This window comes from Nerophis lumbriciformis, linkage group LG09, assembly GCF_033978685.3.
Source record: "Nerophis lumbriciformis linkage group LG09, RoL_Nlum_v2.1, whole genome shotgun sequence".
NCBI classification, from domain to species: Eukaryota; Metazoa; Chordata; class Actinopteri; order Syngnathiformes; family Syngnathidae; genus Nerophis; species Nerophis lumbriciformis.
Genome location: NC_084556.2, coordinates 17134620 through 17278798, shown reverse-complemented (window position 1 = coordinate 17278798; position 144179 = coordinate 17134620). Strand labels below are relative to the sequence as shown.

General features: G+C 40.9%; 5 protein-coding genes across 10 annotated transcripts in view; 2 read left to right on the top strand and 3 right to left on the bottom strand.

Annotated features, from left to right (window-relative positions):
• Positions 1-22220, top strand: part of LOC133607627 (neurexin-2-like) — a 416009-nt gene extending 393789 nt beyond the window's left edge. For both annotated transcript variants that reach the window (XM_061962447.1, XM_061962448.1), the window contains 5 exons: positions 6755-6926; positions 8712-8801; positions 13818-14146; positions 18891-18975; positions 20589-22220. In XM_061962447.1, the coding sequence (XP_061818431.1) occupies positions 6755-6926; positions 8712-8801; positions 13818-14146; positions 18891-18975; positions 20589-21394 (1482 nt within the window). In that variant the 3' untranslated portion in view covers positions 21395-22220. The remainder of the gene's footprint in view (positions 1-6754; positions 6927-8711; positions 8802-13817; positions 14147-18890; positions 18976-20588) is intronic.
• Positions 22221-37818: 15598 nt separating this feature from the next.
• On the top strand, positions 37819-78654 carry LOC133607633 (pecanex-like protein 3). 4 transcript variants are annotated; one of them, XM_061962456.2, is made up of 37 exons: positions 37819-38178; positions 38270-38372; positions 43191-43679; positions 50516-50724; positions 50808-50913; positions 51015-51054; positions 51136-51231; positions 51379-53079; positions 55142-55271; positions 55367-55536; positions 55741-55798; positions 55875-55986; positions 56091-56248; positions 60697-60850; positions 60941-60973; positions 61047-61218; positions 61308-61418; positions 61507-61598; positions 61683-61792; positions 63611-63716; positions 63794-63886; positions 63975-64125; positions 66803-66947; positions 67108-67285; positions 67371-67479; positions 67565-67694; positions 67778-67836; positions 68685-68900; positions 69308-69561; positions 70821-71051; positions 71125-71228; positions 72857-73004; positions 73082-73312; positions 73379-73653; positions 73718-73887; positions 75189-75625; positions 75698-78654. In XM_061962456.2, the coding sequence occupies exons 3-37, from the start codon at positions 43527-43529 to the stop codon at positions 75848-75850; spliced, it is 6795 nt and encodes a 2264-aa protein (XP_061818440.1). In that variant the 5' UTR covers positions 37819-38178; positions 38270-38372; positions 43191-43526; the 3' UTR covers positions 75851-78654. The 4 variants fall into 4 exon arrangements, with proteins under 4 accessions (XP_061818440.1, XP_061818439.1, XP_061818437.1 ...); XM_061962455.2 differs by having other exon boundaries at positions 55875-56016; positions 67111-67285; XM_061962453.2 differs by having other exon boundaries at positions 55875-56016.
• A 4152-nt stretch (positions 78655-82806) lies between these two features.
• On the bottom strand, positions 82807-91434 carry LOC133607134 (immunoglobulin superfamily member 11). Of its 2 annotated transcripts, none has more exons than XM_061961599.2 (8): positions 91417-91434; positions 90830-90940; positions 85530-85684; positions 85339-85405; positions 85136-85267; positions 83504-83659; positions 83317-83439; positions 82807-83238 (listed from the first exon to the last, which is right to left on the bottom strand). In XM_061961599.2, exons 2-8 carry the CDS (start codon positions 90894-90896, stop codon positions 83033-83035), a joined length of 906 nt encoding a protein of 301 aa, XP_061817583.1. In that variant the 5' UTR covers positions 90897-90940; positions 91417-91434; the 3' UTR covers positions 82807-83032. The 2 variants fall into 2 exon arrangements, with proteins under 2 accessions (XP_061817583.1, XP_061817582.1); XM_061961598.1 differs by having other exon boundaries at positions 82808-83238; positions 90830-91009.
• A 1519-nt stretch (positions 91435-92953) lies between these two features.
• Positions 92954-113372, bottom strand: dlat (dihydrolipoamide S-acetyltransferase (E2 component of pyruvate dehydrogenase complex)). Its single transcript, XM_061962461.2, has 14 exons — positions 112959-113372; positions 110115-110216; positions 109915-110039; positions 109651-109816; positions 107806-107932; positions 107554-107735; positions 107336-107489; positions 107198-107265; positions 96940-97044; positions 96633-96740; positions 96446-96564; positions 93975-94137; positions 93771-93907; positions 92954-93710 (listed from the first exon to the last, which is right to left on the bottom strand). Exons 1-14 carry the CDS (start codon positions 113205-113207, stop codon positions 93581-93583), a joined length of 1935 nt encoding a protein of 644 aa, XP_061818445.2. The 5' UTR covers positions 113208-113372; the 3' UTR covers positions 92954-93580.
• A 3985-nt stretch (positions 113373-117357) lies between these two features.
• Positions 117358-143757, bottom strand: dixdc1b (DIX domain containing 1b). Its single transcript, XM_061962462.2, has 21 exons — positions 143524-143757; positions 142780-142909; positions 138672-138797; positions 138340-138571; positions 136926-137030; positions 129943-130037; positions 129748-129857; positions 124442-124525; positions 124155-124208; positions 124031-124081; positions 123852-123956; positions 123728-123781; positions 121899-121970; positions 121753-121824; positions 121613-121678; positions 121029-121175; positions 120881-120938; positions 120708-120804; positions 118601-118709; positions 118418-118497; positions 117358-117727 (listed from the first exon to the last, which is right to left on the bottom strand). Exons 1-21 carry the CDS (start codon positions 143584-143586, stop codon positions 117718-117720), a joined length of 1920 nt encoding a protein of 639 aa, XP_061818446.1. The 5' UTR covers positions 143587-143757; the 3' UTR covers positions 117358-117717.
• Positions 143758-144179: the final 422 nt, after the last annotated feature.

The window sequence follows — 144179 nt, the reverse complement described above, 5'->3', positions numbered from 1 at the left end:
CTCATCACTGCTACTTGAAGATGCATAAAGGAGAGGAAACGGGACAATTTTTGGTGTATTATTACTCAATTTACTGTATTGGCCCGAATCTAAAACGACCCTGAATGTAGGGCGACCTTTCATTTTCAAGACCCTTTCAGTGACGTGCGGTGAGGTTCATGACTGGTGAGGCACTGACTTCATCACAGTCAGATTTACAAACATATGAACCCTAAAGAGTATCTTATTCACCATTTGATTGGCAGCAGTTAACGGGTTATGTTTAAAAGCTCATACCAGCATTCTTCCCTGCTTGGCACTCAGCATCAAGGGTTAGAATTGGGAGTTAAATCACCAACAATTATTCCCGGGCGCGGCGCCGCTGCTGCCCACTGCTCCCCTCACATTCCAGGGGGTGAACAAGGGGATGGGTCAAATGCAGAGGACAAATTTCACCACACCGAGTGTGTGTGACAATCATTGGTACTTTAACTTAACTTTAACTTTACACATACAAACTGTAGCACACAAAAAAACACATTTAATTAAAAAAACGTTATTATGGTCTTACCTTTACTTATAAGTGCGGGAACAGTGGTGTTTGTGTTAGAGGAGTTGTGAATGAATGAAATATGAAATCCGTGCTGCAGTCTGCAGGTGTACCTAATGTTGTGTCCCTGCAGTTGTTCACGGCTCCTCCGGCGCGAGCAATGTTGTTTTTGCACTTTTTGGCTTCTTGTTAAGTGACTTTTTTTGGGTGGATTCGGTCTTGCACGTGGAGGGTTTGGGTGTGGGCTTTGGTTGGTGTGGCGCTCCCGTCGGGGGGTGCAGTCTGCGGCGCAGGTGCGTTAACCGGCACCAGGAGGCGGGATTACGCGAGCCTCACACAGTGCGTCTTCGCAGCAGTTTTATGATTGCTCAGCACAAGAAATACGTTACACACATACAGTTGTTGACAAAATACACTGTACATTATATACCTCAGCTAACTAAACTATGGAAATGTATAATATAATTCATATAGCAATACGGTCTCACTGCACAGCAGGCCAGCAGTTAGCCGAGTCCATAATCCATGGTGAGGCACAACTGAGTGACGTGCCTCAACTGGCTGCTGATCACCGCACCGTCTCTTCTCAGTATTTGAACGGCAAATGTGAAAATTCAGCGATTTTGAATAAAAATAATCTAAAACTGGTGAAGTTAAATGGAAAATAACTTTATAGTATAATCACTGGATACATATAACAATTAAATTTTTTTTTTTTCTTTTCACATTTTTTTTCTTTCTATGATGGCTGCCTCTAGTGACCGCACGTCACTGGACCCTTTGTAAGTCAGATATTTAAGATAAAGTTATAGCTCAAATTGAAAAATCATTTCAGTTTGTTTGATTACTCTGCTTCATTGATTGCCAGTATTTTTAAAGAATAGCATTTAAACCTTTTTGTTGTTTGCTAACTTGCCCAACTTTCGGGAGATCTTTTCCCCAGCGTCTTTCTCAGCCTCATTTACACTGCACACCAAATCTGATTTTTTTTGCCCTCAAGTGACACGGATCTGATTTTTTTGCCAGTCTGAACGCTCCAAAGTGATTCAAATCTGATCTTTTGGCATACGATTCAGGCCACATCAGGAGGTAGTCCTGAATCCGATTGGAATCTAATCTTTTCAAATGTGACTTCAGTCTAAACGCAATGCGACCTAAATGTGACTTTTCAGTCAGCTTTGTGCGAAGTACGTCATTCGTGTTCGCCGGCAAAGACGCAGTCGCCAGCGGAAATTAATATTTCATCACAACATCTGGTTTTGGTGAGCAAAGTCTATTCAAAGCGACCAAATTTTCGGTGCATCACTTGTCAATAGTGTGCAAATCACGCCTCGTCTGCATCTTTTATGATTAGACAAGACAACACATATTTGCAAGGCCATTTTCAAGAAGGATATTTAAAGAGAAACTACATCTTGTGAGACCATGTCGGCCAACCCCGGAAGCTAGCTCAGCTGTCGTTGAAATGTGAGTTCAGGTATTTTATTTCTTTATTTTTTTCACGTTTAAAATGTTTTTTGCAATTGTAATTTTGACAGTACCACATAAGATATGTTTTAATTGCTGATGCGGGTTTATTGATTTTTAAATGCGCCAGAAAATAACCCGTTTTGTACAATGTCCAGTAGGGTGTAAATGTGTTTCTGTATAGTATTTCTCCAGCAATGGTCATGTGGTGACATAAATGATGGTATTTTGAGAGGTAATCATTGAAGTTGGACATCACTGAAGGCCTAGGTGGGAAACGCACGGCCCGCCACTGGCGCAAATAATAGGCTATAGGTAATATATAAATATATATTTTGATTTCGACGAAGAAATAGCGATTGTTGAAGGACCGAAACTGACACTATGGCGTATTTGCTTACATGTGAGTTGAAAAATAAAGCTCACGTAGATCCATGCTCTTGTCCGTGCCCCCTTACTTAACAGCCAATAAAAGATTAGAACCCTCACAAATACATCAAACTATTTTACGTACATTGATATGTTATATTACCTTTAATTTATTTTCACATTAAAAAACACTAATTTTTAAGGTGTGGCAGGTTTTATTTTATTTTGTAGTAGTAGCAACTTCCTCCTGGTCAGTTTTGTTTTTACTTCATCGAACTAAGCAGGCAAGTGACGTCGAGGACTCATTGGGTCCTGTGCGCGTTTACACTGGAGTCTGATTAAAATCACATTTTCCTTGCAGTGTAAACAGTCAGCAGGAAAACATCAGTGTAAACCTAGTCTATGTGTTGCGATCGCATCTCCCAAGGTCACTAGTGTGTTTAAGTGACAGGAAGAAAACCTCTGACTTGCTTGGGGTTCTGTCATTAATAGGCACCATCTACTGGTTAGCATGTATAAATCTCTCAACCCTGAAAAGGGGAAGAAAATACTGTCTTATATCAAGGTCAATGCACTTATTGTAAAGTTTGCAAAAGGTATATATGCTGTATGTTCGCAAAAATGTAATTTCTTTATGCATGGAGTTGACATTTCATGTTTGCATTGTATTTTACTAAGTCCTGTTTCTATGTGGCAGTGATAAGTCATACCTGACTGTGAACCTTCGAGTTCTACCCTGAAAAGGTGTTTATTTTTAAGTTCTTTCCAAGTGCCCCTCAGTTGTAATAGTTCCCTGTATTTTACCGGTATTTTAACTTTAGTGGGGGGGGAAAATTACTATCTCTGGTCCTGCCAGAGCAGCACAGTTTCCAGTCTCCTTGGCAACACCCAGGTACCATCAGCGTAACAACATCAAAATAAAGTAACAGTTTCACCACAGTATGCATTCAGTCAGGTTTTTCCAACAAACAATAAAAGCTTCTGCCTCCCAAAATCCTTTATTTTGTATTTTTCATTTTCAAATATCCCTTATACTCACATGCAAATGTTGACAGGTAAACAGGAGGTTCCAATTTTCTGTATTCCTGTTCCTGTTTCATGTTTGCATTGTATTTTACTAAGTCCCGTTTCCATGTTTAATTAATTTAACTAAAAAAATATTTACAAAATCCGCATTGACTGTCCAGAACTTATAATATGCAAAAGAACAAATTAATTAGTGTTTATTTAAACTATTTTACTAAATTCCGCATTGAGGCTATCTGATTACTCGATTAATCAAACAAACTAATCCATAAACTACTCGATTGCTAAAATAAGTGTAACTAAAAAAATATTAATAAAATCCGCACTGACTATCCAGAACTTTAAGTACCGGTATGATAAAGAAAAAAATAATTCAGTGTTTATTTCAACTATTTTCCCTTGAGTATGTTTTATCAGATTACTCGATTAATCAAAGAAACTAATCGATAAATTATTAAATTACTAAAATAATCGTTAGCTGCAGCCCTAACTGACTCCACATGTCAGTTTGACTTTGACAGTATTGGAATGTAAAATGATGGTAGTAAACTTCCCTACTTATAACAAACATATTTTTAAATTGATGCCTCTCCTTCAATCAAAAGTGAACATTACTATCTTTATGACAGACACGTTCATACAGCTCTTGCATTGGATCATATTAGATGTGCATGGAGCAGTCTTGACTAATTAGGATGCAGTTTCCCTCTTTCCTTGTCTGCAGATTAGTCTGCAGCTTCTTGTACTGACATCAATAGTTTGACCTTGTGTGGCAGTTAGAGGATGCACAGGACACAAGCGATAAAGACCCCCCCTGCGCGTGCTACCAGTGCCCCCCAAAGGCTGTCTTGGGAAGCAGCTCTAACCTTTGCGGAGGGTTGTCAGCTGCTGACATAGGGAGGGTGGGTGTGAGAGAAGTTGGTCAAGCAAAGGAGGGAACAGCAGGATTGTGTCAGGAGTGATCCATATCAGACAACCTGAGCTGGCGGCTGAGAGGAAATGATGCTGAACCCTAAAGAAAGAGCTTAACATACTGGCCTTTCTTTCACTGGGCAAACAAGGTGTTGGTCTCGACACTCCGGAGCTTTTCCCTCTTACACATTATCTTGTCTGCTCTTTTTGAGCGAAAAAATAATGGAAAATATCAAACAAGGTTGTCGCCACATTTAAGGACTATACACAAAAACACTGGACTCATTTGAATTACAGTGAGTGGAAAGATGCATTTGAGCTTAAAGCCACAGTCAGGAGCAATTGTGGGTTTTGCTCCAGGTCTCCACCAGTAGATCCATCCATCCATCCATTTTCTACCGCTTGTCCCTTTCGGGGTCGCAGGGGGTGCTGGAGTCTATCCCAGCTGCATTCGGGCGGTAGGCGGGGTACACCATGGATGAGTCACCACCTCATCGCAGGGCCAACACAGATAGACAGACAACATTCACACTCACATTCACACACTAGGGCTAATTTAGTGTTGCCAATCAACCTATCCCCAGGTGCATGTCTTTGGAGGTGGGAAGAAGCCGGAGTACCCGGAGGTAACCCACGCAGTCACGGGGAAAACATGCAAACTCCACACAGAAAGACCCCGAGCCAAGGATCAAACCCAGGATCCCCCAGTAGATACGAATTGTAATTAACTTTAAGAAACTGCTTTGAATAATATGTCCTAATTTGATGAGCACACAAAGACATGGGTAGAAGCTAAAGGAGCTAAGCCATTTTGCATGTGCTAATCCTAACATAGGTGTCCCAGCCGGTTCTACTACATTACCATCCCAAAAATTCAGACGTTGTAGAGTGGAAAACATATTGTAAATTTAAGGATGATTTATGTGATTATTTTGCCTTTGTAACCTTGTTGAGAAGTTTTGTTTTGATTGTCGTTAGCCACAAAAGCGATATCACATGGACTGAGGGAGACCCCATTTCATTTTGGTACAGAGACAAAGTTGTTACGATCCTTGCTTGGAGCTAAGTGGCGCTAGCCTGACTCTCACCAGATCTTTGTAGTTTGCTGAGCTCCACACAAGGATCTGGGCTCGAAGGCAATGCAAACTCCTTCAAGATAGCAAAAAATAATGAACCAATCAGGATCGCCGGGCGGTATTTCATAGATGTGACGTAGAGCCGAAGCGACTGTTTGATTCAAACAACAATGACGGCACGCAGCGAGGAGTCGTGTGCTGACATTGATTCTGCTATTGCAACTGTTTTGAGACATCGATCGTCTACTGACATTGCTGCGTTGTTTCAGTAAAAGTTCTCTAACTTTTCGCTCTGTCGTTATCCAATATGTCGGCTGTTCTGTTTTGGATTTCCCAGCGTCGCTCTCATCAGCGTCACGGGTTGATTTGGATGTGAGTGGTTGAAGGAGCATGTCATTCAAGATAACGGACAAGTGGTTTATCCAATCACATACAATGATTTTTTTTACAAGGCCCCGCCTTCTGAAATACATCTCCTATTAAGAACTCCCAGATCCTTATGTGGAGCTCAGCGAACTACAAGGATCTGGTGAGATTCAGGTTAAAGTGGTGCAGTGACCCAGAGGACTTAGTGCATAGACTGTGGCGATGAAGGTTTAGTTTTTTGTAGCCACTTTGTAATGCATTACCACCACCTGCAGCACTGGAGTGGAACAGCATCACTGTTCCATCGTCATAATTTAAAAAAAAAGGAAATATACTGATGTGAAGCAAAACACCTGTTGGGTTCATTTATTTAGCTTCTATGTGTAAAACTGGGAACAAACAAAAGTTTACAAACTATAGAGCTGTTTTCTTACTTCTATCATTTCAACAGATTAGACAAATTCATCAATAAAAACGGAATGCTTGCAAACAACCAATACGGATACAGAGCTAACATCTCAACATTGGTGGCATTAATCCAAATAGCAGAGGAAATTACCAATGCAATAGATTACTATTCATTGTGCAACTGCAGTGTTTATGTACCTAACAAAAGTATTTGACACAATTAATCATTAAAATCAACAAATTAGTACAGCAACAGGAAGCAATACGTGAAGCGAGGCAAACACACGTCTTAATATATCTTGTGGCGTACCCCAGGGATCAATACTAAGACCAAAATTGTTCAATCTGCTAACTATATGAACGACATATGTAAAGTTAGAAAGAACTTAAAGTTGGTTCTGTTTGCAGACGACGCCACCACTTTTTGTTTAGGAGAGAACACACAGAAGCTAATACAGATAATAACCGAAGAAATTAATACATTCAACGGATGGTTTGACAAAAAGAGACTATCCTTCAGTCTAATAATGCTACTTGGTAATACAGAAAATGAATAAATGATGAGTGGTGGTTTTCCTTTCTCATTCTTTGTCACCCGCAGGATGAAGGCAAAATCGGAGTCATCTTCAACGTGGGCACAGATGACATTACCATTGACGAGCCAGCTGTCATGGTGAATGACGGCAAGTACCATGTTGTACGCTTCACACGCAGCGGGGGCAATGCCACTCTCCAGGTGGACAACCATCCGGTCATTGAGCGCTACCCTCCAGGTAAGACGGACGCCAGCGAACGTGTGCTACCGGAAGGCATGTTTACTTTCATGTCAATCCCTGAATGATCGGATGTTGTAATCCATCTCTCTCACTTGTGCTTCACTTCCACAAGCTTTCTGTTAAGTTGCCACCCACATGCCCATGATGGACTTTCCATGTTCCATAAACAATCTAATAATGTGACATTGATAGACTTGCCTAAGGCTGTCAAGCTAAGTATATCTCGCAGTGAAAGGACTTTCATCAGTCGCTGTCATTCCTGCAAACGTGCAGTGCATTCTAAAAATTGAGTTTCTACTGACATATGTAGTTCAAACCCATTAACATGATGTAGCACAAACTTACTAACACCAGCTACTACAGTTTGTTACTCAAATTCAACTCAAAGACTTAAGGGAATCCAGAGGAAATGATGTGATGAGTGGCACATTGTTATTGAATCGCTCTGCAGCTACAGTACAGTACACACACAGGCAACACACCTGGGGATGAGTCCGTATATTCGTTGAAACCTTTCGAGCCCAAAAGGGATTAAGGCTCGCCCGCCTGTGTACTTGTTCTTCTCATTTGCATGCAGATTGAAAAGGAGAACTCATACTAGCGTTGTGTAATCACGGCGGGCTGCTCTTTAACTTGCTCTGAACCCCAGCCGACCCCCTTCTGAGCAGGTGCAGCATGGCGGCAGGAAGTTTTCACTCCTGTCTACAGCTGCTAGTGAGGCTGCAAACAAAACCACATTTGTTGGCTCACACGTGCATTTGTACACTCTTTGCGCCATCTTTTGCAATCAATGCTGTTATCACGTCACTGAATTGAGCCTGGAATATGAAGGGAATGTTCGCCACTAAAGCTTAAACACGGTCTAAGTGACTTAAACTGTCATGTATACTGCCTCCTCTTCCATGTTACAACATAATCCTAATCCTATTTATATATGCGTTACTCACCCACCACTAACAACACTGGCTCACTTTGGGCTGTTTACATTTTTATCTGTTGAATATGTCGTTTTTCATTCATGTTTGGGTAACATGCAGATGCCCCGATTTCATATCAAAGTACATTCTGAAAAATACAATTATACTGCTTACGTATATGTACTCTGAGATGTATGCATTGAGTACTTACATCTTTAACAACGCAGTCGCATTTTCACTTCACTAAATTTGAATGATAAAGGATTTTCATCGAACAGACATGATCATGTGTATCATTTTTGGGACTTTTGAATGGTCACATTTAACCAACATTTCATTCTTTATTCATATGTCACGATTCTGTCATGCAATGTGGATTTTGTGGGATTGTGTACAAAAACAATGTGCTTTTTTGTTGTGGGTTTAAAGTATCCAGGTGCTCTGATATTGTTATCTATATTGTGTGTATTTTTATATAGAATGTGTATTTGCTATAAAATATTACTTTTTATATGATTTCCTGCTAAATTGAGCAATATGAAGTGTCACCAATGCTGTTTCTGTTTATGACATGTCTGACAGTCCTGGTTGCTCTGTGTTTTTCATGCTGCTAACTGAATTAACCTCTTTTTTGTTGTTTAAAGTACAGTATAATACTAGCTATAATAACACTAACTAGTGTAGCTATAACTAGCCTAAACCTGAATTCTCGAATGATAAAATACTCAATAACCCTAGGTAAGGATTTAACTGACAGATGATAACTTGTTAAAGGTGTTAGCTATTATAATAACTCTGTTTCTAACTCTGTGATCTTTCAGCTTGCAGACTTTAACCTTAACCTGTCTCTCCAAATTCTCTGAAGGACACTTTGATAATGAACGACTGGCTATTGCTAGGCAAAGAATCCCGTACCGACTCGGTCGGGTAGTTGACGAGTGGCTACTCGATAAAGGTAAAAACCAAAATAATTGATTGGTTAATTAATCCTTGAACTAACTAGTGAATAACCTTTCCCCACCACGAGAGGTGCAGCAGCACAAGACTAGTGTGACAAGGGTTGTGTAGTACAAATGTGCACCACCAGTATTTTATTTGGACATCATTGTGCCTTTCGCGTATGATGGGCACAAATTCTCACTCAGTACTAAAGAAACAAACTAATTCCAAATTTCAGAAGTCTTTTTTCCTTGTCACCCTTGCACCTTGTGGATAAGCTGCACCCTTAACAAGATTTTAAACCAATGAACTAAAAAAAACATAACCCCTGCCTAACCCACCATCGCCCCCTTTAACCACTGCTTTTAACTTACGAGGGAGTATTAGTGCCACAATGAAGAGAATCAAAATTAATTATAATACCTTGAGAAACAAGTCATAAAATTGGCGAGAATAACGTCTAAATTTTCTAAGAAAAAATGCAATTTACCTGAAAATATATACAGTAATAATAATAATAGTAATAATGTGTGTTTACTCACAATACATGCGTTACATTGCACAGAAAAGTCATATTATACAAAAATAAAGTCATGATAATAAGAGAAAAATGGGTTCATTTATTACAAAGTATTTAATGAGAGGAAAGTTGTAATATAACGATAAAATAAAATAAAAATTAAATTGTAACCGGATAGGAAGCATCTGGATTGTACAAAAATAAAGCCACAGTAAGTAAAAGTCATGGTTTTACTATATCAATCAATCAATCAATGTTTATTTATATAGCCCTAAATCACAAGTGTCTCAAAGGGCTGCACAAGCCACAACGACATCCTCGGTACAGAGCCCACATAAGGGCAAGGAAAAACTCACCCCAGTGGGACTATGAGAAACTTTGGAGAGGACCGCATATGTGGGTAACCTCCCCCTTATAGTGTAATATAGAGGTGAAACTCAAAAAGATTTAATCTTGTGCAAAGTTTGTTTATTCCAGCAATTAGATATTCGAGGTGAAACGTATATATGACATAGGCTCATAACATGCAACTTAAGATCCTTGTTTTGATATAATGTTGATGAATATGCCTTTATAAAAACCTCAAATTGAAAATCTCTGAAAATGTTGGGTTTTTCAAAACTGTCAGCCGTGATCATTAAAATTATTATTGACGTATCTTACTTTGCATGAAACAAGTTTACATCGCATTTGAAATTGAATTGCTGAAATTAATATACTTTTGCACAATACTTTTTCGATATAGTTTTAATGTTATAAAAAGATTTATTATATGATAAAAAAGTGATTTAGCGAAAATAAAGTTGTAAAATGATGTAAAAAGAGATGTTGTTTTATAGGAATGAAGTCTATTATGAGAAAACATATTTGGTTTTATGACAATAACGTTCTAATGTTACAAACGAAGAAAGCGTAATTTTACATGACTAAAATCGCTGTTATGAGGAAATAACTCCTTTTTTTTTTGAATAGTAAAGTATTCTCGTCAATTTGTGTGAATAAATAAATAAATAATAATAATTAATAATCCTCAACAACATAAGCTAGCTCTTGGGATGTGGAACGTCACCTCGCTGAGGGGGAGGAGCCTGAGCTGTTGCGCGAGTTGGAGAAGTTCTGGCTAGATATAGTCCGACTCACTTCGACGCACACCAAGGGCTCTGGAACCAGTCCTCTTGACAGGGGCTGGACTCTCTTCCACTCTGGCATTGCACGCAGTGAGAGGTGACTGGCTGGGGTGGGCAATTGTTGCCCCCCTGCTCAAAGCCTGCACGTTGGAGTTTAACCCAGTAGACGAGAGGGGAGCTTTCCTCCGCCTTCGGGTGGGGGGACGGGTCCTGACTGTTGTTTGTGCTTATGCACCAAACAGCAGCACAGAGTACCCACCCTTTTTGGATTCCCTCGAGAGAGTACTGGAGAGTGCTCCCTCAGGTGATGCCCTTGATCTGATGAGTGACTTCAACGCTCATATTGGCAATGACAGTGAAACTTGGAAAGGCGTGATTGGGAAGAATGGCCGCCCGGATCTGAACCTGAGTGGTGTTTTATTATTGGACTTTTGTGCTCGTCACAGATTCTCCATAACAAACACAATGTTCAAACATAAGGGTGTCCATATGTGCACTTGGCACCTGGACACCCTCGGCCACAGTTCCATGATCGACTTTGTAGTTATGCCATCGGATTTGCGCTCTCATGTTTTGGACACTCGGGTAAAGAGAGTGGGGGAGCTTTCTACCGATCAACACCTGGTGGTGAGTTGGCTCCGATGGTGGGGGAGGATGCCGGTCAGACCTGGCAGACCCAAACGCATTGTGAGGGTATGCTGGGAACGTTGAGCAGAGTCTCCTGTCAGAGAGAGTTTCAATTCCCACCTCCGGAAGAACTTTGAACATGTCACGAGGGAGGCGCTGGATATTGAGTCCGAGTGGACCGTGTTCCGTGCATCTATTGTCGAGGCGGCCGATTGGAGCTGTGGCTGCAAGGTGGTTGGTGCCTGTGGTGGCAGTAATCCTAGAACTAGGGATACCATCAAGCTGAAGAAAGAGTCCTATCGGGTCCTTTTGGCTCATAGGACTCCGGAGGCAGCGGACAGGTACCGACAGGCCAAGCAGTGTGTGGCTTCGGCAGTCGCGGAGGCAAAACCTCGGACATGGGAGGAGTTTGGGGAAGCCATGGAAAACGACTTCCGGACGGCTTCAAAGCGATTCTGGACCACCATTCGCCGCCTCAGTAAGGGGAAGCAGTGCACTGTCAACACTGTATATGGTGAAGATGGTGTGCTGCTGACCTCGACTGCGGATGTTGTGGATCGGTGGAGGGAATACTTCGAAGACCTCCTCAATCCCACCAACACGTCTTCCTATGAGGAAGCAGTGCCTGGGGATTCTGTGGTGGGCTGTCCTATTTCTGGGGCTGAGGTTGCTGAGGTAGTTAAAAAGCTCCTCGGTGGCAAGGCCCCAGGTGTGGATGAGATCCACTCTGAGTTCCTTAAGGCTCTGGATGCTGTGGGGCTGTCTTGGTTGACAAGACTCTGCAACATTGCGTGGACATCGGGGGCGATACCTTGCCGGCAGTAGGTCGGACCCGTTTTCAGTGAGGGTTGGACACCGCCAGGGCTGCCCGATTGTGTTCATAACTTTTATGGACAGAATTTCTAGGTGCAGTCAGGGCATTGAGGGGATCCGGTTTGATGGATGCAGGATTTGGTCTCTGCTTTTTGCAGATGATGTGGTCCTGATGGTTTCATCTGGCCAGGATCTTCAGCTCTCACTAGATCGATTCGCAGCCGAGTGTGAAGCGACTGGGATGAAAATCAGCACCTCCAAGTCCGAGTTCATTTTTCTCACCCGAAAAAGGGTGGCGTGCCATCTCCGGGTTGGGGAGGAGATCTTTCCCCAAGTGGAGGAGTTCAAGTGCCTCAGAGTCTTGTTCACGAGTGAGGGAAAAGTGGATCGTGAGATCGACAGGCGAATCGGTGTGGCGTCTTCAGTAATGCGGACACTGTTTCGATCCGTTGTGGTAAAGAAGGAGCTGAGCCGGAAGGCAAAGCTCTAAATTTACCTTTCGACCTACGTTCCAATCCTCACCTGTTGGGTTACGACAGAAAGGACAAAGTCACAGGTACAAGCGGCCGAAATGAGTTTCCTACGTCGGGTGGCAGGGACCCTTAGAGATAGGGTGAGAAGCTCTGTCATCCGGGAGGAGCTCAAAGTAAAGGCGCTGCTCCTCCACATTGAGAAGAGCCAGATGAGATGGTTCAGCCATCTGGTCAGGATGCCACCCGGATGCCTCCCGGGGGGGAGGCCACGGGGAAGACCCAGGACACGTTGGGAAGACTATGTCTCCCGGCTGGCCTGGGGACGCCTTGTGATCCCCCAAGAGGAGCTGCATAAGGTGGCTGGTGAGAGGGAAGCTTCTCTGCTTAGGCTGCTACCCCTGCGACCCGACCTCGGATAAGCGGAAGAAAATGGATGGATGGAAAAACATTTTGTCCACAATAATTTTAATGATTAGAAGTTGTTTTAAGAATATTAAATGTTTAATATTCTAAGAATAAAGTAAAAATATTTTAAGAAAAAAGTTTATTTTCCCAAAATAATATCATAAATATTACAATAATAAATGGCACATTTCCTATCAAAATTACATTATTCTCATGATAGTAAGACGCTTTCTTTTCTTTTCTTTTCTTTCAATGTGGCTATAATACTTCCCCGTATTAACTAGATGTGTAACTGTGTGTAATAAATTGTTTTATAAAAATGCTGTGCTACACTTTCACTCGTGACAGTAAAATGTGAAATAAACTCCCGATGAAATCTAAACTCTTGGATGTGATCGCCCTAAGTGAATCGTTCCCCTCCCCATGTACCCGGAGGCCTCGAGTTGTTGGCTTCCTGTGTGCGCTATCAGTGACCATGTCGCAGTCCCCCAGCTCCTCTTTAGCCTGTGACAAAAGAGCCCTGACAGGCTGCTGAAATGGATCACTGTTTGTAGCCACCGACTTTGCTAATAAGTATTCTCTTAAAACGTGACCCATTACTGCAGTCCTCTCTCTGATGCAGCTTATCAGTGTAGCTGCTCTCAGTGGTGCTGTTACAAAACATTGTCCCTCTCTGGAGGTAAAACAATCGGACGGGAGGGGAACTCACATCGCTGCGTGTTTTTAATAGCTGCTGAAGTCACTAGTCGCTGGAGTTTAGCCTCCATTGTTTGGCTTTATCACTGCGCTAAAGTCTATGAAGTGACTTCAGTTTTAATGGTAAAGGTTATAACTATAAACCCCCTGAGAATCATTAATATACGTAATCAAAACACATAAATAGGGTTTTTAATATAACAGTTCATTGTAACCTGCATGATTAAGGTCCAAGTTATAAACCCCAAATCACTAAATATCTTTTAGACTAACCTGGTTGTGCACCTGTGCAACTCTCACATGCCTTTTTTTCACATCTACTTCACCTTTGTCTATCCCTTTCTATCAACCTTTTTTTGCCTGGCTCGTAGGGAGACAGCTGACCATCTTTAACAGCCAAGCCGCCATTAAAATCGGCGGCCAGGACAAGGGTCGGCCCTTCCAGGGTCAGATCTCTGGCCTGTACTACAACGGGCTGCAGGTGCTCAAACTGGCGGCGGAGAACGACCCCAGCGTGCAGGTTGATGGCAACCTGCGTCTGGTGGGCGACGCTTTGTCCGTGCTGACCACCGACACCACCTCCGCCACCCCCTTGGCAGTGTCCGACATGTCCACCACCATCATGGAGACCACCACTACGATGGCAACCACCACCACCCGTAGACAGCGGTCACCCAGCTTGAGGGAAAGCATCTCTAAGGTCAGACTTAGAGTAAAAACGGCAGACTTTAGCTCTGGACCCTGCAGTCTAATATGCCACAGTCTCCTCTTTGCTGCACTGCTCCTTTGTATTGCCACCTTCACTCTCCTCTTCAAGAAAATGGGTCTCCTTACTAAAGGTGGGGGAAATAATTGATTTTTAGATGCATCGCAATTTGGACATGGACGATTATAAAATCGATTAGTAAGCGTCAATAATCGATAATGAATGTATTTCTTGTAAAAGTACGGTAATGCAGACAGTTCTAAAATGTGGCTGACTGCAGAGAGCCACCACATCGAGAGATCTGACTAGCTCCTTTATTATAAGGCACTTATGTTCCGGTTTTGCACATATTTACATGAATGTGATGGGAATTTCTTATTTAAAAATGCACTGGTTTTTTTTTAATTGCAAGTGATAAACGCTTATTTCGTGAAAATAAAATAAATTCAAAACTACATCTACTGTACATACATAAATAGAATATGCATCAATAATCGATTTTTAATTGAATTGTAGCTCCTGAATCGTAATCGTAATCGAATCGTGAGGTGGCCAAAGATTCCCACCTCGACTCCTTACTTACCATGGCAAAATACCACAAGCCGAGGGTCCAGTCACACACGTGTCACATTCCAATAGACCAGTATTTGCTGTCTCCATAGCAAAGTTAATCCGTACAATTACTTTGCATTGCCACCTGTTGCTAGACAGAATTCATGGCGTGGAATCGTTCGCCGAACCCAGTTAAACAAAAACAATGGCAGACCAGCCTAGCCCACAATGTTGTTTCCTTGGCAACAGAGGGGCAGAAAGCTCCACTGCCCAAATCAGCAGAGAACAGGCTGGGAGATGTCGCAAAAACACAGGGAGCCACATTTCGATTGATTTTATCAAGGATGTCCAAACTTTTTGCACCAAGGGCAGCAGCAATTTTTGTTATTTTTTTTATTTTAGTAAAGATAAATTGCTAAAAACAGATATTATACTGTGTATATCTCAAGACAAAATATAGTGTCAGATTTGTATTGTAGGTGACAAAGAATATTGGGGGTGCTCAAAAAAGGTAATGCGATTCTTATTTTTACAATTCGCAATCAATTCATAATTTCGATTTATTCTAATGTTTTTATTTCCAAGCCAAGAGAAGGTTTTTTAACTTTTCATCTGTTTTGAAAAGGTTTTATTATAATTTTTTTCACAAAATAATACATTTTTTGGTTTGAATCAAGAATTGTGTTGAGTCGAGAATCGATTCTGAATTGAATCATCACCCCAAGAATCATAATCGAATCGATTTGTGAGTTGTTGTAAGATTTACATCCCAATTATATATATTTTTTAAATGTATTTATTTTTTTCATTTTGCTTTTTTTTCCTCCAGAGACACACTTTGGACACACCTGAATTAGATACACTAATGCAATAGGTTCAGAGACACATTTTTTTTGCACAAGTTATTTTTTTACACACATTATTTTCCATTGGAATTTATTGTCTGTGTTGTTTTTTGTAATGTGTATATTATCAATCAATCAATCAATGTTTATTACCAGGTGTGAATGAATAATGGATTCCCACTTCTCCGTGAGCGCTTTGAGTATCTAATAATAGAAAAGCGCAATATAAAATCGAATCCATTATTATTATTATTATTATTTATATAGCCCTAAATCACAAGTGTCTCAAAGGGCTGCACAAGCCACAACGACATCCTCGGTTCAGATCCCACATCAGGGCAAGGAAAAACTCAACCCAGTGGGATGACAATGAGAAACCTTGGGTTGCACGACAATGGAAATTTGAACCAATACCAATAACAGATCATTTACAAACTTTTACAACCGATAACCATAACTGATATTTAAGATTTTGTGAGAATAAAGTAATTTAACAGTTCAGACTTTTGCCTCAAATGTATGCACGCTAAAAAAATTATCCCAAAATAAAGTAAACTGATATTTATTTTTTGATAAACTATAATTTCGGTACAAATTCACTTCTTATTATAATTTTAGCGCAAACAAAGTTAGAATGTATTGGTATATTTCAACTTTATTTATTTCATTGATTGCAAGCAACTCAAGCATTCTGAATATGATTTCATAAAATAAAATAAAAATCTGTCCAACACAACATATACATGATGCCAATAGAACTAATCCAATAAGATTCTGCATTGCTGTTAGCAAAAACACTGAAACAAGTAGAGTCACGTCTCTTGTTGATTGACAAAATTAAAATAGATTTATGTTTTTCCATGATGGTAATAAAATAGTGCAATATGTGCCTGCTCCTTAGAAAGGCAACATTTAATTATAGAACATAAATAAACCATGGTTCAAACAGTAAAGTGCATTTCTTTAGTTACCTGTGCCTATAAATGAACCATGAAGTTAAACATAAACAAACAACTCATTTTACGTCAAGTTTTTTTGTCCTCAGTTGATTTCTTTCAAACTGCTGCCTCTTATCAAACGCTTTCTCACCAGTCATGTGGCTTTACATTTGCTGCGGCCGCCACTATTAACGCCAATTCTTGGCTTAGCAACACAGGCAGCTTCGTACTGCTACACGTTGATGAATTTTAAGGTGACTTGTCAGATTTTATTGTGTTGAAGCTCATCTTCAACCCTAACCCATTTCATCTCTGCAGAATACCGTTTGCAAACTACAAGGGAAATTTCTTCTTCTGACATGCTATAGAAAGACCACACGACTGTGGCGTACACACAGTATCATGACATCATAAATATGTGGGGGGAGGGGTTGAAGAGCCAGGCGGGAGAGACAAACGACAAACACTGACATGATAAGCCTTTATTATTATCGACTCATTTTATCAGTAGATTTTTCATTATCGGAATCATCAATGTGACGTCATAGTTTCCATTATCGATAATATCGTGCATCCATACTATGTACAGTATATATTTGCATTCTAATAAACTGGTGTACAATAATATAATATCTTAAATAATAAGTTGGAAACACAACAGAGCTGCCATAATTTCAGAATCAATGGCACATTGTTTCCACATAATACAGAGAAATATTCAGAGGGAAAAGTCAATTCAAGAAATGTGTTCCCTCATTGTGAGACTCAAGTAGTATGACTCATTGAAATTTCAGGGTTTCAGACCCACAGGAGGATTAACTCTGATGTCGATTGTGTTTGGGTTCCACTGCGTGCACATGAACGCTTGCTCTTTCCAAAGGTGCTATGAAAGCTTGAAATTGACCTCAAACTTACAAAGAATAATTTGGGCCCAAATAACCTTTGTTATGTACAGTAAATACACACATTCCTATTACTGTTACTTACCAAGTGTACTGTAAAACCTCAATTTATGGACTAAATTGGTTCTTGAACAGGGTTTGTAAATAAAAAAGTTTGTATATGGAAGCTAATGTCTCCAAAAAAAAAGCAAACCTGAATAACGGGTTGCAGTCCCAACAAAAGTCCATTATATAGCAATAGTTAGTACACTTTGAACACAATATAAAGCGCCATAAAGTACTCTGTATCTTATAAACATAACGAGGGGCTTATGGATCAACTTTCTGTTTAAGAACAAAGTCAAAACAACAACAAGCTTAACTGTCCTCCTCGCATGAAGCACACATTATCACGACCTCTTTGGCGCACTTACAGTTTCAAATCACAAAACTCCTTAACTTTATCGCTACAATGATTAGGAATAAAAAAATCAAATCCACTGCACCTTGTTGGTTAATCTTCTTGCGTGCAGGGAAAGGGAGGCGGGGAAGAAACCTATGGCGACAACACTGTGGATACTTACTGAATGTTTCAAACCACACTTCACTTGCTTTTTTTGGATTCATGTTGGGCTAACAAAACCAGAAACAATTCCAAGAAGGATAAAAACACTTAAAAAGCACACAAAGTAGCACAGTAGTTATCAACAGTAATGCTGTGATGACTGAATGAGTACCGGAGATCAATACACCCGCCCACAGTGCAAAATGGATGAATGACTCGGTACACTAAGACAAGATTCGTACACCAAAAAATATGTTCATTCGGTCTGTGGTTTGTAAATCGAAAAGTTTTTACATTTAGGGGTTCATAAATTGAGGTTCCACTGTACCTTTTTGAATGGACTTTAACAGTACCAAAATATGTATTCCAAGCATATTTTGAATTGCCAACAACACGAATGATTTGAATCTCAGTGCTTCAAAGCTGCTTTTACTGGATTTCTGCAGGTTTCATTTGCATTTTTCTTGTCTGCTGTCCCTTTTACCTTTAAATTGCATTTCATGTATTTTCAATCCATCCAAGAGAACAGACTATTCACTGCTCAGCTCAGATTTACACTTCGGTCTCTGTGCGCCCTAAGCCTCCTTCTGCACAAAAAACATCAATTTAGCGCGAGGCAATTTGTTATTGTTGTTTTGGAATAAGAGATGTACAGATGCAGGTTTTATGAGAGCAAATCATAGCTGGGTACTCATTTCCTTTATTGGATGCTCTTCCTTTGTTTATGTACACAAAACGTGTGCCATAGGGCCCCAGAATGAAAAGCAGCTGAATATGCGCACAATCTCTATTTGTTCTCTCACTAGCGTTGCTGAGAGCTAAAAACACAGAAGTGGCACAATGTAAGACAGTGCAGCATATCTTCTCCATGAGCCAGACAGCTAACGCCCTCAGAGAGCAGCGAGCAGCTCGGGACTGAATGTTTGTTAAATCAGCTTCTTTTTTTTTCTTTCACAGCCACAGAACTCAGATGATATCCTGGTAGCATCAGCCGAGTGCCCGAGTGACGATGAAGACCTGGAAGAATGTGAACCAGGAACAGGTGGGTCTTCTGTGCTAATAATATACAGTATGTTGTTAAATGGGGGACTTATGCTGTCACACACCTCATATAGAAGCTTGCAAGTCTGTAAAACAGTGTTCCTTCTCCAATTAACGCCAGTATTCAGTTCATGGCAGCAAGCAAATAACATCTGTAATTACAAACGTTGGCATTAGCATATGTGGCTTTAGGCAACCTCTTGATGTAGTTTTTATTAAGTCAATAAGACTACAGTAGATGCATTTGAGGTATCATGAATGCTCAGCATCCAGCACATTTAGAATGTTGCTACTAACCTGTCGGTATGAAACTCATGTGTTACACTTACTATTGTTTGTAATCAACTCGTCAGTGCTTTTATTGCAAGCTCAGCTGTTTTTCTCCTTACTGCTGTTGAAACATTGGTTCTGTTGCTGCTGCATTGTGCAATATCCTTGTAGATAAATGACCATGTGGTCAAAAATAGCTATGTTTTCCTTTCTACTTTTCATGCACTCCTAAATTAAAGACCATGGCATTAATTATTCACGTAAAATCTAACAGTACCAAATTTTTTGCACGTGACGTCACGTCCAGTTGCAGACTCAGACTCAGAGCATCGCCACTGGTTGCGTACCGGTAGCGATTCCCTGGTATCCTATCATTTCAAATGTGATAGGTACCCATTACTAAAGGTAGGCGTCTTAAACAGGGAAATACCACTAAAAGCTTCTTATCCGAGCAAACTGGTTGAAGTTACGGTGGCATGTCGTGCTACGAGTCCGACGGGGGCCTCCGGTCCCCAACACGGAACATCCTCCCAACACACCCGCTGTTAGAAGAGGGCCTCGGGTACTCAACTCACCTCACTATTAATCAATTCAATGTCCAACGATTCGACTGTGAGGTTGAGAGTCGAATTAAACTCCTCCAAATCCAATAGTCGGCCATTCTAAGACCCGTCTAGTGATTTCTATTATTTACTACTAAATACTACTAAATTCTCAGGAGAACAGCTTGTAGTGTTTTGGGGTGATTGCGGCCCCAACAAGTGCTGGAAATGAAGGCGTCTTCTCACATTATTAATTAGACCTTCGCCATTTTTTCTTGTTTATTACTGTGAAAGCACCTTGCAGCCATAAATACCTTCTAGACTGACATATCACTGCATATGTGGTGTTTATTGTGCTAATTAATGCTCTGCATGACCTTTGCGTATAAATAAAACTTGTATTTGTACACAGCACACAAATATGTCACATTGTTTATTTGTTAGATGCCATGGTAGGTTACACGTGCAAACAATCGCATGGCAATTTTGTTGTGTTTCTTGTACATTTTTGTGTTTGCTTTCAGGGGCCGTCTTAAATATTTGTGTCCTCACTGCACACCCACACGTTGACTATGCAAAAGACCCGCAGACTGTCTTTCATTTGGTGCAGTTAATGTTGAATAGCCTCATAACGTCAACTGATCATTATAAAGAAAATATCACTTAATGGTAATTTATTCTTGGCTGATATTCTACTTAATGAGCAGATTGTGCCTCAAACATAATGAGCACAACTGTTCCGGCCGAATGTGAACGCTGTTCTAATTTAGGATCCCCCCTACCTTTTCTGTTTCCCTTTTAGGAGGTGAATTAGTGTTGCCTATTATAACAGTGGATTCCCTTGAGCCCCCATCCATCGCCACCCGTTACCCCGTCATCCCTCCTCCCCCTACCCTCTTATCCCCCTTCGAAACCACCAAAGAGTCCGTGATACTCCCCCCGCACCCTTCCTGCCCCCCGGACCAGGAGGACTGTGGCGAGCCCGTGGAGGTCTCGGCCTTTGGCTCTGGGGAGATGACGGAATCAGATGATGAGGACTTTTACAATAATAACAACTCCCCTTTGGTCACTGACAGGACAGTCCTTCCGCCACCCCCCGCCGCAGGCGAGGGCGGTGTGCAGAAACCCCGCCCCTTACCCCCTTATGTTCCCACCACAAACCCTGACCAGCTCCACATCCCCGCAGGCAAAATGAACACCCGTGACCAGGTGCTTCTGCCCCCTGCTCCCCCGTCCTCCCGAAACACACCGGGACTAACCTACCCCCCCAATTTTCCCCATGTGCCCACAGCCGACCCCACAGCCTCCGACGAAAAGAGCCAACCGGGCGCCGTGGAGGTGATCAGGGAGTCGAGTAGCACCACGGGGATGGTGGTTGGTATCGTGGCTGCTGCTGCTCTCTGCATTCTAATCCTCCTCTATGCCATGTACAAGTACCGCAACCGGGACGAGGGCTCCTACCCGACAGACCAGGGCCACAATTTTGCCAACAATTTTGCGGTGGAAGGCAACGGCGCGGTGGTCAAAGACAAAAGCACAGCGACGGCCTCCGTGGCCAAGGCAATCACAAAGGGCAAAAAGAACAAAGACAAGGAATATTACGTATGAATAGGCGGGCGAGGATCAGAGGGTACTCCACTTTCAACTCACCTGTACTTTCTTTTTTTTTTTTTATTACACCGGTAGACCATCAGAGACATTTCACAGGTTACCGACGGCAACCGTGCAATGCAGGCTGCAGTTAGCGCTAACATCTCCCTCCCAGCTCCAATAATGCGCTCACCCGGCATCTCGTTCTTGTTAGTGCATCATTGTTCCGTGTTAACAAGTGAGAGAGATGCTTACTGTACATACAGTAACACGGCTATGACGCGGTGGAAGGAAGCAAGGTAAATGTTTCCCTCCGTCTTTTGTTATCTGTTTTACGTCTCAATGTCCCACATTATGACACAGTGGATCTAGAAAGTGAACACTGTTAAGAGTCCAGCTGGTTGCATAATATTACAATGGTAAACCTTGGTTTGTAAAGTTAGAAGGCGAGGGCAATTCTTGTGCACTACCACTTCAAACAGGGGTGTCCAAATTTTTTGACTTGGTGGGCCGCATTGGGCTAAGCAAATTTGGCCGGGGGCCGAAAGCAGACTGCATATCATACCATACATATACAGTCTATAGATGTATATGTGTGCCTATAAATACATATTCTGTTAAAATATTATATACATACATATATAATATTATTGATTTATATGGCTAAATTGGCCTTAGTGTGTGAATGTGAGTGTGAATGTTGTCTGTCTATCTGTGTTGGCCCTGTGATGAGGTGGCGACTTGTCCAGGGTGTACCCCGCCTTCCGCCCGAATGCAGCTGAGATAGGCTCCAGCACCCCCCCTCCGCGACCCCAAAAGGGACAAGCGGTAGAATATGGATGGATAATACATACATACATACTATATATATATACATATATATATAGTATGTATGTGTGTATATATATATATATATATATATATATATATATATATATATATATATATATATATATATTTCATCTAAATCTCCTGATGATTGAGGGAACCCCCTCATGAAACAGGCCTGTAGAGATGAAATAGTCTTGTGATTTTTTTCCCACACATACATGTATATATATATATATATATATATATATATATATATATATATATATATATGTGTATATATGTATATATACACAATAGAATACACAAAATGTATATACAATATATGTTCATACAGTTCGGCTATAAGTGTAGTGACATACAGGTATTTATGTAATGTAATTAGATAACACATCTAAATACATTTGGTATTAAATATTTATGTAATGTAATTAGATAACGCATCTAAATAAATTTGGTATCGAAACCATTACACTAATTTCAGTTGTAGTGACAATTTTAAGGCAATACCTGTGTCTCATTCAGATCAAGGGCCTGTGCGCTCATGCTGATCACGTTTACACAGCTGTAATCGGGGATTGCAATGATTTCAAATATGCATATTAATTTTATACCAAAATTGAAGAGGGAAGTTTGCCAGTTTGTAGAAATACAGTGCAACCTGCGATAAAGCCCTATTTTCGACGGTAATCGCCAAAACGCTGTCATATGGATATGCACACGCACACAAATACATTATAACACTTTTTTGATTGTGATGTAAAAATAATCATTTGTACATTAAAGAATGTAGGATTTACAGTATTATCAGGAAATGATGTTTACATAATCAAGCAAGCTACGGCTAACAGACTGAATGACGACACTGCAATATGAAATAATAAACAATAAAAGATGAAATATCAAGTGAACGTAATTTCAACTACTACCTTGTTTACTTCCCTGACAACCTCCTTAAAATTTTGTAATCAATCAGAAATATCAAGCAGCTAAAATGCGTAAAACATGGGGAAGTGTGGCGAGTGTTTTACAAATTACCCATCAGGCTTGGTAGTGGATTTGTACTGGTGTCACTTTTATTTTATTTTTTTAAAGTCCACAAAGTTCAGTGAGCAGGTTGTGTGTTAAGGGAGATCATGTGTGTTATTTAAAGTATATTTGTACTATGAGCAAAAAAGGGTGTTTGTATTGTGTGATGTAAATTGATGCTATAGTCCGCACTCTTCAGAGTAAAACTTAGTCATTGGCCATATTTACTCCTGTCGTCCACAATTGGACGGCACGTTTCTGGTGAATAATCTGCAAGATGATTGAAAGTAGCCCTAAGACATATTGCTTGGCAACCATCTTATTAAACTTGTGACGTCTCGCGGGCCAGACTAAGGACCGCACTTGGCCCGCGGGCCGTAGTTTGGACACCCCTGACTTAAACCGTTCAATTGGATTTAGGTCTTGCTCTTTGGTTAATTTGAATGTATGATTGGGTTCCTTGTCATGCCGGGACATGAAATTCAGCTTCGGCTTTCTACTACACTTTTGAGCATATCAATAAGCCAATTGAGGTTTTTTACTTGTTCAAGCATCAAGGACAGTATTTTTATCCCACCCTCCTCACACTCGGCGGACAAAGAGCCGCATTCAGTTCATTCCTTTTTTTACTGGTCAAAAATCTATTTACAACAAACCACATTGAGTGAGATGTTACATTAAAGCCTTTGATTGGCGGCTTTCCAGATATGCAATCATTTTGGTAATGTACCCTTACATGGTGTGACATAATCATCGCAAAAGCTATATTATTGTTCAAATGTGTCCCCAATCTCCATCTTTAAACCCACAAATCAGCACAAAATGCTTGATACTTTCACCATATAGATATGGTCCTTGGGTTACAAATGACTTGTGTAAGTACAATTTTAGTGTTAAGTCAGAATGTATACCTAAATTAACACTTAAGTCACTGTAAACAAAGCACATGGAGGATATAAAAACAATAAATACTAAAATTAATTAAAGCACTAATGGAAAAAAAAGAGAACGACAACTCACCCTCGTCCCTTTTATAATCGTAAAGTCGCTTTCTTTTTTATCATCCCCACCAGCAGCTTCACTGTAAAGGTTATGCAAATTAGCACAAGCCTTAGACTGCATAAACAACCCTTACTGGCCATGAATACGTCACTTGCAATGAATTTATGGCACTGCCTTACGCTTAGTAGACAGAATCAAGTGCAAAAAGTGAACTACTAATTTATGTTTTTCTTCCTCGAGTGTGCTGTAAGCCGTAGCAGCGCACACACTATACTGTATTCTTGCACTGTAACTATTTATGGTGCCAAACTGGTGTCTACAGACCAAAATTATGTTTTGAATTCATTCAATAATTCATCAGAAGTGCGTTCGTGACTACGAAACGTCAAAAACGTAAACGTAAAATATTACATATAGACTAGACTAGACGAGACTAGACTTCCTTTTTATTGTCATTCAAATTTGAACTTTACAGCACAGATAAGAACGAAATTTCGTTACATAAGCTCATGGTAGTGCAGGATAAAAAAGCAATAAGGTGCATATATAAATAAATAAATATACATAAATAATATATATATATATATATATATATATATATATATAAAATAAATATATATAAATAAATAAATAAATAGATTACTGTACGGATAAATATATTGCACTTTTTCACATGCATCCACGTTTATGGATGTATGTTATATTGTCTTTTTTATTCCAGCGAGTTAATCCATTTTGGGGGGATATGTTATGTCATAAATATGTTATATTTTATATTGCTGCTATGGTACATTTTTAGTCTACTTTATACCTGCATTATCCTTTCCATCCTTACCATTTCTATCCTTTGTAACTGAGGTACTGTGGGGAACAATTTTCTTTGTGGATCAATAAAGTTTGTCTAAGTCTAAGTAAACCAAAGACGACCCACCTGTCAGTACTTTGGCCTCCGAAAAGCCAAACATGTGAAACCCAAGTAACTTACATTTTGCATGATTTTCATTCGATGCTCTCCAATTTGGTGGACATAAAGTTTATACATAACCGCTCAGCTGATTAGTTTTTGGTTGCAATTGACCTTATAGGACCCATAACATCCAGATGACCGAAATTTCTCTTTATGTGTTTTTTGCTCTTTAAAATGAATCTGGCATCATTTCCCATAATTTAAATATTTTTTTGAGTAATCAATCCAATCAATCCAACTGTACTTGGAACGCCAGACTCGATATACCGCACCCTCTTGGTGATGTCATCTACAGAACTGGAGCCCATCTCCCCGCTAGACAGTATGGATAATGGCATGTAAAACTATTATTTTGATCACTAGATTGCATGTTCTAGTCACCCTTTTTCAGGATTACTTCAAAACTGATATGGTTCAACATTATGAGCAAAAAAAGAAATGTAAAATTATAATCATTAGCCTGTGTTTAGTTATGCTCATTCAGCATTCCCTCGGGCATCTTGAGGAAAACGTCAGTAGAAGAGGACGCAAAATAGACTAGTATCGGCTTACCTTCTTTTTATTTCACTTTTCCGTCTCTTCTTACTCCATTGTTCCGCAGGTTCTGACTCAGCCTTTCTCCCCTATACGGTGCTCCTAATTTTCGGGATGGCATTTAGCTTGAGTCTTAATTTATTTTCATCCAAACTTTAACCAAAACCTTTGTTCTTTCAAGTCGGAATCATTCAAATGATCGCTGTCAATTACACTCCTCTCGCTCGGTCTGTCTCATTTTGTGCGAGTCAATTTGACCTTTCTCCTATTCCCATCATTTGAAAATGTACGCCAGCTGACCCCTTCTTAAGTCGTATTGCTACAACCTGCAACAATCTCATTGATAATTCCTTTCAAAAGTCTGTGCAAAAATAACGCGATTGGGGAAGATGCTACCAAAACACATAATACGTGATATAAAATGTGCAGGCCCGCTCAGATTTTGGAGCTAAAAGTGGCCTTTCCAAAATGTGCTCAGTAGAAAACAAGCCTAAAATCGCCACTGTGTCTATTTTGGGGGGAATTTTACCTGTAGACGTTATTTTTAGGTCCAAAACTGTGAAATAAGTGCCAATGTTGTCAGAATTAGAGGGGCTCTTCAACCTTAAAAAGTTGCTTAATGTTAACGTTTACCAGTAACCTTGTGGTTAGAGTGTCCGCGCTGAGATCGGTAGGTTGTGAGCAATGTTCCCTCTAAGGTGCACGCCTGCGCAATTGCGCAGGCGTGCACAGCACAGCAAATTAATGCCGCGCAGGAAATCAAAAATCCCATCTGAACTTTAAACAAAATAAACACATTACAATTTATTCTGTATGATTTTGCAATGCAACTCTGTGTGTGACAGGTGACAACAAGAGTGGCCCCAATGAATAAAACAATCTTTGTTCAATTATCGTCTGTCGAGACACTTCACGGACAGGAATTCCATCAATCACTTTATTGAGCATAACTGTTTGTAACCACACCAAAAACATGAGTAAAAAAAACTTTTATCTATAAAAACAGGTAATTTTCTGCCATACAAAAAAAGGCTTAAACTAACGTTATCATCCGTCGTTTCAACAGAAGCCGCTCGCTCTGTCTCACCTGCACCAACACACGCACTCATGGCACTTAGCCAGTGCTGCGTTTATGGCCACACAAAAAGTCGGACAACCCTAACGCCACACAATGTGTTAATGCCAGGTTGTAACACTCTGACTCCTCAATCAGATGTGTGCTTATTTTACTGCCATTTATTAAGAATGTTAATCTAAGGATATTATTCATGACATATTGTCACTAGATTTCATAAATGCTAATAAAAAGATGTATTTTACAGACAGAAAGTAACAGGAACTAAATGTAATCTCTGAAAGGGGTAACATTTCTTTTAAAGGCAGGACCTGCAGCCAGACATACAATACTAGCACATAGGTCATGAAAAACATGTTTTTTGTTATAGTCATTGTAAGAGGGCAAAATCACTTATATCAGAAAATTGTTTTAATAAAACAATTAAATTGTTATGATGTCAGGTTTGGGACAGGTGTGACGCCGGTGTGGCCACAGTGTGCATGTCTGATGTTGCTCACATGTGCTCCACTGAATGCTCAGGGAGTTTGTGCGTTTGCTCACACACATGAAAAATTAGAGGGAACATTGGTTGTGAGTTCAAACCCCGGCCGAGTCATACCAAAGACTTTAAAAATGGGACCCGTTACCTCCCTGCTTGGCACTCAGCATCAAGGGTTGGAATTGGGGGTTAAATCACCAAAACAATTCCCGGGCGTGGCCACCGCTGCTGCTCACTGCTCCCCTCACCTCCCAGGGGGTGAACAAGGGGATGGGTCAAATGCAGAGGACAAATGTCACCACACCTAGTGTGTGTGTGACAATCATTGGTACTTTAACTTAACTCAACCCACAATGACTAACACCTCAAACTAAACCGCTTGATGAGGGCTTTTCAAATCGGTTATATTGATGTCAATATCAGCTCATACGGTGACACAATGGCTACTTTTCCAACACAATAAGAACCTGGTGTTGTTCACTTTCTATATCCACTGTACTTGAAGCAGAACCATCACAGTTGTTGACTCCTTGTGACAGAAGAGCAAAGAGTGCACTGCAGCATTTGTGACCAGACACCACAAAAAAGGGAAAGTCTTTTTCTTCTGGAAAGACTCCATCTCCTCAGCCTCCATGTTACATAATGAGGGTTTAAAGCCCTCCCCAGCCCGCCCTGCCTCTGTCCGTGCGACATGATACAATACTTGGATGGAAAACACAGTGAACTCTACTACACTGAGACGGATGGAAACCATTTTTTTTTTATGTGTGGCGTTTCATTCCAATTAGGGGTCCATGTGGCAGGTGTATCTGTGTAAACATTGCGTGTATGTATGTATGTATATATATAGAGGCTCGTGCACTCAAGAGGCGTCACGGATGCGAAGGTACGGAGAAGAATCGGCGACCGAGTTGCTTTCCCGCCCCCGTTCCCTCCTCACAGCTTTCACAAAACGCCACAAATTCGGGGGCTGCACGGGAGAACATTTTCCCATCCTGGCTTGTCGGGGGAAGTGACAGCTTTCACTCCTTCAAAAACTGTCAAGCAATGATCCAAAAGCACACATGAAATGTAAACATATCGTGGAGACATAGATATTCCTTGTAAAGCAGCCAAACATGTATTGTTTTCTTTTCTATCAGTGACTTAAAGACTATTCCATGAGATGAACAATTGATGATGTGTGAACTGTATTGATATTTCTCTGATATTTCGATGTACCGTGTCACTGCTCCTTCCCAACACCTTTCATCTTAGGTTGCCTTTGATTCAGACAAAAAGCACACTCTCCTCTGATAGCTGCAAACATCTCGTGTCCCCTGCATTGTTAATGGCTCCGATTAAGCTGAGAAAACACAAAGAGAGGACAAACCGATGTTTTTTTTGGGGGGGGGGGGTTGTTTTATTGCATTGTGCATTTTATATGTGCTGAATCTGTTACTAAATGGATCTAATAATATAAAACCACCTCCTCTGTTGAGGTCTGTCTACACTGACTTATTATTCATGCTCTGTGGTTCCCTGTTACTTTTTTATGAAAAGTGCCATTCGACGTGAGCGGCTATGTGCTCGGAAAATATTCCATTCCTCACTCATGGCTATTGTATAATGTTCATGTGAAATGGATCTCAATATGTGTACAGAACGTGCATAAAGATACAAACAAACAAAAAATACACTTGATGATATACTTTGTACACACTTGTGTGATGTGTGCTGCTTCTTGGACAAAATAATGGGAATGGTTGTATTTATATTTCAGTGACGTGCGGTGAGGTTGATGGCTGGTGAGGCACTGACTTCATCACAGTCAGATTTACAAACATATGAACCCTAAAGAGTATCTTATTCACCATTTGATTGGCTGCAGTTAACGGGTTATGTTTAAAAGCTCATACCAGCATTCTTCCCTGCATGGCACTCAGCATCAAAGGTTGGAATTGGGGGTTAAATCACAAAAAATTATTCCCGGGCGCGGCGCCGCTGCTGCCCACTGCTCCCCTCACCTCCCAGGGGGTGAGCAAGGGGATGGGTCAAATGCAGAGGACAAATTTCATTACACCTAGTGTGTGTGTGACAATCATTGGTACTTAAACTTAACTTTAACTTTACACATACAAACTGTAGCACACAAAAAATCACATTTAATTAAAAAAAACGTTATGGTCTTACCTTTACTTATAAGTGCGGGAACAGTGGTGTTGGTGTTGGATGAGTTGTGAATGAATGAAATATGAAATCCGTGCTGCAGTCTGCAGGTGTACCTAATGTTGTGTCCCTGCAGTCGTTCACGCTCCTCCGGCGCGAGCAATGTTGTTTTTGCACTTTTTGGCTTCTTGTTAAGTGACTTTTTTGGGGTTTATTCGGTCTTGCACGTGGAGGGTTTGGGTGTGGGCTTTGGTTGGTGTGGCGCTCCCGTCGGGGGGTGCAGTCTGCGGCGGGGGGTGCATTAACCGGCACCAGGAGGCGGGATTACTGCGAGCCTCACACAGTGCGTCTTCGCAGCAGTTTTATGATCGCTCAGCACAAGAAATACTTTACACACATACAGTTGTTGACAAAATACACTGTACATTATATACTTCAGCTAACTAAACTATGGAAATGTATAATATAATTCATATAGCAATACGGTCTCACTGCACAGCAGGCCAGCAGTTAGCCGAGTCATTGCGCGATCCATGGTGAGGCTCAACTCAGTGACGTGCCTCAACTGGCTGCTGATCACCGCACCGTCTCTTCTCAGTATTTGAACGGCAAATGTGAAAATTCAGCGATTTTGAATAAAAAATAATCTAAAACTGGTGAAGTTAAATGGAAAATAACTTTATAGTATAATCACTGAATACATATAACAATTTAATAGATTTTTTTCCTTTTTACATTTTTTTTCTTTCTATGATGGCAGGTGAGGCCCCGCACGTCACTGTTATATTTAGTATTTTATTAAACTTGCACAACTCGACATGTTTCAAAACAACATAAAGCAGGCCTTGGCAATTATTTTGACTCGGGGGGCCAAATTTAGAGAAAAACATGTGTCTGGGGGCCGGTATATCTGATTTTTAGGAGCCCTAATACAAAACCTCACAATAATGTCTGATTGAAAGCTAAAAACGTTTTGACAGACCGCCTTAAAATACGGAATGGAATTTATTTTTTTTTTTACTGAATGTAAAAAATATACATATAAAATTTCATGTACATCAGAATGTACATGAAAATAAAAAATGTGGACTTTACAATATTAACTATGAACGATAAAACACTGAATATTGACAACGTATGAAGGTCACACCCCTTCTAGATCAACATGTTTTACAATCAAGCAAAACGCAACAAACAGCGAAATATGATCGCGAAGGGTAAAAAAATAAACCCACCTACGATCTGATACATCACTAAGCTTTAGAACTTTGCTGTAAAAATCTCCTTCCGCGTCTGTCCCTGACACCTGCATTTCAGGCTGGCCGATCTGTGGAAACGCTCCCCACCCACACTGCTTGGTGCCTCGTTTGAGCTGCTGCGACTTAGATTACCATAGTAACTAACTAGATTACGGTACAATAGTAACTAGTATATCATGCAAAATCGCAGATTCCAACCATTGAAATACTTTGTACAGTTCAAAACTTACAGTCATTTGAAATCATCACTGCACATCATAATGGCAGCTACAGTTTTGATCTTAAAGATCAAAAAAAAAAAAATTGGGAATGTCCTGCGGGCCAGATTGAAAAGCTTAACGGGCCGCATGTGGCCCCCAGGCCTTTATTTGCCCAGTTCTCACATAAAGAAAGGGTTTAAGAGGGGCTGCTCAAATTTTAATTATTCAAACCAAAAAATATAACAAGAACACCACTGACAAGCTTATGTTTTCGTAAGTGGTTTGACAAAACCAATTTTTTTATATATTTCACAAATACTTGTGACGGGTCAAGCGATACTGAAAGCATCGATGCATTATGAAACACAAGGAGTGATACTGTGTCCCTCCATACTTGGATATAACTGTCACTTTAAGGAAAAAAATGTCACCGACTGTGAAGTCGGAAGAAAATCAGTTTGTTGTCTCCGTCCTTGATCAAAATGGAACAAAGAAAATGGAAAAGTTCCGAAGTGTGAAATCATTTTGATCATATCACGCCAAAAAAGGTAAATGTTTTCTTTTCTTTTTTCTGTTTACTGTTTGTCTTATCTTCACAGCTATTTGTTAAACAAATGTTTTATTTGCCAGCTATTCATTTTATTTGCTGGTCATATGTAATGAGTTTTTTATTATGAAACACCAACACAGTATCAGTGCAGGGTCACTACAGGTAGTAAGTGTGCCATACACTCACTGAGGCGTTATTTACCCCTCATTAACAATTTTTGGTGCTGAATTTTTTTGCAATTTAAATCAAAATTGTGGTTCCTCTTTATTCCGATTAAAAAACAATTCATAATTTTCAAAACTAGATTAAAAAAAATAGAAAAAGGCTCCAGCCACCACTACGACTCCGAGAGGGACAGGCGATAGAAAATGGATGGATGGATGGAATTTGTTTATTTCATTTTTTTAAATATATTTTTTTAGGCCATCTCCGGCTTATTCCCTGCAACGCATACAAGATATGTCAATAGTTAAGAGGAGCTACTCCAACCTGTTTAGAAAATGTTTTATTGTAATTTTTACACCAAATAATATATTGCAAAAATGGCTTTGAATCGAGAGATTCGTGTTGAATTGAGAACCGACTCTGAAAATAATCCCCAACCCAAGAATCATAATCAAATCAAGAGTTGGTGTAAGACTCACATCTATACTAACAATTATTAATCATATTAAATAAAAATTATATAATATACTGTACATTAATGATAGCTTACGTTAGTGGCTAAACTTTGCTAAATTGCTATCATTAGCTGAACACACACAAAGCTAGTGTGTTACATAAGGCATAGTTTAATCATTAAGTGCTGAGGCAAACAGCCCTTTACTTAAACTAGACTAGAATAACATGTTATTAGTGTTGTCAAATTATTGTTATTTTAACCAAATTAATCACACTTTATCAGCAATGTGAATTACTTGCTTGCATAATTTAAATATACTTAAAAAAAAAACACACAAATGCAATTTAATGTCAGAATGTCATACAGGAAAATATTTTTTCAACGGTTTACGAAAATGTATCTGTCAACATTTCTTAACGGTATTATCTTAAGTCGCATTGGGGTGTATTTTGAAGAAATACATAGAAAATAAATTGGTTGATTAATCTGTGTTGGTACATGATTAATGCAATATTTTTTTCGATTTCATTAGCTCGTTCAGTTTGACAGCCATAAATAAAATACATTAAAAATAGTAATAATCAGACCGACACATTACGCTGAATATGCAGTAGACTAGCAGTAACTAATTAAATAATGATAATTTAATGAAATGTGGATATGTTTAAGTATGCATTGGTCTTGAAAGAACTAAAATAGGTGATTTATGGTGGAAATAAGTAAAGCAATTGCAGATTTAATTAAAACATAAATCATGCTCATACAACACAGTACATCATGAGGTTATACCCTCTTTCTTCACAGGCGGAACAAAAATACATTGAATAAACTCACACTGTATTGGTCTTGCTCGCTGTTTGCCTGCACCGAGACGTTAAACACAGAAGAACATCTTCACACACACACAAGTTGCAGGTCATGTTACCGTTCACACATGTCTCTTGCACTTGGGTTTCATCATCATCATCACCATCATCATCCTCTCTTCCTCTCTTTTCCTCCTGCTCTCCTCTCCTGCAGGCCACGCCTCAGTCTGGCTTGCTTATGCAGTAATGTCCAATATTGACACTAAATTGAAATGCTTTGGCGAAGGCTTAGTTGTTATTTTCTTTAGCACAAACACAAAACACATTTAGATTAAAGAGTGAAAAGGTAAAGCTGCATGCATTACAGGAACAAAGCCTTTTGAAATCCATTTTTAATTGGAATATATTGTATGAAATATGGTGGCTACACTCTGCATTTTCACAGTGAGTCATTTACAAAGGGCATATGATACAATATTGCCCGTTAATATATTATAAGTGGAGTTTATGAATCATGGATATGATGATTTACATTACACAGAGCATGAGGGAAAACATCTAAACACTCAAAAGTGGAGGGATAGTTAATTAGTGCTGTCTTCTTACCTCTTGATGGAAGTCTGCATGCTTGTGAGGGGTTGAAAAAAATTCATCTTTGTGCTCAGCAGCAGTGATCGATTTTGTGTTGTTGGACTACCCCCTGCTGAGAAGACAAAGAAGTGGAGAATCAAAGACATCTTATTACATTCACAAAGAAACGACCTGTTTTTTTTATTTATTTAAAGAGCGGTTTCTTATTTTAGTTGGCTTGTTTGTCTTACCTAAAACATATTTAGCTTTTTTTCAAATAATATATATTTCATTGATGCGTACCAAATTTGGTGGAGATAGGGCAAAACATCCTAAAGTTTTTTTTTGTAGTGTTTCGTAGAGGGCATTGAGTCGCAAGATATATTTTTTTAATGGAGACATTTAATAAAATAAAATAAAACTATATATATATATCTTAGGTTACATATCAGGAGTGCATGTTTTGACAAAAAAGTAAGAGTGAAAGAGTTTGCTCACGTAAACCAAATGATTCACTGTATTACATTATGATTTTTTTAATCTTCTTTGTAATTAACTACAAACCCAATACATGAATATCAAGTTAGACATGAAATAATATGGATTTTAAAAAAAGTAAATAATATACAAATTGTAATACTTATTGAGCGTGGTCAAAGGTCAAGGGGTCTTGGGCCAATATTTAATATTTTCCAGTCAACCCACATTTTGAATTAATGCTCATTTTGTTGTTGATATTTGCATTTTTTTTTTGGATTGCAGTGTTAAGTGTGAGGGGGGTTCCTAATATTTTGGGGTTTTTAGCAACATGGGAAAGCAACATATCAAATCCCAGCCAATAAACATGTTGTTAAATCAAATTAAATATTGAATAATAAATAAATAATAATAATAACATTTAATTTGGGTTATTTTTGCAGTATCAGAGGAGCAAAGAACTGCAGCCACATTAATGAATAATTAAATATTATTTATTGTATTTAAAAAAAATTCTCAGCAACATGAGAAGAGCAAAAATAATAAACTGCAGCCACATCAATAAAAATTATTAAATTAAATACAAAAGCAATAATTAAATAATGTTCAATTAAATATTTTTAGAATAGAATAGAAAGTACTTTATTGATCCCTGGGGGAAATTCAGCACCACAGTTCGCTCACAATAAACAATAAACACTTAGGTATTTTTTTTTTACATGTGAATAATATAAATGCAGTCTATTATACAACATTATTCACATGTGAATAATATAAATACAGTCTACCGGTATTATACATTCAAGTACAGTCAAAAAGGAGCATATGCATTACACAGTCTGATGGCTGTCGGTATTTTTTAAAAGGTTTTCCTCGCAACGTGGGAGGGGCCATATTAGTAATCCTATTTTCATCCATCCATCCATTTTCTACCGCTTATCTCTTTTGGGGTCGTGGAGGGTGCTGGAGCCTATCTCAGCTGCATTCGGGCGGAAGGCGGGGTACACGCTGGACAAGTCGCCACCTCATCCCAGGGCCAACACAGATAGACAGACAACATTCACACTCACATTCACACACTAGGGCCAATATAGTGTTGCCAATCAACCTATCCCTATTTTCATATTAAATTAAATATCCAAAACATGAATAAGTAAATACAATGCAATTGTTGTTATTTTAGCAACATACAGTAGGAAGCACAACATATTCATATATAGCCAAACGAATAGTTATATTGTTAAAATATGATTGATTGAAACTTTTATTAGTAGATTGCACAGTACAGTACATATTCCGTACAATTGACCACTAAATGGTAACACCTGAATAAGTTTTTCAACTTGTTTAAGTCGGGGTCCACGTTAATCAATTCATGGTAAATATATATATAATATATATATATATACAAATACATTGTTTTGTTCAATCGAACTTAATAAAAAATATTTTAAAAATCAAGTTTATGTTATTTTTGCATCATTACTAAAAACATGGTCTCACCATGTATCAACTGAAGTGACGGTCCCATAAATCAGTGCATTGGCGTTGTTAGGCCTATTTTGGGTGGCTCAAGCCCCCCTAAAATATTCTTAAACCCCTCTAAATAATTTGGTGTTATATATTTTTTTATTTTATTTTTTACAAATACATATTCATTATAAAGTGGCCCGAATATGAGTTTAAATAAATAATCATATAACCTGTTATTATTCACTCAGTTTCCCCTCACCGGGCGGTATAGCTCAGTTGGTAGAGCGGCCGTGCCAGCAACTTGAGGGTTGCAGGTTCGATCCCCCGCTTCCGCCATCCTAGTCACTGCCGTTGTGTCCTTGGGCAAGGACACAACCACCTGCTCTCAGTGACACCCACATAGGTTTAAATGTAACTTAGATATTGGGTTTCACTATGTAAAGCGCTTTGAGTCACTTGAGAAAAAGCGCTATATAAATGTAATTCACTTCACTTCACTTCACTTCGTAGCGTAAGGTAGAGAGCCCCTTTAGTGCGTCGGTATCCAATCCATTCCACTTGTTCATATAGAAAATGTCCATATCACTCAAATTCCAGTCCGCATTTTCTCTGCGACCTTGCTTGCGGTCCTGCAGGTGTACGAAGCACATTATCTTCCTTTACAATGAGTGAAGCTGCACGAAACCTTGTGTGTGCAATTGTAAATAATTTAGTTTTTAAGTTTTGTGTTTCTTGTAGAATCTATGTAAAGTAATATACATTAGCCTATTGTTAAAATAATGAAAAAACATCATTAAATATATTTGTTTTATTGTATTGTTACATTAATAGCTGTTGTATTATTATAGGATGGCTTGTTAAACATTTCATAGGATTTTCAGAGGGAGGAAAAACCAAGACATTTAATATAAAATGTAAAATGAATAAATACATGAAAAGAAAAAGAAAACAAATGGTTAAAAGCCATCGTCCCGGGGAGCATTTCATTTCGTCCCGTGCATTTAAAAAAAATAATAATAATAACAATGAATAATTTCTAAGTCTTTGTTTGCCGTTTGTGAAGTGTTGTGCTTGTGCGTAACGTTCGCTCGCATCCTGTGCATCTCCTAGGGGCTAAGCGCCCCCTGTCCTTAAAAGCTAGTGACGCCCCTGAATCAGTGGTTCTCAAATGGGGGTACGCGTACCTCTGGGGGTGCTTGAAGGTATGCGAAGGGGTACGTGAGATTTTTTTTAAATGTCTGTCAAAAAGAACTGTGAAAAGAAATGCAACAATGCAATATTCAGTGTTGACAGCTAGATTTTCTGTGGACATGTTCCATAAATATTGATGTTAAAGATTTCTTTTTTTGTGAAGAAATGTTTAGAATTAAGTGCATGAATCCAGATGGATCTCTATTACAATCCCCACAGAGGGCACTTTAAGTTGATGATTACTTCTATGTGTAGAAATCCATCCATCCATCCATCCATCCATTTTCTACCGCTTATTCCCTTCGGGGTCGCGGGGGGCGCTGGAGCCTATCTCAGCGACAATCGGGCGGAAGGCGGGGTACACCCTGGACAAGTCGCCACCTCATCGCAGGGCCAACACAGATAGACAGACAACATTCACACTCACATTCACACACTAGGGCCAATTTAGTGTTGCCAATCAACCTATCCCCAGGTGCATGTCTTTGTAGGAATCTTTATTTATAATTGAATCACTTGTTTATTTTTTCAACAAGTTTTTAGTTATTTGTATATCTTTTTTTCCAAATAGTTCAAGAAAGACCACAACAAATGAGCAATATTTTGCACTGTTATACAATTTACCTACTCTACCTACTCAGTGGCCTAGTGGTTAGAGTGTCAGCCCTGAGATCGGTAGGTTGTGAGTTCAAACCCCGGCCGAGTCATACCAAAGACTATAAAAATGGGACCCATTACCTCCCTGCTTGGCACTCAGCATCAAGGGTTGGAATTGGGGGTTAAATCACCAAAATGATTCCCGGGCGCGGCCACCGCTGCTGCCCACTGCTCCCCTCACCTCCCAGGGGGTGATCAAGGGTGATGGGTCAAATGCAGAGAATAATCTCGCCACACCTAGTGTGTGTGTGACAATCATTGGTACTTTAACTTTAACTTTAACTTTACTAAATCAGAAACTGATGACATAGTGCTGTATTTTACTTCTTTATCTCTTTTTTTCAACCAAAAAATGCTATGCTCTGATTCGGGGGTACTTGAATTAAAAAAAATGTTCACACTGAAAAAAGGTTGAGAACCACTGCCATAAATCAACCTGTCATGCTGGTCCGTTTTTAAATGTGAGGGGTGGAGCCCCGCCCTGTGACGTCACCCGGCGCGTCCAATCAGCGCCATGGGAATATCTCGCGGAACACTCACTTGAGCACGCGCGCGTGCGTGCGTGCGCGTGAGAGCCAACTAGTTGTTGGCTACCAGTAGCATTAGCTTCCATAGTTAGCGCCGCTTTCTGGAAACATTTGTCCGGCACAGTCGCACCAAAGACGGCCACCATGAGTGGGGACTCCCGTTAACGAAGCACGCCTGTCCGCCTGGAATGTCAAAGAAGACCCTTTGAGGAAATGAGAAGTTAGCCGTCCGTCAGTGAGAGGTGGGGGGAAAGTCCGGCTACATCTTCTTCCTTCTGGCCATCGCCTAGCCTGCTAGCATCCTGGCAAGGAAAGCTCTGAGATTTTGCAAGGACTGATGCGGAAGAAGGATATGAGGCAAAGCTGCACGGCTAAAGCTAACTGATCGCCCTTCTGGGATCTCAACGTGAGTACAATTACTCAACACAACCCCACGCTAACGCTGAACAAATGCAACGACTAAGTGTTTGTCATGTTTTTACTTCTTGTTTACCCAGCTAACGATCTTGACAGTGAGTGGCTACAGCAGGCCTAGCATTAGCCTGCCATCTACCTTCCTGCCCTTTTAAGCCATCTAATGATAACTCTGCATGTCAGCCGGTGCGTTTTCTGCAACTATCGATCACGTCTACACACACACACACACACACTCTCATACACACCGACATTACTGCAAGTGTTGTTGCTTCGATCGACTGCAGCTTTTCCTCGATCATAACATGCATTAGTCACAAGCTAGGCCAACTTGTCTGTTAGCCTGCTAATGCTTGTTGGACAAATGTCATCTACCCATAACAGGCCTTCAAACATAAACCACATTGCATCATTTGAGATGAGAAATGAAAGTGTGCATACTCTTACATACTTTAGTAGTTGGCAGTGGTGTGGTACTGCCCTGAGATATATATAGATTAAAAAAAAAAAAGTTAAAGTACCACTGATAGTCATACACACACACTAGTCGTGGTGAAATTACCCCGTGCATTTGACCCATCTCCTTGTTCCACCCCCTGAGAGGTGAGGGGAGCAGTGAGCAGCAGCGATGGCCAGGATCGGTAATAATTTTTGGTGATTTAACCCCCAATTCCGGCCCTGCGATGAGGTGGCGACTTGTCCAGGGTGTATGGCAGGGGTGGGCAATTAATTTTTACCGGGGGCCGCATGAGCAACCGGAGCACTGCTGGAGGGCCACATCGACAATATTTCAAGTAAATTTTGCTCAATATTATTTGTGATATACCGTAAGATAAATAATAATAATAATCCATCCATCCATCCATCCATCCATCCATTTTCTACCGCTTATTCCCTTCGGGGTCGCGGGGGGCGCTGGAGCCTATCTCAGCTACAATCGGGCGGAAGGCGGGGTACACCCTAGACAAGTCGCCACCTCATCGCAGGGCCAACACAGATAGACAGACAACATTCACACTTACTTTCACACACTTAGGCCAATTTAGTGTTGCCAATCAACCTATCCCCAGGTGCATGTTTTTGGAGGTGGGAGGAAGTCGGAGTACCCGGAGGGAACCCACGCAGTCACGGGGAGAACATGCAAACTCCACACAGAAAGATCCCGAGCCCGGGATTGAACCCCAGACTACTCAGGACCTTCGTATTGTGAGGCAGATGCACTAACCCCTCTGCCACCGTATAATAATAATATTAATAATAATAATAATAATACTTTCATTTAACCTAACTTAACTTTATACAAAAGCAGATTGCTTTTGATGGTTTTATTTTGAACGATTCTTACACTACACTTCCTGATGTATAATACAATGCAAAAATGTCAATTTCTGCACAGTGTTAATTTAAAGTTTATCCTGCATCCTCTTTAAAAGTCCAACATTTTTCCCCGTCAGATTTGGACAACCATCTGTTGTCATACCTGCCAGCTTGTCCCATTTCTAGTCCTAACATGTCCAAACACACATTTACCTATGTGAACAAGTCATTACCTGTGGTTGTCCCTTTTTAATTGACTGCATGGCTGCCAGCTACTCCGAGACTTGAAAGTCAGCAGTTATCCCACATAAGAAGATGAGCAACTGGGCGGTGTCACGTACATCGCAGCTCTCATCCAAAGCCAGCGAAAAACAGTCAGAGTCGGCCGTTCTGTTCTTCAGCTGAAGCTCCAAGTTTCCGGGCCTATCAGTGCAACAGAGTCCAATAAGCACTCCTTAATAAACTCTCCGTCAGAAAACGCCTTACTTTTTCTGGCGATTTTGTGAGAAATGACGAAACTTGTCCTGACGGCTGCATTCTGGGGGTGTGAAATATGGCAAAAAGTCCTTGTTGGGTTTGCAGTTTTACCATCAACGTATCAGCCTCCCTTGCGCGCGCTTCATCGGACATATTCTGGTATTTTTCCTCGTGCTTCGTCGTGTAGTGGTGATTCAAATTATATTCTTTAAACACAGCAAGCTTCGTACCACACATTAAGCACACGGCTTTACCTTTAATTTCTGTAAAGAAATACTTGGCAGTCCAGGTCTTGTTGAAAACACGGCATTCGTCATCAACTTTTCTCTTTTAAGCGTCTCGGGGGTAAACCGTGCATCACTTGTCACTGTGCACCTTCACTCACAGGTTACACACGGACATACGTCCATAAATAACACTTTTCAAAATAAAAGCAGCACAGCTGTATTGCGCGCACGACATAGATGTTTTTTAAGCTTTATTTTGGAATTTGTGATTGCCGCTGTTCACATTCACTCACGCTTATACGTCCACTCGGAAGTAATACAAATAACGCTTTTCAAAACAAAAGCAGCACCGTTGTATTGCACGCTCGACATAGATACTTTTTAAAATTTATTTTGTAATTTATGATTGGCCTCACGCGGGCCGGACAGGGACGCGTGAGGGCCGGATGTGGCCCGCGGGCCGCAGAATGCCCAGGTCTGGTGTATGGCGTAGTGGGTTGAGCAGCCGTGCCAGAAACCTGAGGGTTGCAGGTTCGCTCCCAGCCTCTTGACATCCAAATCGCTGCCGTTGTGTCCTTGGGCAGGACACTTCACCCTTGCCCCCGGTGCCGCTCACACTGGAGAATGAATGATAGGTGGTGGTCGGAGGGGCCATAGGCGCAAACTGGCAGCGTCGCTTCCGTCAGTCTACCCCAGGGCAGCTGTGGCTACAAATGTAGCTTACCACCACCAGGTGTGAATGAATTATGGGTTCCCACTTCTCTGTGAGCGCTTTGAGTATCTACTAATAGAAAAGCGCGATATAAAATCGAATCCATTATTATTATTTATTATTACCCCGCCTTCCGCCCGAATGCAGCTGAGGTAGGCTCAGCACCCCCTGCGACCCCGAAAGGGACAAGCGGTAGAAAATGGATGGATGGATGGATGGAACCCCCAATTCCAACCCTTGATGCTGAGTGCCAAGCAGGGATGTAATGGGTCCCATTTTTATAGTCTTTGGTATGACTCGGGCCGGGGTTTGAACTCACGACCTACCGATCTCAGGGCGGACACTGCGCAGGTTATGCTCAGTTATATGCTCCTGATGTTGTGGTCCTTTAATTTGTTATATCTTCCCTTTTTTATTTTAGTAAAGAAAAGGCTAGCCGCTACGCATTAAAACATAATGCATAAAATTCCGTTTATATTCCTAACGTCAATGCAAGTGTAATAAGAAGTTTGTCGTAAAACTAAAAAAAACAAGAGGGAAGTTGAGAGAGAAGACTGCTGAATGCAAGCAACCTGGAATTGAAACTTAAATAAATGTTGGACTATCCATTCATCCATTTTCTAATGTTTACTCCTCTCGAGATCGTGGGGGGGCTGGAGCCTATCCCAGCTGAACTAAGGCAGAAGTCGCAACACACCGCAGGGCCAACACAGATAGACAGACAAGCATTCGCACACTAGGACCAATTTAGTGTTGCCATTCAGCCTATCCCAAGGTGCATGTCTTTGATTTTAGTTAAATATGTATACCGAACAACTGCTTCCCACAATGCACTATTTCTGATACTTGTATTGGATTTCATTAGAATAGTAAGTAACATGTATTTATATCGCACTTTTCACAGAGAAAGCTCACTAAGTGCTTTACAGGATAAAAAAGGCACACATGATTGCATATGTATGGCGCCAGACACTAATTTGTATTCACCATATGCTGTTAGAGCTTCATTCAGGGTTTGTCCCAGTGCAGCACAGTGAACCTTCCCTTCGAGAATGTAATACAGTACTCCCTAAAAAACACTTTTTCTGCTGCATATTTGGAGGCATTTTCTTAGGGTCCCCACCCGTCCTGAAAAACATGCAACACCTAAACAATTATTGACTAATCAGGGAAAACGTGTAGAAACTGTAAAAAGTATTCTCCCACTGTCTTGGGAGGGAATGCAAACAGGCTAAAATTCACCTTCTGTGCAACATTAAGGCATAGCACTTTTCTGCTTGTACTCTGTGCAACACCCCTTTTTGTGCCACTTTTGTGTTTCCAATTGACTTTGTTGGTAGATTTGGCTCCGTTAGACTAAAGACGAAACGAGCGACTTTAAGTTGGAAAGTGTTGCTTGTATTGATTCGCGAGTGTAACATATGGTAACTATGGAAATTATTTTTCAGTGATTTAATGTAAATCTAAAAATAATTTGAAAGGAAGTGCAGGATGGAAAGTAAGAGAGAAGCTAAAGTTGAGTTGGGAATTGTCCAATTGAACGCTGCGACTCCAGTTTGTCACAGAAAATAATTTTAATTGAAAGTAGGAAACCTTGTTTCTGCTCAGACCAGACTACTATTACTTTTTTTGCTGTAGGAACTAAAAATCAATTTATTTTGTCTTAGACGTTCACCTAGTGGCTTTGAGAAGATCTTTATGTCTCTCCGCTCCTGATTTTTGTGATTTTTGGTGTAGATGTTAAGCATGGAGGGCAGCACGGTGACACAGGGGTTAGTGCATGTGCGTCACAATACGAAGGTCCTGAGTAGTCCTGAGTTCAATCCTGGACTCGGGATCTTTCTGTGTGGAGTTTGCATGTTCTCCCCGTGACTGCGTGGGTTCCCTCCGGGTACTCCGGCTTCCTCCCACCTCCAAAAACATGCACCTGTGGATAGGTTGATTGGCAACACTAAATTGGCCCTAGTGTGTGAATGTTGTCTGTCTATCTGTGTTGGCCCTGCGATGAGGTGGCGACTTGTCCAGGGTGTACTCCGCCTTCCGCCCGAATGCAGCTGAGATAGGCTCCAGCACCCCCCGCGACCCCAAAAGGGACAAGCGGTAGAAAATGGATGGATGCATGTTAAGCATGGACAAGTGTGTACTTTTAAGGTATCCTAGTGCTTTGTTCAAACCTATTCAAGGTCGTCCCTCAAATCAAAAGTTTACTATGAACCCAATGTTGCCCTGCCCAAAATATATAATACTCGTGTTCTGCTCTGTCTTTTACAGATGAGTGTTTTCTCACACACTCCAAGGGTTGCCAATGTACCACAAAGTCTCTCACCTGATTACCCGTCAAGGATTAAGCCGGAGCGTGGCATCGTCTGTGCAGGGAGGGAGCACACGCAAGTGCCAGGATGTGCAAAGACTCCTGACCTTTACTGAAGTGCACACACACTCGGGACACAGAACTCTCGACCCCCATGAAACAGTCCCGCTTGATCTGCCATCACCAATGGAACTGCCATCATAGACTCAAGACACTGTGGATCCAACTCCACAGTTTTGTCGGCGACAGTGTTGGAGCGACTATTTCAGCTGTGGGTTCCCCCTGAAGGAGGAGAGATGGGCTCCCAAGCACTTCAGATATTACGACAGGGCGTGTGGGCCTCGCTTACCGGGGGGTGGTATGTGGACCCTCATCAGAGCACCTTCTCTAACTGCTTCCATCTCTACCTGTGGATATTTCTGCTGGCCTTCCCCTTTCTGCTGTACATGGTGAGATTCCTATTATGCAAAAGCGATTTTTCTTACCTGTTGATACCTGTTATTGTGTATTTGAGATCCCTGTAAATCAGGAAAACTTAAAATCAAACCATTGAGGCATGGCGGAGATATTTATAAAACAATCTTGCCTTCTTTCAAACTTGCTCCAAATGAGCCGTCTGAAATTTGAGACTTCAGTGACGTATTTTGCCTTAGTTACATCAGGATATCTATGGAAATATTATTGTAGCAAAAATTACTTGCGAACGTGTATTACCTGTGCTCGTGTAATCCAATTCTGTATATCAATCCGAGTGGGTGTATTCAGATCCGAATACATGTGTTTTAAGTTGTCTGTCTGTCCCTAATCAAAAAGAACCCTCGATAGGCTGTTTACTTACACGTGACTTTTGCGACACTTCTGCCGTGTAAGATTTTAGCCAGCGCATCCAGATTTGTGACTTGTGATACAACTTGTGCACGCGCATTCAGAAGTGCATGCGTGTAATACAGGCCTGGGCAATTATTTTGACTAGGTGGCCAAATATAGAGAAAAAAATGTGTCTGGGGCCGGTATATTTATTTTTAGGAACCCTAATACAAAACCTCACAATAATGTCTGATTGAAAGCTAAAAACGTTATGACAGACGGCCTTAAAAAACGGAATGGAATTTTACATTTTTTTACTGAATGAGACATCCAGAATGTATATGGATATAAAGAATGCGGGATATACAATATTAAATATGAAAACACTGAATATTGACAACATATGAAGGTCACACACCCTCTCGATCGACATGTTTTACAATCAAGCGAAACGCAACAAAAATGCAACAAACACAGTGAAAAATTAACGCGAAGGGAAAAAAATAAACCCACCTACGATCTGATCATTAAGCTTTAGAACTTTGTTGTAAAAATGTCCTTCCGCGTCTGTCCCTGACACCTGCATTTCAAGATGTCACTCTGTGGAAACGCTCCCCACCCACACTGCCTCGTCTGAGCTGCTGCAACTTAGATTACCATAATAACTAGTATATCATGCAAAATCGCAGATTCCAACCATTGAAATACTTTGTATAGTTCAAGACTTATGGTCATTTGAAAACATCACTACACATCATTATGGCAGCTACAGTTTCCATCTTAAAGATCTAAAAAAATGATTTGGGAATGTCCGGCGGGCCAAATTGAAAAGCTTAACGAGCTGCATGTGGGCCCCGGGCCTTAATTTGCCCCAGTCTGGTGTAATACAATCTGCGCATGCATATCTATGATCTGCAAGAAGCAGGATCCCTCTATTGGCTGTCTTATTTACACATGATTTTTATGACAAGTCTGCCGTGTACAATAAGATATAATAATACTTCCATAATATCTCCATATTTGGTAAGGTTTACCCAAAGAGCTTTGCGCAAGTCTGCCATTTTTTATCCAGTTGTAAATTCCAAAGTTGTAGTCACTAAAGTCCTTATTTTTCTCTATACACTTGGTTTGGGGCAGACTGGTTCATACATGCACATGAATGCTAAAATCTTTTGCTGTTGCCATTTCTAGTAAAAAAAATACTATATATAATAATAGAAATGGCACTTCCTCAATTTACGCTGACACGGTGTGTTCGCAGACCATGGGGAAAATGAACATCATAACACACTAACATACACATTAACACCAGCAGATAGTTACAGTATGAATGGATAACTATAGTTTATTATTTGCGCATTATTGACTAGTGATGAACCAAAAATTTGGCCGCCGAAAAAATATATACTTTGATCACCGGAACAGCGCTGCCAAAACCTGATGTTGCGATGGCGTATTGTAAGCCATACGCGTGGGGTCGTCTGGATCGGAGTTAACATGTCCGCAATGTGGACGCACTTTAATATATCGGAAATATACCCGCAGACAGCGGTCTTCAAAACATTTTTAGGAGACAAAATCACCCAGCAGCACAAAGCAAGTGTGACGTCAGGCTCTCTGCAGCTCGCTTTTCGTTGTGACAAGTACAGTTTACAAAACCACTAGAAATAGATGCTAGATTTGTTGCTAGTTGTTTTAATAAAGAAAGTGTGACTAAAAAGGATTGGAGAAATCTATAGAAAAGAAAAAAACAAAATACATTTGTACAATAAGTAGCAACAATTGAAAAATAGAGCCAAACCATATTATATTTTAAAAAATATATGTTAATAGTATAATTAATAATAACATATTTGTTTAAATGTATGTATACATTTGTTTGCCTTTTTAAAGACAATAAAAGTATCATAATAATGTGATGACGCCATATTGATTGCACCGCTACCCGAGCCCACAACCCAACAGGTATCTTGGCAATCTGGGGACACCCCAGTGACGTGCGGTGAGGTTGATGGCTGGTGAGGCACTGACTTCATCACAGTCAGATTTACAAACATATGAACCCTAAAGAGTATCTTATTCACCATTTGATTGGCAGCAGTTAACGGGTTATGTTTAAAAGCTTGAGTGCTTGGCACTCAGCATCAAGGGTTGGAATTGGGGGTTAAATCACCAAAAATGATTCCCAGGCGCGGCGCCGCTGCTGCCCACTGCTCCCCTCACCTACCAGGGGGTGATCAAGGGGATGGGTCAAATGCAGAGGACAAATTTCATTACACCTAGTGTGTGTGTGACAATCATTGGTACTTTAACTTAACTTTAACTTGACACATACAAACTGTAGCACACAAAAAAGCACATTTAATTAAAAAAATGTTATTATGGTCTTACCTTTACTTAGAAATGAAGTCCACAACTAAAACCCTCATTTAAACTTTCCATGTGCAAGATTGAATCTATTTAAAAAAAAGTGTAACCGAGGGTTTATACTGTATGAAAACTACAAAATAACAAACACGGAGGCTCCAGTTTACACGAGGACCACTTTATTTACCTTCTTTCAAAAACCTCCGCAACGTGACATCACTTCCGCTCTTAGCGCCTTCAAAATAAGAGCTCAAGGCATATACTGTATAACAGCGCATAACAGGAACTTAACATCACAAAGAGGAAAGCCCATGAAAATAGGTTACAAAAGTTATTTAATAAGAAGCCAAAAAGTGCAAAAACAATAATGTTCGTGTTGGAGGAGTTGTGAATTAGGTACACCTGCAGTCTGCAGGTGTATCTAATGTTGTGTCCCTGCAGTCATTCACAACTCCTCCAACACCAACATTATTGTTTTTGCACTTTTTGGCTTCTTATGAAATAATTTTTTTAAATAGATTCAATCTTGCACGTGGAAAGTTTAAGTGTGGGCTTTAGTTGATATAACAATTCTACGGCGGGGGTGCAGGAGGCGAGCCTCACACAGTGCGTCTTTTGCAGCCGTTTTATGATCGCTCAGTACAAGAAATACTTTACACACATACAGTTGTTGACAAAATACACTGTACATTATATACCTCAGCTAACTAAACTATGGAAATGTATAATATAGTTCATATAGCAATACAGTCTCACTGCACAGCAGGCCAGCAGTTAGCCGAGTCATTGCGCAATCCATGTTGCGGCACTGAGTGACGTGCCTCAACTGGCTGCTGTTCACCGCACCGTCTCTTCTCAGTATTTGAACGGCAAATGTGAAAATTCAGCGATTTTGAATAAAAATAATCTAAAACTGGTGAAGTTAAATGGAAATCAACTTTATAGTATAATCACTGGATACATACAACAATTTAATTTTTTTTTTTTTTCACCTGCCTCTAGTGACTGCACGTCACTGGGACACCCTGATTGTAATGTATATACTAATCCCAGCTGTGCTTACCGGCCTCGAAGCAATTTTTTTTGGTACATGGTTTCATGATAAATGTGACCAGTAGATGGCAGACACGCATAAGAGATACGTGTGGACTGCAGGATGACTGAAGCCTGTTCAATAAATGACGGTAGCAAGTGGAGGTGGGGGAAATAATCAATTTGTAGATTTATTTCAATTTGGACATGGACGAATATAAAATCGATTAGTAAACGTCAATAATCGATAATCGATGTATTTATTGTAAATAATGTAATGCAGGCCGTTTCTAAAATTTGGCTGACTGAAGCGAGCCACCTCATTGAGAGATCCGACCAGCTCCTTTATTATAGGGCACTTATGCCATTTTTTCACACATTTAATGTAACATAGACTCCAGCACCCCTCGGGACCCCAAGAGTGACAAGCGGTAGAAAATGGATGGATGGATAATAAATGTAATGGGAATTAATTTAACTGTTTCTTATTAGAAATGCACTTTTTATAAAATGTTGCACGTGTTGAAACGCTTATTCAGTGAAATGAAAATAAATGTAAAACCGCATCAATATATATAAATTAATGATGCATCAATAATCGATTTTTAATCAAATTGTAGCTCCTGAATCGTAATCATAATTGAATCGTGAGATGCCCAAAGATTCCCACCTCTAGTAGCAAGTACCCGTAAGCAAGCAACATCAAAACATTTAAGTTTCCTTGAGAATATATAACATTACACACGGTACTCAAAAATCTGTCAAAATGTTTTAGTGCGACTTTGGCAAGCTATGAAGCCGCACTGCTTGATAGAACGCGAAGCATTATGGCTACCCATAGTCAGACGTACTATTATGGTGTATGTACAGTATATGGACCCCAAAATGGCACCTTTTAGGAGACATATTATCTGGAGTTCTTTCTTACCTATTGGTACCTGCTGTTGTCAATCAATCAATCAAAGTTTACTTGTACAGCCCTTAATCACAAATGTCTCAAAGGGCTGCACAGGCCATAATGACATCCTTGTGTATTTGGGATCTCCATAAGTCCCGAGAATGTTTGCGCTTCCGCCATCGCAGTCTGCCCCGTAGTCAATGAGCTCCTTTTTTCCCTCTATCCTCTTGTTATGGGACATACATCCTACGCTGTTGCCATTTCTAATATAAAGTAGCGTACAGTTCTTACTTATATCCGTCAGTACTTAGACTTGCTTTGAAAGTGCTAAAAACTACCGGTACAACAAAGATGACAGGGAGAAGATGCAGTCGAAGTAGAGCCATGTATATAAGAGCACTCACAAAATGCCGTGTTCTGAAGATACGGTCAGAAAGCGGCCTGAAGACGGTCTGGTCTGTAAAACATAATTTATGCAATATTTTGAACCACCATTGCATGTTATGTAGACCACAAGGAAGTGTTTTAAATGTAGGGAAAAAAATATAATATGACCCCTTTTAATGCGCCTTAAGGTCCGAAAAATACGGTATTTATATTGATTCTGACAAAAATTGTTTGGAATATATGTTAGTATAATAATTGTTGCATTATCAGATAATAAAGTTAAAAAGATATGCAATTGTCTGCAGTACAGTCCAATTTTGCGGCCTCACCACATCACGGGTAAAAAAAAGCATATTTTACAAATATTAATGCTACAGTAGTGTTGGCCACTCGATGAGATCAAACCAATTAGAGCACACTGTTCATTATTTTTGTCACTGATTGGCTCAGCCTCAGGCAGCGTTATTATATTGGATTAAAAGAGTGTAACATTGACTAAAGAGTAATTTGATGTCTAGAGGGCTCTCATAATGTTGAAAAATGTATTTAGAAGGTCGTAAAATAGTGAGGGGTTTTTAAATTTGAAACATACTCCCTTACCTGCTGTAGTAAGTGTAGCATTTAGAGTGCATGCATACACACTTTAACTATCAACGTCTGTTTTTGCTGACTGTTGGCATCTTGTACCGAGCAGCCAGGACAAATACATCTGTTGTAATAAACTGCATTTTCAGTTCTCTATCCCCATTGTCATATTTATCCTTTTTGCCATTACTGATACCATTAAAAATGAATATAACATAAAAAATACAAAAAGCCAAAAGGAAGAAAACCAACGATAAACTTAATAATTGACAAGTCATTGACAATTAGTTGACTTATCTGATTACAAAGTATACATCTATTTAGTGTCTCTAATTTAGCCATCGATTTTTAAATTCAGCTTGAGATATTTTAGACATGTGCACACTAACAATAAAGATTAACTTCTTTCAGAAATATCTGTTTATAGTGTAAATGTGCTACTCATTAGGCTTTTACAAAATAATACTATTACACTGTTGTCCATATAAAGCAATGACAGTCAAAGTGCTAACAAAAACAAAGTATACATTTGTATGTAAACAAAGAACATTAAAAAAACAGCAATACATACAACACCAAAACTATCAATGAATCAAAGTTTATTTATACAACCCTTAATCACAAGTGTCTCAAAGGGCTGCACAAGCCACAACGACATCCTCGGCTCAGATCCCACATCAAGGCAAGAATAAACTCAACCCAATGGTTACAATGAAAAACCTTGGAGGTCTATCTAACTTTTGTTAAAATGATAGTTAAATCTATTTTTTACACAACTTCGTCTCTCTGTTGTTGGCTAATAAGCTAACTACCTGACTGAGGACAGTCGGACACTTCATCCTCCAAATATCTGACAAGTTTCCGCTTTAAATGCACAGTCGTACTGCCATGACAAGTAAGTTCCCTTTTGCAAATTGAGCAAATGTTTTTGGTAATTTTACGGTGAAATGTTTCCATACTTTCCATGTTTTCACCCACTGTGTTGTTACCAGTGGCCTCTCTCTTCTTGTTGCTGCCGGTCACCGGTCGCACTGACTCCCGCATGATCGATGACATCACTGACTATTATCAAGGACAAATTTTTTATCGAAATTTGTTGACGAATCGTCGCACCCGTAAAACATATACTAGTGGGGTTGTCACATAAGACGTGTACATGCGTCAGACATTTTTGTTTTGTTGATGTAATGTTCTTTTACTCCCCCACAGGCTCTTCCCGCCAGCTTGGTGGTAGCAGGCTTGTACTCTGCCGCAGTAGCCGTCTTTTTTACCGCCGTCAAAGTGGTCAACTACCGTCTTCACGCCATGTTTGACCTCGGGGAGATTATCGAGAAGAAGCAGGCCTCGCTCTCTGCCGACGCTCCAAGGACAGAAGAAGGGGACGAAGGTTCTGGCGCGAATGATGGGAGTCAACCCAGGTGAGGACCGTGTGCTTTTAGACAAAAGTGTAATTAGCATTACCAATGATGGCCTTGTTTTCATTTGTGTGTCTTCCTCACAGGGATATCCATGCTGGTGTGGAGATGACGGTGTTTCGGAAGGTCAACTCCACGCCTCCGGTGCGGTGCAGCTCTCAGCACTCGTTGTTTGGACTCAACCAGGTGTCGGTGAGCAATGTTGTCCAACGCTGTTTGCCACGGACTTCACCTCTTAAACTGATCATTTACGCAAAATGTCGCTTTTTGTGCGTTTTTTTTTTATTGTGCAGGAGTTCTTACCCCAGCTTGAGGATTCAGGGGGGACAAAGGGTCAGTGTTCTTCCTTTCACGGATACCTCAAGTAATATTATATGTTTTGTACTGTAGTTAAACAATGTTTGTTTTCTTTAGATATGAAAGAGTTATTGCGAGAACAGGGAAGCAATAACGTGATCGTTACCTCCGCTCATCGCGAAATGCTGCGGCAAAGTTCTCAGGACACCATCAGTAAGTCTCCTTTTTTTAGTCACAGTCCGTCTTCATTTGATTAGTGCTTAATGTTGTTTATATTACATAGACGTAAAGCTGCTCTAAAACCAAATTAATGCACAAAGCTTGCTTTTTTTATCTGATTTTGGTCTATTTCTCTGTCAGGAGCTCCGAGCATGGTCCAGTCCTGCATTGCTGCTGCCCTGGGAGGTAACTTCCCAGGTCTAATGGGACTCTCCGGAATGGCCTCCGGATTTGGAGAACCAGGAGAATATCTGTCTGTACCCCCTTCACCTTCCAGTCAAGAAGATGGAGGCGATAAAGAAGCATTGCAGGAGGTGGAGGCGCCTCAAAAGATTTCCGAGGACAATGGGTTAGCTTATTCGCCCCTCAGCCCCTCTGCCGAGTCTGAGAGTCTAGGGGAAACCCCCCTGAGTCCTCTTATAAAGAGTAGCTTAAGTGAGGAGCTGAGTGAAAATCTTTTGGGTTTGGGTCTTGATCCTGTGGTTTTTGTGCCTGGGACCGAGCACCCAGGTTGCCGCAGTGGGGTAGCTCTAGCTGCTGGATCTACAGACAGCTGCTTCAGTGGAGGTGGAGCCACTACTGACCGTGAGACGCTGAGCACCGTAAGCAGCTACCGCAGTGAAAAGACGGATTCCACTCAGCTTGAAAGCCCATCTTTCAGCCAACCCAAGCCCCCGGATGGACAGACGTCGACGCTGGCAGCGAGGGATAATGTCCCCAAGGCTGCAGAGATCCCAGCAGGACAGGATGGCAGTGACACAGATAACCTGTCTGACAGTGTGCTGCTACGCTCACCTTCCAAAGATGTCTCCCCCAGCCAGGCCCTTGACAGGACACTTGTTGAAGGAGACGATTTACCGCCTGCACCCTCAGACATCCCACAAGCTCCCATTTTTCACAACTCTTCCCCTTCGAGTAGTGGCCACTCAGACGTTTGTGACTTAGACAGAACCGTCTCTGTTCCCCCCCTACCTCCACCTAGGCAAGCTACTTCTGTGCCCTCAGGGCTGGCTCTGGGTTCAGTGTGTTCCGAGCCCGCTCTACCCATTTCCTCCACCCCCTTCCTGGTGTCAGATCAGTCTGCCCAGCAGGTTGTGCGGCCCAAAGACTTGAAGCTACTGCGGGCCAGTGGCAGTAATGTTGGCCACAGGCCAGGCCGGCGGAAAGCTCCTCGAAGACGAGCCGGCGCAGGAAGTAGTAGTTTTGACTGTGGTTCTTACAGGCGTCACCACAATCATAGACAGCACAGAGATTACATCCCTGTGCGCAACCGGCTCGGCGCCAAGGCTTACAGTGAAAGTCTCTTCGAGGATTCCAGTGACGAGGACGATGGCAGCGACATGAGCGCAGCATCCAGTCTGGGGTCTCAGCGCCGCTACAGCTCAGATGAAGACGACTCCAGCTCCTCCACCTCCTGCTACTCCCCAGACCTTGTTAATGCCGGCCCCGCATTACCTCTGCCCGCGGCCGCTCAGCTGCCCACTCCGCTGGAAGAGGATTTAGCCGAACCCGGTGGTCCTTCATATTCTCGTGCTGCTCAGCGCTCGTCGAGCACAGCCAGCGCTAAGACTCACGCCAGGGTGCTCAGTATGGACGGAGCAGGTTCAAGTCAAAACAACGCAACAGCTCCGCCTTCTACTCTACACACCATGCCATCTACTTCCACACCTGCACCACGCACTCTCACCATGTCCAAGTCTGACTTGGAGGCTCGCACCATCCACATGGAGAGCTTCCCTGGACCTCATCATCATCGGTTGGATTCTCTTGGAGGCTCTTGGACTGGCAACCAGATGGGTTGGCGTGGAGGGGAGTTGACTGAGGAGGGGGCGGTGGGAGGAGGTGAGCGGATGTAACCTATATATTGCCTTAGGATGTTTTGGTGTCAGTATTGCCAAATGTAGATTTTAAAACTGATAAGTCATGTTTCAACAAACATTACACTTCCGATCGCCATAGAAGAGTTTGGAACAGTAAGGGCCCTGTTCTCCTATTTGCGCTTAACTGTTTTTTTTAGCGCTTGAAGTTACGCACGTTTCTCTTATTGGTATTCACACATCCAACCTACATACACGCCCAAGTCTAGCAAAAGTGCTTAAGTTTGGAATGAAGGCGAGTTCATTACTAAGCGGGCTTTGCCATCAACACTCGTTGATGTCATTGGAATGCATGAAAAAGATAACACTTTGTTTAAACCGCCCGTATCAATCCAAGCAGTGCTTGCCAGCTGAACGTATGTTGTCATGGTGATATAGTGTGTATATGCACACTACATTGGTTTCTTCTTCCTGGCTTGATGGGAATAATAATCCGTAGTTTAAATTTTGTTTGACTTGAGTTCTGTTTAGTACAAATGTTTGTAAAACCGTGACGCTTCAGAGGGCCTTGCATTGACAGCTGTGTGTGTGCTTGTGCGGTAAAGTGTGACACTTTGATATTAACTCTCAAAAAAATCAATACATAGATGCTACATAATATATGTATTTTGTATTTAATAGTCACATAGTAGTCTTGGGTTCAATCCCGGGCTCGGGATCTTTCTGTGTGGAGTTTGCATGTTCTACCCGTGACTGCGTGGGTTCCCTCCGGGTACTCCGGCTTCCTCCCACCTCCAAAGACATGCACCTGGGGATAAGTTGATTGACAACACTAAAATTGGCCCTAGTGTGTGGATGTGAGTGTGAATGTTGTCTGTCTATCTGTGTTGGCCCTGCGATGAGGTGGCGACTTGTCCAGGGTGTACTCCGCCTTCCGCCCGATTGTAGCTGAGATAGGCTCCAGCGCCCCCCGCAACCCCAAAAGGGAATAAGCGGTTGAAAATGGATGGATGGATAGTTCAATTATCACTGTCCAGATGCATTGAACATCAGTTAGTACCAGGATGCCCAAAACAGGCAGATATACACACGGTACCATTTCGCTGTGGGCACACTCACAAGACAACAATGTGCATTTTGATTTTTGATAGTGGTCCTCAATGGATGTTTCCAGGTTTCTCAATTGAAGCGATCAGAATAGGTTTGATAGTTTTCTGGAAGTTTCTTTTATCATTTTATTATGTGTGGTGTACACTGCATGCAATTCAAGTGCACCTTATTGGGGCGCTGTACTTATTCCTGCGTCAGAAGAGCATGAGAACAAAAGTACTTAAGTCGACGGGAGAATACGCAGAATGCTAGATTTGACAGGGAACGGGCACCTTTAGGGCTCGCTCCACCCAAAGCGCACATGTTGAATGAAGGCGCGCACTTACAGACTTAGTCGAGTGGAAGAACGCTACGCTGCCAGAATCCGTACAGTTGTTCACCATGTTTCACTTAAGCACATATACCGTATTTTTCGGACTATAAGTCGCTTCGGAGTATAAGTCGCACTGGCCGAAAGTGCATAATAAAGAAGGAAAAAAACATATATAAGTCGCACTGGAGTATAAGTCGCATTTTTTGGGGAAATTTATTTGATAAAACCCAACACCAAGAATAGACATTTGAAAGGCAATTTAAAATAAATAAAGAATAGTGAACAACAGGCTCAATAAGTGTACGTTATATGACGCATAAATAACCAACTAAAAACGTGCCTGGTATGTTAACGTAACATTTTATGGTAAGAGTCATTCAAATAACTATAACATATAGAACGTGCTGTACGTTTACCAAACAATCTGTCACTCCAAATCGCTAAATCCGATTAAATCTTATACGTCTAGTCTCTTACGTGAATGATCTAAATAATATTATTTGATATTTTACAGAAATGTGTTAATAATTTCACACATAAGTTGCTCCTGAGTATAAGTCGCACCTATGAAAAAAAACTGCGACTTATAGTCCGAAAAATACGGTAGGCCCTAAGCCACTGGTGTTCTGCCTGGCACTGAACATAACAATTGGGTTCTCTGCAGCTCTGGCGCTGGAGGAAGGAGGCAAACACGACTCTGTCAGCAGTGTAAAGAGGACCCAGGCTATCCGCAGGCGACACAATGCTGGGACCAACCCTACACCTCCTCCTTCCACCATGGGATCCCCTCCCAGGTCAGCCCCACTTTTTAAAGAAAGTTGCTGATGTGTGTTTTTAAGTGTAACCGTAAAAAAGTCTAAAGACTGCAATTTTTTTCTGCTTCCATTAGCCTCCAGGACCTACAAAGGGCTCGGACCTCCTCCCACTCGCGGACCCGCACCCTCCCGTCCGCCTTACAGTTTGCCTCATCACTGCTGCTCCCCCGCAGCGGCATCCACGAGGCCTCCACCTTTGACGACACATCAGAGGGCGCCGTGCACTACTTTTTTGATGAGAGCGGTGCGTCTTTTGCTTTCAGGGAATAAAGTTCAACGTTTCCTGAATAAAAGCAGCTTTTCTATTTTTGTGAAATGAAGAGATCAATGCAGCTCTCATGTCTGTCGTTTAAGAAGGAAGAGAGAGGATAGTTAACTTTTTAGTAATTCGAGCAGGGGGAAAAAAAGCTGGAAATTGCATTAAATGATTCTCTCTGTTGTGTATCAGGAGTGAAAAGGTCTTACACTTTTGGACCTGCTGGAGGAGGTTATGAAGACCCAGTTCAGTAAGTTACAGTGCTTTTAATTAATCTTTCAGCTTTGAAAAGTAGCACTGCTGAAAGCTGAAGCTCTTGCTTGTAGGGAAAGGGAGAGGCAGTCCCAGTCCTCAAGCTTCACCTCAACAGAGGTCCAGGAGGGAGCCCCGGTCCTGTCCATGCTGCAACCCAGACCAGTGGTCCTACAGGGCATGCAGGTGCGAAGGGTGCCTCTGGAAATACCTGAGGTTAGCGTTCATTGTCCTTGTATTTTATCCTCAATGTTAGCACTTTTTTAAAACCCATCCCAACCTGTCTGCAGTTTGACCTGGATCATGAGTCCTTGCAGGAGTCCCAAGAAAACACACTGATGATTGAGGAGAAAGCTAAACCCAAACAGTACTATCGCTTTTGGGTGCTGCCTGGGAAGTGGTTGAGGGTCCGCTACGATCGATTAGCTCTTATGGCCTTGTTGGACAGGTGAGCCAGACCAGCGCCGCTACCTTTGGGCACTTTGTTCAGCAATATGATTAGTGTCAATATATAAAAACTAGGGCTGTCAAGTGATATTTTTTTCAATCAGATTAATCACACTCTTGAACTGTGACTAATCATGATTAATGACAGGTTATTTGCTTGCATATATAAAATTTGCTTAAGAAAATACCCCAATGTTTGGCTACAAATGCAATTTTGTAGTCTGAATGTTATACAGGAACATGTTTTTAAATGTTTAGTGAACTAACTGCAAAACATTGATATGCTTAAAACTGGGTGACAGTAGAATTGCGTACGCTTGTATTAAAATAATTGTATTTATTTAACAGGGAATAATGGAAATGGAACAAACATGTATTTGACGCATTAATCCTAACATTAAGAATGTAATGGGAACTGCTATAATATAGTGTTACATTATTTACATACACAAGTTGTATATGTGAACTATTGGAAATTTGGAGTGCATAACTTGAAGAAAATAAATACAGCAACCAGTGTAGTAATAAAACTAACAGTCCCATGTAAATACAGCAACCAGTGTTATAAAACTAAAGGATACCGGTATATGTCTCACATTGCTGTCTTTCTTTGTGTGTTAGCTTGACAAATGATACATCTGGTCTTTTGGGTTGTGAAGTTGTGCAATTAATATCTGAACAGAACATTGGCTGAACATTGATTAAAGTGAACTGTACAGGTATAGTTATAGTCATTGTCTACTACAAAAGTAGTTAGTTTTTTAGTATTTATTTTCCAACATGTGGTAAAGTATGCAGTTTTGCTTTTGCTCTACGGTCTTTAAAGGGGAACATTATCACCAGACCTATGTAAGCGTCAATATATACCTTGATGTTGCAGAAAAAAGACCATATATTTTTTTTAACCGATTTCCAAACTCTAAACGGGTGAATTTTGGCGAATTAAACGCCTTTCTATTATTCGCTCTCGGAGCGATGACGTCACAACGTGACGTCACATCGGGAAGCAATCCGCCATTTTCTCAAACACATTACAAACACCGAGTCAAATCAGCTCTGTTATTTTCCGTTTTTTTCGACTGCTTTCCGTACCTTGGAGACATCATGCCTCGTCGGTGTGTTGTCGGAGGGTGTAACAACACGAACAGGGACGGATTCAAGTTGCACCAGTGGCCCAAAGATGCGAAAGTGGCAAGAAATTGGACGTTTGTTCCGCACACTTTACCGACGAATGCTATGCCACGACAGAGATGGTAAGAATGTGTGGATATCCTGCGACACTCAAAGCAGATGCATTTCCAACTGGACTGGACAGATCAGCTTTCAGGAAAAGAGAGCGGATGAGGGTATGTCTACAGAATATATTAAATTGATGAAAACTGGGCTGTCTGCACTCTCAAAGTGCATGTTGTTGCCAAATGTATTTCATATGCTGTAAACCTAGTTCATAGTTGTTAGTTTCCTTTAATGCCAAACAAACACATACCAATCGTTGGTTAGAAGGCGATCGCCGAATTCGTCCTCGCTTTCTCCCGTGTCGCTGGCTGTCGTGTCGTTTTCGTCGTTTTCGCTTGCATACGGTTCAAACATATGGCTCAATAGCTTCAGTTTCTTCTTCAATTTCATTTTCGCTACCTGCCTCCACACTACAACCATCCGTTTCAATACATGCGTAATTTGTTGAATCGCTTAAGCCGCTGAAATCCGAGTCTGAATCCGAGCTAATGTCGCTATACCTTGCTGTTCTATGCGCCATGTTTGTTAGTATTGGCATCACTGTGTGACGTCACAGGAACATGGACGGGTGTATACAACGATGGTTAAAATCAGGCACTTTGAAGCTTTTTTTAGGGATGTTGCGTGATGGGTAAAATTTTGAAAAAACTTCGAAAAATAAAATAAGCCACTGGGAACTGATTTTTAATGGTTTAACCCTTCTGAAATTGTGATAATGTTCCCCTTTAATGGTAACAGTAATTTAGTACAGTATGAGTAATTTACAAGTATTAGCTTCAGCCTCCTTACTGTAGTGTAGATGTTCTGATGGTAAGTCTGCAGATGGCGCTTCAATTTGGTTGTATTTTTGCCAAAGAAAATCGAGCCACAGGGTTTACATGTTGTTTTGTTGTCTACCGCGGAAAAGGTGAAGTGAGTCCATATGTCCCCTCTTCTCTTTCTTCCTGGCGTAGAAGACATATTGTATTAATCAATCAATCAATCAAAGTTTACTTATACAGCCCTTAATCACAAGTGTCTCAAAGGGCTGCACAAGCCACAATGACATCCTCTGCTCAGATCCCACATCGGGGCAAGAAAAAACTAAACCCAATGGAAACAACAAGAAACCTTGGAAGGTACTGCAGATATGGGAGCCCCCTACCCCCGGGTAACCGGTGCAATGGATGCCGAGTGGATACGTTTAATAATGTGAGAGTCCAGTCCAAAGTGGGGCCAGCAGGGGATCCTCTTGCATGGAGCCACGTCGGGGTGAAGAGACGTCACCGACTGATGCATAAGAAGTGGTCCACCTGGGTCGCGATTTCATGTGAAAGTCCAGTCCATTGGGAGGCCAGCAGGGGATTATCTTGAATGGAGACAAGTCAGCAGCGCAGAGACATCACCAACTGATGCAAAGAGGAATGGTCCATCCTGGGTCCCGACTTGGAACAGCTAGCGCGTCCTCCATGGAGGCTGATCCGTGGTCACCTGATAAAGGAGAGGCGGGCAGAGCAAAAAAGAGAAACAGCAGATCAACTGGTCTAAAAAGGGGTTTATTTAAAGGCTAGAGTATACAAATGAGTTTTAAGATGGGACTTAAAAGCTTCTACTGAGGTAGCATCTCTAATTGTTACCGGTAGGGCATTTCAGAGTATTGAAGCCCAAATAGAAAATGCTCTGAACCCCGCAGACTTTTTTTGGGCTCTGGCAATCACTAATAAGCCGGAGTTCTTTGAACGCTGATTTCTGGCCGGGACATATGGTACAATACAATCAGCAAGATAAGATGGAGCTAGACCGTTTAGTGTTTTATACATGAGTAGTAAAACCTTAAAGTTGCATCTTGAGTGCACAGGAAGCCAGTGCAGGTGAGCCAGTATAGGCATAATATGATCAAACTTTCTTGTTCTTGCCAAAAGTCTAGCAGCCGAGTCGCTTTGTGTAATTGTTTTGTTGTCAAATGTTAAGGTGGTATTATTAAATAGGTGCCGATGTCTAGCAGGACAGATAATCAGCATTTCCGTTTTCTTAGCGTTGAGTTGCAAAAAGTTAGCGGGCCTCCATTGTTTAATTTCATTCAGACACGCCTCCAGGTGAGTACAATCTGGCTTGTTGGTCAGCTTTCGGGGCATGTAGAGTTGGGTGTCATCAGCATAACAGTGAAAGCTAACACTGTATTTACATATGTCACCTAGTGGCAGCATGTAGATGCTGAAGAGTGCTGGGCCAAGAACCGAACCCTGTGGAACTCCGCACGTTACCTTAACATACTCCAACCAAGAAAAGGCTAAATCTAACATACCAATAGTGTTCATTTAGCTGCTGTGCAACAATTTTTTTGGAGGATTTTCAAAATAATGGGAAGGTGGGACACCGGCCGGTAGTTCACCATAAGGTCAGGATCGAGGTTAAGTCTTTTGAGCAGAGGATGAATAATCGCTTTTTTGAATGCTAGGGGAACAGTGCAAGAGGAAAGTGATACGTTAATAATATTTAGCACTGATGGTCCTAATATTACAAACAGCTCCTTGATAAGTTTCCCAGGAAGTGGGTCAAGTAAACATGTTGTTTGTTTTGTCCCATTTACAAGTCGCAGAATTTTCTCTAATGTTATTTCTTCAAAAAGAGAGATTATTTTTGGAGGGCAATATCCATCGTACATACCGGTACATTCGTATCTGCGTTAATAGAACCCAGTTGGAGCTGGGCTGCGTTATCTTTAAACTCCTTTCTAGTTAGTGAAATTTTCTTAGTAAAGAATTTCATAAAGTCATCAGCCGATGTTTTGTATTGATTCTTGCTTTCCCAAGTGAAAAATCAAAACTATGTGCCTTACAAACCAGTAGTTCTGATTGGATACCCTTTATGCTTTTCCACCCGCCCCTCATCCACATTCAACTGTGATTGAATATTTTGTCCCACCCGGACAAGATTAAATATGATTGGATTTTGTCTCTGTCAACATGTTCGTCTGGTTTTAGTTAGTTGACTAAATTGTCAATTGATTTTGTCATTGTTTTAGTTAATATGCTTTTGCTTTCATTCCTTATCGTCCTAATTTTGTCAAGGGAAAATAGGTCGTTGACAATAACGAAGAAGAAAATTAGGCAGTCAAAACAAACACTGTGATTAATCTTCATTCATTTATGCTAACGCGATAAAACATGTTTTATCAATCACATGCATTACCGTAGACAGTCCTAATAAAGACCTATTTTATTATGTTGTCAGGAACCGGCGTGTTGGAGAAAACGTGTTTGCTGTTGTGCTGGCCAGTTTGGTGGCCTTTTTGGGGTTTCAACTGCTGCTCCAGGGCTTTTTCAGGGACATCTGGGTCTTCCAGTTCTGCCTGGTCATTGCAAGCTGCCAATACTCCTTACTTAAGGTACAAATGTCACACACATAGACATTTACTACTAAATCCATATGACATACTGTATACATAAAGCTTCTAAGCATCCTTTTTGTGTTTCAGAGTGTACAACCAGATGCAGCCTCTCCCATGCATGTGAGTACTGTACTCGCCCTCATTTGTTTTGATTCCTTGTGACTTTAATTAACACCCTTTCTGTTGTGAACAGGGTCATAACTGGATCATCGTGTACAGTCGGCCTGTTTACTTCTGCTTGTGCTGCGTGTTGATTTGGGTCTTTGACTTGTCCGGCCGCTCTAGCAGTGTGCAACCCGTCTCCCTGTACGGCGTCACCTTCTTCTCCGCACACTTCCTGCTTTGTGTCAGAGATATGCTCCTGGGTAAGTCTGCACATTTGCCTTGGTTAACATGTTAATGGTTGTGCAATACATGCATCACATACGGTAATGTCTTTTTATCACCCTGGCAGTGTTGGCCTTGTGTTTCCCAGTCATCTTCCTGTTTGGCTGGCTACCTCAGGTCAATACCTTTGTCATGTGTCTGTTGGAGCAGATCGACATGCATGTTTTTGGTGGAACAGGTAAGAGCGGGACTCTTCAGCCTTTTCTGTGTTGGCTATTAAATGCATATTTATGCGTTGTTGGATTCATTTTTCTGTCCCTCCTCAGCCACCACCAGCCCCCTCTCGTCTCTATTCAGCCTCATACGCAGCGTGCTGGTGGCCGCTCTGCTGTATGGATTTTGCCTCGGTGCCATCAATGTAAGTGCCACATAAAAAAAACTTTGCTGTGGTTGAAAAAACTTCATGGTCCAGAGCTGCAATTGTGTTTTTCTCACCTCAAAGGCGCCGTGGGGGGACGCACATGTGCCAGTACTGTTCTCTGTCTTTTGCGGCTTGCTGCTGGCCTTGTCCTACCACTTGAGCCGTCAAAGCAGCGATCCCACCATCCTGTTGTCAGTATATTTTATATTATTTCTTAAGGTTGAATTTAGAAAATTTAAAATACTTTTAATAAGACCTACTTGGAACATTGTGTATTGAATCCACTCTTTACATTTACACTGTAACTCTTCATGTGTCCAATTAATGCCATGTATGACATTCAACAACGTTAAGGAGTGGGACAGGATGACTCAAACGTTAGCAATACTAACATAGGTACGGTGCCAACATTACAGTCACTTTTTAATAGCAACATTACCTTTGCTGAAAAAAAGACTTTTAGATCCCACGTCTGCAGCTGACTGACGGATAGTACTTAATATAGCTAGGCCTGGGCGCACAATCAATAAGTCAATTAATTTAACAATAAATGAAAAAAAACTTGATAACTTCTCAGGCACCAATAAATTGCCATGTTCGTGTGTGGGGATTTTTTCCGTCTCTTGCGTCCAGACAGGTTGCAAGAGGTTTCAGTCTTTTTGTCGCTCTCGGCACCTGAGCCCCTTTGTTCAATAGCAGAATTAAATGAGCAGAGAGAATCCTCTTGTCATTCTTTCACAATCTTTGTCTTTGTGAGTGGAGGCGGGACTGCTAGCTTACACACACAGTGAAAAGCACCGCAAGGTTACAAAAACTGGGAAGAAAAAGATGATTGTAAAGAAAATGTCCTGTTGTGGAAATATTTTGGCTTCAAATTGAATGAGCAAGATGAGTCCATTAACACGGACGGACGAGCCAGTATCCCGAATTTACGGTGGCGGACAGAAAATAATTGTACCTCAAATGTTCAATATTTAATTGCAATTTTTGCTCATAGAGATTTAGAGTCAATTTTATTTATGTTTACTTATTTCAGATAATCAAAATGTTTTGACCTTTTCAATTACGATGATAACTATTACTAATGAAAAATAAAAGTGTATCGCGTTTGAAAGGGTTACTTGCATTATTATTATTATAGATTATGATTGCTGCTTAAATTTATCTTAGAATAATACTGACAATGCTATTGTTTATCGGCAATAATTTGTTGGCCAATATATGGTTTATGGTCCGAGTTTATTTCGAACATGCCTACAATTACAACATGATACATCACAATTTCCAGTTTCTCTTTTTAACATGTTCGAAAAGGAGTAGAAAGAAGCAGAGCTTTTTTAATTCTACCCATTTTTCATTACATAGCAATTGCTAACACTTTTGTTCACTTCCTGTTTTTTATTTGTTCACAATATACTGCATAAATAATACAATTTAAATAAAAAAAGTGTCAAGTAAGTTGTATTTCATATAGTGAGGTGAATGAAATTATCGATAAGTTCAAAATGTTTATCATGGTTCTTCTTCTTTGTACTTTGCAAACACTTTGAGTTTGAACAGTTTTCCATTCCATAATTTATTTCCACATACCCGGTACTGATATACTAAAGTTTTTAAGTGTTGTACATGCATACAAATGTTTTAAGTATATCGTCCAGCCAAATTTGTTATCAGCCCATGTCTAGCTATGTCCTTTATTTTAAGATGTGTAGCAAAGCCTGCTTTTATACGTTTACATATATATTTCTGTACTTCAGAAGTGCAGCAAACACGGAAAGGGATGTGTACACGCCGGCTCGTTGATAACATGTTATGTTAAATCATACTAACTTTTTTAATTGTATTAAAAAATGAATTAGTTTTAAGTTTTAATTTTCCTGAAGGAATCAATAAAGTACTATCTATCTATCTAACTCCAGATAATGATGGGTTAATTGTGATTAATTAACTAACCAAACCTTTACATATTTGACGCTGTCTGACATCTGAGTTTATATTCTCTTTTTCAGGTCATTGGTGCGATCCAAATTATTCCCCGAGTTGGAGAACCGTTCACCAGAAGAACCCCCTGTGGAGATCAAGGACCCTTTGCCAGAGAAGCTGCGTGACTCAATGGTATGAACAAAACTGACACATTTGCTATTTGAAATATTTGAACATCATCTTAAAACCCTTTTCCTTCTCAACTGTAGAAAGAGATTCTTCATTCTGACCTTGTCATGTGTCCCCTCATGGCCGTAATCACCTTCGCCATCAGTGCCAGCACAGTTTTCATTGCACTACAAGTTAGTACAAGTTTTTAGACACTTTTTCCCCCCAAGACATTTTGTTGCAAAGGCTCACTTATTCTTCTTTTGTGCTCTCGCCCCGCAGCCTGCTCTCAGCTTTGTCTTGTACATCCTAGCGGGAGTTGTTGGCTTCATTACCCACTATCTCCTGCCTCAGCTCCGCAAACAGCTGCCTTGGTTCTGCCTGGCTCACCCTGTTCTCCGGTCCAAAGAGTACAGTCAGTTTGAGGTCCGAGGTGAGTGTCTCATTGCTCTCTTCTTCCGCTCGCTTTCAAGTCACTGTAAAATATAAGGAGCTTTATCAACTTCTCCCTGTGAGCATCATAGTGGATTAAATGAAAACCAGCAAGGTCTCAAGTTGAAGTGGTGCTGAGAAATGCATTTAACCTCCATCATCTTTAAGGGATTTTGAATTCCACATTGTGATCATCTATTTTTTATAGCTTCACATTTTCAGCAGCTATGTCAGAGCTTACTATGTGGGATCAGTTTAAATCTGTACTTTTGAAACAGCTTCACACTGTTTATTTAACAAAAATGTATTATCTTTGCTGTGCTGCACTGCATTACACTGGAATATGTTTCTAATTTATTTTGATACAGCTTTTGTAATGGCATTAGATTGTACAGGTGTATTAATTGTCATTAGTTACTTTTGTTGTTATTCATAATTACTTATGAACAATAGCAATTATGACTGGTTGTTTATTTAAGGATTTTCTGATCAAGGATTAATGCTCCCCTTTCGGGTAACGATCCATCATGCGTGAAATCAGCTGATACCGATCACTTGTATTAACTTTTTTATTTTTTCAATGTATTTATGGTGAGCGCTATTGACAGTTTATAGGGATAATATTATATAACACTTTTGTTGTGGTCCACACAACATGTAATGGTGGTTCTTTGGTCAACATTTTCCATAGATTTTGTTTTACAGACCATTTTGAAGCCGCTTTTTGACCATCTCTTAAGGAAGCGCTGTTTTGTGAGCGGTCCTATTTACGTGGCTCCACTTCGACTGCGTCTTCTGCTTGTTGTCCATGTTGTAGTTTTTAGCGCTTCTATATAAAGTCCACTGACAGATATAAATTCGAATTCTACGTAAGTTTGTATTAGAAATGGCAACATCAAAATATGCATGTGCATGTACGAGCCAGTCTGCCCCAGAAAAAGAAGAAAGAGAAAAAGAAAAAGCATGTTGTCGGACTACAACGGCGGACTCGCAAAGGTCTTTGGGTAAAACTTTACTATATATGGTGATACTTGCTGACATTACAATTGGGGAAAAACGTCACAATTGGGGCAAATTCCAATCGGCTTGTTTGGAGAAAGTATGAAGGATGGCAAGATTGTTTTATAAATATTTCCACCTTGTCTCCATGGTTTGATTTCAAATTTTGGGGACTTATGAAGATCCCAAATACACAAACACAGGTACCAATAGGTAAGAAAAGTTGGTTTTGCGTAATAGGTCCCTTTTTAAAAATATCAACCCGATATTTAAACTAGTTTTTTTATTCTCTTTTTTTACATACAATTGTGTAAGCAAATCAAAGTCAATCGTGCACAATAACTAAACAAAAGTAAAAACTACTATCTATTACTCATTTAAATAATTTGTTTTTTGGTCTCTAACTCCTTCAGGGAATTATCTGAATTTGTAAACATTAACAAAAAATTATTTTGGTAGAAATTTTTTTTTATCGATTTAATCGCTCTCATATTGATCAAATGCTGATATTACCCTTGGTGTTGACACTACCAATTTATGGCATACTTACCAACCCTCCCGATTTTCCCGGGAGACTCCCGAATTTCAGTGCCCCTCCCGAAAATCTCCCGGGGCAACCACTCTCCCGAATTTCTCCCAATTTTCACCTGGTTAACAATTTTGGGGGCATGCCTTAAAGGCACTGTCTTTAATGTCCTCTACAACTTGTCGTCACGTCCGCTTTTCCTCCATACAAACAGCGTGCCGGTATAGTCACATGATATATGCGGCCTTAACACACACAAGTGAAAGCAAGGCATACTTGATCAACAGCCATACAGGTCACACTGAGCGTGGCCGTTTAAACAACTTTACCACTGTTACAAATATGCGCCACACTGTGAACCCACACCAAACAAGAATGACAAACACATTTTGGGAGAACATCCGCACCGTAACACGACATAAACACAACAGAACAAATACCCACAACACCTTGCAGCACTAACTCTTCCAGGACGCTACAATATACACCCCCGCTACTACCAAACCCCGCCCACCTCAAATCCGCCTTCGCCCCCTCCCCCATCTCCCAAATTCGGAGGTCTCAAGGTTGGCAAGTATGATTTATGGATCAATCCGCCCTCCTCTTTCGTGTTATGTACATCTGGTTGTGACAATGCTGACACGCAAACAGTTGTTATATTATCATCTTTCTACTCTTATTAATCTACTTGTTCATTTCTTGCTATTCTCTGCTTACTTTCTGCTGTAACACGCTTCCATCTACACTTGCTAAAGTTGACTAAGTACTTAGTGTTTCTTCTGTTGTTTCTAGCTAGCTGTTAGCATGCTTGCTCTTGCTGGCTCTCGGTTTGTAACATGCTTAGGCTCCAGCGATAATACTTAATACTTGGTACTTGATAAAGATACTTAACATACTAAATAATGCCGTTTATTTTCTGTAATTGCGGTGATTATTATCTTAGCGTTGCGGCTCCACACTGTTTATGGAGATCTACAATTAGCTGCTTGCTTGTCAGCCGGGGGACTAAAAATAAATACATTATAGCCAGAGGGGATCTGCGTTTGCGATCGGCATTGAGAGGCAGTAATCGAAAATGGACCGATACTGATGGTGGCCGATCGATGGGCACAGGCCTAGTTTTTTTTGACATATTACTTTTATTTGTCGCCAGATGCTGCACAGTTGATGTGGTTTGAGAAGCTGTATGCGTGGCTTCAGTGTGTGGAGAAGTACTTCATCTACCCTGCCGTCGTGCTCAACTCCCTCACCACGGAAGCACGGGCTGTGGGCCAGGACCATAAAGAGCTGGACATCTAGTAAGTCGCAACAAGGTTCTGCAGAGGGTGTGGTTATCTCTGTGTAGGGCAGGTTCATTTAGTAGTGTTCATTTCGCTATGAAAGGGTCAAAGTATTGGGTTATACCCCATGAAGTGAGTTTCAGAGCATGTCTAATCATGTCCCTCTTGACCCCTCCAGCAGCCGGGCGTTCTTCATCTCAGTGGCTGGCATGAAGTTGCTGCGGTCGTCCTTCTGTGCCCCGTCGCAGCAGTACGTCACGCTGTGCTTCACCACCCTTTTTTTCCACTTCGACTACCCACACTTTTCAGAGACCTTTTTAATTGACTACTACTTTATGTCCATTCTTTTCAGCAAGGTCAGGGCGCACGCCGTCGGTCATATCACAACATTGTATTGCTATGAGTAGTGCGGTGATCATGTTGCTTATTTTCACTTCTCAGATGTGGGACCTGCTATATAAGTTACGCTTCGTTTTGACGTACATCGCTCCTTGGCAGATCACATGGGGCTCGGCTTTCCACGCCTTCGCTCAGCCCTTTGCTGTGCCACGTATCCTTTAACGATTCTGTTACACACCTCAGCGACTGTGTTGTTGTATCAATCATGACATGCCCTTAACTCCATTTGTCTACAGACTCTGCCGTGCTGTTTGTGCAGGCCATCTTTTCTGCCATATTTTCCACCCCTCTCAACCCCGTCCTAGGTAGCGCTGTGTTTGTTACCTCATACACCCGACCTGTTAAGTTCTGGGAGCGGGACTACAAGTAGGTTGTTTATAAATGTGCAGCGATAATACACTGCAAAACTCCACACAAGTAGTGCTAATGCTAGTCTTGATTGTTAACAGCACCAAGCGAGTGGACCACTCCAACACCAGACTTGCCACTCAACTTGACCGTAACCCAGGTATGCTTTTTTATTTACCGCCATCTTGTATGTACAATATGGCCCCTTTTGTCACAGTTTACCTGACACATGAAACGTGACGAAGTTGGGGAGTGCACTATCCACTTTAGCTGCCAGATGGCAGTAGTGTTGACTATCTTAAAATGTGTTTTGTGGCAATTTCAACTTTGAGCACAGCGTCAGTTGCTATGTAGAGTGGCACTTTCCATCATTTTCAGAAGACTGCATTGCAAAATTATTAATCCCCCCCTTCCCTCCCTTCCCTACCGCAATTTACATTTGTTTCTTAAACAAGGTTCGTAAGTAGAAACAAATTTATATTGAAACACATTTCCCCAATATAAAAATAAATATTGTGTTCCAACCTCTACAACAGTCCATATTTTAGTAAAGGTTTGTACACTTTAAGCACATTATAAAGTACTATACAGTACTGTATATCAAACATACATAACAAGGAAGTGATAGATCAACTTTCTATTTAAAAACAAAGCATAAACAACAACTAGCTGAACTGTCCTCTTTTGTAGCTGAACTGTCCTCTTTTGCAGCTGCCCTGCCAACACACACGCACACACACCCAGTTTGAAATCACAAAACTCCTTAACTTTAACAGCCAGGTCGCTACAATGATTAGGCTGTGCAGCTGGGCACAGAATGAGTGGGTTGAAAGGTTCGTACACTGAGACAAGGTTCATTCACCAAAGTATATTTTCATTCGGTTTGTGGTTTGCGAATCAAAAACTTAATACAATGAGGAGTTTGTAAATCAAGGTTCTACTGTATTTACATGGCTACCTAGTGCATGTATGTGTAACCATTGCCATGGTACCTTCCTTTCCTCCAAGGTGCTGACGACAACAACCTGAACTCCATTTTCTACGAGCACCTGACGCGCTCTCTGCAGCACAGCCTTTGCGGAGACCTGCTGCTCGGCCGATGGGGCAACTACAACACCGGAGACTGCTTCATCCTCGCCTCCGACTACCTCAACGCTCTGGTGCACATCATCGAGATCGGCAACGGCCTGGTCACCTTCCAGCTTAGGGGTCTGGAATTCAGAGGTGTGTTTGCCATGTGAAGGAGTAGCTGAGAAAGTTACTGGAGGAGTGTAAAAATAAATGATTTGGCCTGAAGCTCTCGCAGGGATCAACCCAGTTGAATCTCTGCCAAGCAGCAATGTTGTCGCTTGTATTTATGAAGTGTTCTCACTCCAAAGAAGCTATTTACAGAAACCAGGTCATGTTATGTCAGTTATTAATGAGCTGACATGAGCATCAGCTTATTCTGTAAAGAGGCCAGTTTGATGACATGGGTTTATTAAAATGAAATAGGAAATTTTAATTTATTACTATCAAATATATTATTTTAGAATTAATTTGAATGGTACCAAGGTGTTTCTAATATTTTGTTCCTATCATCCATGTAAGAAAATATGACTTGTTATGATAAAGTGCTCTGCTGCCCACAGGAACCTACTGTCAGCAGAGGGAGGTAGAAGCCATCACAGAGGGCGTGGAGGAAGATGAGGGATGCTGCTGCTGCGAGCCCGGCCACTTGCCTCACATGCTGTCCTTCAACGCCGCCTTCGGACAACGCTGGCTCGCCTGGGAGGTGGCGGCCACCAAGTACGTGCTGGAGGGTTACAGCATCAGTGACAACAACGCCGCCTCCATGTTGCAAGTGTTTGACCTCCGCAAGATCCTTATCACGTACTACGTCAAGGTGAGACGCCCACTTATGCTCTTTTCTTTCATTTTATGTACGAATCACTGGGATAATGTATAATCGACTTTTGATTAATTCTAAAAGTCATAAAGAAAGCCAAATGATTGAACATTACCAGCTTGTTTGACTAAAGGAAGTGCGGAAAGAGAAGGCAACAGTTGGTTTAGTTCAGTTCCTTTCAAACATGCATACACTACAGGTACAATATAGTAAATCACATATTTACAGTTTCACAATCCAACATGTCCGAAAAGGGATAGGAAGAAGCAGAGTTTATTTGTTCCCACCCTTCTTTCAGTTTCTAAGCTATTCATAACACATTTGTTTAGCGTCTCAGAGCTAAACCTCGTTGTGTTGTATAAACAAGCCAACTTTAACCAAATAAAATCATACTAGCCTGCTGATTTTTGTTGAGAAATGTATGTCAATTCGGAGTGTCTTCATAGGTTTTCACTTGCACTTCTATACCGACATTGGTGCATTCAGCATTGGCCAATACGATATCAGCATAAATCATGCATACTTTTTTTGTAGTAGTGCGGAACGTTAGAAAAAGCAGGATCAAGTGAAATGTATCAAACAGGGAAAAATGGTAGTTATGAAAAACGCTATTCATTATTAACCATTTGGACTAATGCTGTCTTTAAGTTGAAGTAAAGTGGTAATTGTTTTTGGCAGCACCTAGTGGTCACAATTTATTAAATTAAGCTTGTGACGCAGTAAGTTGAATGATGCAGACACATTTCTTACTGGATGCTTAATAATACTTCTGCCTTGGAGACTTTGTATCTGTAAGTAATATGTAACTATAATTAATTGATACTTGTTTATATTGACAAATGTCATGTTTTAGACTGCAGTATTGTTCAGTTGAGGACACTTACTAAGGGTGCCCGAAAAAATCGCAAGCTTGCACTCCTGAATGTAAACAAAAGGGTAAATGGGTTATACTTGTACAGTGCTTTTCTACCTTCAAGGTACTCAAAGCGCTTTGACACTATTTCCACATTCACACATACACATTCACACACTGATAGCGGAAACTGCCATGCAAGGCGCGAACCACGACCCATCAGGAGCAAGGGTGAAGTGTCTTGCTCAAGGACAACAGGGATATACTGTGTACAAATATCTACTGTAGCGCTACCAAGTACAAGAGCCAATATAAGTTCAAGTCATAAAATTCCAATATAATATTTACCAGGCAACATAACCTCAACAAAATGACACAAACATGTTTTTGCTTTGTTGAATAGAGCATAATTTACTATGTGAGCCGGTCACCCAAGCTGGAGGAGTGGTTGGCTAATGAGACCATTCAGGATGCTCTGCGACTGTGTCTCGGGCCCAATTACGTGGACAGCGACCCCACCTTCAATCTGAACATAGACGAGGACTACGACCACAGAGCCTCTGGCATCACGCCCTCCTCCTTCTGCATGGTGTACTTGGACTGGATCCAGTATTGCAACAGCAGGCGTCAAGCGGTACGACACACAACATGTGTACTACTCAACCACGTCATGCTTCACTTAAAGCGCTACTTCCTGTGCCTCGCAGCATGTGCCAAGTGAAAGAGATTCTCCGTTAGTCAGTTTGTGTTTTGGGCTGTGCATTCTGGGAAGAAGAGCGCTGGGCACTGCCTCCCACAGCATGTCTGCAAGGTGAGACCACCCACTCATACTTTATTTCAGTGTTTCTTAACCTCAGGGCCGCCAAAAAAATGTGTTTCACAGCTGTGGCCCGTATGGACCACTCAGTTGTAACACACTTTTCCACCACTTGTGGCAGTAATGACAATGTCAAACCAGAGCCGTGTAAAAAGAGAGCATGGCCAACTAAACAGGCGCTATGCTATGACTGCTGTCATTTTGACGTTAGTTTTTCTGACGAAATAAACCTAAATAATACGTCAATATATAGTTCTGATAAAACATGCTTTTATTTCATGAAAGTATAATTTTGTGGCCGTATTTGACGCACTCTGTTGCCACATTCCTGTAGTGTTTTGTGAGCAGCAGGCACTCTAGCACGCACCCGACGGTGCAATACACGTGAAAAAATATATACCAATTTTGAATATATTTTTTTAATTTTGGTAAACTTTTCATTATCTTTGGACCAACAATCATGGAGAAATGATGACTTTTATGTGAAGTACGACAACTGTGGTGGCTGCCCCCATGTATTTGTAATCACTATGTGTGACTCATTGTGTATTATTCTGACAGATCTTTCTTTTCTGTAACATGTTAAGTGAATGAAGTGTACATTTTTACTTAATTCCCCATATTTTTGCACAATAACTCGGATATGGCAACACTGGCAAGCAGTAGACAATATGGAGTGATTTTTATTCTAGAACATATTTTGCTTTATTTATTGTTGACTTTATGTTGTATACTTTATGAGATTTCCGGTTCATTTTCTCATCTACTATTATACCCAAAATCCGGTTTCTTTTATTCATTCAATGTCTGTCTATTTGTGTTTGTGTTTGATTTTCCCTTCTGCTGTTACCCAATTGCATTATTTTAGTTTTATTGACATTGAAAGAGTCTGTTTTTGTCAAACCATCTCTTAAATGTATTAATTTCTTCTGTTATTATTTATCTTAGCTTCTGTGTGTTCTCTTTTGAACAAAACACAGACTTTATGTCGTGTGTTTACCTCGTACAAGATGCTGTAATCGGTGGCTCTTCAGTGTTGATGGCGAACCTTCACTTCCCATACTTGTCTTCTTTGCAGGTTGTGGGGAAAGGGGCGTAAAATCTTTTCACAATTTTTCACAGGTGGAGCAGCCACATTGCACAACAGGGCATTTTTACACTTCGAAAAAAATTAGCGACTAAGCGCCGCAAACACATAGCATTAGCTCAAAGTTGGTAGCACTTATTGCATTGCGCTCTGTAGTCTCGTGAGTGCTTTTTGACCAATCAGGGAGATCACCTGCAATCAAGTTGGCAATACTATACTCTCTTTATACACGACTCAAACAAACAGAAGAAGTCTGGAGCTAAAGTCATAGAGAAGTTTCTTAAGCGCAAAATGTATGACTAAAGTTGTGAAGCTGTATTTTCATTTGCTTTTAAACTTTTATTGACGGTTTAGTTAAGAAACATATTTATTATTAATTATATTTATTTTAGCACAACATATTTGTATGTCAATGTATTTGTGTGTGATTATATTTAAGTGGGAAAGTTGGGCCCCAAGGTCAAAAAGGTTAAGAACCCCTGCTTTATGCTTCACGTGTGCAAAACTTTGTCATCACTTATTTTGTTTGGCTCAGCTTGGAGCCGTTCCTCTACGGCCTCCACGCACTCTTCAAGGGAGACTTTCGGATCACGTCTCCTCGCGACGAGTGGGTCTTTGCAGATATGGATCTGTTGAATCGAGTGGTGGCGCCCGGAGTGCGGATGTCCCTCAAATTGCATCAGGTACGTCTCCTCTGGCCAGCAGGAAGCTTCTTCACAAGTGGGTGACAATAATGTCCCGCCTATCACGCCCCTTCCAGGACCACTTCACATCCCCGGATGAGTATGAGGACCCCGCGGTGCTGTATGACGCCATCACCGCCAACGAGGAGAAGATGTTGATATCGCACGAGGGCGACCCGGTTTGGCGCAGCGCCATCCTGGCGAACATGCCCTCGCTGCTGGCGCTGCGGCACATCATGGACGACGGCAGCGACGAGTACAAGATCATCATGTTGAACAAGAGGTTCCTCAGCTTCCGGGTCATCAAGGTAACCCCGCCTGCTTGGTCTTTTGTCGTCTAAGGCTTTGTCACCACATGTGCCCGCCCCCGACAGGTGAACAGAGAGTGCGTGCGTGGGCTGTGGGCGGGCCAACAGCAGGAGCTGGTCTTCCTGCGTAACCGTAACCCAGAGCGCGGCAGCATTCAGAACGCCAAGCAGGCCCTGAGGAATATGATCAACTCGTCGTGCGACCAGCCCATCGGATACCCCATCTACGTCTCCCCCCTGACGACGTCTTACGCAGGCGCTCACATTCAGCTGCGCTCCGTGTGGGGCGGGCCTGTGAGCCCACACAACATCTACAACTGGCTCATCAGCAGCTGGGACAGGTGCAAAGTCTTCAACCGCGACTAAACTGGGGCTCGCAAGTGTGACAGTTGTGTTTCTCTGCAGGATGCAGAAAGGATGCGGCGCCGGTTGCAACAGCGGAGGAAACATCGAAGACTCGGACTGCGGCGGCGGCTCGACATCCATAAATACCAACGCCGCCATCCACACCACACAGAGCACGCCAGCCTCCAGCCTTCCTCCGCCACACATCACCACGCTGCAACCCTCCTTGGGTAAGATCGCCCTCGAATGAATGCCTGGCATTCTTTTTTCTGAGAAATGTACATCATCATCATTAAATGGCACTCTTAACATATGTGCATCATTTTTTTTTTAAATGACTAAAATTAAAAAACACACACACCAGCGCTCTTACAATGGTCATGCAGAAACTATGTCAACGTACAGTAAGAAGGGGATTCATTCGGCCCCATTTGTCACAGTTTACCTGACACAGGAAACGTGACGAATTGGAGGGCTGCACTGTCCACTTTAGCCACCAGATGGCAGTAGTCTGTTTTGTGGCAATTACAACTTTGAGCACAGCGTCAGTTGCTATGAAGAGTGGCACTTTCCATTATTTTCAGCAGACTGCAAAGGACCACCTAGGAATGGGGTCATATGAATTCTTTCCCTACTGTATTTCAAGTTCCGGGCACTCCATGCGGTGGGAATTGTATAATTTCTATTATATACACTCATTAAACGATTAATCAAAACAGAATATATATCCAAAGTTTTTTCAAACTAATTTAATAGATGACCCTGCGTGATTTTGTACAAATAATTTGTTTTACAAACGAATTGTAGAAACATTGGGTGTGTGAAGTGACAAAACAGAATTGTAAACATACGATCTCACTCACTATTATGTCAGATCCACTATGGACTGGACTTTCACAATATTATGTCAGACCCACTCGACGTCCATTGCATCCGGTCTCCCCTAGAGGGGGGGGTCACCCACATATGCGGTCCTCTCCAAGGTTTCTCATAGTCATTCACATCGACGTCCCATTGGGGTTGTGAGTTTTTCCTTGCCCTTAAGTGGGCCCTGTACCGCGGATGTCGTTGTGGCTTGTGCAGCCCTTTGAGACACTTGTGATTTAGGGCTATATAAATAAACATTGATTGATTGATTGCAATTATGTACAATGTAATACAATGCAGTTATCATAAGTGATATATGTATTTACAATATGGGGGCAATCAGTGTTTTTTTTTTTCTCTACTTATGAAGACAATAAATCAAACAGGATCAAATTAAAATAAAATATTATTCAATTAATTAAGTCTTTTTAAAAATGTCTCTAAATTATTACAATTAGTAATTAAATGTAAAGGTTGATGTTGGTTTTTTAAGTAAAACAGGAAAATTGGTATTCTGTGTTTTTATTTTGTATGTAGTACAGTAAAATGGCAAATGACGAACACACATATGAAACATAAAACAATTAATTTGTAATTAAAATGATTGTTAATTATGAAGCGCTTGTCAAGCAACTGCTGTTTAGTTGAGTATTTTGTCCCCCAGGTACAGACAACCCAGTCGGTCCAAGCCAGAACTGGCCTCACCATCCCCAACCACTCCCACTGGCCCTGCTCAGCCAATCAGAGGGCAGGATGGAGGCGGGGTTGCTGTCCTCCCACCACCACCACCACCACCACCACCCCACCCACCAGCGTCCATCTTCCATCCAAGGCCTGCTGGGTCAACAACTGTCGCACTCCCTGCTCTCCTTCAGCGGCTCAGTGGCTCCGCCCCCCCTGCCGGTGCCCGAACGTTTTTGCGCCGCCAGTTTCCTGGAGAACTCGGGCCACAGAGCGGGCCAGCGGGCTGGTCTCGCCCAGGGCAACGTTCTCCACCTGGAGAGCCATTTCGGGAAGTGGAGTTTTTCCGGCAGGAAGGGCTTCAACGGGCCGGCGGCAGCCGAGGGCGACGCGGGAAGCGTCCACACCATTCGCACGCAGGTGACACGCCCACTTCTGGAGCCGCAACCATTCTGTCCTTTTGCTTCATATTTACTTGTCTTCTTTTCACAGCTGCCCCCGCCCGACCCCCCACAGGACGCCAGTCCCACACAAGATCCACTCGGAGCGACTCGGGCGGCGGATTCCTGCCTGCTGAGCGCAGGAGACGCCGTCGCCCCGCCTGACCAATCCACAGAGCTGCCTTTACTTGAGCACCTGCGCTGATGATGGACACGCCCTCCCCTGCCTCAGCCCCCTCCCACACACTGGACGGCGCCCCCTTCACGACTCATTCTCTCCATCTTAGAATCCGACAGGTTTTTTTTTTAATCAGCCCACGTAAACAAAACAACACTTTTTTTTTTTTTTCTCCCAGCCTGAGAGCACGTTGCACGTCTGTGTGTGTGTGTGTGTGTGTGTGTGTGTGTGTGTGTGTGTGTGTGTGTGTGTGTGTGTGTGTGTGTGTGTGTGTGTGTGTGTGTGTGTGTGTGTGTGTGTGTGTGTGTGTGTGTGTGTGCGTGTGCGTGTGCGCTTACAGGCCAGGAAGGCCAGTGCAATCGTAAGGGATCTTTTTTGTTGCCATTTTGCTGGAGGATTGTTGACTCGTCTCAACTGGAAGATAAAAAGATGAGCTCCATAAGAAGCCTTGTTCACTCTCTCTCTCTCCACTCAGTCGCTCGCCCTCCACTTTCAAAACGCCAAGAAAGTGAAAGTTGGTCACCCAACTGTCATGGCGGCAACACTTCCTCGCCAGCCGCCACACGCTGCTTGTTTACCATCTTTGGACGCAGCTTGGTCGCTCTGCGACTAATCGGGAGTGAAGCCTTTTTTTTTCTTTTTTTTTAACTTTATAAACCAATCAGAGACATCCAAACACGTGGGAAGGGGAGGGGCTACTTTCTGCTCACTGCTGCGACCCTGCCCCCATACTAACTCGCAGACAAAGTGACTTGTATTAGTACTACTACTCTACTACTACTACTTTAATCCAGCGTTTTAGTTGGAAAACTGGAAAAGAAAGTGGAATATTTATTGGAGGACTTTGGTCTTATTGGGATTTATTTAGTGTGTAAGATGATACTTTCAGTTTGTTCCTGTTGCATCATCTCACCGTGTGTGCGTGCGTAACTGGAAGTACTGTGAGAAGTCACCTTAAGTTGCTTGCTTTGCTTCCCACATCCTTGTTTTGGTTGCAGATGTCACAGCAGCACACCAATTAGGCTTTTAATAAGCCCCGCCCATCACATGATTAGCAATCCAAAAAAAAAAAAATCTCTTTGAAAGCTTCTCTTTTGTTGCACAATTTAAAGCAAGTTATCTCTAAAGGTGTCTTTTGTACTGCTAAAATCTGAAATAGTCAGAACTTCCACTAAAAGGTAAATTTGAAGGCCCACAGTCTCCCACAGGAATCCCAAGTAAGAGCAGGGCCCGTATTCTCCCGTTTAAAATTGTTCATGAATTAGTACATTAAGGCCCATATTGTTGTAAAATCCCAAATAGTCCAAATTTACGCTAAAATCCCTGTCAAATTTGTAAGAGGCCCATATTCTCCCAAATTGTCCACAGTCTCTTACTAGAATCCCAAGTAGCTGGAATGGTGCAGGGCCCCTATTCTTCAGTTAATATTTTCTGGAAGTTGGAACGTTACAGCCCATATTCTCCTAAAAACCCAAATAGTCCAAACTTCCACTAAAATTCCAGTCAAATTTGTAGTAGGCGGAATGTCGAAGGCCCGCATTCTCCCACAGGAATCCCAAGTAGCTCAAACATTGAGTGTCCAGAGTCTCCTGCTAGAATCCCAAGTAGCTGGAACGGGGCAAGGGCCGTATTCTCCTGTTAACAATCTCTGGAATATAGAACACATATTCTCCCAAAATCCAAAATAGTCTAAACTCCAATTAAAATTCCTCTAAAATGTGTTGTTAGTGTAATTTTGATGGCCCACATTCTTCTTCAGAAATCCCTATAAAACACAAAGTAGAATGTCTGTAATCTCCTACTAAAATGCCAAGTAGTTAAACATTGGCTGCCCACATTCTCCAGCTAAAACCTCTCTTAAATCCCAGGTTGCTGAAACCATGTTGGGCCCTTATTCTCCATTTTGAAGTACCAAAAAGATGGAACATTTGAGAGCCAAATTTTCATGTTAATATCCCAAATAGTTCAATGTTGGCTGCCCATATTCTCCTGCTAAAATCCCAAATAGACAGAACTTCGACCGCTCGCATACTCGCTCTAAAATCCAAAGTAGCTGGACTATCAAGGAACTGTATTTTGTTTCCAAAATCCCAAATAGCTGATTGATAGCCCACATAGCTTCAATGTTTGCAGCCCGCATTCTCCTGCTAAATGTCTCTTAAATTGCAGCAAGTAGATTTGTTGTTGCTGGTAACCCACATTTTACTGCTAAAGTCCCAAGTCGTCTCCTGCCATCAGAGCCACTGAAATCCTAAATCGCAGAACTTTGGCGGCCCACAGTCTCCTGTAAGAATCACAGAAAAATCCCAAAGTAGTCAAAATGTTGATCTCGGCTTAAATGTGTCTAAACACTGGCAGCCCTCATTCTCCCTCTTCAGTTCCAAGTTACCCTCCTGACCTTCGTCGCCAGTAAAATGTTCTTTTTTTGTGTGTGCTTGCAAAAAGCAAAGCACAAGTCAGAGCGTCGGTTTAAATATCAGCTTCAAAAAGGGATTTGATCATCTCTGCAATGATGTACAGCATGTGTCATATATAAATATATATTTCAAAAAAAATAAATCTATTTTATTATGATTGGAAGTCCTGGGTTGTTTTCCGTTTAAGGCACTAAGTCAGAGGGTCCGTTTGAGGTGAGTTACTGGAGAAAAGCTTCACATTTGAAATGTGCGGTGGGAAGATTTCTTTTTCTTTTTTTTTTGCACCAAGACATCTGCTTTTATTTGAGTTCTTCTGGAAATGGTTTCTTTTATTTAAGTCAATGTTCTGTACAGTTTTTTAAGTGATTTTTCCCTCCTATTTAAATTAAAGGTTTTTGTGTCCTTGTTTGCAAACTGGATTGAATTCATTTTTTCTTCTAAACATTTTCAGCCACTAACACCGGGAAAACTGCAATTAAATCAAGCAATAATCAGGTTTTTTTTAAATATACACCCAGCCAAAAGGAATGTGAATGTAATAAAAAACAACTTAATGACTTGGTTATAAAAAGATATATAGTTGCTTTTTACTCCTAAAATGTATACTTTGTTTGTCTGATTTTAATATGTAGTCTTAAAAAACAGATTACTTTCTTTTTTTGTTCTAAAAAACAAGTTTGTGATTTTTTTTTTCTCAAAAGATTAGTTTTAACACTGACTTCATTGTCATAAAATTTGAGTATTTAGGTCAAGCAATTTATTTAATTTATACTTTACTCTCATAAAAATATGATTTAAATGGGGTTTTTTTCAGGAAAAAAATGTTGAGGCTTAATTTTTATAAAATCAAGGTTTTATTCTTGTAAGATTTTTTTCTAAAAAAAAAAAAAGTCATAAATTTACTTTCCTATCCTAAATATAAAAAATGTTTTCTCTTGTCTCCTCTCTGAGCTGCCACCTTACCGTGGTAGAGGAGTTTGCGTGTCCCAATGATCCTAGGAGCTATGTTGTCCGGGGGTTTCTATGCCCCCTGGTAGGGTCTCCCAAGGCAAACTGGTCCTAGGTGGGGGATCAGACAAAGAGCAGCTCGAAGACCTCCATGAAGAACACAAACGAAGGACCCAGATTTCCCTCGCCCGGACGCGGGTCACCGGGGCCCCCCTCTGGAGCACGATGGCGAGCGCCTGGTGGCCGGGCCTGTCCCCATGGGGCCCGGCCGGGCACAGCCCGAAGAGGCAACGTGGGTCCCCCCTCCAATGGGCTCACCACCCATAGCAGGAGCCATAGAGGTCGGGTGCAGTGTGAGCTGGGCGGCAGCCGAGGGCAGGGCACTTGGCGGTCCGATCCTCAGCTACATAAGCTGGCTCTTGGGACGTGGAACGTCACTTCGCTGGGGGGGAAGGAGCCTGAGCTAGTGCGTGAGGTGGAGACGTTCCGGCTAGATATAGTCGGACTCACTTCGACGCACAGCAAGGGCTCTGGAACCACTTCTCTTGAGAGGGGCTGGACTCTCTTCCACTCTGGCGTTGCCGGCAGTGAGAGGCGACGGGCTGGGGTGGCAATTCTTGTTGCCCCTCGGCTCAAAGCCTGCACGTTGGAGTTCAACCCGGTGGACGAGAGGGTAGCTTCCCTCCGCCTTCGGGTGGGGGGACGGGTCCTGACTGTTGTTTGCGTTTACGCGCCAAACGGCAGCTCAGAGTGCCCACCCTTTTTGGATTCACTCGAGGGAGTACTGGAGAGTGCTCCCCCGGGTGATTCCCTCGTTCTACTGGGGGACTTCAACGCTCATGTTGGCAGCGACAGTGAAACCTGGAGAGGTGTGACTGGGAAGAATGGCCGCCCGGATCTGAACCCGAGTGGTGTTCTGTTATTGGACTTTTGTGCTCGTCACAGATTGTCGATAACAAACACCATGTTCAAACATAAGGGTGTCCATATGTGCACTTGGCACCAGGACACCCTAGGCCGCAGTTCCATGATCGACTTTGTAGTTGTGTCATCGGATTTGCGGTCTCATGTTTTGGACACTCGGGTGAAGAGAGGGGCGGAGCTTTCTACCGATCACCACCTGGTGGTGAGTTGGCTGCGATGGTGGGGGAGGATGCCGGACAGACCTGGCAGGCCCAAACGCATTGTGAGGGTTTGCTGGGAACGCCTGGCAGAGTCTCCTGTCAGAGAGAGTTTCAATTCCCACCTCCGGAAGAACTTTGAACATGTCACGAGGGAGGTGCTGGACATTGAGTCCGAGTGGACGATGTTCCGTACCTCTATTGTCGAGGCGGCCGATTGGAGCTGTGGCCGCAAGGTAGTTGGTGCCTGTCGTGGCGGTAATCCTAGAACCCGTTGGTGGACGCCGGCGGTGAGGGATGCCGTCAGGCTGAAGAAGGAGTCCTATCGGGTTCTTTTGGCTCATAGGACTCCTGAGGCAGCAGACAGGTACCGACAGGCCAAGCGGTGTGCGGCTTCAGCGGTCGCGGAGGCAAAAACTCGGACATGGGAGGAGTTCGGGGAAGCCATGGAAAACGACTTCCGGACGGCTTCGAAGCAATTCTGGACCACCATCCGCCGCCTCAGGAAGGGGAAGCAGTGCAGTGTCAACACCGTGTATGGTGCGGATGGTGCTCTGCTGACCTCGACTGCGGATGTTGTGGATCGGTGGAGGGAATACTTTGAAGACCTCCTCAATCCTACCAGCACGTCTTCCTATGAGGAAGCAGGGCCTGGGGAATCTGTGGTGGGCTCTCCTATTTCTGGGGCTGAGGTTGCCGAGGTAGTTAAAAAGCTCCTCGGTGGCAAGGCCCCGGGGGTGGATGAGATCCGCCCGGAGTTCCTTAAGGCTCTGGATGTTGTGGGGCTGTCTTGGTTGACAAGACTCTGCAACATCGCGTGGACATCGGGGGCGGTACCTCTGGATTGGCAGACCGGGGTGGTGGTTCCTCTCTTTAAGAAGGGGAACCGGAGGGTGTGTTCCAACTATCGTGGGATCACACTCCTCAGCCTTCCCGGTAAGGTCTATTCAGGTGTACTGGAGAGGAGGCTACGCCGGATAGTCGAACCTCGGATTCAGGAGGAACAGTGTGGTTTTCGTCCTGGTCGTGGAACTGTGGACCAGCTCTATACTCTCGGCAGGGTCCTTGAGGGTGCATGGGAGTTTGCCCAACCAGTCTACATGTGCTTTGTGGACTTGGAGAAGGCATTCGACCCTGTACCCCGGGAAGTCCTGTGGGGAGTGCTCAGAGAGTATGGGGTAACGGACTGTCTTATTGTGGCAGTTTGCTCCCTGTATAATCAGTGTCAGAGCTTGGTCCGCATTGCCGGCAGTAAGTCGGACACGTTTCCAGTGAGGGTTGGACTCCGCCAAGGCTGCCCTTTGTCACCGATTCTGTTCATAACCTTTATGGACAGAATTTCTAGGCGCAGTCAGGGCGTTGAGGGGATCTGGTTTGGTGGCTGCAGGATTAGGTCTCTGCTATTTGCAGATGATGTGGTCCTGATGGCTTCCTCCGGCCAAGATCTTCAGCTCTCACTGGATCGGTTCGCAGCCGAGTGTGAAGCGACTGGGATGGGAATCAGCACCTCCAAGTCCGAGTCCATGGTTCTCTCCCGGAAAAGGGTGGAGTGCCATCTCCGGGTTGGGGAGGAGATCTTGCCCCAAGTGGAGGAGTTCAAGTACCTCGGAGTCTTGTTCACGAGTGGGGGAAGAGTGGATCGTGAGATCGACAGGCGGATCGGTGCGGCGTCTTCAGTAATGCGGACGCTGTATCGATCCGTTGTGGTGAAGAAGGAGCTGAGCCGGAAGGCAAAGCTCTCGATTTACCGGTCGATCTACGTTCCCATCCTCACCTATGGTCATGAGCTTTGGGTCATGACCGAAAGGACAAGATCACGGGTACAAGCGGCCGAAATGAGTTTCCTCCGCCGAGTGGCGGGGCTCTCCCTTAGAGATAGGGTGAGAAGCTCTGTCATTCGGGGGGAGCTCAAAGTAAAGCCGCTGCTCCTCCACATCGAGAGGAGCCAGATGAGGTGGTTCGGGCATCTGGTCAGGATGCCACCCGAACGCCTCCCTAGGAAGGTGTTTCGGGCACGTCCGACCGGTAGGAGGCCACGGGGAAGACCCAGGACACGCTGGGAAGACTATCTCTCCCGGCTGGCCTGGGAACGCCTCGGGATCCCCCGGGAGGTGCTGGACGAAGTGGCTGGGGAGAGGGAAGTCTGGGCTTCCCTGCTTAAGCTGCTGCCCCCGCGACCCGACCTCGGATAAGCGGAAGAAGATGGATGGATGGATGGTTTTCTCTTGTCACTTTAGTCTTATAATTAAGCTAAAATATGACTGAGATTTTAATAGTGTTTATAAAAAAAAATCAAAATTAAAACCACTCAGAACATTACATTTTTTAAATGATTTAAATAAAAAATATGACAACTTTCTCATGATTATTTAATATTGATTTGAAAAAGTCATATTTAAAATATAATCAAAATATTACTGCTTTTCATAAAACGGATTTTATTTTTGTAAAGTAGTACTAAAGAGTAAAAGACATTATGCTCCATAAATTCAAGTTCTTTCTTTCTAAAAAAAAAAAAGGCTTTAGTCTCATACTATTTTACTTTTGCTCGTAAGACTGGGGCAGTACTTTGGTGCTTATTATTCTTCCACCACTAGATGGCAGTAATGCACCTTTCCCCTAATAATGTATACCTTTGGCCATGGCTACAGTGTGAGTTAGAAGAAGGAAAGTGAGAGTATGGATTGTTTATTTCTAAACCAATATGGCGTCTTCGTAGCGGGTCAAACAAAGGAACGCTTTATCAGTGATGGAGTGTAGCGGATCTCATTGTAACCTTCCTCCTCCTCTTCCTCGGAGGTCTTCCATCGTCCGTCTTGACCTGTGCGGTGAAGCCACAAGCTGAGCAGCAGCAGGGCCAGCAGCATGAGAGCCATGGATAAGGTCAACAGCACCCCCTGCAGGATCCCTGAGGAGTTGCCGGCCAATGCTAAGCGTGAAACCACAATCCAAATCAGCGTATTGGGAAAGGAGACAGAGAGCATGCTGGGAGATCAAAGATGTTCACCGCTGTAGACGGACAGGTTGACGTAGCAGTTCTCGGTCCCCAGGACGTTGGAGGCGGAGCAACGATACAAGCCTGACGTCTGAGACGACACGTTGACGATTTGGACGGAGCCGGACAGATCGTCTGAGAAAGGAAAGAACAAAACCATGTGACCTTTGACCTACGTCTGCTTCAAATGTTTTCTGACCTTCCATGTTGATGGGAAGAGAAATCTCCTCAGGGTTGAGTTTATCCCAGTGGATGTCAGGAGTGGGAATCCCTTCTGCTACAGAACACGACAGGGTGACACTTCCTCCCGTCGCCAGTTTGCCTTCCCACTCACACGCCGGCAGCGAGGGCGCCACTGATGATGAACAACATCAAACGTCAGCTGGAGTGCTGTGTAGACCACCACAGTGTATACCCCACAGTACACCTTCATGACATACAGAAGACATCTAGTGCACATACCACACATGTACGTGTAATACATGCAGTACGAGTACATTCACACACTGTTCCTCAGGGGGAACCCTTTTTTTTCTTCATAATGAAAATACTGCTTTAGTTCTTTAAGTTTATGATTCCCCCCACCAAAATAACTACTTTATTGCCATATTGCAACTTAATTCTTTAAATATTACAGCTTAATTTCCAAAATATCCTAACTTTATTCTTAGAATATTATACAATACAATAAGACCCACTTTTATTCTCTGGCTTTTAACATTACGTGAGTTGTGTGGTCGACTGTGTTTTTACATTTTGATTTCTATTTATTGTTTTAATTGGTTTTACCCTTTAAAATCGTTTTTAATCATATTTATTTTTAGATTGTTTTTATATTGGTTTTATTTTTTTGTTGTTTAAAATGTGCTATATAATGAAAGTGGATTGGATTGGATTATCCTGTTTTTTTTTTATATTACTACTTAATTCTTACAATATTGCAATTTTGTTATCATATGATCATTTTATTTTCATGTTACAACTTAACTTTCATAATGTTACAATTGTATTCTCGTAATATTACATTTGTAAGCTCATAATATAACATGTTCTTAAAATATTACATCTTTTGCCTCACAGATTTTCTCTTAATATTACAACTTAATTGTCGTATTACAATTTTACCCTCATAATTTTATTCTCATATTATAACAACTTTTTCCTTAAACTAATTCAACTTTAACCTCATATATACTCATATGTCAACTTAATTCACATAATATTGACGTTTTACTCTCATATTACAACTTTATTTTCATAATATCAACATTTTATTCTCATGATTTTGCCATTTTATCTCAACTTTTTTGTTAAAATGTTACAAATCAATGATCATTCATTCTTTTAATATTACAGCTATATAACAAAATATTACAACTTTATTTTCTCAGTAGATGATTTCTTTCTTTTTCAACGTCACAATAATGATTTGTTCTACATAATCTTACAGCCTTTGTCATTTTTCATTCCCATAACTTATTTTTGATGAAGAAGGCTACACAATCATAGCTTTTACAGGTTATTATATATTAATCTACTGAATGAACTCTTTTGATGGCAGATTAAGACTTTTTCCTTTCTCCTTGAGAGAATACAATTTATTTTCTCGAAAAATGACGTAATTCTCATTAGATGACGTTTTTCATTTAAAAAAAATTGAGATCTTTTTGTCATCAGTGGTAAATTTTTACTATCAATGAATACAATTGCTAGTAATACCTGAATGACGAAAGTAAGAATACAAAACGTAATTTGGTAAAATGATAAAAGTGCGTTGCACAAAGAAGTGTGTATGTTGTACAGTATACAATACAGTACAGTATAGATTTACCCAGCACTCTGAGGACCAGTTCTCCTATGCCAGGATCCGCAGTCTCGGGAGGATTGTTGACCATGCAGCGATAAACGCCAGCATCTGATACACGCGTGTCATTCACCATGATGTCGCCACTTAATGGAATAGCTAACATTGGAAACATCAAATGTAGTTTTAAGACCAGTTGTGAAAATAATTATGAAATATACACAACACACCTGTGAAAGCCACCCTACCAATGAGGGAGGGGTCTTCTATAATCTGGCCGTGGTCAAACACGATCACCTGGAAGGTTGGATCACACTGAACTTCAGCCATTACAGCTAAGAAGAGCCTATTACTAGTAGTACTGGTACTAGTAGTACTGGCACTACTAGTAATAATAGTTGTAGTAGTGAGTGTACCGTACCTGAATGGGGGAGTATGGACTGGAGAAGGGAGCAAGTGTCCAGATGATGTTGAGTCTTGAAAGTGGGCTGGAGGTGAAGAAGGAACAAGGCAGGATGACAAAATCTCCTCGGACCACTTCGATGGTGGACTCCTTCACGGTCACCACCAGACCACCTGTGACCATGAAACAAATGAAATAAGAAACGCATGTATATGTATGTATGTATGTATGTATGTAACTATTTATGTACTTGTATGTACATTATCTGTCCATCAATATCACTGTATGTACGTACTGTATGTATCTACGTATGCATGTATGTACATAAGTATGTACAGTCGTGGTCAAAAGTTTACATACACTTGTAAAGAACATAATGTCATGGCTGTCTTGAGTTTCCAGTAATTTCTACAACTGTTATTTTTTTTGTGATAGAGTGATTGGAGCACATACTTGTTGGTCACAAAAAACATTCATGAAGTTTGGTTCTTTTATGAATTTATTATGGGTCTACTGAAAATGTGACCAAATTTGCTGGGTCAAAAGTATACATACAGCAATGTTAATATTTGGTTACATGTCCCTTGGCAAGTTTCACTGCAATAAGGCGCTTTTGGTAGCCATCCACAAGCTTCTGGTTGAATTTTTGACCACTCCTTTAGACAAAATTGGTACAGTTCAGCTAAATTTGTTGTTTTTCTGACATGGACTTGTTTCTTCAGCATTGTCCACACATTTAAGTCAGAACTTTGGGAAGGCCATTCTAAAACCTTAATTCTAGCCTGATTAAAAAAAAAAAAAAAAAATCACATTTACATAATTATTCAGACCCTTTGTTCAATACTTTGTTGACGCACCTTTGGCAGCAATTACAGCCTCTAGTATTTTTGAATACGATGCCATAAGCTTGGCACACCTATCTTTGGGCAGTGTCGCCCATTCCTCTTTGTAGCATCTATCAAGATCCATCAGGTTGAATGGGAAGCATTGGATGTACATTACTGCATTTATCTTTCCCTCTATCCTGAGTAGTCTCCCAGTTCCTGCCACTGAAAAAAATCCCCACAGCATGATTTTGCCACCACCATGCTTTACTATAGGGATGGTATTGGTCTGTTGATGATCGCTGCCAGGTTTCCTCCAAACATGACATCTGGCATTCACGCCAAAGAGTTTAATCTTTGTCTCATCAGACCAGATTAATCTTCTCATAATCAGAGTATTTCAGGCGTATGTTGGCAACATTTTTTTTTTACTAAGAATTTGGCTTCCCTCTGGCCACTCTACCATACAGGTCTGATAGGTGTTTTGCTGCAGAGATGGTTGCCCTTCTGGAAAATTCTCCTCTCTCCACAGAGGAATGCTGTAGCTCTGACAGAATGACCACCGGGTTCTTGGTCACCTACCAAACTAGACTAAGATGAATGCAGCAATGTACAGAGACATCCTAATGAAAACCAACACTTACCATCCAACCTGATGGAGCTTGAGAGGTGCTGCAGAGAGGAATGGGCGAAACCGCCCAAAGATAGGTGTGCCAAGCTTGTGGCATCGTATTCAAAAAGACTTGAGGCTGTAATTGCTGCCAAAGTATATTAAAGTATTGAATTTTTTAAAATAAATTTGCAAAATGTGAAATAAAATGAATTATTGAGATTTTAGCAAATAGCTGCAATGAAACAAAGTTCAAAATTTGAAGGGGTCTGAATACATTCCGTACCCACTGTATGTATGTATATATGCATATATATATATGTATATATATACATATATTTACATATATATATATATATATATATATATGAATGTAAGTTTGTATGTACATATGCATGTTTTTTTGATTGATTGATTGATTGAGACTTGTATTAGTAGATTGTACAGTACAGTACATATTCCGTACAATTGACCACTAAATGGTAACACCCGAATAAGTTTTTCAACTTGTTTAACGGGGGTCCACGTTAATCAATTCATGGTTAACTGTATCTTTTGATCAACATCACTTTATGTACAGTGTGTACTGTATGTGTCTATGTATGCATGTATCTAAGTATGTATGTACATATCTCCGTATGTAAGTGTGTATGTACGTAGTTAGTTTGTTACGGAAACAACAACTGAAGGAATCAATACTACAGGGTGTGATGGACTTTCAGGGCTATCGACAGATGCTGTGATGAATGCCAATGGTGAAAGCCGGATGGAAGCCAATGGCAGGAAGGCGGAACTTCTGACTGACAAACTTAAGACTGTGTTAAAGTTAAAAGTTAAAGTACCAATGATTGTCACACACACTAGGTGTGGTGAAATTTGTCCTCTGCTTTTGACCCATCCTCTTGTTCACCCCCTGGGAGGTGAGGGGAGCAGTGGGCAGGAGTGGTGGTCGCGCCCGGGAATCGTTTTTGGTGATTTAACCCCCAATTCCAACCCTTGATGCTGAGAGCCAAGCGGGGAGGTAATGGGTCCCATTTTTATAGTCTTTGGTATGACTCGACCGGGGTTTTGAACTCACAACCTACCGATCTCAGGGCGGACACTCTAACCACTAGGCCACTGAGTAGGTTTGATAGGATTTTGGCATGTACAGACAATGTATGATACAGAAAAACTAGCACAAGTAACAGCAGATGATACAACCTAGACATATGTGGAGTAAGTGAAAGCAGATGTACAGTATCAGAGAAACCAGTAATGTACTCAAGGAGGATTGACGAACATCCCAGGGATGGAGTAGTCCTTTTACAGAAAGGAGCAGAGAAAAGCTGAACTGAGTGGCAAGCTGTCAATGGTAGTCTAATGAAAATCAGACAGAAGAAAACAAATCAATACAACTATAATTTAGTGTTATGTTACAACACCAAGGCACAACATGGAAATTGTGATGCCAAAATTGGGAATGGCAACACAGAGTATGACAGGGCAATGAGAAAAGAGGACTGTGGTACTATGAATAAGAATGGAGAGAGGCTTGTAGAACTTTGCACCACTCATGACCTAGTAATTGGGGAAACCCTCTTTTAACAAATAAACATCCATAAACTGACCTGGTACTCTCCAAACGGAAGGGATAAGAATCAGATAGACCTTCAACCGATCATTACTTGATGTCAAGGTTAAACTGGGAGCTGATGTTGGTAGCGACCGTCATAGTTGTGCTCAAACAAAAGCAGAGGAAAATGGGGACCAAAGAGCACAAGTGACAAATGACATGGCCCAAAAGTTAAAGGTTGGTTTGTACTACAAGTGAGTGACAGATTTAAGGCACCAGCAGATATGGAGGAACATACAGAGGTGAATGGAAGTGATATTGGTGAATTAGTGAATCCTGCTTGAGGTACAAGCAGAAGAAAAAGGATTGGTTGATTGAAGACACATGGCAAACCAGGAGGGCGTTAAAGAAATAAGTAATTAGAACGACATTTGAACAGCTGAAAGAAAGCTAAAAAAAACAGTACCAAGAAACAAACAAAGCAGTTCAAATTAAAGCCAGAGCTGACAAACGGGCATACGTAAAATATTTAGCTAATCCAGCAAGAGAGGCAACCAGGAAAAGAGACCAAGGGCAGATTTACAAGAATACCAAAATAGTCTTTGGCAAACATCGTCTAATCACCAACAGTTTGCAGACTTCTGGGACACTTTAACGAAGTATTGGATAAACAACCACCTACAACAGAAGCTAATATCCAGCAGGCAAACAATGATCTGGACATTAGCATTGAACCACCGAGTATAGGAGAAGTGTTACAGTCATGGGAACGCGCCTGGCCAAGATAATCTAAATGCAGAGGTATTTAAGGCAGACCCGGAGCTTTCTGCTAGCGTTCTTGGGCCATTGTTCACAACTGTCTGGGAGAAAAAGGAAATACCTGATGACTGGTCATCATTAGGATGGCAACCCAAGAGAGATTGTAACAAATGGTGTGGGATCACCCTCCAACAGTAAGATCATGGCAAAGCTTACCATGCAACAAATCTCAGATGCAGTCGAACAATTTAGGAATACACAGGCAGGATTTCATAGAGGAGGGGTTGCATCAACTAGACATTTGCACTATAGACAGACCTATACCAACTGTGTTGATTTTGAGAAGGTGTTTGACAGCCTCCACAGACACATCCTCTGGGACATCTTGCGAATGTACGGGATCCTAAAGCACATACTGTAGTGGATCGCATTAAGACCTTCTATGTCAACTTCTCTTGTAAAGTGGGAAACGGAAGCCTTGCATTCCAGGTGAAGACGGGTAAGACAAGTGTGTGTGATGTCAGCCCTAATCTTCAACAAGGCTGTTGACTGGGTGATGCGTCGGACAACAGAAGACCAAATAAGAGGCATATGATCTTCTCAGCAATAGAAGACCTTGAAACACATGTAAGAGAAAACATCACATGACTTTGCTCAGCAAATCAACCTTAAAAACCAGAAGGAAGGTCAAATTATTACCCAAAAATCCCAAACCCATTAACAATCCAAGCAGATGTGAAAGATATTGATGGGGACACACACATACATACATGTAAAGATGTCTCCATGTATGAATATATTGTGCGATTGCTTTGTAGATGTAGGTATCTATGTACCGTATTTTTCGGACTATAAGTCGCAGTTTTTTTCATAGTTTGGCCGGCCTCCAGTGTGATTTATATATGTTTTTTTCCTTCTTTATTATGCATTTTCGGCAGGTGCGACTTATACTCCGGTGCGACTTATACTCTGAAAAATACGGTAGTTTATATGCAGCTGTATATGTACTGGATCTATCGATCAATGGCTTTACAGATGTATGTATCTATCTTTGTATGTATGTACGCATGCATGCATGTGACTATTATGTACTTTGTCTCCATGAACCTTATGCAGGTAGGCATCTATTGTTCACTTTATAAAACATGATGCATCTATTTGCCAATGTATATATTTAAATAGGTCAGTATAGAATTAATCCATGACCTCATTTCCAGTGCCTCAACGATCCTGAAATAATTAACCCCTCACCCCCATCTACAATTTTGTGTGTCAGTGCATGAGTGTGTTTGTGTGTGTGTATAATTAAAGCTGACAGTTCTGACGCTGAGCCAAAACCATGTCAGACAACAACAAACTATTTAACAATAAAAATACAGTCTACACCTGTATATGGATGAACTATACTATACTGATCTATATGTTATACAGTAAAACTTCAAAGATACAATAAAATGGGTGACAGGGAGAAGTAGAAAGAGCCTTCAGTATGTGCACTACTACAACCATGTTGATGATATATGCATATATAATTACTAGAAAAGTATGTAATTCATTGCAGGTTACTCACTTGTCTGCAGTGCTGTGAAGCAAACACTTAGAATGTTCCAGAGCGTGCATTCTCCAGAGGAAGCCATGGAAGCAATGTGAAGAACAAGCCGCACTCCTGTCTCCTAACTAACTAGTGGCCAACAGAACTAGGCATGCATGATTAATGAATCGAGCGACAGCCAACATCACCTCTGTCACACTAAGAGACGAAACAAAAGCAGCATTATTACTTTTAGGAGGGTAATCTCATTATTACATGTTCAGGGGACGATACCTAGAGGTAGGGAAGTGTGTTTGTTGACCAATTAGTTCCATTTTGTTGCAAGGCAACATACAATGTGCAGTAAGGTGCTGCCATGGAAAATAGATGTGCAACTTTTTTTCCATTTTCAATCATGTGGACAACAATGTAATGTAATTTATGTGTAGTTGGTATTGGAATATACGGGACACCCAACTTCAACTGGAATTACAATCCAAACTATAGCTTTCCCTTCACATTTGTTAAAATTAACTTTAGTTTGTTATAAATCCAGAGTAAGATCCCAAAACAGTGAGGAGCTGAATATTTACAATTTGACAAGAAAAAAAACCAAATCCTCTCACCTCAAGTTTGGCTGTCTTGCTCCAAAGAAGACTATGTAGGCGAGCACTGATCAAACTGTAGTTCTCTAAATTTCCATACCACAATTTAAGAGACAGAGCCCTCTGGTGGCGAGAAATAGTGTGACAATCAACCCCATTTTCCCAACCTACTTTTTGTTCCCGAATAGAGGATTTTTTCTTCTCAAAATATTAATTTATTCTAACATTCTTGACATCATTCTAGTACTATTGCAATATTTGACATGAACACATCGATTTTTATACTCAAAACATGTTGCTTATATTAAAACATCCAATTAAAAACATTTTTTAAATTAAAAAAATTTTTTTTTAAAGATTCAAGATTGCTATTTTTTTCAACAACAAAAAAATAAATGTTTTCTAAAAAACAAATTTCAAGACAAAAGTATGTTTTTTTTTAGTATTTGCTAGCCTCTAAATGGGGGTAAATGATAAATAAATAAATGGGTTGTACTTGTATAGCGCTTTTCTACCTTCAAGGTACTCAAAGCGCTTTGGTGTTCTGCTGTTTTTAGTAATATGCTGAAAATCTTTTCAACATCCTTCGAAGTTTTAAATGATAAATAAATGATAAATGGGTTATACTTGTATAGCGCTTTTCTACCTTCAAGGTACTCAAAGCGCTTTGACAGTATTTCCACATTCACCCATTCACACACACATTCACACACTGATGGCGGGATCTGCCATGCAAGGCGCTAACCAGAAGCCATCAGGAGCAAGGGGTGAAGTGTCTTGCCCAAGGACACAACGGACGTGACTAGGATGGTAGAAGGTGGGGATTGAACCCCAGTAACCAGAAACCCTCCGATTGCTGGCACAGCCACTCTACCAAAATTAACTTGTGTTAACAGGTTGGACAACTTTGGATCTACTGTCAAATTATTAACAATGTTAAGTTGATGAAATACTGTAAAATTACCATAATCAATATCATCTTTTGCGCTTGAAATACCCCATTTCTGTAACCCAAGGAGCAACGACTAACACATCAGCAAAATTAATTTCAGCTAAAGTCAAACCACAGTCACTAAATGGTCAGGCAAAAAAAAAGCAAACACTCCTAGACCAGCGCTCACCGTTTAAAATATACATAAAATAATTGGATTTCGACGACAAACTTTGCATCGGTTGAAGTAATATTCATAGGTTGAAGTAATATTCAAGTAATATTCTTCCACTGCTACAACAAGAATGAAGTTCTGTTTGTTATTTTAGCCCATGAAATTATTTTGGTCAACATTTATCTCCCTTTAATTATATTTTCGTCCAGTATTTATTATTTTAATAACATGTTCCTCCTCACTATGTCACTGATGCAAATATACAAGTAGTAAAATGTCTAATTAGGTGTAAATATTTTGCTTAACTTAGATGTATTCATCAGCACCTCCATGATGTCCCATAACGCATGTTTAAACAGTACACATTTGACTTTGAAGAACAATTTTTAATAACTTAGTTTGGTTTTACTTCACCACAACCTCCCCCACTCAAAAAAGTCCTTGGCACACGGTTGACTTCTTCTTCTTTAGTTTATTTAAAAGAAACATCCAGCGGTAGCTTTGTGCGTTTGAGCTGTGTGAAGGACAGGTTGTTATCGGACTGCGAGACTACAAAGTGAACATGGAGCAGAAAAGGATTGGCAAACATGTTCAGTACTTTCTAAAGGTCGGGGGCTGCACAGTTATAATAAATTGGATTTGAGGAGAGTGTTATCATTCCTCCATTTGTCAATCACAGCACAATGCTGGAGACACAATGTGTTACAATGTGTGTCTATCTTAACACTTGCCTCCATCCTGTAGTGTGCAAGCAAGTCACACACAACCAGCTTCACTTCCTGTTTGCCTTTATATAACATAGACACACACAACCGTTTAAATCTGATCTGTGTAACATTTCCACATCTTTTTTAGAGGCCAGTCTGTTTGCTGGTATAATTCTTGTTCTGGAGTTTTAATAAATAGAATTAGAGAGTGGGAGAGAGAAAGTGAAAAAGACAGAAAAGTGGAGGGCTGCCCCTCCCTCCCCCTTGCATCCACCTCTGTTGCCTTGTGTTCAGGGTAACAGAGGGGGTGACCTGCTGGTGGATCAGGAGGATCCAATCAGATCACCTCTGTGGTTGCAGTTTGCAGTCCGCTCACAAGAGCATGGTGACGGGCTTCTCCAGGAACTTGCGAAATTCAGCGAGCCATTGGGCGCCCACGGCGCCGTCTACCACCCGGTGGTCGCAGCTCAGCGTCACTGACATTATGCTGGCAACGTCGAAGCTGAAATAGGAGAAAACCTTGAGTGTTACACAGACGCCACCGTGCAATCTTGTCACCTACCCTCTCTCATTGTCGGCAGGCATTAGGCGTTTTTCAGAGCCACCCACAGCGAGGATGCAGGACTGAGGCGGGTTGATGATGGCGGAGAAGTTCTTGACGCCAAACATCCCCAGGTTTGAAATGGTGAAGGTACCTCCCTGGCAGCAAATCATTTAATTCAAGTAGACTGTCCCTAATGATGGATTTCTACAAGCAGAATTCTACCTGAAATTCATGCGGCTGTAGTTTGCCGTCCCGCGCTTTGGCGGCGAGGGAAGACACGTCGACGCTGATAGCTACCAGGCCTTTGGTGTGGGCGTTAAACACGATGGGCGTGATGAGGCCATTGGCGGTGCTCACTGCCACACTTACGTCCACCACATGGTTCCTGGAAGAGGAAAAACACACTCTCGTAATCATGAGGACACAACAATAACAGGACATGCTATACTGTAACTGGGCAATTATTTTGATTCGGGGGCCATGTTGATAGAAAAAAATGTGTCTGGGGGCCAGTGTGTATGTTTGTACAAAATTACATACACATATCTGTAAAAATCTGCTATACAGTATGTGTGATTGGGTCCCTTTTTTCAGCAACAACAATACAAAAACTCACAATAATGTCTGATAGAATGCTAAAGATGTTATGACAGACCACCGCAAAAATTTTTACCCCAATGTACATGAAAATAGAAACGGAGGTGAGCACCGCCCACTGACACAACTGTGCTACTACATGCACAAGCATCAATGTTGTCTTCTTTATGCTCTGCTCTTTCAACATAGATTGTAATACCTGGATAATTGTTTATACATTTTTTATTTAATTGAATTTAGAGAAAAACATAAATTTTCATTATTATAACACTGTATATACATATTTTATCATAGCTAAATATTTTCTTTTTCATTGCATAAAACAAACCAATAAAAAAGCTATTCATTCATTATTTCATTACATGAATTTGTGAGGATATTAATAAAAAACAAAAGAAACTAAACCATAATAAAAAAAAAATGTATATAAAACATATACATAGGCCTGAGTAAGATTCACATACCACGCAGTAAACCGTATGTGCAATATTTAAAATAGTGTGTACTATTAATGCGAGCTACTAACACTGCATGTACTATTGAAAAGTGGTTCAGACCGCTTTATTTAAAGGAGGATTTTGCAAGTCATTACCATGGGGACATTCTAATTTAATGCATGTTATCATGCTCCTACCTGTGGCGTTTTGCTATGTTTTCAAACAGGCAGGAGACATATGCTACTTTTGTATGGGTATTTTAGAAGCAGTCAAGCAGTGCATCTACAATGAAACCACTTTTTTTTTTTTACCGCTGAAGGTGCGCTCATTGTGAGAGGCTGCACTTACTCCGCTCAAGAAGCAAAAAAATACATTCCTAAAGAAGCTTTTTTCATATACGAAATATTTTGCTGAATAAACGATAGGTCTAATATTTTTTTATTTTTGACCGCCCAAAATGTTGAGACACACACGTACGGAGGATTCTCGTCTGTCCATCAACTGTCTATGCAGCCCAAGCAATGATCCTGCAGTCGTGTTTGAAACCGTCAGTTTGCACGTCCTTCTAACATGTGCTAAATAAAACGCTAAATAGTGCTGGCAAAACGGTGAGGAGTGTTAATAAATTACATTGCACATTCTAAATAATTATATTTGGATCTTCTCCTTCCAGTGTTGTGGGGCGTTTTGAATATCAGCATATATTTTGCATACTGATGATGAAAGAGATGCAAAACATTATATTCTGCTTACTTAACAGACGCAAACCACTTTGCACACGTTTAGTAGATCAGCTTTGCGTGTGCTATTAAGTTTGCCCGTGTTTTAGTCCACACAAAAATTTTGCATATCAGGCCCAAAGTGTATTAAACCACTTGTCATAAAGAGAAAACAAATAATTTAGGAATCTTTCAAAAACAGTTATGTATTTGTCAAACGGGAACAACTAGTCATTTTTCCACAATTCATATTTTGTATAGCCTCTTTTAGCCTTGATAACTGCTTGAAATTAAAAGTATCTGTTCAGAAAGTCCAATACAATAACTCATTTGATCAAGAAATTAATCACTGTTTTTTCAGTGTTTTGTAAACAAGTACATTTGCAAATTACCGGTAATGGATAACCATAATAATTATATTTTGGCATTGAATACAACTTCGATTAAAAAAAACTTGATGTAATAACAATTACAAAAATATTTTAGACATTTTAGAAATTACCAATGCTATGCAGCTAAGATACCGCGACCCCGACAGGGACAAGCGGTAGAAAATGGATGGATGGATGGATGGATGTTCATTTAGAGCAGCTGTGGCATAAACCCATTATATAATATTGGGGGGTGGTATACACTTTTTAAGCAGTGTATATGAAATAAGATACACATTTATTTTCAAAGATTTTTTAAAACATATGGGTGGATAGTTGGAAAATTTCAAAGAAGTCATATGCTTGCAAAAAAGATAGATGTGGTGATCATGTATTCGGAGGATTTGAAAGCTATTATGTGGAATGGGAGCATTTGAAATTGTACTTTATATGCATTCTGTACGTAGGATCTAATTGGATTTTGTTTCATTGGATGAAACAGGATTTAATTTATAATGTCCATTATGTTTCCTATGTTTATTGAAGTCTCGGTTGTGAATGATACTCACTGGCGGATGACAGTGTCCATCCAGGAGGAGTTACACTCTGGAACCTTGAGGCAGGCCAGAGCGCTGGCTTTTATGATGAAGTCATTGACACTTAGCTTGAGACTGCGGACTTTCACCTCCTGTAACGGCCGAGTGAAAAGATTGACTGACATTCATTTGATTTCAGCAACAAACAAACCAAACAAACCTCATTGAGTTCTTTTCTAAGCTCCATCACTTGGTCCATGGCGACATCTACAGACAGGTAATAGTGAGGGATAGTTTGCTTGGATTGCATCAGTCTCTGAGCGATGACCTGCACAGGCAACACAAACTCCAGTTTTCATACAAAATTCCCGAAGTTTAATTTGACAAGTTTGTGATAAAAGCTCACGAAAAGCATGAAAACCCGAGGCTGTGAATAACCCACAGGCTTCATGTAAACGTGCTGCGGTCACAAATACTGAACTACAGTAGTGAGCTGGCATGTGTCAGCTGTGTTAGTTTGTGCTCACCTTGCGGATATTGCTAATAGGTATGTCTGTGAAGGTCCCGGCTGCTGCGGCAGGGGCTGCAGCAGGTGCAGGAGCAGCTGGAGCTACAGTTGGAGTGGGAGCAGCCTGTCAAAAGATCAAAACTCAGGGGGATGTATGGCACCAAGATGTGCTAAATATGAACACTTTGAAAAATATTAAGTGGTAATAAAACACTATTTGTCAGAGGTGTGGACTCGAGTCACATGACTTGGACTCGAGTCAGACTCGAGTCATGAATTTGATGACTTTAGACTCGACTTGACAAAATGTAAAAAGACTTGCAACTCGACTTAGACTTTAACATCAATGACTTGTGACTTCACTTGGACTTGAGCCTTTTGAATTGACATGACTTGACATGACTTGACATGACTTGCTACTTTCCCCAAAACCCAAAGATGAAAAAGTTATTCGGGAGCGCTCCGTATTTTTCATTGTGTACAGGTAAAAGCCAGTAAATTAGAATATTTTGAAAAACTTGATTTATTTCAGTAATTGCATTCAAAAGGTGTAACTTGTACATTATATTTATTCATTGCACACAGACTGATGCATTCAAATGTTTATTTCATTTAATTTTGATGATTTGAAGTGGCAACAAATGAAAATCCAAAATTCCGTGTGTCACAAAATTAGAATATTACTTAAGGTTAATACAAAAAAGGGATTTTTAGAAATGTTGGCCAACTGAAAAGTATGAAAATGAAAAATATGAGCATGTACAATACTCAATACTTGGTTGGAGCTCCTTTTGCCTCAATTACTGCGTTAATGCGGCGTGGCATGGAGTCGATGAGTTTCTGGCACTGCTCAGGTGTTATGAGAGCCCAGGTTGCTCTGATAGTGGCCTTCAACTCTTCTGCGTTTTTGGGTCTGGCATTCTGCATCTTCCTTTTCACAATACCCCACAGATTTTCTATGGGGCTAAGGTCAGGGGAGTTGGCGGGCCAATTTAGAACAGAAATACCATGGTCCGTAAACCAGGCACGGGTAGATTTTGCGCTGTGTGCAGGCGCCAAGTCCTGTTGGAACTTGAAATCTCCATCTCCATAGAGCAGGTCAGCAGCAGGAAGCATGAAGTGCTCTAAAACTTGCTGGTAGACGGCTGCGTTGACCCTGGATCTCAGGAAACAGAGTGGACCGACACCAGCAGATGACATGGCACCCCAAACCATCACCCAACCATGCAAATTTTGCATTTCCTTTGGAAATCGAGGTCCCAGAGTCTGGAGGAAGACAGGAGAGGCACAGGATCCACGTTGCCTGAAGTCTAGTGTAAAGTTTCCACCATCAGTGATGGTTTGGGGTGCCATGTCATCTGCTGGTGTCGGTCCACTCTGTTTCCTGAGATCCAGGGTCAACGCAGCCGTCTACCAGCAAGTTTTAGAGCACTTCATGCTTCCTGCTGCTGACCTGCTCTATGGAGATGGAGATTTCAAGTTCCAACAGGACTTGGCGCCTGCACACAGCGCAAAATCTACCCGTGCCTGGTTTACGGACCATGGTATTTCTGTTCTAAATTGGCCCGCCAACTCCCCTGACCTTAGCCCCATAGAAAATCTGTGGGGTATTGTGAAAAGGAAGATGCAGAATGCCAGACCCAAAAACGCAGAAGAGTTGAAGGCCACTATCAGAGCAACCTGGGCTCTCATAACACCTGAGCAGTGCCAGAAACTCATCGACTCCATGCCACGCCGCATTAACGCAGTAATTGAGGCAAAAGGAGCTCCAACCAAGTATTGAGTATTGTACATGCTCATATTTTTCATTTTCATACTTTTCAGTTGGCCAACATTTCTAAAAATCCCTTTTTTGTATTAGCCTTAAGTAATATTCTAATTTTGTGACACACGGAATTTTGGATTTTCATTTGTTGCCACTTCAAATCATCAAAATTAAATGAAATAAACATTTGAATGCATCAGTCTGTGTGCAATGAATAAATATAATGTACAAGTTACACTTTTTGAATGCAATTACTGAAATAAATCAAGTTTTTCAAAATATTCTAATTTACTGGCTTTTACCTGTACTTGTCTATCAGCGTTGCGTGTGTCAGCTGGTGTGGTCTCAGTACAACAGCCAATCAAATTAGATCTACTTTGTTTTCATCACACAGCATTCATCCAATCAAATTGTAGGACAACCAACGAAGAAGACATGTCCAAACCACACGCCAGTGAACAAAAAATGATACCTAAAATAATTTTGTTTGGGTATAAAAATTACGAGGTGGTCAACACAAAACGGTTTGCAGTATGCAACACATGCGGTTCGAAAATTACTGATGGAGAGGCAACAACTTCCAACTTCGTCCGGCATTTGAAGTTGCACAAAGAACGGTAAGTTTTGAATGTAAGATAACGTTTATTGGCTAAGTAACGTGACTTTTATTTGCTGTGTAGTTAAATCAGTGAGGCTGTAAACTCACTGCTAACGTTATAACGTTATTGCAAACATGGGAATCTGTTGCAGTTCACTACCTTATTCATACTTTTTGTTCAGTGATTTTTTTTAAGCAGGGTTACGTTAGTCAATATATCACACGTAACGTTAGACGGCGGTCAGCAGCACCGCGTATTTTAGCCACCTAAAAAAGACAAAAATAGCAAAATAAAGGTCAGTTAAAATGTATACTATATTATGAATATGTGTACCGTTTTAGCTAGCTTTCTGACATACTGTTGGTTGTTTACCTCAGTGGTCCCCAACCACCGGGCCGCGGCCCGGTACTGGTCCGTGGATCGATTGGTATCGGGCCGCACAAGAAATAATTTTTTTTTTCTTTTCTTTTTTTAATTAAATCAACATAAAAAACACAAGATACACTTACAAGTAGTGCACCAACCCAAAACAACTCTCTCCCCCCTTTTGTTCTGGGCAATGAACATGAAGACTCTTCCTTCACTGTTCCGAGTGGCTATGAGAGTCTTGGCAGTGCCTGCCTCCAGTGCTCCAGTGGAGCGAGTTTTCAGCCATGGTGGCATCATACTACGCCCCCATCGTGCACAAATGACTGACAGACTCTTGGCTAATTTGGTCTTTTGCAAATGCAATGCAGCATAGGGCCCTGACATATAAAAAGTACAACTTTTTTGTTATGTTCACATATATGTCATGTTTTTTCAATGTTAACACTTTTGTACAAATAAGTACATTTGCACTTTATTTTTCAATGTGTTTGTTCTGTAAAGGAATGAGTTAATGTTTAAAATGACTGGTTAATAGTGCTATTATAAAGTGCAATGTCAGCACAATTTTCTTTCCTGCAATTTAAAATGCACTTGTTTTAATAAATAAATACAGCGTTTGAAAAGCATACACAATCTGTGTTAATATATTAGTCTGTGGTTAAAAGGACTTGAAAAGACTCGAAACTCAAAATGCAGGACTTAGGACTTGACTTGAGACTTTCCAGTCTTGACTTTGGACTTGACTCGGGGCTTGCCTGTCTTGACTCGGGACTTGACTCGGACTTGAGGGCAAAGACTTGAGACTTACTTGTGACTTGCAAAACAATAACTTGGTCCCACCTCTGCTATTTGTTTGGGTCAGCAGCACCACATGCACAATATTAAACAGTGGATGGGGGGATACTATAACCTTATTTGTCAAGCTGTTGTTGTCTTTTTAACTAAGTTGTACTATTGATCGATAGAAAAAAGGATTCAATTAAAAAAAAAAAAAGTTTTATTTTAGTAATAAAAAAAAATATATAACATAACAAATAAAAATAGCTTCCTTAAAAAAAAAAAAAAATTAAACAGTATTCAAAATAAAATACTTTTTCATACATCAATAAAGAATTATAGGGGAACTGCACATTTTTCTAATTTTACTTATCATTCACAATCCTTATGAGAGACAACACATGTTTTTTAGGATTCCAAAGACAACAAAACGCTCAATGGGGTTTAAGTCAGGACTTTGGGAAGGCCATTCTAAAACCTTAATTCTAGCCTGATTTAGCCATTCCTTTACCACTTTTGGCGTGTGTTTGGGGTCATTGTCCTGTTAGAACACCCAACTGCGCCCAAGACCCAACCTCCGGGCTGATGATTTTAGGTTGTCCAGAAGAATTTGGAGGTAATCCGCCTTTTTCCGTAAAGCACCAGTTCCATTGGCAGCAAAACAGGCACAGAGCATAATACTACCACCACCATGCTTGACGGTAGGTATTGTGCTCCTGGGATTAAAGGCGTCACCTTTTCTCCTCCAAACATATTGCTGGGTATTGTGGCCAAATAGCTAAATTTTAGTTTCATCTGACCACAGAACTTTCCTCCAGAAGGTCTTATCTTTGTCCATGTGATCAGAAGCAAACTTTAGACGAGCCTTAAAGTGTCGCTTCTGGAGCAAAACACGCTTGACTGTGGACACTGACACCTGTGTTCCAGCAGCTTCCAATTCATTGCAGACCTGCTTTTTGGTGGTTCTCGGTTGACTCTCGATCATCCTGACCAATTTTCTCTCAGCAGCAGGTGATAGCTCGCGTTTTCTTCCTGATCGTGGCAGTGACAAAACTGTGCCATGCACTTTATACTTACGAACAATTGTGTGCACAGTTGCTCTTGGGACCTTAAGCTGCTTTGAAAATACTCCAAGTGACTTTCCTGACTTGTTCAAGGCAATGATTATTTTTTTCAGATCTGTGCTGAGTTCCTTTGACTTTCCCATTGTCGCATTTGTAACCGAGTCTAATGACTGCATCACATGAACCCTATTTTAATGTGTGTCAAAACGCACACACATACAAGCATTAACATCTTGGAGAGGAGGAATGGCAAAAAACGACAATTCTACTGGTTAATATAGAGTGTGTGTGAAGCGCAATATGAAAGTATTTGGGCTTCAAAACTAACGATAACAGCGACGCTTTAAACAAGGAAGCAATGCGCTTCAATTGTTGCTTTAAAACACGCCTCGCCAAATGTGGCGATTAGTATTACCACCTTTGCTTCAAACTTAGGTAAATCTACTTGTTCATTTACTGTTAATGTCTGCTTACTTTCTCTTTCAACATGTTCTATCTACACTTCTGTTAAAGTGTAATAATCACTTATTATTTTGTTGTTTGATACTTTACATTAGTTTTGGATGATACCACAAATTTAGGTATCGATCCGATGCCAAGTAGTTACAGGATCATACATTGGTCATATTCAAAGTCTTCATGTGTCCAGGAATGTAGTTCCTGAGTTTATAAACAAAATATCCATCCATCCATCCATCCTCTTCCGCTTATCCGAGGTCGGGTCGCGGGGGCAGCAGCCTAAGCAGGGAAGCCCAGACTTCCCTCTCCCCAGCCACTTCGTCCAGCTCCTCCCGGGGGATCCCGAGGCGTTCCCAGGCCAGCCGGGAGACATAGTCTTCCCAACGTGTCCTGGGTCTTCCTCGTGGCCTCCTACCGGTCGGACATGCCCTAAACACCTCCTTAGGGAGGCGCTCGGGTGGCATCCTGACCAGATGCCCGAACCACCTCATCTGGCTCCTCTCGATGTGGAGGAGCAGCGGCTTTACTTTAAGCTCCCCCCGGATGACAGAGCTTCTCACCCTATCTCTAAGGGAGAGCCCCGCCACCCGGCGGAGGAAACTCATTTCGGCCGCTTGTACCCGTGATCTTGTCCTTTCGGTCATAACCCAAAGCTCATGACCATAGGTGAGGATGGGAACGTAGATCGACCGGTAAATTGAGAGCTTTGCCTTCCGGCTCAGCTCCTTCTTCACCACAACGGATCGATACAGCGTCCGCATTACTGAAGACGCCGCACCGATCCGCCTGTCGATCTCACGATCCACTCTTCCCCCACTCGTGAACAAGACTCCGAGGTACTTGAACTCCTCCACTTGGGGCAAGATCTCCTCCCCAACCCGGAGATGGCACTCCAACCTTTTCCGGGCGAGAACCATGGACTCGGACTTGGAGGTGCTGATTCTCATCCCAGTCGCTTCACACTCAGCTGCGAACCGATCCAGTGAGAGCTGAAGATCCTGGCCAGATGAAGCCATCAGGACCAAATCATCTGCAAAAAGCAGAGACCTAATCCTGTAGCCACCAAACCGGATCCCCTCAACGCCTTGACTGCGCCTAGAAATTCTGTCCATAAAAGTTATGAACAGAATCGGTGACAAAGGGCAGCCTTGGCGGAGTCCAACCCTCACCGGAAACATGTCCGACTTACTGCCGGCAATGCGAACCAAGCTCTGACACTGATCATACAGGGAGCGGACCGCCACAATCAGACAGTCCGAAACCCCATACTCTCTGAGCACTCCCCACAGGACTTCCCGAGGGACACGGTCGAATGCCTTCTCCAAGTCCACAAAGCACATGTAGACTGGTTGGGCAAACTCCCATGCACCCTCAAGGACCCTGCCGAGAGTATAGAGCTGGTCCACAGTTCCACGACCAGGACGAAAACCACACTGTTCCTCCTGAATCCGAGGTTCGACTATCCGGCGTAGCCTCCTCTCCAGTACACCTGAATAGACCTTACCGGGAAGGCTGAGAAGTGTGATCCCACGATAGTTAGAACACACCCTCCGGTTCCCCTTTTTAAAGAGAGGAACCACCACCCCGGTCTGCCAATCCAGAGGTACTGCCCCCGATGTCCACGCGATGCTGCAGAGTCTTGTCAACCAAGACAGCCCTACAGCATCCAGAGCCTTAAGGAACTCCGGGCGGATCTCATCCACCCCCGGGGCCTTGCCACCGAGGAGCTTTTTAACTACCTCAGCAACCTCAGCCCCAGAAATAGGAGAGCCCACCACAGATTCCCCAGGCACTGCTTCCTCATAGGAAGACGTGTTGGTGGGATTGAGGAGGTCTTCGAAGTATTCTCTCCACCGATCCACAACTTCCGCAGTCGAGGTCAGCAGAACACCATCCGCACCATACACGGTGTTGGTAGTGCACTGCTTCCCCTTCCTGAGGCGGCGGATGGTGGTCCAGAATCGCTTCGAAGCCGTCCGGAAGTCGTTTTCCATGGCTTCCCCGAACTCCTCCCATGTCCGAGTTTTTGCCTCCGCGACCGCTGAAGCCGCACACCGCTTGGCCTGTCGGTACCTGTCCGCTGCCTCAGGAGTCCCATGAGCCAAAAGAACCCGATAGGACTCCTTCTTCAGCTTGACGGCATCCCTCACCGCCGGTGTCCACCAACGGGTTCTAGGATTACCGCCACGACAGGCACCAACTACCTTGCGGCCACAGCTCCAATCAGCCGCCTCGACAATAGAGGTGCGGAACATGGTCCACTCAGACTCAATGTCCAGCACCTCCCTCGTGACATGTTCAAAGTTCTTCCGGAGGTGGGAATTGAAACTCTCTCTGACAGGAGACTCTGCCAGACGTTCCCAGCAAACCCTCACAATGCGTTTGGGCCTGCCAGGTCTGTCCGGCATCCTCCCCCACCATCGCAGCCAACTCACCACCAGGTGGTGATCGGTAGAAAGCTCCGCCCCTCTCTTCACCCGAGTGTCCAAAACATGAGGCCGCAAATCCGATGACACAACTACAAAGTCGATCATAGAACTGCGGCCTAGGGTGTCCTGGTGCCAAGTGCACATATGGACACCCTTATGCTTGAACATGGTGTTCGATATGGACAATCCGTGACGGGCACAAAAGTCCAATAACAAAACACCACTTGGGTTCAGATCCGGGCGGCCATTCTTCCCAATCACGCCTCTCCAGGTTTCACTGTCGTTGCCTATATGAGCGTTGAAGTCCCCCAGTAGAACGAGGGAATCACCCGGGGGAGCACTCTCAAGTACTCCCTCGAGTGAATCCAAAAAGGGTGGGTAGTCTGAGCTGCTGTTTGGCGCGTAAGCGCAAACAACAGTCAGGACCCGTCCCCCCACCCGAAGGCGGAGGGAAGCTACCCTCTCGTCCACCGGGTTGAACTCCAACATGCAGGCTCTGAGCCGGGGGGCAACAAGAATTGCCACCCCAGCCCGTCGCCTCTCACTGCTGGCAACGCCAGAGTGGAAGAGAGTCCAGCCCCTATCGAGAGAACTGGTTAAAATATTAAAAAAAATATATAAATATTAAATATAAATATTAATATAAATATTAAAAAATATAAAAAATATGAATTTAAAAAAAAGGAAAAAATATTTTGTGATGATAATATCCATGTAATCATTGTAGTATAGACTAGATCTGCAATTGTACTTGGTATCATTACAGTGGCTGTCAGGTGTAGATCCACCCATGGCATTTGTTTACATTGAGGAGCACTATCTTTGGTTAGTGGTGACGCCGGTTAGCTATTTTATCCTCCTACGGTGTGTAGTGAAGTATGTTTAGCTATTTCTCATCCTGCAGGGATGATACTTGTAAGAAACATACTTTATTAACATGAGTTTAAAAATACAATATTCGACGGCGTGGCGCAGTGGAAGAGTGGCCGTGCGCGACCCGAGGGTCCTTGGTTCAATCCCCACCTAGTACCAACCTCGTCATGCCCGTTGTGTCCTGAGCAAGACACTTCACCCTTGCTCCTGATGGGTGCTGGTTAGCGCCTTGCATGGCAGCTCCCTCCATCAGTGTGTGAATGTGTGTGTGAATGGGTAAATGTGGAAGTAGTGTCAAAGCGCTTTGAGTACCTTGAAGGTAGAAAAGCGCTATACAAGTACAACCCATTTATCATTTATTATTTATTTATTTACCATTTAAAACATAATATGCTAATTGAATTATTACTATGAAGTTATATTATTATTAGTGATTTAGAAGCAGTTAAAACACTGCCGACTGCTAGCTAGCCATGTTTTAAAGGACCGCTTGCTGAGTGGCGTTATAACTTCATCTTTTTCGTTAGTTTTCAAGCCAAAATGTGTCCATTCTCCCTTTTCTGTCTACACACCGTGTCTGCTTGTAAATATGCTGTGATTGTGTGTTGCTGAACATGGTCCTCTGCTCGTAAAAACAGCAATGTCACGACATGACGATGGCGAGCCGTCATGCCCGTAAAAAAAAATTAAAAAAAGGGGGGGAAGGGTATTTTTCAAACAGAGTATAGTACCAGCCAATCGCTTCCAGGAACTGTCGCTAGCTAGCTGATCAAAAACCAAGCGATGGAAAAGCAGAGTGCGTAAGTCTTTTCTCGCCAGTACATAGCCTCTCCATCACCAAGACCTTTGCTGTGCCTCCTCGTGGCAATTCCCGGTAACTGTGTGCCTTGCGGCCTCAGGCTAAACAGCATGTAGGTCTCTTGGGGGTCAGCGGAAATGCTACAAGGACCAAATAAAAACCCTCATGAAGCGCTGTGCTATCCAGCCTTCCGCACTGGAAGTCTTGGCTGCTGATCGCCACACCTGGCGCAACTGCAGTCACGCCGGCATTGCTCATCTCCAGGAGCAGACCACTGAGAGGAGAAAACATCAACGTACACAGAGACATCAGCGCGCTGCAGGGGCCCCCCTCTCAAGCGTGGACTAAATCTGCCCCACATGTGGCAAGCCATGCGGGTCGCGCATTGGCCTGCACAGCCACATGAAATGGCATATACAAAACCCCCCTCAATAACACATTACTGGAGCAACGCCATCATCGTAATAAGCATATATAATATATAAAAAAAATATACATATATATATATATATATATATATATATATATATATATCCATCCATCCATTTTCTACCACTTGTCCCTTTTGGGGTTGCGGGGGGCAGCATGTATGTATGTATGTATGTATGTGTATATATATGTATATACACATACATAGAAGTTTTATATATATATATATATATATATACATACATATACATACCTATGCATATATAAGCATACAGTAGGCTCCTGCACCCCTCGCAAACCCGAAAAGGACAAGCGGTAGAAAATGGATGGATGGATGGATGGATCGGATAAAACACACTTTATAGCCTCAACGTGTATTTTAGGGAAAATAGTTGTAATAAACAAAGATTTTTCTGCTTGTCATGAACTTATTTTCTTTAATAAATGTATATCAACATTGACATTACACTTTTGCATAAAATGTACAATAAAAATAAATGAATAACTTGTTTTTTTCTAATCAAATTTATAGATTTAATAGATAAATCGTTACAGCCTTAATTTAATAATGATGTCTTTTTGGCCTGTGTTATTACTATTTATTATTGACATGTATTGTGTTGCTTTTATGTATAAGAGGTGTGATACAAATATAGTTTGACTTATAATATATAGCCGAAAGTAACATAAAAATAGAACCGAAGTAAAACTTACTGGTGCGGTCTTTGGAGGGACAAAAGTCTCAATGTCTTTCCTGGTAATGCGTCCATCAGGGCCAGAACCTGAGCAATAATGTGGACATGAAATTAACCATTGTTTAACTTGTAGGTCACATTCTTCTTGATGACTCACCGCTGATCTGTGCCAAGTCAAAGCCTTTCTCTGCCGCTAGTTTCTTTGCCAGTGGGCTGGCGAACACACGTCCTTTCCTGGGCCCCATGGCTGCAGGCGGCGCTGCAGCAGGTGTGGAAACAGGAATAGGTGCTGCAGCCACAGGTGCTGCTGCCTGGAAGAAGATAACAGTGGGTTCCATTGGCAGAACTATCAGACCAGAGATGTATGTGTCTTACTGGTGCTGGAGCAGGTGGAGGTGTTGAGACATCTGCCACGCCCGTTTCCACATAGTCCTTGAAGGCAGCAATGTCACTCTCCTTCTCTACAATGATGCAGAGTGGCATTCCTAACGGAACATCGCGTGTGCCCTCTGTCACCATGATTTTAGCCAGATATCCCTCCTCCTGGACCTCAAAGCCTAGAAGTGATCACATGGAGAAACAGTGAGCACAAATTAGGGCAGTAGGGGTTGATGCAAACAAGCTTACCGATTGTTGCCTTGTCCGTCTCAATCTCGGCCAGCAGATCTCCCTCGTTGAGCTTCTCTCCCACCTTCTTTTCCCAGCGCTGCACTGTGCCCATCGTCATGGTGGGAGAGAGAGCAGGAAGTGTGATCTGCAACACACACACACTTTTAGAACAAATGTAAGATTTTTTTAGCACAGCCGTCCGCATTTCAAAAACTGCCGTCAAAGGTTTATTGTGTACAATTTGCACAATAAACCAACAAGTGTGTTAGGAAAACAATTACCACTGGAAGTTAGACTAATATAACAAATAATTAATGAATGATAAATGGGTTATACTTGTATAGCGCTTTTCTACCTTCAAGGTACTCAAAGCGCTTTGACAGTATTTCCACATTCACCCATTCACACACACATTCACACACTGATGGCGGGAGCTGCCATGCAAGGCGCTAACCAGCAGCCATCAGGAGCAAGGGGTGAAGTGTCTTGCCCAAGGACACAACGGACGTGACTAGGATGGTAGAAGGTGGGGATTGAAGTAACCAGCAACCCTCCGATTGCTGGCACGGCCACTCTACCAACTTCGCCATGCCGTCCCCTGACTAATAACAAATAATGAATACAAATGCAGCTTGTTTTATGCCTAAATGGAACAGTGGTTAACTTATTGTTAAACTTATAAGATGATGGTAATGCTGTGCAGTCATTGAAGTTTACATGTTAATGACAGTTTGACTCCAAAACAGATTATTTTCACTCTCATCATTTTCAACAAGAAATGTGTCCAAATTCAAACAAATTGGACATTGTTTTATTCAACTTCAGGAGGTTTCACTTTTGAAATAATACCAATAGCTTGCATTAGCAAAATATGTAACATGAGTTTATAAATACAATATTCAACTGTATATTATTTACCATTTAAGATATAATATGCTAATTGAATTATTACTATAAAATTATAAAATAATAAAAATGCATTGTTATTTTACATTTTATCATTATCATTATTGTTATCATATTAAATTATTATCAAATATTAAGGGAATTTTCCATTACATTATTATTTTAATTAAATTAATAGTGTGTGTGTGTGCACAGGCAATTAATTAAACTAAGTTATAGCTACCCTATTCATCCGCCGAATCTAAAATCCTAAAAATGTCAAATATACCACACAAAATTTTAAAAAAGCACAACACTGTAAACTGCAGTGATGGGAATGTGGGAAAGGTATCCAGCGCTTTTTCACATTATATAACTACAATAATACAACTCTATATTTTCATACTTAGGCTCTACTAAATACATGCACAATACATCCAGGGTTAGAGGAATGTTTATATATTAAATACAATATATATATTTTTTAAATTATGTATTTGTATTTGTATTGTAAAATGTAAAAGCTCTGGAACGACCTACCTCTGAGTGTTAGACAGGCCTCCTCTCTTCCTGTTTTTAAATCTCTCTTAAAAACATACTTTTATTCCATGGCTTTTAACACGGAGTGATATCCATCCTGCTATGGCGCCCCATAATACACCTGCTGTGAACCTGTTTTTAAGTTCTATTTATTTTAGTTATTTATTTTTTATCGTGCTGTTTGTGTTGTGTTTGCTCGGTTCTCGTATTATCTTTTAACCTGCCCATTGTACAGCACTTTGGCTACCCCTGTGGTAAATTTTAAATGTGCTTTATAAATAAAGTTGACTTGATTTGATTTGATTTGTATGCATCATCATTTCCAGGCCATGGAAGTGTTTGTTTCACTACTTTACAACTAAATTACCATTTGGAAATAAAATATACTGCTGCTGCATGCTAATCACACTTAGCGTTACTTTAAAAGGCTATGCCCACCTTCAAGTGTGTTGGGTAGGAGCTGCCTGGGGCTGCGGGAGGTGCAGAAGCGGCCGCTGCAGCTGTAGGAGCAGGAGGAGGAGAGGAGGCGGTTGATGGAGCAGCTGCCACAGCTGAAGAAAGGGAGTCCAATGTAATGTCCTTAAAAGCTGGAATGAGGTCTGGGCTGCAAAACAGATTATTAAAAAACATTTTAGCAGATAACAAAAACAGACATAGTAAACAAAAGACTTGACAAGGCTAAATATTGGCAGTCTTGTTTACCTATCAACAGTGATGCAAATTACTGATCCAATGTTCACATCTCTGGTCCCTTCAGGGACAAGGATTTTGGCTAAATAGCACTCCTCCAGCATCTCAAAACCCACTGTGGCCTTGTCAGTCTCTACCTACAATAAATGACAGTTTTTCACAACAATACTTCCTTCCCAGAAACACAAACACATAAAAAAACATTCTTGAACCTCAGCAATAAGGTCACCCTCGCCGATTTTGTCTCCCTCCTTCTTTTCCCACCGAGCGATAGTTCCAGTCTGCATAGTGGGTGATAGTGCCGGCAGCTCCACCTGTTTATTATAATGGACAGCGGCACATCATCATCCATAGCATGTACTTCCAGTTCATAACAACAGTCGCTTCCAAGGTCAGTTATTAACTTTGATTACCTAGAACCTATTTAATAGCAAGAGAGACAGGAAGAGGACTAGTCAAAGCTGTTCAACACAATATAAAAATGTAAGGCTTTATACTTGGCCTGGACCGATACAACGATATCACTACAGTATATAGCGTGATAGACACATAATTGATATCAATAAAAAAATGATTTTGATAAAACAATACATATATGTTTTTTTGGGTCAGAAGAAACCGGAAAGAATGAAGTACGATTGGTTGCATGAACAAAGGCACTCGAGGTCTGGCAACTTTGCAAAACACCTCTGATTGAAATACTACTTTCCATTGTCACTGTTCGAAATCTAGATTTATTAAAGATCTCAGTTCCTTTCAGATTATAATTACTTTCTCTTTTTACACATCAGTTTTGAATGTTGTTTGGTAGAATTGTTGCATGTGCTTTGTATATGATATTTAGGATATTATACTCTGCCAATTCATGAAATTGTAATACATTTATCTATGTTTTACAGGCACTACCCCACACTATAATACAGTATGTTACATATGGAACAATCAGTGAGTTATACGAAATATACAATGATTTTTGATTTAGCAATTCCTTCACTTTGTGTAAAATAGCAATAGTTTTAGGTACTTTAGCCATTGCAACATTTATATGTGATTTGCATGACAAATGTTCATCAATAATAACACCCAAAAACTTGATCTCTTTTGTTCTTTAAATCTTAACTCCTTCGACATTTTGTCCTGATTAAAAGAAGGTTGTGTCGTCCGCAGATGAAATACACTTATACAGTTTGGAAACCATGGTAATATCATTGACGTACATGAGAAACAGTATTGGTCCAAGGACTGATCTTTGTGGTAATCCACAACTAATATTATGTAAGGCAGATTTCCTATTGTTAACTTCCACAAACTGTTTCCTGTCCTTCAGGTAACTTTTGACCCACTCATGAGCCACTCCTCTTATTCCATATTTGTACAATTTTTCCAATAATAATTTATGATCGAGCGTATCAAACACTTTGTGAAGATCTACGAAAAGACTTACTATATATTGTTTTCTATCTACTGCAGTTGAAATGTATTCTACCAAATCAGTTATTGTTGTTGTGGAGTGATTAGGACGAAACAATTGATTATGTGCATGGAATGAAAAAAGAAACAAAAAATTAGTGCTGCATAGAGCGAAGAACTTGTCAATAAATAAAATAGGAAAAGTCACCTCGACAGTATTGCAGTGTTTGGGATTTTTAGAACTATAGTCCTCTGTCACGCTTTTTTCTTTTCAACCCTCGTCCGTTCCCTATTCGGATGTACGGCAACAACAGGTAGGAACTGAAGTGCAGGACTTTATTAATAAAATAAATAACCAAATATAACAGATGTGCTACTTTGAAATAATAATTTGGTCCAATAATATTTAAATAATAAATTACTGCACAACACAAATTCATTTTCATAATTACATAAGAATAGCACACCAAATTAAATGTTATACAGCCATAACTTCCTGGAAGTAAACCAGTCAAAATAGCTCTTCTCAGGGTTCTATGTTTACATTTGTACACTATGCACTATTTGGTTACTTTATTAGTCACTTCTTACATTTTTGCAATTTAAATTTAAAGAGGTTATTATTAAGTGTTTATAGTGATTTTAGAATTGTGTTTACATTGACTGTTTTACATGGTTGTGTTTACATTTCCTTTCCTTTCTGTCTTGATAGCTGAGGGGTTTATAAACAGAGTATTTAAAACAAAAATGTCAACATTTAATATATTTTTTCCTGGTCCATAGGTCATTAAAAATATAAATAATTATCGATACTGATATCAATGTCCATTTCTCAGATGATGCGATTGTTGATGACTGAAGTGCTGATATCAACCAAACCAAACCTACCCCCCCCCCCCCCCCCCCCCCGCCCCAACCTCCCCCCTCCACATCCCACCCCCGGATTGTAAATAATTCAATGTATATACTCTGATGTTTAACTTGTGTGATGACAGTATTATGCTGATAGTATATATTTGTACCATGAATTGATTTGCGTGGACCCCGATTTAAACAAGTTGAAAAACTTATTCGGGTGTTACCATTTAGTGGTCAATTGAACCGAATACGTAGTTTCAATCAATCAATCAAAACCGATCAATATAAAAAAACGTTTTCCAGTTGTCAGCCGTATCGCCCAGCCCTACTTTTATATTGATGCAAACAAATTGAAAAACATTAGTAACACCTGCAAATGGACTGTCAAAATTCTAACCTTATGTTGAGGCTAGGTCTCCCGTAAATGTCACAGTTTAAGTGTTTCGGATTCATTTACAGCCACAGTGAGCAAATATTTTGAAGCATATGCAAAGACACTAGTTATGACTGACGTCAATACTAGAACATAAAAAAGTTAACATGAAACTGGATACAACAAGCCGACTATTAGCTAGCCACCTTGATACAGTAAATGACATTGACTTTAAACTTTAAATTGGCAGAAAACCATGACATTTGTTATTAAATCTGTATACTGACACAAAACAGATTAATTTCATAAGTTTATTTTTTACGATATAGTAACATGCTAGTACTGCTAGCTACGGAGGTCATGCTAACGTCAAATAAACCGGGTGCTATAGCAACCGGAAGCCGGGCAATGATACCTTTTGGTGCGGCGGCAGGCTGTAGAAACGTTTGCCCTGACAGCTACCAGCCAGCTGAGGACACCGCATCAGAGCTCCCCCGTGACTGAAGCATACAGCCCTGGACCCAGCGACGCGGTGTAGCCGCCTCGCACAACCGGTTCCAGACAGGCATCGGGAGCCGATGGCAGAAGCACCAGGCCCGGCCCGGAGGACACGGGGACGTGGGAGCCCGGCGAACGGCCTGAGCCGCAGGATTAAACGAAGCATATCGGAGCAGTCGAAGCACTACGCAGAGTTAAAACTAATGTAATTATCTTACACCTGCATCAAGAAAATCTGTCAAAACTGCAGGAGGCACGCCTCACTTTCTGATGACCTCCTCCTGTCCAAAACACACCGCTTTCCGGCTCTTTGCGCACGCTGCCGTCTATCTGCTGGAAGTGTCGTAAAACTGTTGAAACGCAAAATATTTTTTTTATTTCGAGTTCACTGTTGCAGGTATTTTACTTGAGAAAAAAATATCTTACTTTCAATCGATCACAAGAGCATTGTATTTTGAGGTTATATGATACTAGTAAAAACAATCAAATAGTGGCGCAAAACATGACGTCACATGCAGTAGTCAATGTGTCAAACTCAGCCCGTGGGCCAGATATGGCCCGTCACATCATTTTATATGGCCCGTGAACGCTTGGAAATTATACGTCAATAATGTACTTAATATTTTCTCAGGTCATTCAATCGATCGCAACTGGACTGTTTGGTTTGTCTTGTCTTAGAAGACGTTTCGCCTCATCATGAACAAAGCCTACACGGATGCGAGGTGAAACATCTTCTAAGACAAACCAAACAGTCCGGTTGGGATCGATTGAATGACCTGAGATTACAATGACCTTTATGAATGAGAACATTCATAGACATTCTTTATATTGTCTTACTAAATATATTTGTTCTTTCCATTTAGACAGAAAAGTATGTATGTACTGCATGAAATTGCATACCTTTTAAACTGTAATATTATCTAATAATGTAACAAATATTATCCATCCATACATCCATTTTTCTACCGCTTGTCCCTTTTGTGGTCGCGGGGGGCGCTGGAGCCTATCTCAGCTGCATTCGGGACGGTAGGCCTGCAGGGTTACACCCTGGACAAGTCGCCATGTCATCACAGGGCCAACACAGACAGACAGACAACATTCACACTCACATACACACACTACGGCCAATTTAGTGTTGCCAATCAACCTATCCCCAAGTGCATGTCTTTGGAGGTGGGAGGAAGCTGGAGTACCCGGAGCGAACCCATGCAGTCACGCGGAGAACATGCAAACTCCACACATATTTTCAAAACAATTTTTTGTCAAAATAAAAATAAATACTTCAATATTTTCTTGACCTATGATTTCAAAGCAAGTTATCAAATTGTACACTGTAAAAAGGACAAAAGAGTTTACGGTAAAATACACAGTGGAAATGTAAATTGTAAATACAGTGGAAATTGGAAAAAAATCTACTACTGTTTTTTACGGTGACATTCTGTCGACTGAGCTAACAGTTTTATACCATAAAATCTATGGTTGTTGTTTTTACAATGTATTACTGTAAATATAAAAAACATTACCATATTTTTTACGGTAAAAAGAAAATGGCAGCCCAGTTGCCAGAAGTAAAAAAAACAGCGGTAGGTTTTTTCCATTTACAGTAATATGTTATAACAAAAACACTATATTTTACAGTAAAATTCTGGTGAATGAGTTGTTAGTTTTTTACTGATTTAATTGACAGTGTATGTAAAAAATATATAATAATGAAATGCATAGGTAAAATCATATATTATCAGCTGTTACAAGCGGCCCTCTGATGGCAGCCATAACTGTGATGTGGCCCTTAATGAAAAGGAATTTGACACCCCTGGCCTATAATAACAAAATATCGGTCTCCCCTGCTTGACAATCACCAAAATGATTCCCGAGCGCGGCCACCACTGCGGCTCACTGCTCCTCTCACCTCCCAGGGGGTGGAACAAGGGGATGGGTCAAATGCAGAGGATAATGTCACCACATCTAGTGTGTGTGCTGCTCACTGCTCCTCGCACCTCCCAGGGGGTGGAACAAGGGGTTGGGTCAAATGCAGAGGGTAATGTCACCACATCTAGTGTGTTTGTGTCTATCAGTGGTACTTTAACTTTAACAACCTACATTTTTATTGCTTTTTTATTTTTTCACTTTTTTCTGAACATTTTATCTTGTTTAAATTGTTTGCTAAGTGCTAGTTTTCTTTGCAATGCTACAATGTTGAAATTTGAGCGAACTGTGAGGTTTTTCTCAGATAGAAATAGTTTTGATAATACTTTTATTAAAAAGGGATTTTTTTAAAATTGTGTTTATCATGTTTTCCATAACTTTGCCTCTCATGTTCTCATCTACATGTATGTATCCAAACAAACACAGAAATTAAACAATCTTTAGGTTTTATTTTGCAGTCCAAGTCTATCACACATTAAACATAGACCATTCACTTATTTCTAAACTAATTGTTTCCATAGATAGAATATACAACAATAAACAAACTGTACATTTTACAGGCAGTTGTGGCGTCCAACAAAGTACAAAACCTGACATGATGCATATTTCTGTTGGCTTGTTAGGAAAGGGTAAAACAATAATCCCAAATGGAAAGCATGTGATTGTGTGTGGTCGGTCTGACATTGAACAAGAAAACTGAGCGCGCGCACGCACGCACCAACACACACACACACACACACACACACACACACACACACACACACACACACACACACACACACACACACACACACACACACACACACACACACACACACACACACACACAATAAATAAGGGATAGCCCATTACTCAGCTAGGTCCTAGATGCTTTCTATGTCACAAATTCATATCACAGCATCATTATGAAAGGTAGCATTTCAATCTCATAAAAATTTTAATATACCAGGGCGACACAAAAAAGCGTTCATCACCTAAACTTGAATAACTTTTGAAATAACTAATCAATTATTTTTGTTTTTTAGATTTACCAAGAAGAATTAATGTTCTAAAAGTTTAGAAAATTTCAACTTCGAGATGCCATGGACTACTGAACAAAAGACATTTATAGTTGAGGCCTATTTTCGGCTGAATTCTATCCACTCGGCTCAATTGCAATTCAAAGAACGGTTTGGACGTTGTGAATTTAGTTAAGAACCCATGGGACTGTTAATAACATCAATCGTAAAGATACTAAGAGACAATTACACTCTGGACGACCGAAATGATCAAGGACACCACAGAATGTTGATGCAGTCAGAGACTCTGTTGTTCGCAGCCCATGCAAGTCTGTGCGTCGACAAAGTCAGCTTGGAATGAACCGGGAGTCAGTGCGGAGAATTTTGATCGCAGATCTCGACCTCTATCCTTACAGGATACAGATTAAACAAAAGCTTACACCTGCCGACATGAGGAAACGAGTGATCATGTGCCAGTGGTTTTGCGATAAGATTGATGCTGCGCCAGACTACCTTGACAATGTCCGGTTTTCGGATGAGGCACATTTTCTGCTGTCAGGTCATGTGAACTCTAAGAACAACATCTTCTGGGGTAGCACACCCACCGAGTACTGTCTGCAAAGGCCATTACACTCTGTCAAGTGCACTGTATGGGTTGCCATCTCCAAACATGGCATCATTGGACCATTCTGGTTCGAGGACGACAACGAGCGGTTTGTGACAATCAACACCGAGCGATATGTTCAGGTGCTTGGCAAATTTTGGACACCACTTGGTCGACGAAGAGGGGTTGTCAGGGACCACCAGTGGTTCCAGCAGGATGGTGCCACCCCCCACACCTCAAACGAATCACTGGCATGGCTACAGCATCGTTTCACTGACCGACAGATCAGCCGCAGGTATGACCCGGAGTGGTCGCCGCATTCACCGGACTTGAACGCCCCAGATTTTTATCTGTGGGGATACCTTAAGGACAGGGTGTATGGCAACAACCCCCAGACTATCCCTGATCTGAAGGCAGCAATCAAAGCAGCAATAAGAGCGATCCCAAGGGAAGAATGTGTGAGGGTCATCGAGAACTTTGCCCGCCGGATCCAAATGTGCTTGCAGCAACGGGGAGCTCATTTAGAGCACATTTTTTGAGCGCCAGTTAAACAAAGAGTTTTTGTGGTATAGACTTTAAACTTTAGAGATGTCTGCTACATAGACTTAACCTAATGTAGCTGAATTTTTGTGTTAATCTAAATAAAATTTTGGAAGTTATTCGATTTTTATTGATGAACGTTTTTTTTGTGTCACCCTGTACAAACCAGCATAGTGTAAAAAGACTACAAAACTAGATACTACTAAGTCCAGTATTTGTCTGTAGCAATTCTAAAGTGAACAGCACTGTTCATCTACGTTTTTAATGAACATGACATTACAGTATTTCTTTTTACAGAAAAGTGTGCAGAATATTTCCATAAGATGATAATATAATGTAAGTGATGTCACTGCTATGATCGATAATACTGACAAATCCTAATGCTATGGGATAAAAAACAGTAGGCCATATGACACTTCTAATGACACTTTGCAGGAGTAAACATTATCAATCTTTAGTTTTGTAGGTGTTTTTAGTCTTATCTAGATAAGGCTTGGCAATATCAAGCACATCGAGGCAAGGCACTGACTTCTATATGATCTGATCAAATCCAGTAGATTCCAGTAGATCAGATCCTCAAATTGTCTAGTTGAGCTGTTGTTTATTCGCTATGAAGGTCTAAGCATGTAAAATAAAACAGTTTAGATCAGACAGCAAGGCAAAAGGTAAGATTATTAGTAGGGATGTCCGATAATGGCTTTTTGCCGATATCCGATATTCCGATATTGTCCAACTCTTTAATTACCGATATCAACCGATACCGATATATACAGTCGTGGAATTAACACATTATTATGCCTAATTTGGACAACCAGGTATGGTGAAGATAAGGTCCTTTAAAAAAATAAATATATATATATAAATAAATTAAAAACATTTTCTTGAATAAAAAAGAAAGTAAAACAATATAAAAACAGTTACATAGAAAAATTAACTGTTAAAGGTTAGTACTATTAGTGGACCAGCAGCACGCACAATCATGTGTGGTTACGGACTGTATCCCTTTCAGACTGTATTGATATATATTGATATATAATGTAGGAACTAGAATATTAATAACAGAAAGAAACAACCCTTTTGTGTGAATGAGTGTAAATGGGGGAGGGAGGTTTTTTTGGTTGGTGCACTAATTGTAAGTGTATCTTGTGTTTTTTATGTTGATTTAATAAAAAAATAAAAATAAAATTAATTTAAAATAAAAAACGATACTGATAATAAAAAAAACGATACCGATAATTTCCGATATTACATTTTAAAGCATTTATCGGACATCTCTAATTATTAGGAGGGTCATGCTAATATTGTCACCTTTCTTCACAGCGGTCTTCCTCCACCCAGGCCACAATTTTGCCTTCCCAGCCAGGAACAATGGCACCATCTAAGAAAACCTGCTCTCACACACATGGGAAGATGCAGTGGCATTCACAGCTCCAAATGAACAATTCTATTGCTAACTTCTGCTCTTTTGTACTTGTGACTTTCTTCTCTTACCTCTTCTTTTACAGTACCAAATTCAGGGTCCAGGGCCTTAAAGTGGTACCTGAAGTTTCCTTCCTGATCCACAGCTGCCTTTACATCTTTCAGAGTCACCTCTCCCAGCCTGTAATAATGTCGACAATCATCGCACTTTCATTCTAAATATTAACCTTACTGTAGGGCTGTCTTCAACTAAGGATTTTCATAGTCGAGTCTGATTTGTTAGATTTGACCCAAAGTTGACAATGGTCGAATCAATGTTTTTTTTTCAGAGAAATAAACAGATGATGATATGTAGTAGTGTATAATGACTGGTCAGAAGCTGTCAGTAACATCACATGGATGTGCGCTAGCACGTAAATGTGTATATTCCAAGTTGATGAAATATAATTATAAAAAGGAATATAGTCTTTCATTAAAGTAAACAAAACTAAGACCTGGTTTGCAACTTTTTTCACTTAAAAAAAAGGATGAAGCACAGTTTGTGATGTTCTCGCTCTGGCGGGGCACCAAGTCTACATCAAACTTGACTAAATAGAGGAAGTATAAGTCGTAACAAAGTTCCCATATGTGAACTAGTGAAACATTCACTTTGCAAAAGGAGCGCTACACCTGCAGGGCAAGAGCTCGATGTCTCCATAGCAACCAGCTGTCTTATAGCGATGTTACTCTGCTAAATGAGGCACAAGGGTGTGTCCCAGGCTTATGGACAAACACGCACACATGCGCCCCTTACCCCATGCCTTTGCCAAAACACCCCCCAGTCCTATTGCAAGTCTCGAGTTTATATCTCTTAATGTGTCCTTATGTGCTTATGATTGCTGAGAATTATTTTTCCCTGGTCCCGCAGTTCATCGCATCCAGGAGCATAGTTTGGGAGTGGCTTTTTTTCTCCCTCATCTTGACTTTCTCTTTCCCATCTTTTACGGTGCGCAGCCCATTTGGCAAAAATCAGCCCTCTTGTTGTATTTCTGTTTTTTGGACAAGTTGACTGTAAACAAATTTCCTTGTACTATTTAAGCCAAATGACAAATTACCGTATTTTTCGGACTATAAGTCGCTCCGGAGTAGAAGTCGCAACGGCCGAAAATGCATAATAAAGAAGGAAAAAAACATATATAAGTCGCACTGGAGTATAAGTCGCATTTTTTGGGGAAATTTATTTGATAAAACCCAACACCAAGAATAGACATTTGAAAGGCAATTTAAAATAAATAAAGAATAGTGAACGATAGGCTGAATAAGTGTACATTATATGACGCATAAATAACCAACTGAGAACGTGCCTGGTATGTTAACGTAACATATTATGGTAAGAGTCATTCAAATAACTATAACATATAAAACATGCTATACGTTTACCAAACAATCTGTCACTCAATCGCTAAATCCCATGAAATCTTATACGTCTAGTATAATCTTATACGTGAATGAGCTAAATAATATTATTTGATATTTTACGGTAATGTGTTAATAATTTCACACATAAGTCGCTCCTGAGTATAAGTCGCACACCCCGCCAAACTATGAAAAAAACTGCGACTTATAGTCCGAAAAATACGGTAAATATCTTGTAAGAGGCGCGCTATGGCACAGCGAGGTTTGTCTCTGAAAGCACGCGTCCAGACAAGCTTCGATCATGTAAAAACATCCTACCAACACTTTTAGTAAAATAGTATTGTGTGCAGACAAATAGATTTGAGATGTGGGAGGTCAAAACACAGTCAGCTGTTTGTGACTTCACACCAGGAAGCAATGACAAAGCAGCGATTGCTCTCTTGTGACAGTCAAAATTGAAAGCGGATATGAAGAATTATTTCTAACTCTCTAAAACTATTTGTCTCTACACAAGAGTATTTTACTAATATTTAAAGAAGACATTATTTTCCCTCCTGACACACCGGCTGTACACGGGGGGGCCTCAGTAGGTACTTACCTCGCCTTCTTCCCAAGGAGGGGTGAGGGGGGTTCAATATCAGACGATTTGACTGCGAGGTTGATAGTCAAATCAGACCACTTGAATCGAATCGTCAAATCTTCAAGTACTTGAAGACAGCCCTACCTTTCTGTAATTCATTATCCTCCAAATATTGAGATAATATAGACATTACAAACTTCCTACTTTTTGGGTATGTTTATCATGCAAGGTGTGGGGGATCTCCCAGTGAAATAGAGGATCTTAGTGGAGAAGGTGGTGGTGCTTTTAGACTGACAGACGTCTGCAATAAAACAAAAATAACAAATAACTCACACATACCTGTAGTTTGTGTGAATGTTTTAAGGAGGACAGCTTACTTGGCCAAGAGTCAGAGTCACTGTTCAGTCCTTTGCGTCTGGGAGATTTCCCTCTTGCCTGCAATATAAAGACAAATGTTAAAGAATAAGAACCACAACAAAAACACACTTTTTTTAACCTCTTTAAAAATGCATAAAATGAACCCACCCTGTGTGACTGATGATCATGCAGTCTGTCTATGAGTGACACAATGCCTTGCTCCAGGGTGTCTAAAGTGTGGTGCTGTGGGTCGTGGGCCCTGAAGTCATTCCTCAAACTTCTAAGTGCATCTCGGAGCAGCTGTACCTCCTCTGCCTGCAAAAAAACACAGAAAAACTATTTAATAATTTATAACCCTTACAAACAAAAGCTTGACAGTGTCACAGCATTATTGAATGAACAATGTATTTATCATTAATGTGGCGTATCATACGAGGGGTTGGAAAAACATATTTTATTGTATGAATCTTTCATTGAACTCATCCAATGAATAGTTCTACCTAATGCTGACACCTGTGAGTGTACTGATTATTTTCTAAGACTCTATGTGACATGTTCTGCAAATTCTGCAGAACATGTCACATAGAACACATAATTTGGTGTTCTAGTGTCTGCGTAAGTCGCACGTAAGAGAAAACTAGATTTGTGTATGAACGTTGTTCAGGAAGATAAAATAATGCTAACAGGCCCTCTGACTAAAAAGCATAATCTGAGAAATTTGGATTAAACCATTAAAAAAACACAACCCTTACACTTGACATGGAGGGAGAAGGGTTTCCAGGGTAATAGTAGCCATTGTTATCAGCGAGTAGGGAAATCTGAAAGATAAAATTTCTCGAGTAAGTGTGTAATAATTCAAATTCAAAACAGTAGCACGGACAATTAATGTCACCTGTTGAAGATCTCTATTCATTAGTTCTTGCATCATACTGTTACTGTGGTCCATCTGTTTCTGCAACTCATTCTGCCATAAATAACAAAAGATGAGACTATAAACGGGACCAAATGTTGCCTGTATATTTAAAGAAAGAGACATACCTGCTGTTTTTGGCTCTCTTCAAGCTTTTGTTTGAGTTGTTGCACAAGTCTATCCTTCTGTCCAACTTCCCTCTTCACAAATTGTGGAAATAGAAAGAATGATCAAGTTTGGTAAAGTGAACTCATTTCAAAGCTTGATGTTTGGCACATTTAATTGCAACACAAAAAGACAGCTAAGTCTATATATATATATATATATATATATATATATATATATATATATATATATATATATATATATATATATATACACACACACACATATACACATATATATATATATATATATACATACATACATACATACATACATACATATATATATATATATATATATATATATATATATACACATACAGTATATATATATATATATATATATACATTCAGTTATTTAAGCATTATACAACAGGATTTTGTTAACAGACTGAACAACAACACATTGACAACGCCCAGCAGTACAATATGAATATAAACATTGGATATTCAGATTATGTGAACTACTCCTACCTTGTTGACTTCTCTGACAACCTCCTTAAAGTTTGTAATCAATCAGAAATATCAGGCAGCTAAAATGCATCAAACATATCGAAGTGTGGGGAGTGTTTTGCATATTTACCCATCATGCCTTGTACTAGATTTAAATGTGTGGTATTTTGAATTGTGTGGGGTGCGTAGACATTTTTTTTATAATGTCCACATAATTCAGTGGGCAAGTTGTATGGTTTTAAACCACATACTGTATATTAACTTTCTGTGTTGTTTTTTTATTATTTAGAAAGGCTGTCTGAATGGTAACTATATATTGAATCTATGCACTGAATAAGATTTTAGACTCGCGGGCCGTAGTTTGGGGACCCCTGGTTTAACTCATGCGATTGCTCACAGTGTACAAACAAACAGGTTTGGATCAGTGCCTTGCTTTGCTCAACATAGTCCACCCCACCCAGTGCTGTGGTTGTGTAAACATATGTCAGTCTATCTTACATTTTTGAACATTCACATTTTACTTGCTGTTGTTTTGAAAAATTGATTGTGAATACATTTTGTTTTTGCTAAGCTTTTTTCATTGCTTAATCATCACATTTACTTTTTCCAGTCACATCTTGTCCAAAATGTTTTTTCTGTTTTTATTTTTTTTAAAAATAGAATTGATATTAAGCATAATTTAGGTCAGCTTCCACAATATGTTTTGTTTCTTATGTAGCCCTTTGGGAAAACTTGAAATAATATGTATCAATAAATTACGTTATATACATGTTTGCACACAATTGTATATCTTTTCAACTTTAATATTATCTAACAATACAAATAATATAATAACATCATATATTTCAAACTTTGTGTTGGTTAAATAAAAATAATAAATATTTGCTGTACCTATGATTTTAAAGCAAGTTAACCATCAAATGTAACACTGAAAAAATGACAATATATTTTACGGTAAAGAAAATGACAGCTCAGTTGTCAGAATTTTACAGTTTTTCCATTTACAGTAATATGCAGTGAAAACCACCATCAATTTTACGGTAAAATTGTGGTGACTGAGCTGCCAGTTTTCACTGCAAAAACGAATTATCTTTTTTACAGTGTATATGAAAATATAATAATCAAATGCATTGGTAATTGTATAATAATATCATAAGGTGAATCCATACACATTAAATTGATACATTATGCACGGTTACAAGCGGCCCCTCTTAGGGCAGCCACAACTGTGATGTGGCCCGAAGTGAAAACCATTTTGACACCCCTTGTATATCAGTGATGTTAGTTCCTGCTGGCCGTTGGAAATATTGCATGTAAATAAAAGGTTTTCAAAGTCGTACCTTGCAGTCACTCCACAGCCGAGTACATTCCTCCAGTTTCCATTGCAGCTCGGTCTTGGGAAAACAGCATCGCAATACTTACAATCAAAAAGTAAAATGAACATTCTGATAGTGCATTTTCTACCTTTTGATTGTTAAGTTCATCTTTAGTCATGCTGGCTCGTAGAAGTTCTTGCTTAAGCTGAAGGATCAATGCCTCCTGAGTGCACAGTCTCTGCTGCTGGGCCTCCTGGATGATTAACAAGTGTTTGTTTACAACAGGTCAACAGGTAATTGCACTACTAATGTCTGTATGTATCTTACTCTAACTCCTTGTAAGTTTCTCATGTCTTGCTTACAGCGCATCAAATCCCTCTAAAGCAGAGAATGAAATGTTGATCAGAGTATGGCATCTAGGTAATACAAATGTATATAGTACATCAAATACCTTCAGTTCTCGAGCCTCTTCCATGCTCTGATCCAAACGGCTGCGGATGACTACCTGGACAAAGAGCCAACAAGAAATGAGTGTGAGAATGCACAGAAACTGATATCTGAGTCACCCTCCAGCGCACACACACACACACATTGTGTCAAGAAAAAGAAATGTGATCTATGTGGCGCACAAAGAGCTAGGGTTCGAAGGGAGAAGAGAACGAGAAGAGGGACAGACAGAAAATAGGATCAAATTAGGACAACAGAAAAGTAAAATGGACAGCAGGCGAGGATGTGTACCAGCTCCTGCTCAGGGTGACTTTCATCCGCAGTCAAAGACAGATCTTGCTCGTCCTCTGGCAGAGAGCCACGTAGCAGCAGGGCCTTAAAGACGAAAAGGACATAAAATGGTCAAGTGGCGATACTGTATAGAATACAAGTGTCAAACTTGGCCCACCACATCATTTAATGTGGCCAACGAAAGCCTTTAAATAATAATATGCATGAATAAGTTACGTTATCTTTTCTTACAAAATGTATTCGTTCTTCCCATTTTGACAGAATAAAATACATGTATTACATGCAATTGCATATATTTTAAACTTAGATATTATCTACAAAGATATTGTACAAAGAATATAACATTATCATACATTTCAAACTTTTTGTTTGTTTAAAAAAACAAAAAAAAAAAACAACCAATAGCAATAAATATCTGCTTGACTTATGAAGAATTTAACCGTTTTTCCATTTACAGTATAATACCTTAAAAAACACCATACATTTTACGGAAAAATTGTGGCGACTAAACTGCCATTTTTTACTGCAAAATATAATGATTTTTTTCACAGTGTATGTAAAAAAATATAATAATCAAATGCATAGGCAATTGTATAATAATATCATGAGGTGAATCCATATACATGTATATTCATACATTCTGCACGGTTACACGCAGCCCTCTGAGGGCAGCCATAACTGTGATGTGGTTCTCAGTGAAAACGAGTTTGACACCCCTGGTAGAGAGCATAACAGCCAGGACATTAGGTACACCTGCATGGTCATCTAATGAGATTTAAAAAAAAAAACAGCAGAAAGGTATGAGTAGATTTTCTTCATATAGCAGCCAAAATTTTTAATTTACTTACCGGTAATTGTAGATATTACCAGGTATCTAATAAAACATACTGTTTGCTATGGGTCACGTGACTTCCAACTTGGAAGGCTTCGATAACGGGAACCGTTTCTAAGAAAGGGATTCGAATCCATGGAATCGGTTCTTTTCTTATCGAAGCATCGGGAGAACCGGTTTTCGAACATCATCCCTACTTCCAAGGCTCCGTTTACACTGAACAGAAAATCTGATTTTGACACAGATCAGATATTTTTTTCCCAGTTTAAACACCCGAATTGCTTTAAAACTGATATTTTCACATCAGATTTGAGCCACAACAGGAGGTAGTCCTAATCCGTTTATAATCTGACCAGTTAGCGACTTTTGCGTCATCTTTATTCGAGTTACGTCATTCATGTGTGCAACACGATCACTTTCCTTTTGCAGTTCTCTTCTTCCTCCTTCTGCAGTTGTTTTCCATCATCTGCCTACTTTCTCTACACAACAGCCACGGCACAAACCCACTAACACAGTGATCTGTGGCCTCCATGTTTTCTTATAGCGACTTCCTTGTTTATTTACGGAATCCGCTCAACTTCCTTTGTTTTCACTTTATCAAACAGTGCATACCAGTGATGTTGAGGCCACACGAGGGCCACATTGGAGCCTGTGTATGTTTATACTAGTCTGATAAAGATCACGTTCTACTTGAAATGAAACAACAGTTAGTTTGAAAAAATCGGATTTGGTCCACTTTGGCCTGCAGTGTAAACATAGTTCTAGATGGCGGCAACCTTTGAATGTGTTGCATTATATCCCAACCTGCTCCCTGCAGTGCTCACTGCATCCGTTTGTATATCATTTTGTTCTCGAAGATCTCTCCATCGCTTAAAAGGAAATCCAATATTTACTCTAGTTTTATTTGATCTCTTTGTCTAGTTGTTTGTTTTGGTTGCTGCTTATATATGTGCGTGAGTATGAGACAGACATGATTGACAGCCATGAACGCTATTCATCTTATCCAGAACAATTATAATTTTTATCCAATTCAATTTGTAATTGTGAAAAAAAATTATATTTATGTTTTTACATCTGTTCTTTTAAACCTCTAATATGATAGGTTGTGGTGTTTCTTTAGTTTTCTTTGGCTTTGAAAAATTACATTTTGAGCCAGATATGCAGGACCTTTAAGAGTAAGGCGGTCATTTGTGGAGAGGCCTTCATTTTTGTTACAATAATATATTTTAAAAATATTTTTTTCACAAACAAATAACATATTTAACAAAATAGCACACTACATGTATCAAACTCAAGGCCCGGGGGATCTGGCCCATCACATAATTTTATGTGGCCCGCGAAAGGCTGGAAATAATGTGCCTCAATACAGCACTTTGTGGCTAGATGTCTTTTTACAGGTTACAAAAAATAACGCGTTAACTCGTGATTAATCAATAAAAAATGATTGCATCCATCCATTCATCCATCAATTTTCTGGGTCGTGGTTAGGGCCTTGCATTGCAGCTCCCACCATCAGTGTGAATGTGTGTGTGAATAGGTGATTGTGGAAATAGTGTCAAAGCGCTTTGAGTACTTTGAAGGTAGAAAAGCGCTATACAAGTATAACCCATAATAGGTTTCATTATGTAAAGTGCTATATAAATATAATTCACTTCACTTCTATACCGTAACCATGAATGGTTACCCAAAAGGCGGTGTTTTTTTTAATCTTGTATGGAATTTTTACAATAAAATGGCATGTGTCCAAATATTGGGCTTTCTTTTTTGGTAATTTAAATCACGCAAGTGAGTAATAACCTGTTATTAATCATGATTAATCCAAATTGAAAAGTGTGATTAATCTGATAAAAAAATAACTATTTGACAGCACCATTTTTTTTCTTTCAATTTTATCAGACAACATGAACTGCATGCCATTTCATATTTTTAAACTTTAATATTAATTCATTGTACAACATTTTTTGGTTATCAAAAATAGATACTTAAAAATCTGCTTGTCACCTTGACATCTTTTCTCAAAGCAAGTTATGCATAACTTTGTTAGTAAATAATATAATAATAAAACACAATAGCCTATTCAAATTGTGTTAAGAGACTTGTACACTTTTTATATTCATATAGTGTATATTCACAGTTACAAGATGCCCTCTCCTCAATAAAAACAAAAATGACACCCCTTAAATACACTTTCAATTCAATTACAGAAGAATTACAAAAATAATACAGTAAATATTATTCTGTACTATATTATTCCAAACAGATTGCATCATTTTATTGTTGCGCAGTACTTTTTCCCAAATGAAATAACTTCTTACTAACGCAAGACTTTTCAAAGTGTGGCACAGGAACTTAAGGAAAAACATGTTTCAAACCTACAAACCCCGTTTCCATATGAGTTGGAAAATTGTGTTAGATGTAAATATAAACGGAATACAATGATTTGCAAATAATTTTCAACCCATATTCAGTTGAATATGCTACAAAGACAACATATTTGATGTTCAAACTGATAAACATTTTTTTTTTGCAAATAATCATTAACTTTAGAATTTGATGCCAGCAACACGTGACAAAGAAGTTGGGAAAGGTGGCAATAAATACTGATAAAGTTGAGGAATGCTCATCAAACACTTATTTGGAACATCCCACAGGTGTGCAGGCTAATTAGGAACAGGTGGGTGCCATAATAGGGTATAAAAACAGCTTCCCAAAAAATGCTCAGTCTTTCACAAGAAAGGATGGGGCGAGGTACACCCCTTTGTCCACAACTGCGTGAGCAAATAGTCAAACAGTTTAAGAACAATGTTTCTCAAAGTGCAATTGCAAGAAATTTAGGGATTCCAACATCTACGGTCTATAATATCATCAAAAGGTTCAGAGAATCTGGAGAAATCACTCCACGTAAGCGACATGGCTGGAAACCAACATTGAATGACTGTGACCTTCAATCCCTCAGACGGCACTGTATCAAAAACCGACATCAATCTCTAAAGGATATCACCACATGGGCTCCGGAACACTTCAGAAAACCACTGTCACTAAATACAGTTCGTCGCTACATCTGTAAGTGCAAGTTAAAGCTCTACTATGCAAAGCGAAACCCATTTATCAACAACATCCAGAAACGCCGCCGGCTTCTCTGGGCCCGAGATCATCTAAGATGGATTCGTGCAAAGTGGAAACGTGTTCTGTGGTCTGACGAGTCCACATTTCAAATTGTTTTTGGAAATATTCGACATCGTGTCATCCGGACCAAAGGGGAAGCAAACCATCCAGACTGTTATCGACGCAAAGTTCAAAAGCCAGCATCTGTGATGGTATGGGGGTGCATTAGTACCCAAGGCATGGGTAACTTACACATCTGTGAAGACACCATTAATGCTGAAAGGTACATAAAGGTTTTGGAACAAAATATGCTGCCATCTAAGCGCCGTATTTTTCATGGACGCCCCTGCTTATTTCAGCAAGACAATGCCAAGCCACATTCAGTATGTGTTACAACAGCGTGGCTTCGTAAAAAAGAGTGCGGGTACTTCCTGGCCCGCCTGCAGTTCAGACCTGTCTCCCATCGAAAATGTGTGGCGCATTATAAAGCGTAAAATACGACAGCGGAGACCCCGGACTGTTGAACGACTGAAACTCTACATAAAACAAGAATGGGAAAGAATTCCACTTTCAAAGCTTCAACAATTAGTTTCCTCAGTTCCCAATCGTTTATTGAGTGTTGTTAAAAGAAAAGGTGATGTAACACAGTGGTGAACATGCCCTTTCCCAACTACTTTGGCACGTGTTGCAGCCATGAAATTCTAAGTTAATTATTATTTGCCAAAAAAAATAAAGTTTATGAGTTTGAACATCAAATATCTTGTCTTTGTAGTGCATTCAATTGAATATGGGTTGAAAAGGATTTGCAAATCATTGTATTCCGTTTATATTTACATCTAACACAATTTCCCAACTCATATGGAAACGGGGTTTGTACATGCAAATAAATTCATTTTTGGGCCAAACCCTGTATGTGCAAGAAAAAATATTTTGAGGGGCAAGAGAGGCTTGCTGTGCCACACTTGGAAAAAACCCTTCTCTAAAGGCTTTTCTGCTTACTCCTCGCTAACTTCCATTCTCCCCCTCCAGCGAGTCACTCTCCCTTCTTCTCAGCAGGCATCAGATTGTTCTTTGTAAAAATTGTTATCAGTTTTTTTCTCTGGAACGCTCCATACTTTATCCTGTAGCTTTTAAAACTCAGTTAAATTCAGTTTTGCAGATACTGTCTCTGCTCGGCAGACCCGCATGTTGTGCTAATGTTGATAAAACAGTATCAGTCATAGTAAAGGTAATTAAAACCACTGAAAGACTATAAAGGCCACAACAAAAAACAGTGAAGTTTTTGCATACAAAGAACATGTTGTGTCAATAATTAATTTGCAACTAATTGCAGTTCAAACACAAATTGAAGGTAAAACACATTGTGTACCTGCAAAGCGCAAACCATTTTACGCGTCTCTTCCACGTCCTTCTCCAAAGTTTCACTGATGGCATCCTCCCATGTTGTCTCCGCTACAGCATTAGATGAATCTACTGATGCTGCCCACAAAGATACACAAGCATTGTCCTATAGATGATGCACAAATCTCAATATACCCATGTCGATGCTAAAAGTAGACCTCACCTCTGCTCTCAGATTGTGTGTGATCTTCTTGCTGTGTGTCTGCCGGACTGCTGGGTAGGGCTCTTGGAGATGGTACCGGACTTGTTGAGCTGAGACTCGAAAAGGAAAAAAGCATGGTTAGTTTACTTATATTTGTTCTTTAGAAAAAAGCAAAAGCACACCAAAATACAAGCAGTATAGATTGTCAGCTCTTACCATTTAATCTGCGTCGCTCCCATCATGCACTCCAGACTCTTTGATATGTGCTGTGTTCTATCGCACTCATGATAGTTTGTCCTTTTCCCTCAACTCAGACACACACGCCCTCTGCCTCTAAGCTAGCTGGCCATGTGTTGCTACAGCATATCCTGCCAAAGCATTTATGTCTTAACTGCTGCTACACATAACTTTTGTTATACCTGCACAATCTAATAAAATCCAATAAAAGAGCTGTATTCAACATTCTACCTTTATTGCAAAGATAATAACGGTGAGTTGAAGATGTATTAAATTTGTAAACAATGTGTATTATTGTTGTTGTTGAAACTTTGTGCATCATATTCATCAAGGGCTAGGTAATCCTAATATTTATCACACCTCTCAGTATGATGCGAATATAAAAATAATCATGGGCTAACAGCATGTGACTGGAAAGGATAATGGCTGGTTAGTTCTTTTTTCTATCATCTGCCTTTGCACACAAGTGCGCTCCTTCGGTACGTTACGAACATGTCATATGCTTTATCGGGCATGACACAATCTTAAATAAATCAGAGAATGCAGTCTACTGTTCACCGGGTGTGGAAAAGTAGATATTCAAGATGTCATATTATCAGATTTACCACAGGCAAAAGTTGGTAAGTTCTTATCATGCCGAAAAACTGCTATGCTGCCTAGTTTTCCTGAGGTAGGGGATCACGCACTGCTTGAGAATGTCACAGTGCATGTTGGAATTCGTGTTTCACTCAACAAACCGCAGCTACCCACTGTCAGCAGCACTCATGCAGCCTTAGGTCATTCATGAATCATGACGCTACAGACACCATGCTTGACTGTAGGCAAGACTTACACAAAGTGTTGCCAGCTATTTAGACACTACAAGCTGTGTGTGGTTATTTTCAGTGGATACTGACTACTCTTAAAGGTCCGTGTCTATAGTTTGGTCCCTTGAGAAGACATGCTATAATAATAATGGTTACTAAAATATGAGGGGTGTTCAACCATCAAGTTCAACCATCATTTTAGGGAAAACCATGACTACTTAAACAGTACATAAAGTACTGACAAAACAACCATAAAGCTTCCAAAACTTCCCCAAAATATCTATAAAACGCCAACCCTCCCGAATTTTCCGGGAGACTCCCGAAATGCAGCGCCTCTCCCGAAAACCTCCCGGGACAAATATTCTCCCGAAAACCTCCCGATTTTCAGCCGGAGCTGGAGGCCACACCCCCTCCAGCTCCATGCGGACCTGAGTGAGGACAGCCTTTTTTCACGACAGGAGGACAACAGGGTGACAAGAACTAAATCATCCAGACTAGAGATAAATTGTATTATTATGTTTATCTTACCTAAAAATAAATATATTTATTAATTAAAAAAATAAATAAATAAATAAATACATTTTTACTATATTTTGCTACAAACATCAAAATTTATTGTATTTTTATTTGTATTTTTTCTGACTCCTTATGACGTACCGCCATAGAACTATACATTAAAATTAACATATTTGAAATAAATTAATTTCAAATTATCATAATAATTAATTTAAAATGACCATATTTAATTATTAAAATAATTGCTTATTTATCAACAACTTTAGCATTTTATTCATTACATTTTGAAGCTCTCAGAAGCCAAGTTATGTTATTTTCCTTAAGATTTATTTATGCAAGTTTGAAGTATCAATCATCTAAACACAGTTTTGTTTGCATATTTTCAGGATGTATATATATATATATATATATATATATATATATATATAAATAAATAAATAAATGGGTTGTACTTGTATAGCGCTTTTCTACCTTCAAGGTACTCAAAGCGCTTTGACACTACTTCCACATTTACCCATTCACACACACATTCACACACTGATGGAGGGAGCTGCCATGCAAGGCGCTAACCAGCACCCATCAGGAGCAAGGGTGAAGTGTCTTGCTCAGGACACAACGGACATGACGAGGTTGGTACTAGGTGGGGATTGAACCAGGGACCCTCGGGTCGCGCACGGCCATTCTTCCACTGCGCCACGCCGTCCCTATATATATATATATATATATATATATATATATATATATATATATATATATATATATATATATATATATATATATATATATATATATATATATATATATATATATATATATATATATATATATATATATATATATATATATATATATATATATATATATATATGTGTGAAATACTTGACTTGGTGAATTCTAGTTGTCAATATACTCCTTCTCTCTTAACCACGCCCCCGACCACGCCCCGCCCACCCCGACCAGTCAACCACAGTAGGCCAGGGTTTAAACTACTCCTACCTCACCCGCTCCAGTTTTCCACAACCCTTGCTTTTTCTGGTCTGGTTCTAGCAACCAGATTCTCCAAGGCCCGGCCCCCGCCCATTGTGGCTTCCCAAGACCCACCCACCCTTAGCTCTGCCCCCGCAAAGGGTCAACAGTTCCTCCCTCAAGCTCCATACATCGTCTGGAATCCGCTCCTTGAGAGACTCTCCAGAGAAGTACAGTGCGGTGTGGATGGATAAGTGGTACCGGAAGGTGTTGATTGAGCTGGATATGGAGGATCAACTTTGTGGGACCAAGCTCGCTCCAGCTTCGACGCCCAATTCAGCCAAGCTCACTCCAACTTCGACGCCTACTCCAGTCAAGCTCGCTTCAGCTGCAAAGTCTGTCGAGGCCAAACTTTCTCCAGCTTTGATGCCCCCTCTGCCACCATCCTTTCCAGTTGGCTTGCAGACGCCACCAGTCCTGACGCCTGCTGCTCCAGCTCTGCAGACGCCACCAGTCCCGACGCCTGCTGTTCCTGCTCTGCAGACGCCACCAGTCCCGACGCCTGCTGCTCCAGTTAATGCAGACGCCACCAGTCCCGACGCCTGCTGCTCCAGCAATGCAGACGCCACCAGTCTCGACGCCTGCTGCTCCACCTCTGCAGACGCCACCAGTCTCGACGCCTGCTGCTCCAGCCCTGCAGACGCCGCCAGTTTCAATGCCTGCTGTGCCAGCTTTGCAGATGGCACCAGTCCCGACGCCTGCTGCTCCAGCTGTGCCAACGCCAAAGGCAACACCAGCGAGTCTGCCGACGCCGCCATCGTCTCCAGTGGGTCTGCCAATGTCGCCATCTTCTCCAGCGGGTCTGCCAGTGTCGCCATCTTCTCCAGCGGGTCTGCCGACGACACCATCGTCTTGAGCGGGTCTTTCCATGACTCCGCCATCCTCTTCTCCAGCGGGTCTTTCCACGACTTCGCCATCCCTGCCTTCAGCGGGTCTTTTCATGACTCCGCCATCCTCGTCTCCAGCGGGTCTTTCCACGACGTTGCCATTCTCGTCTCCAGCGGGTCTTTCCACAAGGCCGCCATACTCGTCTCCAGCGGGTCTTTCCACGACGCCGCCATACTCGTCTCCCACGGGGATTCCCATGACGCCGTCATCCTTGTCTTCAGCGGGTCTTCCCACGACGCCGCCATCCTTGTGGTACTAGAGTATATGTGGTACTGGAAGGTGTTGATTGAGCTGGAAACAGAGGATCAGCTTTGTGTGACCTAGCTCGCTCCAGCTTCGCGCCCACTCCAGCCAAGCTCACTCCAGCTTCGACGCATACTCCAGTCAAGCTCGCTCAAGCTGCAAAGTCAGTCCAGGCCAAGCTTGCTCCAGCTTTGATGCTCGCACTGCCACCATCCTCTCAAGTGGGCTTGCAGACGCCACCATCCTCTCCAGTGGGCCTGCAGACGCCACCAGCTACTCCAGTGGGCCTGCAGACGCCACCAGTCCACACGCCTGCTGCTCCAGCTCTGCAAACGCTGCCATAGTCTCCTGTGGGTCTGTCGACGCCGCCATGCTCGTCTCCAGCGGGTCTGTCGAGGCCGCCATGCTCGTCTCCAGCGGGTCTCCTGATGCCCCCATGCTCGTCTCCAGCGGGTCTGCCGACGCCGCCATGTTCGTCTCCAGCGGGTCTGCTGGCGCCGCCATGTTCGTCTCCAGCGGGTCTGCTGGCGCCGCCATTCTCGTCTCCAGCGGGTCTGCCGACGCCGCCATCCTCGTCACCAACGGGTCTGCCAACGCCGCCATCCTCGTCTCCAGCGGATCTTCCCACGACCGCGCCATCCTCGTCTCCAGCGGGTCTTCAGCCTAGCCGCCTGCTGCTCCAGCATCAATTCAGTACTGCAGCCTTCGCAACTTCCAGCTTGCCTGATGGACAGGCGCCGGTCTGGTCTCCTCACTTGCTGTGGAGGCAACTGCACTCCGCCGCCTCGTCGGCCAAGAATGTGGCCGTACCATGGTCATGCCATCAACAGCAATGGACAGGACCCGGGCAAGGACCCTTACAGCTGCTGATAAATGGCTGCCGTTCGCACCCACCTCCTCGTCAGCAACGAATATGGCCGTTCCATGGACTTCCACCTCGCCTGCTGCAGCGGCGTTCAACTCGCCACCACCACCTGTCCCGTCCTCGGTGGCTTTGGGACAGTTGGTCTGGCGACCCGCCGGCAACTCCTCCTTCCACCCTCCCGAAACTTTGGACTTGTGTTTTTGGGGGTTTCTAGGATGTCTACAATCCGTCCCTTAGGGGTCATTTTTTGACTTCTTGTTTGCATTTCGTTCTTTATAGCGCTCTTCAGTTATTTTTCTTGCACGGTTTCCCTGTGCTTGCTTTATGCATATCCCTGTTGCACTCCCTGTTGGACTTTTGGGCATTAAATACTTCTTTTGCCCGCACGCTGCCTTATGTCTCCTGCCTTTTGAGGTCACAACTTCAGCTACAAAGAGCATTCCTAACAGTTCCCACATAATGTCAAAACTTGATTTTTTTTAACACAACACCTAATCGTACTTGACCGTTTTTCATCATGTAGGACATTATATTAGGTATTTATTTTAATATTTCTTATCAGGAGGATGATAACATACAGAGAGTAGTGTGGCAGTTGTAACAATAAAAAGTGGAGAGACTGAAAAAATAAAGCTCAGGTGAGGTCATAAATTCATTAGTGAAATAAGTAGGGCTGTCTTCCACTAAAGATTTTCATAATTGAGTCTGATTTGTTAGATTTTTCTCAACGTCAACGATCAGTCGAATAACCGAATTTGTGGTGTTTTTTAAGAGGGATAAACGGATGCGATATCTAGTAGTGTATACTGAATGGTCACTCAGTAACGTCACATGGATGTGATCTTGCACTTATGTGAATATTCCAAAGAAATACAGTCTTTCATTAAAGTGAACGAAACCAAGATCTTAATTGCAACTTTTTCCACCTTGAAAAAAGGCTAAACCACAGTTTGTGAGGTCCTCAGCTCTGGCGTGCAGCACCAAGAGGACATCAAACTTGACTAAATTGAGGAAGTACCGGTAAATGTTGTAACTAAGTTTCAATACTTGAAACTGCGCAAGGATCATTAACTTTTTTAGAGAAGAGATCTACACCTCCGGGCCGAGTTACACCGGGTTCGACATCATAATTCGTCCAACCAGAGGCACGTGATGTCACGGCAAGCTCCGTGTCTGACTGCGTAGCGTCCTGACAAATCTCAATCAGGTCCCCCATGTACAGTAGAAACATCCTCCCAACATTATTGGTAAAATATTACTGTTTGCAGACACATAGATCTTATATAAGAAATGTTGGGAGGCCAAAACATGCCAGCTGATTTTAGGAAACAGCTACCTCTCTGAGAAAGTTGGAGTGACAAGTGAAACAAATACTTATTTCTTACTCTCTAAAATCAATTTGTCTATTGTTCTAATATTTAAAGAAAGCATGATGATGAACACAATCAATTTATCTCTGAACACACCTGCTGTACATGGAGGCCCCTGTATTAACTCGCCTCCCTCCCACACAGCGGAGAGGGAGGTTTAATATCATACAATTCCACTGTGAGGTTGATAGTCAGCCTTCCGATTCGAATTGTTGAATGAATCATCTTTGGCTATTTGAAGACGACAGCCTTAAAAGTATTTTTAAAATATCTAAACAATTTCAACAATGAGAGGAACTGTAATAGTCAGGGAAAAGTTATGAGTACAAGGGAGAGCTTTACGGGTGTGAGAGGTAAGATCATTATCATTAAAAATTATATTGACTAAAAAAAAAAGAAAAGAAAGGAAAACAGGTGAGGACTGATGTTGAATTGATTTTTTTAAAGATGCATTTAAAAAATGTAATTATTTCCACTCTTATGTAAGATTTTGGGTTAGGTTATATTTATCTGTCAGGCTTCCGATATGTGTACCCGGCCGCCCCCAATGGTAAACGCATTCTTACGCCCCTGCTTTCCAAGTATTTTTTTCTATCTTATTCGTATTTAGTTTCATGAACGTCTTTTTACATCTGTATGGATGTTAAACATGTTGGAAAACTTGCAAATCAGCATCACAGAAATGTTTACAAGTGAAAACGTTAGTGCGACATTGCAGCACTAAATCAGTAAATGAGCGCTATTTGTGTCTCTCGGTAAGCAGATTTGCACTTTTACATGCAGCATTTAACAGAGTGCTGCAGGCAAGTCAAGCGCTGAAGTTTTGATGTCCAAATGAATCCAATCTGCAATTTAAAATGCTCAGAGAGGGATAAAAAGATTAAAACCTAAATTAATGTGCAAACATATGTTGACAAATTCGAAGCAAAAAGTCTCCAAAGTGTTCAAATGGATTGTTGCACATACAAATGTTTATTGTGTGTGCTTTTGAAATTGAATCACCACATTAAGTAAGCTTTGAGGTCATAATTAAAATGAAAGATTTTAAATTACCAAGTTGTTTGTGCGTTGTTGTCCTGCTCTTCTGGGGTTCCCCTCTCATACTGCTTCACCAATGCACGAACACAAACGCTCTTCTCTACTTCAGACCTCCAGCCACTGAAAATATTTAATAATATATGCATTATTGTGCTTGTAGCCTATAGTAAAAAAGCTCTGCTCTGTTTCTAATATTATCAGCTAATTAGGATAACCAAAATATTACACTGCAAAAAAGAGCTGACAAAATATTAGATAAAAAGACTAAATTTTAGGTAAAACAATACTAAAAACTAGTGAAATTATCTGTCCATGAAGCTAGTTAATTTTACTTGACAATACATCCTAAATTAAGATTTGTATATCTAGAAATTAGCAGGACTTTTATGCTAGAGATAAGTATTTTATTCTGAAAATGAGCATTATCCATCCATCCATCCATCTTCTTCCGCTTATCCGAGGTCGGGTCGCGGGGGCAGCAGCCTAAGCAGGGAAGCCCAGACTTCCCTCTCCCCAGCCACTTCGTCCAGCTCCTCCCGGTGGATCCCGAGGCGTTCCCAGGCCAGCCGGGAGACATAGTCTTCCCAACGTGTCCTGGGTCTTCCCCGTGGCCTCCTACCGGTCGGACGTGCCCGAAACACCTCCCGAGGGAGGCGTTCGGGTGGCATCCTGACCAGATGCCCGAACCACCTCATCTGGCTCCTCTCGATATGGAGGAGCAGCGGCTTTACTTTGAGCTCCCCCCGGATGGCAGAGCTTCTCACCCTATCTCTAAGGGAGAGCCCCGCCACCCGGCGGAGGAAACTCATTTCGGCCGCTTGTACCCGTGATCTTGTCCTTTCGGTCATGACCCAAAGCTCATGACCATAGGTGAGGATGGGAACGCAGATCGACCGGTAAATCGAGAGCTTTGCCTTCTGGCTCAGCTCCTTCTTCACCACAACGGATCGATACAGCGTCCGCATTACTGAAGATGCCGCACCGATCCGCCTGTCCATCTCACGATCCACTCTTCCCTCACTCGTGAACAAGACTCTTTATTATTATTATTATTCAACTTGCAATTCTTAAATTAAGCATCTTCGAGATGTTGCAAAATCTTTAAATAAGATTTTCTATGTGGGGAAAACCAAAATATCTTATTTGAATAGTTGTTTTCTCAATTTTAACATTTTCAAATTAGAATATACTAAATATTATTATTCATGATAAAGATTATGATGTAAAGTCAATGGCTAAAAATAAGTAAATAGCTAGGGAGCAAGTCAAAAACTAAGGGAATTTGTAGAAATATATGTTAAATCTTGGCAAGTGGCAAATAATTTGCCTCTCAGTAGAATGCAGTGCTGTTCTACACCAGAGGGCAACAAAAACACAATATTTTTAATGTAACAATACATCTGATTTGTAATACTGGCAACCACTGTACCTGTGAATGCGTGAGGCGCCTGCAGGCAGTGAGGCGTCATATCGAGCTGATGCCAGCGCAGCAGCAGCACCTTGTGCAAGCGCCACAGTGGACAAGGGGTTGTGGCTGGATGGACCTGCTGTCAAGCCCCGCCCACTTCCTGAAGCACCCCTGTGATTGGCTGAGGGCTTGAAGTGGGCAGCCAGTGCCAGAATAACCCTCATTACTGGTTTCAGGTTACCTTCGACAATGTCTACAGAAAGAACATGTGAATGTATGAACAATGTTTGCAACATCCTACAGTATGTATACAGTGAAGTAATATATTTGTAGATGGCTCAAAAATTGCCGACCTCTTGCTGAGATGTGCGGCATGCGTATGTGTCTGGAGGAAATGAACTGCAACACTTGCTCCACATTCTTCCTGCTTTCGTCTTTGCTCTGAGGAGCCAAGTAAACACCATCAAGCAGCTCCCCGGCTGTCAGATAGAAAAAAGATTGAGGGAGGAGAAAAACATTTATATACGAAACAATAACAGGATGCAACAGATTAGAATGCAATATTCACTACATATTCTCATCAGCACAGTTTTAACTTTGTGTTTATACAACTGGTATCTGTAGCAATAAATCAATTGCAAGTATACAGTTGCCCCCTAGTGGTCATTTGGGACAAAAATGCAGATACTGTATTTCCTTGGCAGTTGTTCCAATTCATAAATTTACCTATGAATTTAACTGCAATCTGCCTATGAAGCATTACGATTATTTGGTTAAAAAATTTTTTTTACTGCATTCACCCAAAAGTTCCGTGGGCATTTATTGACACAACTGCAGAGACACCAGGGGCTGATTTGAAAAGCCACTATTTGAAGCTATACAATTAGTTAAAGTACATGCTATTGAGATGATATCAGTAGAAAAAACTGCATTTAGATTAGATAATGAGTCACATCTTGAAATATTGGATTCCTTATATACATTTGTTTTAACTATTTTAAAATAGGGGTATTTCTTAGATGTGGTGGGTAATGGCTACAGTGTGGTTGTCAAGTTATAATTGTGACTGTTATTGTTCTTTATTGATGGCTGAAAAAGTGATAATACTAATAAAAATATAAATAATAGGGATACATATTTTTCTGTTACTGTAATTATGTTTATTTGTTGTTGTTTATTCACTAGCATTTTAGTATTGTATTTATATGTCTTCTCAAATGCTTTGTAAATTTCTAACCTAAGTATTGTAAAGCTGAAAAAAAACACACCAGCTCCATTGTGGTTATCAAACATGTGGAAATAATGTGCTTAAGCTTACATCAGAATTTTTGTAAATGTTAAAGGCAATGCAGAAATCCAAGACATGTTTTATTCATAGTTTTCCTGTAAATTAATATTTCAAATATGTTCAAATGGAAGTGCTCGCAATTTAATTACCACAACGGCAAACTTTGACTCTTAATGAAGTTGGCTACAAGTTAATTTTACTTTAGGACATTCATCCATCCATTTTCTACCGCTTGTCCCTGTCGGGGTCGCGGGGGTGCTGGAGCCTATCCCAGCTGCACTCGGGCGGAAGGTGGGGTACACCCTCATCGCATGGACAACACATTCAACATTCACACTCACATTCACACACTAGGGCCTATTTAGTGTTGTCAATCAACCTATCCCCAGGTGCAAGTCTTTGGAGGTGGGAGGAAGCCAGAGTACCCGGGGGAACCCACACAGTCACAGGGAAAACATGCAAACTCCACACAGAAAGACCCCGAACCCGGGGATCAAACCCAGGACCTACCAGCTTTTTTAAACATGCTGTGGTAAATCGCATTCTTAAAAAAACCTAATCTTGATTCAGTGGAGCCTATAAATTACCGGCCCATATCAAAACTTCCCTTCATGTCAAAAATCATTGAAAAAGTGGTAGCTAGGCAGCTAACTTCATTTTTGGAACAGCATGATTTTTATGATAAATACTCATCTGGCTTTAGGTCATTTAATTCCACCAAAACGGCTCTTTTAAAAGTTGGTGATGATGGCCGCTGACTCTGGTCGCTACACAGTTTTGGTTTTACTCGATTTGACATTTGCCTTTGATACTGTGGATTACAGTATACTGATAGATCACCTCAAATCTGAGATGGGGTTTTCTGGTGCTGTTCTCCAGTGGCTTACTTCTTATATACAAACCCCGTTTCCATATGAGTTGGGAAATTGTGTTAGATGTAAATATAAACAGAATACATTGATTTGCAAATCCTTTTCAACCCATATTCAATTGAATGCACTACAAAGACAAGATATTTGATGTTCAAACTCATAAACTTTTATTATTTTTTTTTGCAAATAATAATTAACTTAGAATTTCATGGCTGCAACACGTGCCAAAGTAGTTGGGAAAGGGCATGTTCACCACTGTGTTACATGACCTTTCCTTTTAACAACACTCAGTAAACGTTTGGGAACTGAGGAGACACATTTTTTAAGCTTCTCAGGTGGAATTCTTTCCCTTTCTTGCTTGATGTACAGCTTAAGTTGTTCAACAGTCCGGGGTCTCCGTTGTGGTATTTTAGGCTTCATAATGCGCCACACATTTTCAATAGGAGACAGGTCTGGACTACAGGCAGGCCAGTCTAGTACCCGCACTCTTTTACTATGAAGCCACGTTGATGTAACACGTGGCTTGGCATTGTCTTGCTGAAATAAGCAGGGGCGTCCATGGTAACGTTGCTTGGATGGCAACATATGTTGCTCCAAAACCTGTATGTACCTGTATGCTCAGGCCCAGCGAAGTCGACGGCGTTTCTGGGTGTTGTTGATAAACGGTTTTCGCCTTGCATAGGAGAGTTTTAACTTCCACTTACAGATGTAGCGACCAACTGTAGTTACTGACAGTGGGTTTCTGAAGTGTTCCTGAGCCCATGTGGTGATATCCTTTACACACTGATGTCGCTTGTTGATGCAGTACAGCCTAAAGGGATCGAAGGTTACGGGGCTTACCTGCTTACGTGCAGTGATTTCTCCAGATTCTCTGAACCCTTTGATGATATTACGGACCGTAGATGGTGAAATCCCTAAATTCCTTGCAATAGCTGGTTAAGAAAGGTTTTTCTTAAACTGTTCAAAAATTTGCTCACGCATTTGTTGACAAAGTGGTGACCCTCGCCCCATCCTTGTTTGTGAATGACTGAGCATTTCATGGAATCTACTTTTATACCCAATCATGGCACCCACCTGTTCCCAATTTGCCTGTTCACCTGTGGGATGTTCCAAATAAGTGTTTGATGAGCATTTCTCAACTTTATCAGTATTTATTGCCACCGTTCCCAACTTCTTTGTCACTTGTTGCTGGCATCAAATTCTAAAGTGAATGATTATTTGCACAACATTTTTTTTTTATCAGTTTGAACATCAAATATGTTGTCTTTGTAGCATATTCAACTGAATATGGGTTGAAAATGATTTGCAAATCATTGTATTCCGTTTATATTTACATCAAACACAATTTCCCAACTCATATGGAAACGGGGTTTGTAAATGGACTAACTTTTAATGTTGATTTTAATGATGTAATGTCCAATGTGTCCCACCTGTCATGTGGTGTGGCCCAGGGTTCTGTTCTGGGATCTGTTTTATTAATTATGGGTGCATAAAAGTTGCAAACAGCCTCTTTATGTAAAAACTATGGAAGTTAATTTGTGTCTTTATTACAAAAGCTTTTTTTGGACAATGTATTTATGTAACTGATTTTTTTGTGTTGGAATTTTGTGAACTGTTTTTTTTTTCACATAAAATTAAGCTAACAAATTCATTCAATAAAAATGTGTGTTTTTAATATTCAGTTTTTTGGAATAAAGTGTGTATAACATTCCGTGTAAAAAAATTCAGTGTAAACAAATTCAGTGCATAAATATTTCTTGCGTCAAAACTCAAGACCCACTTCAGATAAATAGGAATGAAGCAATCGATCCTGTCTCAGAAGCAGCCAGTGAGGTGTCAAGTTTGCAGCTATGTGACATGGGTACTTACAATAAATACACTGTATTTCAACAATCCGAAATTTTTGTCAAAAAAAATGTGTTCACAAAATTAAAACGCAAAAAATTCAGTTACCAGTACATAAAGTGAGTGTCCGAAAAAAACGTCTGTAGTAAAGACACAAATTAACCTCCATAAAAAAGGTTTGGTGAGTAACAGTAGCACACTGCAAAATACATACACGTTAATAAATACATAATACAACCATCTTAGTTTGCAACATTACTCTTTCAATAACGTTCTTCAATTATATACCTGTATAATGTTTATGTATACCAAATGGGGGAATCTTTGCAAGTACATTACATTTGCATTTTCACAAATCAAATCTCTATATCCTAAATTTAGCATTTAACTTGTTTTATCCATCTGCACGGACCAATAAACCTAATGCAACATATGATAAAATGTATATTTACTTACCAACTATCTCTATTAGTTGTATGAGAACAACTCCATCCTGCAGATCTTGTCTGAGGTCAGTGATGGGCCTCAGTCCAGGTTTCCTCTTCAACTGTGAGTTCACCCAGGAAACATAGGTGGCCAGTTGCTGCTGGATTTATCAAAAAACACACGTAAACATAATGTTTTAAACAATTTTAATCAAGAAATGTACACAAAAAGCTGAGACAATGCAAAACAAACCAACCCCTTTGTTTATTATGCAGGGACAAAGGGGGATTGAGGCCGGGTCAGCCCACTTGCATCCCAACAACTAATATTCAGTGAAATAGAACATTTCGAGATTGTATAGTCAATATTATTAGTATATTGTATTAGTAGTACATATCTGAGGATGTTCATTCCATCTTTTACGATGCCTATCCAGTCACGTGACCTACCGTTGTCCAGGATACACGGTCACAGACCCACTCATACACCATCAGATTTAGTATATTACAGTGTACATTTATTACTTTACGTGTTTAGTAAAGATTATTTTTTTGTCCTATTTAGCGACCGAAATCCAAATAAAACAAACTACTTAAGCCAATTTGTTCATGTTTGAAAACAAGCTAGCTAAGGTGCGCATGTCCAGTTGCGGTTAGCTTGTTATACCTTTATATACAACATTAAGCGGTCTCATTCGGTTTTTTATCCTCGCCGACGATTGTGTCTGTGATTTTCTATAGCGAAACATAATAAAAAGAGGAAGCGAATAACTACCTCGTTGAAGCCTCCGTGCAGCACTTCATCCAGCAAACTTCCTCGAGAAAGTGAGGCGATCATCTTTTCACTGGACAACCAATGGAAGCCAGCCGGCTAACAACTATAATGTTGTCTCATGGTGCTCGTCTGTGAGTAACAAGGTAAGCTAATCAAACTCCGCCGCAGATTTCAAAACGTCAAAACATCATTTGATGGACGGGAGGAGGAAGCGACAGCCGTTAGTCAAGCGCCGACACCGGAGTCAAGTGAATGCTTCTGTGCAATTTTAGTTCCGGCTGGTGCTTTCAGAACAAGACGTTTGAGTGACCACTTCCGGTATCAACTGAGCCCCGTTTCAGTTTATGAAGAAACATTTAAAATATTTTTCTATAGTTTCCTTAAATGGAAATATGCTTTGGCAACTATCTTTTGGGTATTTACCTAATATCATTGGGCTCCACTAACCACAATAAACCCAGATTCCAATCCAACAAAGGTCTTAACCAGGGGTCCCCAAACTTTTTGACTCCGGGGTCGCATTGGGGTAAAACAATTTGGCTGGGGGCCGCGCTCTATATATATATATATATATATATATATATATATATATATATATATATATATATATTCCTCGCGCACTAATTGACTTAAAGAGCGCACTTGCTGCATGTCAC

Excerpts from the sequence above, each read along its gene's own strand:
- dixdc1b (XM_061962462.2), bottom strand. The coding sequence starts at position 143,586 with ATGATCGCCTCACTTTCTCGAGGAAGTTTGCTGGATGAAGTGCTGCAC. Across the intron at positions 124,209-124,441 it reads GTCACCCTGAGCAGGAGCTG|GTAGTCATCCGCAGCCGTTT; the intron begins GTACACATCCTC and ends CTCTTTGTCCAG. Across the intron at positions 123,957-124,030 it reads GAAACTTACAAGGAGTTAGA|GAGGCCCAGCAGCAGAGACT; the intron begins GTAAGATACATA and ends TTAATCATCCAG.
- LOC133607134 (XM_061961599.2), bottom strand. The coding sequence starts at position 90,896 with ATGGCTTCCTCTGGAGAATGCACGCTCTGGAACATTCTAAGTGTTTGC. Across the intron at positions 85,268-85,338 it reads TGGTAGGGTGGCTTTCACAG|CTATTCCATTAAGTGGCGAC; the intron begins GTGTGTTGTGTA and ends TTCCAATGTTAG. Across the intron at positions 83,440-83,503 it reads TCTTCCCATCAACATGGAAG|ACGATCTGTCCGGCTCCGTC; the intron begins GTCAGAAAACAT and ends TTCCTTTCTCAG.
- LOC133607633 (XM_061962454.2), top strand. The coding sequence starts at position 43,527 with ATGGGCTCCCAAGCACTTCAGATATTACGACAGGGCGTGTGGGCCTCG. Across the intron at positions 53,080-55,141 it reads GGAGGGGGCGGTGGGAGGAG|CTCTGGCGCTGGAGGAAGGA; the intron begins GTGAGCGGATGT and ends GGTTCTCTGCAG. Across the intron at positions 61,793-63,610 it reads AGCGATCCCACCATCCTGTT|GTCATTGGTGCGATCCAAAT; the intron begins GTCAGTATATTT and ends TCTCTTTTTCAG.
- dlat (XM_061962461.2), bottom strand. The coding sequence starts at position 113,207 with ATGCTTCGTTTAATCCTGCGGCTCAGGCCGTTCGCCGGGCTCCCACGT. Across the intron at positions 110,217-112,958 it reads GCCTGCCGCCGCACCAAAAG|GTGGAGCTGCCGGCACTATC; the intron begins GTATCATTGCCC and ends TATAATAAACAG. Across the intron at positions 107,736-107,805 it reads GACGGACAAGGCAACAATCG|GCTTTGAGGTCCAGGAGGAG; the intron begins GTAAGCTTGTTT and ends GATCACTTCTAG.